The 144179-nt window shown below is 31.5% G+C and overlaps 1 protein-coding gene across 1 annotated transcript; it reads right to left on the reverse strand.

Moving 5' to 3' along the window:
* Window positions 1–16622: 16622 nt before the first annotated feature.
* LOC137932290 (uncharacterized) lies at window positions 16623–115534 on the reverse strand. Its single transcript, XM_068775896.1, has 5 exons — window positions 114912–115534; window positions 24435–24631; window positions 21035–21266; window positions 19922–19999; window positions 16623–18981 (listed from the first exon to the last, which is right to left on the reverse strand). The coding sequence occupies exons 1-5, from the start codon at window positions 115532–115534 to the stop codon at window positions 18672–18674; spliced, it is 1440 nt and encodes a 479-aa protein (XP_068631997.1). The 3' UTR covers window positions 16623–18671.
* Between the last annotated feature and the right edge of the window lie 28645 nt (window positions 115535–144179).

Here is a 144179-nt window from a genome sequence, read left to right on the forward strand (position 1 = left end):
AAAATTTTGCTCTTTTAAATTACTTACTCGACCAATAGTCGATATATTTTTTACCTTTTTTCCTGTAGCACGTTCAGCGTATAAATATGTTAATGTATAAAATTTATTTCTTATCGTTTTTCATTAAAAAATTAAGACGAACAGTTTTCATTACAATTTAAAATTAGAACAAACGTCAATTATTTTTTTAAATACCAATTTCTATTTGAACTCCAGCATTCTGGTTATTTTTATCGAGCACTCAGTTAGATGACTTGTAAAACAAATATTGGAAAGGTTCAACTGTATTCCCATATTTTCTATATGGAATTGTAATATTTGTAAGTGGTTAAAGCAATCCTCGTAAATAAAAAAAGGGTTGCGAAATATATGGAATGGAAAATTGTCTTTTAAAACAAAAATTAAATCCGTCACTGACATATGGCAGACCTTTATTTTCAGATAGTTAAAATTAAATAATTGTGATACTAATAAAAAAAAGTCAGGGGTAATAATAATCCAAAAAAATTTTTTTTAACTCAAATATCCTATAACTTCGAGAAAGATATCACTCGCCGAATTCATTTTGGATGGACAGCGGTCAAAAAGCTTCAAAACATCTTCTCGTCCAAAACCACGCAATATGTGAAGATGAAGGTCTAATTCGTGTTGCCAGTGCTATACTGATCCAAGACGTAATTGCTTATGATAAGCCTCATAAGAAGGTCACCCTGATAGTAACGGAGAATGCTATACTCGGAGAGATCAAAAGAATTAGAAATAAGGAGATCCGCAGCGGAATCAAGGTCACCGATGTAGCTCTAAGAATTGCTCGTCTGGAAAGGCAGTAAGCGTGGCACATCGCTATGCAACCGATAGTTGTTAGGGCAGAAAAATTCTCGAGTGGCGACCACGAGCCGGTGGACACGACGTAGTGGGACCGGCGACATCGTAAAAGTCGCGGAAAGTCGCTGAATGTGGGTAGCGCCAGACCGGTCATCGTAGCGATCTTTGCAGGCAACCTATGCCTTGCCTTGGGCGTTTATCATTTTATTAAAAGATATGTTTCAATTATCAATTCTAATTTAACAGATAATCTATAGTAAATTTAGAATTAATGAAATTACATATGTTGTATCATATTTATATACTTTTAGGTATTCATGCATTTTAATTTCAAACTTGAAAGAAATTTACATTTCAATTTATACTTTCCACGGGTTGAAATCGTGATAAATGGGGTAAAATGAAGACCGAGGCGCAGCGAGCGCAGTGTGTTCAGAAACAATAATCTTTTGTTACGGAGATGTAAAACATTTCTATCTATGCTTCACAGTGTCGACGACGTTCGCTCCAAACTATTTAACAATACATTTCACGATTTTAAATCAATACACTCTTAAAATATATTTTCCAAAGATATTTTTATTTATTATTAAGGAGTTGTTGTTTTTATTTTAGGCGTAATGACATTAATTTTAATATTATGGTACAAGACAGGCAAAATCTATTAAAAACCTGTACCTAAACTAGTGTTCGAATTCATGTTATTATAATTTCTGGCTAGCTTAATTAAACCCATTTTATTTTAATTCGATATTTAAAAAAGTCCTTTATTGTTGCCAAATTATTTTATTTTTTTCAAAATTTCTCTTTTAGTAATAAACATAAGTAAAGTACAGAACTATTCAAATAGTTCCAATGTGACTTATTCGAAGTATTGTACGTATATAAAAAGAACATGACGAGTGTGATATGATGAAAATTACACGATTTTGTATATAATACTATGGTTTCCCGAACAGATTACCAGCTTTAAGAAGTCTATACGCTGTTCGTATAACACCGCGCAAATATCGCCTTAATGTTACTGACAAATTTTGAAGGTTGAAATTATTTCGCGTTTTTATTAATTACATTATTTACTATATATTAAAAATTTTGTATACAATAACTATAAAAAATAAGCGAGAAAGTAGTATTTATTACAGCGAATATACGCGCGGAATATAAAGAACTTACATATAAATTAAATAATTTGCATTATTCCAGCAGGCATGAATCTTATATAGCTCGTATTGTGTTTCTCCAACTTTAACAACGAACATTTCCAACAATGCATCACAATGAAAACATAAAGCGTCTATTGCCAGTTGGCTGCTGCGAATAACGTTTGTTTAATACTATGTTAAAACCATGGAAGCACGAGATATTTAGCTCTAATTAAAATGTTTCTTAAACACATTTATTTTAATTAAACATATTAATTACTTTAAGTATTATAATTATACAGACGAAGTGCTGATGATGACTTAGGGCAGTGAAATGTGGTCTCTCACCTCGGTCTTCATTATTTTTTCTGTTCTCGGTTTTCGGGGGCCGCTCGTACTTCCTCTGTTTGGGTACACAAGAACCTATTTTTACAAAATATATTTTTATTATCATATTGTGTTCACATTTTTTTTCTCTATGTCATTTATTCTTAACAATTTTTTTCATTCCTTTAATGTTTTCCGAATCCTTTCATTCATAAACTCATTTTCATTGCCTTTCCACCTAAATACTAGAGGATTTTTTTTTGATATACCTTCTTTTTTAATTTACTTTTTACTTTTAGAGGTCATCATTGACGAAGTTACAGTCGCTGAATGAGACATGCAGAGAGCTATGCTCGGGATTATTTTACGAGATCGTATCACGAATGAGGAGATCAAAAATAACCGAATTAGCTAATAGATCGGCTGCCGTAGGAAAAATGACCGCAGGAATTCTAAGGTTTTGAAATGGAGACCACGGACTGACGAGCGCAACGCCTACGTGCGTTTGAAATGATGATGATTATGTATAAGTGATATAATTGAAATTATCATCCTGGTTGCTAGTCGGGTTCTGTAGCGAAGTTCGAAGTGGCAAAGTGTGCATTTAGACTATAACTTTAAAGCAAGTAAACATGACGGCTCCATTTAAGAGCCTACATATGGAGCTGATGAGACCAACAAACTGTTATTTCGTACATGGCGAAACGTTTCATGGAATGTATGAACATAAGGTAACTCTACTTGGGCACTCTCTCGATACACGTTAGTAATTTCGATTTCGAGGTATATTTTATATGCTATTAAAAAAAACTTTTTAATTACTCTTAGTACATAATCCACTTGGTATAAAATACACTAAAATGTAAAGAGCTTAGTTTATGTTATTACGCTTCGATATAGCTTAGATTTCCTCACACCTTTTGTATTTTATAGCTTTCATCGAGTTACCTTTTGTTATAGTGTAAAGTTATATCATTTCAATTTTACATGTACTGTACAAGTAAAAAAAGACGTATACAGTAGTTAGTAAAGTAATTACTTTTAGACTGTTTAACAACTGTAGCTAGCAACAATCGACCGTACTATGTTCATCAACAGTAGAGGATTGAAACTTGTCGCGGGTTTGATTCCGGAAAATAATCTTATGTAATTCACACTATACGTTAATTATATAATATTAACCCTGCTCGAAAACATGTTTCCAGAGGATCGGCAGAAGCGTCCTCTGGGTAGCATAACCACTGCGATACAAAACCAACCTGCCAAACGTGGCGCATACACGCCTATGCTTTACAGTAGGTGTGTATGAATTGAAATGACGGCGAGTACGATGCATTTATTATATAAAGTACAACAGCGAAATGATTTAGGTATTGCTAAGCCATTCTCTATCGATTGACCAGCCGAAAATAAAATTAATGAAGTTCGGAAGTAAAGAAATAAGTATATATCGTTAAACATAAATAAAAGAAATGTAAGACGAAAATAAGATCTGTCATATAAAATAGAAACCAATCATTGTGGTAATTCCGACAGCTTGTCAAGCAACATCATTCGAAACTTTGCTTTGAATTTGAAACGATTCTTGGTATCCTAATATAGAGAGAGATATGTATATACTCAGGGTTTGAAATAAAAAAAATATAATATCAATATCCGCATTATGGTATCAACTAAATCGTAGATTAATAATGAGTTAGTTTTATTTCTAGGGGTCAAAAATGAACACCTAGTGATAGAAAATAAACCTTGTTTTAACAAAGACTTCACAAATAATCTTTTACACAAATGCAGTAGAGTTTAAAAATGTACAACACAATAACAATAAACGGCAATAGCTTCCGGCTTCATATATTTTCATATATTAGGTGTAACATTGTGAAAACGTTTTAATATGGATAATTTGAAATAAATTTTATGCACTGAACCCATTGTAGTCATTAAAATATAATTTACATTTACTATCGCAATGTTTACTTATAAATAATGAACTCATTAAATTAAATCTGGTTTGTTTAATTTGATTACTTAATTGGTGAATTTTGTATCGTTGTACGCCATGATAGAAAAAGAATCAATATGCTTGTACTAGCAGATAATGTGTTTTTAACAAAAAATCGTAAAGGAGAAATGTCCAATTTTTCTACAAATAAACATTTTGTTCTACAAAATTTGTTATGTGTAACGAGCGCTGCCTTGAAATTGAATGCTAAAATCGTTTTGAGTAACTGTCGCCATCGTATACTCTCGGGGACTCTTACGCAACTCCATGGAGCGCTCGCCTAAACGAACTAAGAGATCAGTGGCTTCCTGATCCAGTAATAATGTGTGATGCCAATTCCTAAGTCAAGGTTCCGGAGGAAGCCCTCAAGGTAAGTTACGTCAACTAGGTTTAAAATAAGCGCTTTCCCCGCATTCTTCATCTTTTAGCGCGCGATCTGTAAATGCCTACAAGGCAATATAGTGTAGTTCAAGACCTGCCATAATCATATTAGTATTTTTTTTTGTAATTTTTATGAGTATAATACCAGAGTACCGAGGGTTGCGATGCCAAACGTCCTAAGTTGAGGTAACTCCATGTTTCCCTGAGTTCATTTACTCTATGAAGCGTTCGCCTAAGCCGTCCAAGAACCTAAAGGCTTCTCTATCCGGTAAAATACATAATGTAACTTTAAGAATTAAGGTCAATTCGTTGATATAAACAAGCAATAAAACCTATCTGCAGTTCAATTAAAGAGGTGTGAAAGATTTACAAATTTAACAGTAAACTTAAGGATTTCTTTATCGATCAATGCTCAATTGATATTTTTTTAAAGTCATGTTATGTAATGAATATAATGTGATCATTGTGTAACAATAGTATAATTGGTATAACATTAGAATTATATAATTATTGTCATTTTTTATTTGTAGCCGTATAAATATTGTCGCCCACGCCCGGAGCATTGGTAGCCTAATGGTAAAGGAGTGAGACTTGCGGTCGTAGGTCGCGGCTTCGATTCCCGGAATACAATCCTATATACAATTCTCACTTTGTGTTTTAATTGTATAGCACGGATCCTGCTCACAAACATTTTCAGAGAATGGGCAGCAGCGTCCTCTCCATACCTTAATACCAGGCTGCGATCGCCAACCCGCCTACCAAGCGTGGCGATTATATTATATCCCCTACAGCTATCTTTGGGGGAGGTTTTATGCCTTGCAGTGGGCGTCTAAGGCTGATATGAGAAGGCACGCCTAGTAAGGGTATAGTGAAACTTTACGTACACACACACATACACTTTACATAACACATGTAATATGCATATAACTGATTCAGTAAATAAATTATTGTTTCGTTGTGAACGTCCCTAGGCTTAATGCTTAAGAAAAATTATAAATATTAACTGGCATACGGTATTTCAATGCAAACAAAAACGGTAGAAAAGCAAGTAAACAAAGCGGTGAGTAGCAACTAGTACGATAATTCTTCTTTTATCGCAGTTGTATCTCATTTTTCTTAATTATATGATATTGATACACTTTGTCTAACATTTGCTTACCTAGTTTTATTAAATGTATTAAGGGTTCTTTTTAACATTCTAATTAAATTTGATATGTTGTAATTTTTTATGTAGACAATGGTCGTCCACTCTACGAGTTCGTGCATTACAATGCGTGGTGAATTAGCATAGTTAAGCGATGCCCCGCGGTCATTGTGAATGCACGTAATAAGAATTTACTGTATAACAGGTGCAACGGCTTTCAAAATTATTCTTTTAGACACGTACATCCTGCTCTTAAAAGCTCTGTCAACTATGTTGCGAGGGAAACGGAACTAAGCCGTTTTGGGCTTCAGCAGCAGTCTATTTTGAAACCATTATTTTCCATTTTACTTCTTAATACATTTTTCAATATGTTATGGGTGGGTATGTTTATATAGATAGTTATCTCTTAAAGTCTCTTTCCACTAGATTTTCAATCAAAGTAAACTATAGTAAACCTTAATGTAATTAACAATAAATACTATATTTTATTGTTAAATAAATGAAAAATGTGTATGAAGCGTGTGTCTATGGTCTGGATATAAAAGTTTATTAATGTTTAAGATACTGGTTCTAAATTCTTCACACAGAACGGATCCTCGCTAGCTCCTTAAGGTTCTGAAGTGCAGATCACGAACCAACAAGTGCAACGCAGGATTCTTCCCACAAGGTAGACAGACAATTTTGTTAAGCTCGTCATTTTAGAAATCTATTGGGGAGGCCTATGCCCAGCATTGGACGTTCTAATGATATTGGTTATCTTAACAGCTAACTATGATCATTGTAATGTAAATTGTTATGTATGTAAATATAGTAAAAAAGTTTAATAAATAATGTCTTTAGAATTCAACAACTTGCGAATAACAAAGAGATACTTCATTGTAAGTTGTACCAGTGCTATGAACGTAGAAATAAATTTCATTAAAAGTTTGTGGCTTTGAATAAAAAAAGCTATATTTTTGTAGAACGGAAAACATTGCTGATTTTTTGCAATTGGTGATAAAACAAAACTTCGAGGCTTTTCCCTTAAATTTATATTGTTATTACATTATAACTCTGTAAAATAACTGTGGTAAAATTACATGATAATTAAATCATTCAATGTGTCAGGATCTAGTCATATTTTTTGTCTCATTTGTAAACTTACAAATTTAAAAAATATTTTTCACATTTTACAATTTGTGTAAATCTTTTTAACATTTACATTTTTCAACATTAACAATATACAAAATAAAATGCTCTAATCGGAACAAAGGAATTCAAAATAGAGGCAATATAGCAAAGTACTTAAATGCAGTTCTGGACGTAGTCGACTGAGAGCGTATGTAAAATTAGCAAAGTTTACTCTTGCGTGGCGGGCAGTTAGTGACACTAAATTACAATTTACAGAGTTAACTTGCAGACTAACAGCACTCATACGTTAACAATTAGACATCCAAATATTTTAGTGCTAGAGAAAACAATTCTTTATTATTTTTCTATAGCTGTATTTATCAAAATCATTATCGTTATTTCAGCTGAACGATGTTCACTGTAGGTATCCCACGTTGACTAGCTTCATTCGTCTTCCGAAGACCTCATAAAGGTTGTCGGTTCATTTTGTGGATGGACATTCAACGTTCCATTTGCTGGTCCGTGGTCTTCATTCTACCTCCTCTCCTCGCCTTTAGGCCTCAGCGGCAATCCATTCTGCGCACTATGGGGCTTACCCCTGCCACTTCAATTTACCAATCCGCTCGGCTGTCCGTTAGTCTCGTGCTCTCTTCTAAGGCTCTTTCAATTACTGTGAGCTATCCGATTGAGCCCAAAAAGAGACCAAATTTCAGTGTAAGTCATTAGTGGTAACACAATAACTCTTCATTTGTATATAATATAATTCGTTTTGCATAAAAATTTAAAGCAAAATGGTTTTTTGCATTGAACCCATATAAAATTTTATTTAGCATTTTTGTAAACAAGAATTTTATCTCATGAGAGAGCTCGAAACCGCAATATAAAAGATCAAATCTCTATTTCGGTTTTCTTTGACTGCTTATCTGTAATAGCCAATGTTTTTCGTTCTATCCACAACGTAACTAAATCCCTCTGCGATAAAAAAAAACCCATTGACTTTTGATTCACCTGATGTTTAATAATAAAATGTATTATGTACTTTGGTATAACCAAACAGTACGTATAGTTATTTAATTTTCTGTGATCCGAAGTTTCAAAGAGTAAGAAAGAAAAAAGACATTTATTTTTAATGTAAAACATAACTATGACCGTAGATAATAGCGGTGAAAACAACATGTATTTTTTTATTATTTTGTGAGTTTCCATAGGATATCTGTATTTTCTTTCATAAATATTTCTAACTATATACGGTAAATTATAAAATTAAATCAAATAATGTAGTGTCTTGGCTTACAGGTAAATAATTTTTTTTTTGATAATATTATGGAGAGATTTTTGCAAGTAAGCAAAGGTAATATTAAGTTCTGCCTAGCTACAGATCAATTCTTAAACGAGTAATAAAAATTACATTTTATCGACCAAGGCACCTCAGTCCTATACTTCTGGGTTGCCATTGCTCAAAAATTAGAGAAAAAATGACGGATGTTAATTAAGTATTAAACTTTTACATTTACATGATTCGTTATTTCTTGCTAGGCATAGTTTGGTTCTATGGATATCATAATAATAATAGTTCATTATTTATTCGAAATCTTTTGAAAGTACATTATATTTTTTTTCGGATTATCTCTAGGGCGTTCGTCTTATAATTTGCAATGATGATGAAAGTATATATACATTATCATTTTAACCATAGGATCTCCGATGAAATCATCAAATCACATAGCCATCGAGAATCAATCCTGAGAGATTGTGTTTGCCAATGTGTCCAGAAGTGAGAGACCACTTTTCACTGTCTGTCATCACTGGTGATTGCATATGGCTTCTTATAATTAGGTATCTCGTCTATCTTAGTCTGTATATATGTGTATTCATGAATCTCAACCATAAATCGTTGCAAGGTTCTTTTAAAGCCGTATTGTTACCGCGGTGTAAAACTTATCTGGTATAATTTATAAACGCGTTTGTGCTAAACCTCCCGCTCTTTAGAAATCCTAGTTATTTAATGAATTTATTTATTTCCATGAATTCGCAAATTGAAAAATCATGGAGTATTTTTCTTTTTTATGCTATGATAACATGTCACGTCCACACCGGTTAGCAATTTTTTTTACGTTTTATGGAAAATATATAGTTATTGTTGCATTTTAATAATAGTTCGCGAGCATTGTTTCGCTTTACATTTGCAGTGGGACAATTAATTCTAAAGCCAACTAGCAATGGAAAATGAAATGATAACTTTTTTATAACTATCATAATATATAACAACTGAAAGTCTGTACTTAGAAATATTAAGTCATACAAAATACTGCGTTCTAAAGAAAATGTAATGGCGAATAGGAAAAACTTGATGTATATCTGTAAACTATAATACAAGTTATTGATAATTTATAACATATTTAAAAGAAAGGTATTCATAGATAATGTTTTTTTATGATAATAAATTTATCTGTGATTTTATTTGACGCTGCCCGACGCCTGTCAAAAATTACTGGCGTGTTGCAGTCTAGCAAAAAATAATAATTAGTAAAACCTATTTCAATGCAATCCCTTTAAAAATTTATTTATTAGAAAAGAAAAGTTTTGTTTTACTCTTTCTCTAAATTTTTCTTTTAATTTCTCTACAAGAACCTTCTTCGAGTCCTCACGAAAAATATTATAAAAAATATCTGATTTGATCCGCTCTGATTTTTGCCTTACAATTTATTAAAACACTTACGACTTATTTAAATAACTAATTATGTATATAGAGTTTATCACTACTTATATTGTTACAGTTGTCACGCGATGTCAGCAAAAATTAAATACTGTCGGTTGCGCAGCCCGCGGCATTTCGTCAATCTATACTAATTAAAAACACATTTGCTTATTAATTACTTTTTCATTTGAATTCGAGCTGCGTCATCAAATTTGTAATATATAGTAAGTTTCGCACGTTTCTGCAAGTTTCTAAATTGAAATAGGTTGCTACATTTAACTTATTACAGTCCCAGCTAAATTTAATATTACTGTTCGCGGCTTAAAAAATAATGAGCACAGAACTTATTCATGGAAAATAATTATTTTTCCTTGAAATTTGATAAGAGGTATACAGTAATAAGTAACAATAAGTATAAAATATCCTAGTCTATAACGAAACAAATAACTTCATTTTCCTTATGTAATCAATCAGGTAATCGGGGCAAAATAACTTGAAAACGGTATTTGCTAATTTTGTCACATGTGTTAGTATTATTAATGTCATTACTTTCAAAATATAAATAACCTACGGTTAATGTATATCGCGTAAACAAATTCAATTAAAATTATCATAATTTAATGAAATAGCCGCAAGCAATGATAATTGAACTAAAATTTATCGCGATTTTGTCATTTTTAAATAAAATAGTTAACAATAATTGCGGTTAATGAAGTTCTCAGTTATTTTTATTATATTAACTATCATTGATTGTGAATTTTGTGTAATGTTTAACTAATTTCCAAATAGTATATCTTTGATGGTCTTTGTTACATGATTTACAGTCGCAATGATGGATAAAACTTCCAAATTAATGGAAAGGAAATTTTATAGCCCACATTACCTGGTAGCCTGACTGTTCTTGGCCAAGTTAAGGCAGTGTAGATGAATAGAATTTTCCGGATGGCAGACCTCTCAATAGACTTATTACACGTTTATCTTTCGCGCTCCGGGATGAGATTACAATATAGGACTAAAACGCATATTGAGATATGAAACGAAAAAAAAAATGAAAGTAAATGTGGAAACAGAAGACAGAAAGGGGAAACCGTAGTTTGAATCTGGCCGTCTTTTTTCATGTGACAAAAGCAATCGACTCTTTCGAGAGGGCTGTCGTCTTTTAAACGGTTTCCCGTTCACAAAGCTGATCTCAACAAAATAGTGGAGATCTGTAGTGTTAAGTCTGTGGTGTAATACCTTGTGCCCAAACTGATAAAAGGGTATTCTGCAAAAGGTGTTCATATTGCTTATTATTCCTGAGTTATATACACTTTAACAAGAACGCACCCGCACATGTAAAGCTAGTTAGCCATATTAGTTTCAAAAATTTTATACAAGGAGTCGTCAAATCCTTGCACAAGTGATTTGGTATGATATCAAGAAACTTAAAATAAAACAAATGTTGGGAAACTTTTTAAAAAGAGGAGGTCCTTTTTGTTAAATTTAATAGATTTATTAAAAAAGAAGGACCCAGCAAAGCCAGTTCCCGACTCTCCAGCCAGGAACAAAGCCCGATTCAATTTCAAAAATGACAGTGAAGAGACGAGTATTCAATGATAGCTTAATGGTTAACACTTTTACCAAAAGCGTACGGCTCCTTCTAATATCATCCTCGTTTCTGAAATGCTAAATAGTTTCCTTCTTTTGTAAACTATGGCAGAGATTGACGAAACTGCGTAGTTTAAAAGCGACACTATGCGAAATAAGCAAAAACTTTTTTGGATGGCAGCGTTCTGCGCTCGGAACCAAACTTAACTTTAGATCTTTTCGTTTTGTTTAACAAAATAAGTAGCCCTTACCAAAAATCGTATTATTATCCTTATTTATTTTGATTTTTGTAAATAAAACGGTAAAAGAGCGAAACCATGTTTTTAAGGTTTTTAACTCATGTCAACTTACTCAACTTACTTCTAAAGTTTTTTAGTTTAGAAGCTTATGCGACTCGAAAGCTGTTTTGTAACTCTACTTTAGGTCGCCGGAAAATGCTAGAAACAGGCCGCTTTCAAATGGTCCTATCGGAAAACTTAGAGCGAGGTCTATCTCCAGCAGTGGACGTTTTATGGCTAAAGTGATGATTATAACAGTAACGTTGGTACTGCTGCTTCCAGTGACATTTTGGCTACGATTTATTTTGTTCATGGCATGTCTTAGTGACGTTACGTCATACGGACGTCCAACGCTGATTTATACGCATATTGATCAGGTGAAATATGCAAAAGAGAATTGTATGTCTGGCTGCTCCATCCAGTAAAGTGGTACTCCTATTTTTAAATATAGAAGTAGTTTGTAGTTACCTGTGGAACCACCATTGTTCTGCCAACTACGAGTAAGAAAGGCATTTCAATAATTAATGTGCCTTGCTCAAAAAAAACGTGAATTTTTATTCACAACTTTTAATGCTTCATCAGAATCGCATAACTGATGAGCACCAGTATTGATGCATACAATACATCAAATGTAGAACATCTCTTTGTGTTTTTACTAATCATCACCACAATACTATCAACGAATCTCAAAGGACATTCTGTCATGCAAAGGATAAATGGGTCCGATCCGCAATACAAAGGCTGTGAAGGCTTTGTGTCTAAGTTTACATTAATATCGTGTAGGTGACACTGTAAGATAAAAGATAACTTTGTAAAGATTCTCTATGATTAATTATTCTTTATATTTTACATCAGCCGATTGCTAATTATTTTCCAAATTTATATTTTGTATTATCGAGGCCTTAATAATATTGTAGATTATATTATCGTCATCTTGCACCTAACAGACTTATTAAGTAGAGATTTTTGTTTCATGTTTTGTTTATTCTTTACTTTGCACCCGAAAGTTTTATGCTCTAAATTTATTGCACAGGAAAAATGTTCAGAGAAAATTGTTAGCTCTACTCTCGTTCAATATAGGACGTTTTATTAAATAATTTCGTACATGTTTCGGTGAGCTAGAAATGTCGTTATGTAGTTTTTAAATTACATAGGAACGGAAGATAGTATGTTAGTTAGTTAACTTGTTTATGAATTTTGGCACTTCTAAATTTATACAGCCTTTTGTTAAAATAATATTCGTTTTTAAAATATATTACATAATGTTTAAATATATTACTTATGTTTATTTTTATCAAGAGATGTGGTATTTAAATGGTTGAAATTTGTTTTAACCTTAATATTGATCAAATAAATAATGCATATAGAAATAGTGGAAAGATAAGCGGTTAGAATAAAGACGATAATTAGATATATTGTGCCATGTTAAGGCCATGCAAAAATTACTGTAGCACGAATGACATATTTAAACCGTGGTAGAACTATTGTTATGTATATCTATTTAATTAACAAGGAAGAATAACCTTATAAAGAGGTTTATGTACTGATTATTAGTCGGATCATTATTTATTCAAAATATTAGACGTTCCCTGTAGGAAATATATCAAAAGGCGATATTGACCCCAACTTTTAATTTCGTTTAAATTCCGAGATTAATGCATTAGTTAATGCTGGCGAAGTACTTGAAAACGTTTCTAATTATGTTAATAGCTCTTTCGAAATATTGCTTTGACTAATTTTCAAATTGCAGAGAGCTTACTAAATGGAAATTCGAAAATTATTTTTGAAAGATATTATTTATGATTAAGTTAACGACAAAAAAAAAATACTGTCAAAAATATTATGAATCATTGTTGTTATCCTTTTGAATTAAGAATTAGAGGTTTAGTATAAATTTTACAATAAAACTCAAATCGAAGGAGAATCGATTAAACGACTTCGTTTCATAATTCATTATATATATATGTGTGTGTGTGTGTGTGTATGTTTGTGCGTGTATTTAACATAATATATAGTTTTATTATACATGTCTAATCTTAAGCTTTGTGAGTTTTTGCTAATGTATAGGAAGTTTTTGTTTCAATAGTGATATACTAGAGATTTTTCACTGAAGACATTTTTATTATTTATGTTGTCCGAGGTAAACAAATTACATTTCTGTTATGAAATGTTTAATGCCACTATATTCAAGAATATAATTGTTATGTGTAAAAGTTATTGCTCAGTCGCAATTAGAAAATAAAGTGAATTGGTTTTCAAAGTTATAATTAATAATATTTTTTTATCTTATTAATAAACAATGACTACTTATAAAAATAAACTTTCCATTTTGTACACTACAAGACTAGTATATAAAAATTTCAATTAAATTCTATAAACTACATGTTATTTTTGTTTAATTAAATCCTAAAACGTCTTTTTTGTGATTGACGTCAAACGACATTTGGTTTTATTTAATCTGTGGTTTATATGGGAACACATAATATTCACAAATTTCTGCGAATTTTTGTTTATCTCTTTTTAAATATGAATTATAAATTAGTCAAATTAGCCGAACTTGTAGATTAATTTTTATTTTAAATATTTCAGTTAAAATCTTGCTGTAACAATTGCTTGGTTCAAATTGAAAGAATATAATGTCTTGTTGTACTATTAAGGTTTATTTCAATGAAAATATTTTCATTATTTTTTATGTTTTATGACAAAATTAAGATTCGAAAAAGATTTTCACGTTAACTTAAATGTAAGGAAAATTTTATAACGAAATTAGATCGTTTTTATTTAATCGCAAACTTTTAAAGAAAGTCTAATGGAATTAGTGAAAAAATATTATTAAAGTTCTCTATGCGATATTTTATATTCATGAGTGGTTGCAGCTGTACCTATAAATAAAAAAGTTTATGAACTAAATTACCTAGCAAATTGCTTTGTGAAGTAGATAGTTGAAAACAACTAGGAACTAATTTTAGATGGATCTGTTAGAGAAATAAGTTTAAAATTATTTTTATACTGGGCGTCCCATAAATCAAAGTGAAGCATTTGAAATGAGATATAGGTAGAGTAAGCTCTAATATATTTCTATAATATTAATCCAGAATCCATATTAAGAAAATTCCTTCAAAAGGGCATTGAGGTATGGAATTTCGTCTATCATTTGCAAACTGATAACTCGAGTATCATGGAAAGAAAAAAAATGTAAAAATAAAGATTTGTAGTAAGAATAAGAGACAGAATATTACAATATAATAAGCAATTATAAGCACGTCACATAGAAGTTTACATTATTTTTTCTAATTAAACACTATTTGCTTTATCACTCGATTTTGGCTTGTCGTTGATTCATGGGAACATATAAAAATACTATCGTATTATGGTCGAAATTCTCGTATGTATTATATATACAATAACATAACTCGTTTTTCATAAATTTAGGTATAAATATATAATAATTATAGAACAATGTATGCAGAATTGAAACCATAAAATAAATCATTGTGCATTTCCCATATACCGGATGATCAACATGGATTATACAAACAGTGGCTGAGAACATTAAAAATAAAATAAACAGTTCCCAGACGAATGCTTACTCAGCCGCCATTAGCGTCGGCTCGCGCGAAGCCGACGAGCCAATAAATCATCTCGGCGTCGGCATCTCTTGTCGATTGCATTCAAAAGCGATTTATTCGCTGCTTACTTGCTGCTTTCAGTGGGCTTAAATAAAACTTGCTTGTAATGTTCTCATTTCTTATCTTCTTTGCAAATAGACAAACAATATCAAGACAATTTGATACATTTTCGTTATCCAGGCAAGCAAAAAACGTTCGCAATGTCCATAATAAAATAATTGTTAAAATTGGTTTCTATAAAGCATTAGAGCAACTAAATTTATTGAAGATATTTTTATTTAGGTTATGACACCACAGAGAGTAGGAATTCTACATAACCCTTTCATCCCCTGAGAGGATAAGGTTATCTTGAACATCCAAAAGAGTTGCCCCATGGAACCGAAAAATGAGGTTAAGTTTGCGCCCGGTGAACGGAAATGTGCCCAATTCTCTTAAATGTACGTGTGAATATAATCACATTTTAATATTATAAAATAATGATACCGATTTTGTGCACACTGAGATAGACGCATCGCCAGATGCCGCAACTAGTCCATCTTCCCTAACTGAAGTTCAAGTCCAGGCTCTTAACAATATGCATAAGAGTCTTACATTATTTTGACTACCATTATTTTGTGAGCAGTGGCAATCCTGTACTGTTAATGCACAAAGTATAAATTACCAAAGATTGTATGAATCGAAATTGAGAACTTCGAACGCGAGTCTCGGTTTTCTACCGCTGGGGCTACCACTGCTTTAAATGTATACATATTTATTTTTACTCGTACAACAAGAGACAAGATAAAAAGGGAATAGTTGTTAAACTCGATTATTGATTCAGTAATATTTCACTGGGTAAGCCGCTTACTTGCTTAAAATTGTCTCGGTGGTGCTTATTCTGAGAATTATAATTTTTTACCAATATCGAATATATACCAGTGCTTAATAACCCTTAAACCACTGTGTATTAATAATATTTTATTAAAAAAAAAACATATTGTCTTGTTAATAATAATTTCAATATTTAAAAGAGTTTGTGTTGAAAGACACAAAAATAAAATGTTTTCTGTTTTTAAATCTCTCGACAAACTTAACATTTTTTCGGATTGAAATCCTTTATTGAAAACAGGACACAACTTATAATCTAAATTAATGAATCTCATAGTATTCTTCTGTAACTTCATGCATATTGCATAGGAAAAAATAGTAAAACTTTTATTTATAAACACACATAGATTTAAGTAGGATAAGAATTAGACTAAATGGCTGCGTTAAAATGATTAATATGGTAAATTCTATTCCGACTCCTATATTTTTTGGAGAGTTATATTTTGGTTTGTACGCGTATATTTCTGATTTTACGTGAAATGAAAAAAAAATCGAAAAAAAATGGGAGGTATTGGTACTGTACATACTGTCGTATGTTCGCAAGAAAATCCAATAAAATTTATGACACATCAATGTAGCGTTGCGTAAATTGTATAGTAAAAAACAATAATAATATTTTCACTAAAGACTTTTATTTACTTCTTATAATACAAATAATGTTATGTACAATATAATAATTACATAATATCGTTACACTATCTAACATTAATAGTACATATGTTACATGATTCTTAATCTAGATGATCGTCACTGATTAGTGCTGTTTTAAATCTTAATACAATAAACCATCGCGGTTCGTCACGAATAAGGTGCAGACGAATATCTTTCTTATTAACGTATAAGAACCTACAATATTAGCCTCATAACAATTATGTATTCTTTAAAATTCTCTCATTTCATTAAAAAGTATGTGAGAATATGAAAGAATAAGTTAGGACAGAGATCGGTTCTTTGGGTAGAATGATTTTGGCTCCTTTTATGCAAACAATCGATATTACTTTGACAAATACGCGACAGTTGTCCTGCTTATATACATCTAAATGATATTACTATTAAACACTTTATGGAACTTAACAGGTTGGTATTTAGAAAAACTTTTGTAATAACTTAAATTAGACGCTAAATATATAAATATTTTCCTATACTGAAATAACAAAATATTAATAATATTAATATTAGATGGTTGTGATAATAGCAAATTGAGTATTGAATTCCGTCGTGGTAAAATTTGTCTTGAAAGTTAATAAAGAATCTTAAAATAATAAGTTGTACATATTCATCCTTCGTTTATTTAATGAGTCTATAAAGTAGAATTTGAAAAGATATTTTAAAAGCAAAACAGGTAATGCATCACATAAATTTAAAATATTTACAAATTTATTAAAACAACCATTGGCACTACTTGAGTTATAAGCACGATCATATGCATTGTACATTACGGTTTAAATTTTGGTTTGTTTAATTGATAAATGATTAACTTATTTATCAACCATATTTACTCGCAAATTCACTTAACAAATTTGTCAACGTATTTACACAGCACGTATGTTAGTTTGTTACATCACAACAACATATGAAAACAAACTCGAATGTCAGTCGGTGCTGTAAATTATTTACATAATACTTAATTCAAGTAAGGTACTAGAAACCGTTTTAGTTATGAAACATACTTATAATACGAAGGCACAAATTCAAACCTTAAAAAATAAAACATGTTTACTAATCTATTTGAAAATTGTAAAATAAAAGATATTTTTAGTGTAACAGAGATGAAAATTAAAAATATAAATCAGGGTAATTTTAAGAATCTACTATGTTGAATGTGAGCAGTGAAAAAATTTACTGGTAATGCGGCACTAGACCACAATTGTAACCGGCGTTCGAATCTTTCTCGAAAACCCAGACCCACTGACATAGTGATTTTTATTCTTTTGAACAACATGTTTAACTTTTGATATTTGCGAATTGACAACGAAAATGAGAATTAGCATTACAGAAGGAAACTTAAACAGAGGGTTTCATAAGATATTAAATTCAATTGATTTTTTTTTAAATAAACTCGACCGTAACCTGCCGTAGACTAAGAATAATAAGTTACTAAAATATTGAATAAAAACATTTTGTACCGAATTAAATTGGTTCTATATTGAAATAAATAACATTGTTAAAGGTACTTTTCTCTTTATTAGATTATCGTAATATCTGGCTAGTCTTGTTTAACTTAGCTAGAGAAAAGTTGTTGAATGTCGAACTATCAGGTGGGATTGATTTATTATAATATTGATTATTGGTTACAATATTGATTACTGGTTACAAAGGTTTGTTTTGAGACAATAAATAGAATATATTGAAAATCGGTAACTGAAAATGTTACTTTATATGTTTGGGATCTCAAATTTTAATTTACAGATTTATTTAATGATTTCTAATAATAATTTGTGATATATTTACATAGAACACAAAACAAGGATATTAATTCATGAGTACATTTTGATTTTATAATGGCTATTTCATGAGATAATGTAGTATTCATTCTTGATGTGATATAATGACCGTAGTCACTAACATACAAATTTTTTGTATGAAAGATGCATTTTTGGTTTCGAATGATCTGTTTTCGTCTTAATTTAATCGAATTTTTCTTGAATAAAACCGAAGATAGATTACATATAAGTTCGTTATAAATGTGCCAATATATCGATTTCTGATGTGTGAGTAATATGTGTTTCGTTGAGCGCAGGCGACCCCGACACTGTGACTATGACGGGTTGTGCGTCTGTGTGTACGATAGTGACGAGATGTTCGTCTAGATCCTTTTCTTGTTCTGTAGGCTTGGGTAAAGATTCTATTGCGTCTCCCGCATATTTCAGGTCAATAGGGGTAAGAGAAGGAACGTCGGTTGCAGTGGTCGGTGGATCCACTCTCGGTGCACGGTAGGAAGGAGGTCCACTGTATTCTGAACCGCACCAGTTCGCGCCTGTTGTTCCTCTGCGATTTAAAAAATAAAAGATTAATTTTCATAATAATTCCTTTATAATATATGAAAATAATAAAAAAATCATTTTATTAAAAATAATTATGGTCCCGCTGAGTTTCTTTCGCTTTTTCTTTTCGGGTCTGTGGCATTTATCATCCTCCATTTCTTGCCAAAATTGTACTAGTAATAATCATGCATAATTCAAAATGATTAAAAAAAACACAAACTAGTGTTAAAATCATCTGCGTGTGGATTTTAACTCTTTACAATGGATGATAGATCTCTGTTATTAATTACTACTAGGGGGAACGGAAAGTATTGTCGCTTTCTTAAGTTAAATTCACAGACTACATATTTAAAAATTATTTATTTCTAATCAACAAGACTTTCACCTTCGATATAAACAACCTTTTGTCATCTAGTATACAACGTCTTCCAAGTAATTATTGAGCTACCATATGACAATCAAATATGGACATGAGCAGAAATGACATTACTTTTCAGTCCCCTTAACAAAATTTATGGTAATCAACTCTTGAAGTAAGTAAGTATTCGTTATTTAATTACGCACGTCGGTATTATCAATCCTTTGTAAACACAGTAGGATTATACTACTCCTTATTTTTTATTTAATATTTACATATAAAATGTATATATTTGTGACTACAAATATTTTTGACGTACCAAATAAAATGTCCCGTAACTGTATTACGAATTAATTTGAATTTATTAAAAGTAATATAGATGGAATTTCAGGGAATTATTTGTTTTTGAACAGTCGTAGAAAAAAGTTTTATTAATAATTTATCACAATTCAAATCACTGGAAATCACTCAATCAATTAAAGTAATTGAAATTTTATTGTTTATTAAACTTTGAGTTCGCTTAAGGATAGGTTAGTAAAAATATTTATAGCAGAATTTCGGCTAATTTTAAATGACAATATCGTACCTGACTAGACTGGCTGAATTCGATCTATATGTTGGTGGTGGTGACACCGTGGGCGCACTTCTGTCAAGGAGAAGTAACCTGAAAGACAATGTTTAAATAAAATTATTTTAAAATTATTTCTAAGATATTTCGTCAGTTGAAGGTCAACATAAATATCGAAGACGTCTCATTTAACCATTGTTAGATAAAATGTGCATACGCTTTAAAAAAAAGATACTCGACTATGCCAAACCACCAATTAAATTAGAAAGCCGTATTCGCACCGACCAGTTTGAATATGCCTGATAACTGGTATGATGACGATAGACGATCACTATTTCTTAAACGCGAACTGTCTATGCAGTTCTTTGGCGTTAAGAATTAACATTGTCGACAAGCTTGGCCTCGCTCAGTAACTACTAATTAGAAACAATTAATATGTCCGTGGCATTGACTATGGCTTTTATAAAGCGAACTGCCTGAATTATATCTTTCTCTAGATCTGATAAAATTAGTTACACTTTTACCGATACCTGTGTACGGTATTACAATGATTTAATGTAATGTAATGTCTCTGAAGAATCGTAATTAAACATTAAAATAAAACTTAAAAATTCCTATATGTTACAGGTTTTTTTAATGTTTTGTATTTATAAATTACTTTGTGTTAATTAATCTTGAGAAAGAATTTCTCTAATACTGTATTAAGTATAATATAAAAGTGCCAAAAAAAAGCTCGTCTGAGTTTGTTGGACGCAAAGTATGCTATTATACGTGAACTCTATTTGACATATATTACATATATACATTGACAATGATTTGAATAAATAAATAAAATTAAACTATTTTAAATTGCCCTGATTAAACTACCCTTCATGTCTGTCATCTCCATCTAAAGTTTGTCTGGTAGAAATAGCCTCTAACGATAATACCGACCGCCTCTTGTACCATATGAATTGTATCTTTTTTCCTTTATTGTCTATGGTGTTTAAAAAGTGTTAATGAATAAAATGTATACAAATCAGTAAAAGGTGTTATGTTCTTATTACGAAATAAAAATTTTATTTGATAAATCTAATATAGTTGGTGCTTATTTTAAATTAATTTATTATAATACTAAAACTATGAAATTACCTGAGTCTATACTCCTGCATAGAGGCTTGATAAGTAGGTGGTGGTGGCCTGTAGTGAAACTCTGGGTAAAGCATCGCTGCGTAAGGGTGATGTGGACGTGCGTAACTCGGCGGTAGTCGCGGGACCAGCCGCCTACATGAGGGTCGACGAAGTCCGAGTAAAGCACAGGGCGTATCCCTCGCTCCAAGTCTCCATGCCAGCCCCGCCGCTGTCACCAGCACTACGCCTATACCTATAAGATAATTTTATTCTTTTTTATAAAAAAAAATATTTGTCAAATAGGCAGGTGACTTGAGATTACTATATCTGTCACTGTTTGTAATATAAGACAATACTAATATTCTGTATTCGTCAGATGAGATTCTTCAGCGCTCTTTCGATGTCATTTTACCAATTAAGCGAAAAAAAAACGGATAATAGTAGAGGTCACGAAAAATTGTAACGAATAGTAAAGATGCATTTACCTGAATTTATTTTTTAACGACGCGTAAGTAAATCTCTTATAAACAACAAAAAAATAAACTGAATTACCTGTCATTTGTTACATTGTTAAAACATTGAGGCATACAGTATCGGTTCAACGAACTTCAAAAGTTTCGATCACAAGCGTTAATATTAAATAGTAATCAATCCAAAAATGAGCAAAGTCGCAGAGTTAAAGTTCATATAAGAGCCCCCCGTAAAAGTTAATATTTGCTTCATGGGAACTCATCCTTAGCTCATTGTTACAGATATGAATAAGTTGTATGCTAGTATTATCTCTGTCCAGAGAATATATTATATATTATATGAACGATTCCTTACCGTAGCATCGGAAAGATCTTTTGTCTAAATCAAATTATTAGTCTATAAAAATTGGTGCTCTCGGTAACACCTCATTTATCTAAATGAGGGCGAGTTAACGATACGAATATGTATATTTATTTATATATGTATTACAGGGACCGGAAAGTAATGTCGCTTTCTTAAATTAAAATCACACTACTACATTTTAACAAGTTTTTATTTCTAATCAATCGTTTATTCACCTTCGTTATCAGCAATCTTTTACCATCTAGTATACGTCTTCCAAGTATGAAATGAACTACTAAATGACAATCAAATATCGACATGAGCAGAAACGTCATTATTTTCCCGTCCCTCTAATATATATACGTATTTATATATGTATATTTGAGGAGCTTGGTGTTAAAATCTACGTTATAGTCTCTTTATTTAATTTCTTTCTTGAAAATATTTATTCATATTCGTAGTAAATAATAATCATCAATGATACTCAAATTATTATTTGCTTAACCAAAAACATATTCACTCTACGTTCTTCAAAACAAAATAATTGTATCGTAAAATTGTACAGACAAACAATATGGTTGGAAAATTGTTCACCATATGGCCGATGTCGATGCATGGAGTTTCAAAGTGACTGACGTGTACAAATTGCTCCAGCAGCAAACAATAGATCGCTCGGCTGTGACAACATCATTTGTCCCTAACACTAATGAAAATCCAATTAATTCTGCTCCAAAACTCATCCAAAGTTTAATTGAAAACTCCGCCCATCGAAGGGCGGACGGGGCTGTGGATGATGTAATGAAATCGCGTCCAGACTTATTATTGTCATATGCATGCCGAATACCCAATGAGCGACTTCAGATACCGCTTCGGTTAATGAAGGCAATTTACCGCGACGGCCACTTCGCTAGAATTTATGAATTTTAGAGCGAACGTTAAATTTTATATGAGAATCTCGATGAACACTATTAGCGAAATTTGCTTCTGTTCCCGATATTATGGGTTCGTTTTAACGTTAATCGGTAGTCGTTACGGAACATACAAGAATGTATTTGATATTTCATTTTTCCATTTTAAATTAAGACAAAACTAGAATGAATCGTAAAGCAGGGAATTGGAATATTTTTTTTTACGTTAGTAACAATTTGAGGTTATTTAATATCGCAGCGACTCTGTTAAATTTAATTTTAGATCTTTAACTCAAGCTTGGTTGCAATAAGATGAAGATGAAGATGAAGATAAAGATCTTCATCTTATTGCTAAAAACTAACAGTATTGATTTTCTTTTGAGTTATTTACGTAAGTTTTTAAGTACATATATACATATATAAATATGTCGTCGTATATATCTATATGTATATATGACGAATACATATTAATTTTCATAAAAACATAATAAATGTACGAAGATAACCTAGGCAACATAGGATAAGAAAAAAAGACGTAGTTAATAAAATAATAAAAATCGAAAAGTCAGCACTTGGTAATTGCTAATTAGCAAAACAAATAGATGTTTATTTTGAATTTTAAAAAAAGAGGAAATTTGAATTACTTAAGAGTTAATCTCGTCGCTTTTAATTGTTTGAATAACACATGAATATTATAAACATTGCTATGTTTACCTCTGACCTATCTAAATAAACCCGGCTTGCCGAGTGGGCTAAGTTATTGTGGATCCACCTTATTTTTGATGTCTATTATCATTCCTTCAGACCTTATTTGGATTAAAGGGGGGCTTAATTTTCATAACCTTAAGAAACACAAGACTAAAAGCAAAGAATGGTTATTCAAATTGACTTAATTATCACGTTATAAGTATATGCGTGTTTTGAATAACAGCAAGCGATGGGCTATTTAAAGGCGTTTTTTAACCGCAAAAGCGACGTCAGGAAAGTAAAAATTAGTCAATACAATGCGATATGGTAGATGAACCAGTTGTGTATGTGTGAGCGAAGAACAGCTTAAAACATTGGAAACATTGCTAGGTAGTATTTGCTTTATTGGTCTCGTTATCATGTGGCCAAGTGGATTTAGAGTGGCGGCTCCTGTCCCCAGCTTACTAAAATAGAATAGGACAAATGATACTTAGTAAGATCTGTACCAAGGCATGATATTGTGGTGGGTTATTGGCATTTTAATTTTTGTCAAAATAATATTTTGTTAACAACGATATTAAAAATGCCATTGCAGTGTAATGTAATCCAGCTTTTTGATCAACAAAATTACAAAACTTGTAATTATCCTAGTAATAAAGCTATTGAGACAAGAACATTTTTCATGCACTACGGTTAAAATACACGCCGCAAGGTAACTTACAGAAAATATAACTAAAAACCTTAGACACAACAAACAATATTCTTTCTATAATAAACTAATTGCTGTTTCATGATTAAAAAAATTAACTACTTTCAACGTCTATTGAGGCGTTGATATAAATATATTGCAAATCTAGAAACTTAAACTCACAATCGCTTATTTTTTGCTTTTGCATTCATCTGGTGTTGAATTTTATTACCAACCAGTATTTTTATGATATTATAATTTTTTTTTCTAGACGTGTTTTTCTGTAATTTGATTATAATAAATATACGAGTATATTAATTCATACCTATCATTAGAAGCAATAATGTGGGTGGTGCTCTTGGATGTGGCCTTAGGGCTCCGAGAACTGCTCCAGCAGCCACCAAGCAGGCTCCAACGACGCCCAGGAACAACACACATAGCCTGAGAGGAGGTCGACCGCAACAGGACTTGGGTGCATTTCCTTCACCTTCAGAGCAGGCGTAAGCCGCGCTTCTTCCTGATCTGTAAACAAAATGTTTGTTATATACATATGTATATGCTCGTTTTTGTATACATACCAACTCTTCATGGCATAATTGAATTTATATATACATAAAAACTAGTATATACATCTTCTGACGACTTTAACTGGGTGAACGACTGTGTGCTTTTTTAGTGTTTACACTGATAAATGATACCGCACACCGAGATCGCTCGCAATATTTTTGGACAAATTAAACCTCTGTATATATCTCCGTATCTGTAAATTTCATCATTTAATACTCTTTGTTCAATGTTAAGTGTCCAGTTTTAACAATGGACTGCTGAGTGATAACCAAATACGCTATTAAGGAAAATATGAAAATCAAATAGAGGCGTTTTCAGTATATTCAAATATCTAATCTAATGAGAAACCTGTACGTCGGGTCTTCGAGAAAATCCTGAATTATATGTATATAATATAATGATGGGAAAATTTTATGAAAATAGGGGACCCGTTCTGCGGAGATAGGCATGATGGTGCGAGGTACGATCAGAACGAGGATATGGTGTGCAGTCAAACTGCTTCATATCGCTTATGACAAAAATAAAAAGGAAAGTTAGTTTACTAGATTTACTAAAGTGTTTTCATTTTAAATAAAAAAGTATGACTATCGTAACATGGTATATGACTGTGTATTTGTATATGATTATATGAAAGATATCGGAATAAAATCCTTGGCTTTACTACTGTGGTATTTAAAACGACATGTTGCATGAGCCCAGTAATTTCATTAACCTTGCTTAACTAGGAACACAATATGTTACAATACTCTTTGACGGCTGATACAAATGCGACAGTATTACCAATAATTCCCTAGCCCGTGCCGTACGGCTTCTAGTGACCTTATTACAACTACGTTAGTACATTGCAAGCATTAATATATATTAACATTTTAGTACAATAAAAGTAAAATTATTAAATGCATATCGACTGTTCAATTAAAATATTTGCTATCGAAAAACGGCAATAAACCTATGTGATACTTTTTGGTAAAAATATTATATTAAATAATGCTTGTTCAAAATAATTACAGATTAAAAATTAGTTATTTTGTCATACCTAATTTATTTAATATGTCATTTAATACATCAAACACTCAACAGACCACAAAGAAAAATTATTTTTTACATTAATAGCTTTATGTTATGTTTCAAACGCGATGCGGTTTTGTGGTAAATAGTTTGAAACTAGTTAGAATCTATTTCACATTATCGTATACATTCTTGTTCCACATCGTTTATTATGTACTCATTTAAATTAATAGAGATATAATAAAAATACTGAAAGTGTAATTTGTAAGTGTATTTTCAAAATAATAAGAAATAAATTTGTTGTTTTAATACAAGTAAAATAATTTTATATAATAAATTAATTAAATATAAAAAAACATTTTATTTAGACAATATATAGGGTGATCAGTTTTAGGTGAAAAAGTTCAAAAGGGGTGAATCTGTATTTAATTTTTCAGAAAAATACTTTAAATCTTTTTCAATTGACCAGTACAGAATGATCACTCAGAAGTATATTAAATTGATTTAATTTTTATATTGGAATGCAACAGGTGTGCATTGTCAGATAGTAAACAAAAATTTATTCCAATGTATAGTAATCCAAATTTTAAAAACGTTTATTCTTATTATGCCATAATAACGTTATTTATTATTTCTAAAACTATCAATTTTAATGCGTTGCACCATATAGTAATTGACTGCAAATGATTCTATACATTCACCCCTTAAAATAAATGAAACGAGAACATATGTTTATAAATGAAATAACGAAAAGATGTTAGAAAGGCAATCATGAAAACTATTTAACAATTTATGTTATGAATGTTTGAGAAGTCATAAGGTTTATTATCTTTTGATACGTTACAGCCGTCATACACGGTCGTAAATCGAGCTTCGTGTAAATACTGTTGGTATGTCTGATCGAGAAGTAGTAAGAAATTAAACAACTGCCCGTAAAATTATGGTACTAACATTTCATATATAAATAATATTTGTATGGCAAATACTATTAACCCAGAATATGAATCGTATGATGAACACGTAAATCGGGTTTATTGTGCTAATAAACCGTACCTTTTTCAAGTTTATTTACACAGTTTTGTATATTATTTTATATATTTATATGAGATATAGAAAAACAATCATTATTAATATTTATGGTTACAAATTTACATAATTGAATACTGTGACATAACATATTGATAATAAAAGTGTAAATGTAAATGTTTACATATAAAATTAATATCACTGTTATATAAATATATTGCTTGTGTGGCATAATAAAATTATAATTCATAATTAAATATCCATAATCAAGTGACCATTTTCAAACACTTTTAATTCATTAATTATTTTAACATTTTAGCCACCACTGACTCGGAATGCTGGTCTGCTGAAAAGAGCGGGCCAGGAAATCGACAGAAGCTCTTTTTAAATGGAATTTAACAATGTTTTATATTTTTACATTAACCATGTAAATCAGCTAACAAACCAAGTTCTATAAATTTTGATAAATAAAATCTCTTACTACAATACGATTTAATGATATTTAATTAATGATTTATGATAACCGGATATGTTAGATAATAACATATTTTTAAATCCTGCCCCGTTTATTTTTGTAACGAAATGTCACCGTTTGCTATATAGCGTTTACAGTTTAATCTGATTGTAGATGATAGAGTTCTAGTGGCGCTTAATCCAAACATGTTATTTAGTAATAATGCTAAACATAGATACTCCTCGGACTTGGGAAGCCACTGGGCGGACTTCCCATGGGGGAGCCAGGAGCATAGACTCCCAGCAGGGGACTTTAGCCTCGGATTGTCACTCAGTCATTCATTCCCCTTGCGTACCGAGTGGCAGCGCTTGGCTTTATCATTTGCTTATGTCAGGCTAAACTAACTATATCACCTACTATTGCTTTATTAATATATTTAAATCATTTTACAGTTATCATTTTACCACCATTATTTGCGGTATCACGCTTCAGTTGTCGGTTCTAAATCGGCGGTTTGATAGTTTTTTTAGCTACCTAACGGTTGAATTATTCTTCGGAAATACCTTATCTTCTCTCGAATACTCAGACGAAATAACGAGAATTAAAAAAAAATTGTATGTAGATCCCCATTAAGATATATAATGTAATCACATATTTATGTGACATAGAATTAATTACACCTTTCAAAAGAATACAGATAAAAAAATATAAATTTTAAAAATCAGAACGTTTATTCACAAACACAGAATATATTTAATTCGAACGTCAATGCATAAGAGTAAATGTAGTGTAACTTTAAATGGATGTGAAGAACGATATTCCAATAAATGCGATTAAGCCCCGCCATTGAGCTAAGTACACAGTTGAATGCACAAGAGGTCGTGGACCCTCAGAGGAAGAGGGTTCTTATGATATTAGAAACTAATGTATAACACACGAATGGACAAAACACTATCGCCATTGTCTAAGTCACGCACGACTCTACATTATACCAACGTTACAATTTATTTCCTTTTATCTTTTAAAATTATCCTCCTAGACTAGAATAAAATATTAATGTGTACGAGTAATGTAGAAATCAATCTTACATGTAACATAAATATACTTCTATATACTTTCGATACGAGTTTTAAAAGAAAAGGATTAAATACAACTGTAATAAAATTCTATAGAGAAATTTTTTTTTCGATAGAATATAATCAAATAATATAATTATTATTAACGACTAGTATTGCTCTCTCCATGAATTTCTGTGTATGTGAGTTCTATCACTACTTATTGTGTTCACTTAGTCATTAAGTGGACGTTCTACATTGCGTATCTACTTCAAAACCTTACGGCCCCAGCGGCCATTTATTTTGCTTGTTATATGGCCTGCCATTTGCCACTTCAACTTGCCAATCCGCTGGGCCATGTCAATTACTTTCATTCATCTCCAGATCATTCTTGATTTGATCGCGATCAGAAATTTCAACCATAACCTTCTTTGTAGCTCTTTGAAATCATAAAAAGTTTTAAATAGAGATGAGAGGCAGGTTGTTGGCTCTTTGTTAATATATATATATCTACATAGAAGGTGCACAGAGGCTGAAGATGCTGGATGCAGGATGCTTCCAGTTGGACCATCTGAATGTCTCCGGGGGAGGCCAGGGTCCAGACTTAACGACTAAAATGATAATGAAAATATTGTACACTAGATATTTTAAAGTAATAACTACTGTATAACACATTAAAATTTTCTTTGACAAGAAGTGTATGATGTATAGATCGTATAAAGCGGCCGCTCGATGGTCGACGGGCGGGACGTACTTTGGACGTTTTGATAAATTACTATCCGTACAATAACATTCATTCCGTTCGCCAACGACGCTTTCCAGGGTTTTGTAATTTGACGAGTCACGGTTACGCCCAACAAACCATTGCGTTTTTGTTTCTATGGGAAATGACCTTTCGATAAATTCTACGCTTATATCATTTTTTTATTAAGTTTTTCTGTTATTTTCATCATAATTTACACATTAATTGAGGCATATTATGTGGTATATTGTAGTTATGGTACTTATTTAATATAATTATATACCATAAAATATTATTGCTTATATGTCATAATATAGACTATAGAGATAAATCAGCTAATAAACGCCCATTGCAAGGCATAGGCCCCTTGAAAAGATCGCCACGATGATCTCTCGCGATTTTACTACGTCGGTCGACCTATCTATATAAAAATAAATATTTAGTGTGTATATACATACGTACATTACAATTACAGTACAATTTAGTAATCGACTTGTAGGTATTCCTTGAGACATATAATATACATTATTAAAATATTTAATAATTAATTTTCGGCAACGGGCTGGTATCGCAAAAATATTGGTTGACAAATTAAAATAAAACTATTATCGATTATTTTGAAATGTTCTCTCTTTACTGTCGGAACACGCGTCGCAAGTGGAGATTTATTTCAACACCATAATTCATTCATAGTCGCTGATCGAATTTGTAACACAATAGAGAAATTATGTAATTTTTTTTACATCAATAACAAGTCAAGATAACATTTATTATTATCAGAAACAACCATGATGAAATTATATTTTGTTATTTACAATATGTCTATGTAAGTTATGGCAAAATATAGTTCCTCATTTTTATATTTAAATATATATTATTGACAGATATACTGACGGTCCATAAATTAAATTCTGGCAATTCGCTTTTGAATTTTTTTAAATAAACAGATTTGCTTTTATCTCGATTTTATTGCTTTTCCAAATAGTTATGAACATTACATTTTTAGGTGTGGTGACTGTAATTGTAACCGCATTTAAAATAATTAAAAGGTTTGAATAACGAAGTCACCTAGTTGCTACTGTATATGTACTCTTGTAACATCGTGTATTATCTAGTACCTATTATTGTTTTTTCGTCAATTACACTCGTATTGAGTGTATAGTATATCTAATACTTTATTTATAAACAAGCCTACTTTTTCACTTTGCGCTGCTATAACACTGACGACCATTTACGTAAATTGTAATAAAAGGTGATATCCGATTGTCTATTATCTCTATATGACTATTAGAAAAGATTCCGCCATACGGGTCTTATCCTCTATATATTCCGTAATTGAGTGCTACCCTAATAAAATAAATGCATTAGGCATTACATACACTAATGCAATAAAAAGATTCTAGATAAAATAAAAATTATTACGTTAGATAACGGTTATCGGTTTTAGTTTCAATTATAATTAAATTAAAGTCTTGAAAAAGTTAATTTCTTTATCACACTTTATACGTTGTATAATGGCAAACATAATGCTTTATTTTCTACCGGTCAACCCAGAGTTGTTTTGAGATATCTAGTAGACACTGTAAATATCATATCAAAATGAAGAGTATTAAGCGTAAAATAATCTATAACATACTCATAACCGTATTACAAATAAATACATATGTAAACAACTGCTTATTATCTTCATAATATGATCATGGATTACAAGTGCACATAAAGATTGATTAAGGAATTTTTCAACCAGTACTATTAGAAATCTGTGTCACCGGCCTTTGTCCAGCAGTGGGCGTCCTACCGCTAAATAGTCTAAAGACCGGGAGACCTTAGTATAACCATATCGACAGCGAGTTTAATAATCTGCAAATATTTAATTAACCTTAATTCCCCTAAAACAAAGATTAACTTACTAAATAAACCCTGTCATTCGCGAAGGTTACGTGTGAAGAGAACAGACGTAATCCTCAGAAGAACCATCGAATATGTTATGCGCATATTCAACCCGCATAACATCTGGAGTGGTGTGGCGCGTAACACAAAATTTATGTGGTTTATATGAAACTTGGGGGGTTAATTAGCTGATTTATTAAACTCATATTGCGCCACTCCCGCGCACGCGCTCTGATGACCCTCTGTTGCTGACAATTTAATGACCTTTCCCCCAGCCCTCAGTTTAATAGCGCCGTAGAACCGACAGTCTCGAGTAATAAAAGCAAAAATTTTGACGATGATTACGTGTGACGAATGTGAATCGCCTATAAAGGGAACGTAAAATATTTAAAGCAACCGTTGACAGAGTTCGTGATTCAATAAATTATCTTTAGATGTTATTAGTAATAAAAAAATAAATTTGTTAAATCGGCTACCTCAGAGAGACTCGCTTAGAGAAAAGATTGACGAATAAAAAATACAATCACTGAGTTATGACATTCTTTATGCTCCATTTAAAAGAATAATTTAAATAAAAAATACATTTATTCCTTAACTAGTTCAATTTTGAATTCAATTCATTACATTGGATTTTTTTTTTAAATTTGATTTTAGCCAACCCAACGATCACTGACTGAGGCCTTTGATCGAAGGTCTCGGGGTCGATTCCCGTGATACTACAATATTATGTAATTCACACAATGCATTAATCATATGGGATTGCTATTGCATACGAACAAGATTCTCGAGGATGGGCAGCAGTATTCTATGCGTACCATAATATCACACTGCAATTACCAACCCGCCTACCAAGCGAGGCGATTGTGGTATAAACCCTCGTAGATATCTTTGTGAAAGGCATATGCTTTGCAGTGGGGATTTTATAAGTGGTATTAAAGCTTGATAATAGTTTGCTAATGAATTAAGGATATATGTAAGTTGCCAAAAAAAAAAAAAGATTTTGTTGTGACCTCTTCACACATCACGAGGCATTAGGAATCTTAGTGAGCATGTGAACATGAGTTTGATTCTAGTTTATATTAAATGAAGCTCTTCGGATATTCTTTTTATGAAATTAATAAACATTAATACATTAGTTCACAATACTTTTGATTAATGTCGCAGTAATATCTATAATAACAACAAATATCTGAGAAAGATATCAAATAATAATGTTTATAATGTTTTTGAATCCTATAAAATTAAATTAAAAGTTTATTTAAATCCGTAACTTAATATTTTTTGAAACGCTCTCTCATTAAATGTAGCCTTAACCAATATATATTTTCGGCAACATTTATAGGAAATAAATATTTGGTTGTTGGTTCGTTAGTTTTTAACCTATTGTACATGGATGTACAATAAAATTAATATTATAATAATTGCTAGAGCAACATCACTGATCATCGTAGTTATTGTCAAATTTAATATTTAATTAAACTATCGTAGTTTTAGCCCGTAGATGTCTATGGGGGATATACCATAATCGCCATGCCTGACGATCGCAACGTGTTGCTTTCCATCCTCTGAAAACATGTTTGTAAGCAGTGACAATCTTATATAATTAATACGCAAAGTGTGAACTACAAAAGATTGAAGTATCCCGGGAATCAAAACCGTGACCTTTGAGTGCAAGTCTCAGTTCTCTACGTGGACTACCACTACTCAATAAAAATATGACCTAGGCAAAATTTTGTTCTAAAATATTGAACAAGCTGCTAAAATATTTATTTTAATTCGTAAGCATTTTTTAACAATGACTATTTTCAGATGCCTTGTTGTTGCGAGTTCGATCGCTCTTCATAAAACACTTGTGTAAACATTATATTTTTATTGCGTGAACACGGTAGTATATTATGAACTGAGTTACTTTCATACCACTAACAACTTAAAAATTATTCTTATCTATCCTAGGGTTAAATCCACGTGCTTAACATGAAGAGACGCAGTATAATATTCAGTTTTACCCTCGTCATCCCGTCTGTGAACTGACCTCATGAAAGATATAATTGAAAACTAAAAGACCCATCCGTCATTTTCTTTTCACATTACATTCAACAGAAAGCAAGTTCTTGTACATGTTTATCAACAAAAACTTATTTTTCCTTTTATTTATAACTATTATTTTTAAATTTCATCAGTAAAATGCTTCTCAGATAACTGTCTTCTATCTAAATTATTTTAAGTTAAGCCTATTTAACTTTCGAGTAAGGGTCCGCCAATTCGGTTATTTTTTAAAACTTTGATTAAGGCCCAAAAAGGTTCATTTGAAGAAAACTAAATTACAAATTCGCAAAATTAAATGAAACAGTTTTTTTTTTCATATAATAATAGCTTTCAATTCCGAACTTTCACTTTTGTCCAAGGTTTTGAGGATACATTAAAATATCTCTTATTTCGGCGTGCACTACGGTAGAGACCTCCAGCGTAGCCAGCTGATAACCTGAACCCTACGTGGCCTAATGTCGTTCTTAGTTTGTCCTCTCATATCCGGGCTTTTCGACCCCGAGTTCTAGATCTGTCCCCGCGGTACCAAACGGTCGCCCTTTTGCTCCATTTTTTTTCTTTGCATACGTCCTGTGCACCTCTATTTTTGTTTACTCTCTATGTTGTTTTATTAGAGCCCCAGTTTCGCAGCCACGTGTGATGTTATTCCTTTTATTGTTTAGTGACTAGTTCTTTAGACATTTAATCACTGGGATCTGTCCCTAATAAACTAAGAGTAAAACTTCACTTGATCTTGAAAACTATGTCGTCGGAGGCCATTATGGAGGCATTTATTTCCAATAGGACCAGCTAGCTCCTTGTAGGCGAAAGCTGTGCTTGCAAATCCGTGATTTCGCTTTAGAACTAAGGTACCAGCGGCAGTTTCATCTACGCACTATGTGGCCTGCCCAGTATTACTTCAACTTACCAATCCGCTTGCCTACGTCGGTTATTTTATTTACCTATTTTATTTATGTAAGTAATCGTTGTTTGTTATAAAGATAGTCAACAAATAAAGTTACAACTATAAAATAATCGTTATTTATTTATTGGTCTATCTTTGGAAAAGCCAATAATTTTAGATAATATGAAATCTGTTGGAGCAGCAAGCTTTAATATATTTTGTTTTTAGTAATAACAAGAAAAATGTTTCCGGATTTTCCTGTAATAAGAACAGTGGAATATCATAAATCACAAGTGTAGGTAAATTACGCCTCTAGAGACGTGGGCCGTAAACATGACGATATTTTTGTCGCTTGCCAGTCTTGCGTAGCTAATGCTTCGGCCACACTAGGAAAGGGAAGTGGTCAGAGACAGATCAACGCCCGCGGATTCGTTCGCCGACTGTCGTTAACAACGAGTCATTGTCTCTACCATCTTCGTATCGATGAATACGCATATAATTTCTTGCTCACGACGTTTATTGAGGCATTGTCATAATACAATACGTCAATAAACTATTCTGTATTAGGATTTTATCTATTGTTTTAAATTTGTTATGTTTACTTTATAATAAAGCTGTAGATTGTTTCTGATCATTACACATTATTTTTACTTTACTTGCCGTACTTGTACTAGTCGTTCAATTCAGAAGTACAGTTTATCGTAATTTTTTTTGGCATAAAACTGCTGGTTTAGCAGTCATACTTTATTATCACTGTAAATATTACAACCATAATAAAATTAAATTCCGATATTAATATTTAAACGTGCGTTAGTATTTAAGAATAGTCTAACTTTATCTTCTTCCATACTGCAGCGTAAAGCAGTGTGTAAATTTCTCCTGGTAATAAAACCGCCTATTGCACTTTCTATGTTATTACAACTCTGTACAACATTTTAAAGTTTCGCAATTGTTAAATATAAAATAGTAATTCATGACAGATTTTATTAATAATTAAGTATTTTATATTCGCTGTGGTATTAAAGTGGACTATCTCGTTAGTGATGATGATTAAAACTCCCATGATTAGGTTAAATAACTTTTTATTTAATGAATCAATCCATTGCGTACACATTACACTATATTATTTACCGCGTATAAATAATAATACATTTTTAAATAGATTTTCTGAAGCATAATAAAAAAGAGCGTATAAATTACGTACAATTCTTACGTAAAATCAAATATCTTTTTATTAAAACATAAAAAGGAATAGAATTGGAGGTTGTGAGGGACGGAACGACATGTCTATGACAATATCACGTCGGAATCCCGGGAAAATAAATTGGGATAGGCGATAAGCGCTCCCTTTGACGAGGCTCAGTCTTCGGATTAGGGCGTGAAAAATTATAGCTTAGGTATTACCAACACAGAGCCGCATACGGGGCACGCGAACAGTTTGTAACATATATGTCGTTGAAAAATGGACGCGACTTCACACTTAACGCTGATATTGATGGTAAAGTTGAAATCAAGCGTAGCAGCGCTTAGTTTGTACCTATATTATACGGGATGTAAGTGTAAAAGCTTTAAGTATGTGAAAATAAAATATAAACATAAAAAAAAAAATGTTGTAGCCTAGCGGTATAGGACTGAGATTTGCAATCGTAGGTTGAAGGTTCAATTCCAGGGATCTAATTTTATATTCACTCTTTGTGCATTTATTTATGGGACTGCCAGCCGCTGCCAGCAGTGTCCTCTGTTTACCTTAATGCCACACAGCAATTCTTAACACGGTTACAAAGCGTTTATGGTATATCCTCCTATAGTTATCTTTGAAGGAGGCGAATGCCTTGCAGCGGGCGTCTATGGGCTGAATTGGCGGCGATGCCTTATCCAAAAATCAATGGTTTCATAAATAATATTAGAGTAAAAGAGAGCGTTTTCAAATTCGATTTACTAAATATTAAAGTTTATTAATGTTTACTATCTGTCCGTGTATATTTTGTACTGTAAGAATAAATGAGCCTGTGGCATTTAAAATACAATCACAGAGCGATTACTTGATACAGGGCGATTGAAACAAGCGTTCATAGCTTTTTGCTGATATGAGCTATGCATTCATCCCTTTAGAGCGTAAAAGCATCTAAAGTCATTCATATTATATATATGACTAAGCAATATTTGTTTAAAATGAAAATACAAAATATTAAAAACGAAAAAAATAGAAAATAAACACGAAGGTATAACTTCATTAGTTACATCATGTGAAGTCGATTTTTAAATAAATTTTAGAGAATATCGAAAATACGTTGTCATGCAATTTAATTAATGTTATAAAGTTTTAGTTTACAACGAAGTCGTTAGCTGAATACAGTTACATCACGTTCAAAATCATATAACTTTATCATGCAACTGCGCAACTTTCACATGTTCAACATAATCGCAATCTCGAAAGACAATTAAATATTAAGGGGACCGGAAAGTACTGTCGTTTCTGTCGACATATTTTACACAAAAACCGATTGATTTTTATCGCTCCGTCTTTAAAAATTTGTATACTAGATGGCAAAAGGTTGTTGATTACGACGGTAAATATTTTGTTGGTTAGAAATAAAAACTTGTTAAAAACGTAGTCTTTTTAATTTAACTTAAGAGAGCGAGACTAATTTTCGGTCCCCTTAATACATTAAACAATTGTACAATTAATTTACTAACATGTAACATTTTAATTGATGTAATGAAAAATATTATTATGAAGGATGATTGTTGATAGTTGAGAAAGTTTTAAGATGTGAATGTAAAGGTCATTTGTCTACAAAACACTTTAAGGTTTTACATCTATTTCCAATCACTCCGTATAAAGTTAGTTAACTCTGTAATATCACGTTATTTTTTTTAATTCGTCGGGGCATTATCTCGTGACAGTACAAAGTCTGCAGGGACAGATCGACATTGTTTCAGGTCCTAGACGCTCATTGCAAGGTCTACCATAATCGCCAAGCTTGACGGGTGGGTTGGTGATCGCAGTGTGTTATTATGATACGCATAGGACGCTGCTGCCCATCACCCCACCCTCAGGAAACTTGCTTGTGAGCAGTGGCTTTCCTATAAAATTAATGCACAGAGTGTGAATTATATATAAGACTGGAATATAATCCGTGAACTACGATCGCATGTCTCAGTCCTCTATCGCTAAGCTATCACTGCTCAAGAACAAGGCGCATAGGAAGACTTAATTGAAATATAAAACAATTAAATTATTTACTATTTCTGAAACCATTCATTTTGGAAAAGGTTCACCGTACATTAATTGAAAACAAAAGAGTTATACTTTCACAAATTAAAAACCTTTACACATTTAACCAATAACTTTGTATAGTAAAATTAATGACGTGATGAAATCTGCCATCGAATTGTAACGGCAACATAGGATCTACTTTTTTGTCAACCTAAAATAAGGCGCTAAAGCCCGCCACGCGGTATATTTTACTCGAAGCCTGTCAAAAACCAATGACATGTCTTGCGAAGAATGACACGTGTCAAACTTCGCAATTCTGAGTACTTTCCCGCACAGATGTGACAAAATATTTTGATTGGTAGATAGAATATTGAAACAAATTATATAATGAAACAAAAATAATATATGAACTAATATATAACAAAAATCAATGCTTAACGATATTCACACAGGTTCCATACATCCAGGTATATTCAAGGTCGTGATATTTTACAAATTATTACGAATTTTGTCTAGGATGTCGGAAATGTACTTACGTCAAACCTTTTTCAGCATCTTTCATTTTTCTACAATCTTTTTAAATACGCTATTATACGTTTTAAGTACATTCAATTTTTAAAAGACAAGCTATCTGCTACATAAATAAACATATATTTCAATTGCTAGTAATGATATCCGAGTAACCAATTACGGTTTAAAATATTTTGTTAACATTGAAATGGCGTGTAAACATCTGTTTTCTCTCAGTAAAAGGTAGGCGTGGGTTTCTACAGTAAACCACTAACACTTTAAATTTAAATTAACCTAACGAAATACTACTGTATTTTATTAAACTTAAAGTCGTCAATTCCATGTAATTGTTAGTTATATAACTATCCGCGACCAACTTGGAATTTTGTACGCAATTAATAACAGGATGTTTATGTGCATGACGGTAAGCTAAGATGCAAACAACAAAGTCAATGTTTATGATGAAGAGCGAAGCAACGCGCCACAGTTTAATAATATTGTTCTAGCAATTTCCTTAAAAAGCACAAATAATTTGCAGTAACAAAGGATCAGTAAGAAATGAAACGTCAGAATGACTTGGTAAACAATGTACTATATAAAATACGATATCACATACTTGTTATTTTATTTTTATTTCATGTTTCATAATTTCAATATCTCATCGGTGAACTCCAAAAGGCTTAGATTCGGCTTTTCTAGGAGCTTCTCAACGAGATAGAATCTAGAATGTGGTAGACGAACGAAAGTAACTGATATAGCCCAGCGGATTAGCAAGTTGAATTGGCAGTGGCCAGACCAGACCATGTCGTAAAGCTTATGGAGTGAAGACCACGCATGGGCAAGCGTAGCGGACGTTTTGTCGTCCACCTACAAAACGGACAGACGACATTGTTAAAATCAATGACCCTGGACGTAGAACGCTTACTGGCGGTCATTTTTTTTATTTTTTGACATTCTATGGCTGAATTGATAATGATGAATTACAATTTAATTTGTTACGTTCAGTTGTTAATATTGTTAACTAACTTTTAATGATTTTTTTCCAAAACCTGAAAAACTATATGAATATTATTATAAAGGTATTTCTTTAGGATATCGTATAGATAAGAGGAAAGTAATTAAGGCGACATACAAGGACCCAAACCGTTAATCTAGATCTGTAAAAGAATCTTATTACTGCAGTGAAAAGGATAAGGTTTTATCGACACTGAACACTAAGTGTTGCGATAAATTATTATATTATAATTAATACCAAAGTCGATGCTCATGAAAAATTATTACATGAAGTAATTTATTTTTTAATTTATTTTCATTTCTTATTAATGTTATGACGTATTTCTTTTTTAATTGAAAAAATAGAACAAAGTTGAACTCAACAGAGTTTTAGTGATTTTTAGTTAAATTGAAAATGTCATAAAGTTACAGATTGTTCTATTTTTAAAAGCAATGCTAAAACCATATACTAATTAATAAGAATAGTTATTTTAGCGTAAAATTATTGCGATAATTAAATGAAAAGAAATCGCTTAACATACACTACTGAGTAATTTGCTCCAAATGTTATTTTGGGATATGCAAATTGAAGCTTAAAACTTTTGTACCCGAAAAGCCGATACAACCTCGTCCCTCACACAAAACTTTTTCTGGTCCCAAACTCAACCTACAACTTATTCTTTATTCATTCACAGCAATTTCCATAGGAAATAGGGTGAAACAGCTTTGTGTTTTTTATGTTAAATAATCCCAATTGACGCTCACACTACAAAATACTATACGTATCTTCGCTAGTTTATTTATATTTTTAAGACCTTTCTCCGTTTTTATCTTTTTCAACCGTCGGACCTGAAGCCGAATAGCATTGGAGCGAAGTGAAATAAATACTATCGATTTACTTTTTTCTAATATTATCGCATCTGAATTACATTTAATTACATAAATAATTAGTTAAATAATAGATATTATAAACTATTTACATATTTTCGGCAAAGTCTATATTTTTGTCCGTCGGAAAATTTTCACGTTGTTGTGTCTGTCAGTCAAATATCTTTCGCTTTAGCTATACTTATCTATATATACAGAGTAGAATTTTTTAACGCCACCTGGAGGGAAAGTACTGTACATACTGGAGATGGACAATTTTACTCAAAGGAAACATTCCTTTATTTTTAAGAAGAGACAGAACTGCAGTCACAGATTTTCGAAACGCGTAAAATCCGAAAAAATAACCCCCTACACTTTTACGGCATCGATCGATAGGGTCAACCATAAGGATCACATCTCTGACAAACGTGTTAAACACAAAAAAAACTAACGAAAAAAAGGGTGAACTAACTAATTGGTTGCTCAAAATGAGCTCAATTTTGTTCGATACAGAAATTTATACTTGTAAGGAATTCATTACCGGTAACTTTTAATATCGACTTGTGTTTGAGAGTGAATATTTAAAATCGTATTGTGCACCTCATCTTTTAACTGGTTTACAATTGCATAGGGATTTCGGTAAATTTGATTTTTAACATATCCCCATAAAAATATCCAAAGGGGCAAGATCTGGTGATCGCGCAGGCCATCTGATTGTGCTTGCATCTGATTTTTGATTTGCAGTACTTCCCAGTATGTACAGTATTTTCCCTCCAGGTGGTGTTAAAAAATTCTACCCTGTATATGTAGTTTGTTCTATTGTATTTATTATGAGCGATAAACCAAGGGAATTTCTACGAGAAATTTTAACATCAATGTATGTAGTCTTTAAAGTGACCTTTTCGGTGTTTATTATAAATCTTAATTTTAATATTACTATTCTTCGATTATTTATGCACCAACATTAAGTAAGCGGTAGAAATATTCTTAATCCAGGTAGAAAATACACCCCGACGATGGTACGCCGGTCACAAAAAATGACAATTCATTGGCTTTGTTAGGGTCGATCCCGAGAAATGAACTCCATTGAGATGTACAGTGTTTTTTTTGAGACGACCCATTTGTTGACTGTTATAACAAAAACCAGATACAGCACAATGGTTTTGGTACAGAATCTGGGCTTATCTGCAAAATTTTGTCCGAATTTTACGTATACGCCTAAGAAATTTTGTATCAGTTGCATAAAGCAGCTGCTTAAAAATTAGTTATATATTCTATGTGTAATAGAAAGTATCATACGACTAAATAAATTAAATCTTAACTAAAGTAGAATTATTTTTCGAATTATATTAAATTGATAACAAAATGTTAACTTCCATAAATTCCAATAATTTATATTATTAACTTAGGAATGATCCTAAGGCAATGGTCACTAGTGTACGTCACGAGGAAAATGCCAGAAAAGCCCAATTCGACAGAAACTAAAATTAGGTTGAACTCTCCTTTACTTTAATTTTTCAAGCTAAAGCTATGAAGGTTCATAACGCGCTCCGATTTAAGAGCACGCACAATAAACTCAGACGTTTTTTTTGTTTCACAATCCTCTTGATACGGTGGTGAAGATTCCTAAGCTTTATTATTATCACTTAAAAATATTTGTCACGCTGTAAATATCCTATATTCATTATTTATCTTTCTTTATCTATTATTTCAATTTTTATCTTTATTTATTTATCTTATTTTCGGATCCAGCCTTAACCAGAGTTCAAGTGTCTTTTTAAATTAAGAATCTATCGATTTTTTAAAGAATCAAATTTAGATAAACTAAATAAAAATGTGAAACATAACAGAGGCGAAATATCTATTTCCGTTGTGTTGGTATATCGCTCCCATACCGCACTTATACCTACATGCTCTAAACAACAAAAACATCCGGAGCTTATTTTGGGTCGATGTTACAAAAAAGAGAATATCCACAAAAGGACGTCCCTTTATCCTGTCTAGTTAGAAGTAAGTAAATTACATATCGGCCGCGATAGCCTCGGTCCGTATAAACGCCGGCAAATTGAGGGACCCTCGTCTAGTGGCGTATCCTAATACGATCCGAGTGGGAACATGTCCGGACGATGACCACTCCGATACACTTGATTGAGGAGTCGAATGTGCTGACAGGTATTTATTTAGACCGCGACTGGAGTTTAGAAATCAAGTGATAGTATAACTTACCTATTTGCATGGGATAAATATGAAAATCTATTTTCATTACGTCTAAGTAAATATTAAAATGCACAATGAATCTTATCAGAAAATAATAATGAGCTCACCTATAAGGTGGACAGACGACCATGTTAAAGCAATAAAAACGCTCAATGAAAAGGCTGCTTCCAATAGGTCTCATTGAAAGTTTTAGGGGAAAGCCTATATATAGCAGTCGACGACATAAGCCTGAAAAGATGATTATGAATAAACTCAGGATGCTGGAGTAAAATTCAAGCCTACATCTGTCACGGTGCAGAATCGATCTCATGGTGTTTGTTCCTTTATTCCAGGAGTCATCGTATTTTTATTTTTATGCTATCTAGGCGGTATGTATTTAGCCTGTGATTGAAACAATTAATCAAGGTCATTGAAACGTAACGAGTATATTGATACTCGTTATATTTATTTATTAGTTATATGTATTGACATAACATTGCAACAATAAAAATTATTTTATTATTAACGAATAAAACGAATTGTTAGAATGTATAAAAGTGTCGTTATTTGCAAATCTTTTGTAGAAGCAGCAACGTATTTCTAAAGTTCTCTGGAATTTTTTACGGCTGCTACAATTACCTTTCCCGGTTTTTTTACGATTATTGATATTATTCTTATTAATATTAGTGTTATTATATTGTTATTAATATTACATTACGATAACTAATAATGATGAGTTCGTGAGTGGCGTTAGATAAGTGTTGGTCAAGATTTTGTACAAGAAATCATGGTGGGTCTGTATCACTAATATTAACACTGCACGTCCCGTCATACTAAGAAAAAGGAAAAAGTAGAAGAAAAAATTCGAAATAAAATAAACATTTTAAAAGCCTCCGTTCTAAGCATATTCGTTAAGTGAGTAAAGAAAGACGATACCGTACCCCCAGGATATTCGGGGCCCTCAATTCAATTTACCATAACGCTTGGGGGCGGTGAAAAATTTTCTTTTCAAGTTATAACGTTGTCACGACCTCCATTAATTAAATTATGACGCCATTAATTTTTTCCGCATTGATTATGTTGTTCTCTACTTATTTATAAAATTGTTGATCTTCTGATTGCTGTTATATAATCATTATTTATATTTAACCTAATAACACAGGAAATAATAAACACGAGCTTTACCAACTTAAGTGTGCAAGCAAAATTGTGAAAGGAAAAATCCGGAATGAAAATCGAAAAAATAATTATGATGACACTGTGCTAATTTTTATATACACGCGTATACAATGACACACCCATATATATATTAACATTACGGTGGAACTAAGTCACCCAAAGAGCAGTGGAAAGAGTTATGTCCGGAGTTTCGTTGCGAGATTCAATCTGAAAAAAGGAGATCCGCTGAAGAACCAAGGTCACCGAAGTAGCTCGAAGAATTGGCCGTCTGAAGTGGCACTAGGCGGGGCACATGACTCGTGCAACTGACTGTCGTTAAGGCCAAAAGGTTCCCGAGCGGCGACCGTGTAACTGCAGACGTAGCGTAGGTAGACCCCTTATTAGTTTCACCGATTGTATATATAAAGTCAACGACTTTATTTGGGATTTGGGCAGTGTAAGACCAGCGATCATGGCGATCTTTGGGGATGGCCCAAAAATAAATTTTGTCGATTAAAACAGACTTCGAATATAATACTGTTTCGATGAATCCAAGGGCCTTAGTGCCATAAGCAAATTCAGCGGGTGCATGAGAGCAGGGTGCTGAGGACGCTTACCTTAAAACCTCTTTTAAGGTAGCGAAGTTGGACGGCTCCCTGGGAAAACTAGGCTCGGACCGCTACCTGCTACTATTTTACTGTATTCGGAGGCCGCTTAGCTCTTAGATCGCTTTGGTGGATACTCCATGGAGTGACTGGACTCACAGGTCCTTATGAGGGTACCTACACTCAATCGCCAATAATATCAGTTAAGCATTCAAACTGAAGGACAAGAAACTTCTTATATTCGAGTAATAGCGTAACAATGTCTTCAGAGACATTTTTGTATCATCGGTACTTCGTTATTTACACCCGCCAGCAACAACAAGCATTGTTAAAATTGATTATTATAAATGATACACACTTTAAATAATATATCGTATGTATATAATTTATAATGTATCTTTAAAACTCATTATGATTAAGACACCGCCTTTTTAATCTCAGAATTACATTACATTAAAAACATGTATAGAGTTATGGATTAGTTTCGTTAGTAATTTAGTTTCATAAACGTTTCGATACAAGGTTATCATTCGAGGTGCATAAGAGGATTCGCCTACGTAAATGAGTATTGGCGGTGCAGGCAACCATAAAGCGAGACGCTGACGAAAGACTAATTGGTGTGGCGCACATCGAGATTACGATGGCTGTCGATCAACTCAATTAGAGAACAAAGGGTTTATGGAATAATGGCATTTACGTCGCATCAGCAATTTTAACGATATTTTAGAATTATTAATTAAGCGTTTTTAATTTAGGAAAAATATTAATTCATGATGACCACTTCTTTTTATTATCTAATTTAGTTTTTAAAGATTGCTTAATTTTAAAAAGAGCTTAAGCAATAAGAGAATCGATGTACTTTATTTCATGTACCGAATATTTTACGATTATTAAATAGAAGCTGTTGTTATGTATATTATTAATATATTTTTTTGATAAAAATATGTACCCCAAAAAAATATGTATACAAAATTAAAAATGATGAGGCAAACAGACAAATCATTCGAATATAATATAATTTAATATAATATAATAAAATATAATATAATATAATATAATATAATATAATATAATATAATATAATATAATATAATATAATATAATATAATATAATATAATATAATATAATATAATATAATATAATATAATATAATATAATATAATATAATATAATATAATATAATATAATATAATATTATATAATATAATATAATATAATATAATATAATATAATATAATATAATATAATATAATATAATATTATATTATATTATATAATATTATATAATACGCCTTTCAATAGTCGCATCTATCCGTAAGTGTCGGAAAAAGTAGGTCCCTAGAGCTTATCGCTGAGTTATTAATCATCGCGGTGGGTATCGAACGACGCCGCCAGCCGGGTTTTAAGTCTAATCCTGGATTATTTTCCCGCAACCAACTGGTAATTATTTAACAATATTTAAAGATTCACTTGCCACTAAATAATATCGCTACTTAAAATTTAACAAAATCAATGAATATATTTTAAATCATAAGCCCTTACGTTTAATTTTCTAGGTGCTGTAAATTGAAATGTAAAACACAATATACTTCATTACGTACAAGCTTTATGTGAAAAATTAAACCATTGTTACATAATATATGTAAATATTATCCTATATTAAATTAAAATATGAATGAAAAACAAAACCGTAAATACATAAATGATTATCCTACTTACTCTTTTATCTTTTCTCTTTTTTGAACACTAAATGTTTCCACTTTCTTTAATGTTACTATTAGACCAAGTATGCCATCGAATTCTGAAGATTCTTAAGGAAAACTAAAACACATTTTTTTAATAAAAGCAAAAACAAAAATAAATACTAATAAATAGTAAGGAATAGTCTTACCAAATAAAAAAAAAAGATTGAGTGAGTTATGGTATTTAGTTTCGTATAATATTAATTCTCGTAACGACATTTTTTCGATTAGAACTTGGAGGCATAACTTCGTTATCTCTACACATAGTATAGAATTAGTGCTAATCACTAGAAATAAAATGCCTTAAAAATGGTCTTGTAGATGTTGGATTCTGATAATTGTGTTTGTTCATTGACAAGCAATGATTTTGGGGACATCGTATCTTATCCGACGACAATGTCTTTGAAGATAATGCAGGTGCGTACTTCCTTCTACTCAAAAAAAGTTTAGTCATTTCGATTAAATAATATTCACTTTTAAAAACAATTTCAGCAATGTTTTACTTGAGAGCTAAAAGTAAGTCTTTTTAAGTAATTTTTGAAGGTTCTAATGGTTAAACTCATGATTTTAAGACATTTTAATGACCCAATTCTAAAAACGCAGTGCTTAGAAAAAGTGGAGCCTAGTCCACTATATAGGCCTTTTGCTATTTCACAAATCTTATGTACTACTATATTCGTATAACTACTAAAATTAGATTATTTGTCCTAACTATATTTAAAAAACTCACTAAACGTTGTAGAGAGAAATTTGCGTAATGAAACTTGTGTTAATATTATTATAAATAACAAATTGATAAAGACGTAGCTTTCTTAATGTATTTATAAATGTTTAAATTGGACACTTAACATGGCGGATTTGATTCACATATGATTATGTGATAGAAAATGATAATGTAGAGGGGATATCCGACCTTTTCGGCCCGAATGGTGGCTAAAGTCCCACATCCCAATCGACAGCCGCCATGGTCGACGAAGCATGACATCCTGCAGTGCGGTCGCGGCATAGCACACGCCTGGCAGCAATGAGGGCATCGCTTTCCGTCAACCGCGGAAGTATTGACTACTAAAACACAAATTCTGCTGGCTGACAACTGTTTAGATGATGGCGGCGAATTGTCATTTTTTTTTATAATAAAAAGAATTAATTTACACTCAAAAGGCGATGTTACGTACGTATTAAACTATTTCATGGTAAATGTAATAAATAAAAGAAGTTAATTAAACATAAACTTGAAAAAAAAGCCTATAGCATTATAAACAATTATTAAGTTATAATAAAGCTTAGGAATAAATTGCTACCACTGTATTGAGAACATTGTAAAAGTGATTATAAAAAATTCTCAGTTTGTTGTGGTCTCTTTTCAGACTAGGGCGCTGTTAGAAGCTTTGTAGCTTAAAGTTGAACTAAGCATTATAGGAGGACTCAATATGATTCTAGTTTTGATCAAATTGGAATTTTTCGGTATTCTTATCACGATTTACAAAATTTCGCTGTAAATAATCCTTTGTGAATATTTATATATTAATTAATATTTAATTAAAATGCTGCATGTAGTATAGTCGATTAAAGACAATTATTTGTATTTTTTAAATTATTTTGCAAGCCTTAAGAACTTTTCATTTATGTTTTTGTTACGTATCGGTGTTCATGATTTGATTGAAATGTTCTGATGATTTTGTCGTGTTATATAGATTGTTTAAGCTCTGACCAATGTTCCAAAAATTCAAAGATTTTGTAAACGGCAGTTTTTATCTTTTCTTTCTCCAGATATCGTCAACATGATTGACGAAATCAAGATCAGCACAGCTTAATCATATGTCTTTTTTGTCTCATTTATTCACTCTTGATACAACTTGAATAAAAGCAGATTTAGTGACTTGTAAGCATTCTTTACCAATAAACACAATTATTATTCAGTTTATTAATGCCTTGTAAGTTTCAGCGAGGACTGAAGACGACGAGGACTGAAGGACTGAAACTTAATATCGTAGGCCGCGAGTTTGAATCCCGGAGCACAATCTTATATAATTCACACACTGTGCATTAATTAATTGCTACTGCTCACAAACAAGTTTGCAGAGGACGAGCACCAACGTCCTCTGCCAACGTCCTCTGCGTACTAGAATACTACACTGCGATTGCGGCGAGGCAACGAATTGCTCTACTACAGCAATAAGGATATTATAAAGGTGACAGTGGTGGGCAATGGTAGTCCAGCGATAGAGGAATGATACATTTGATCATAGGACGTGGGTTCGATTCCGGTATACAATATTATACTATTTGTATTTTGTACAATAATTATACAGGATTTCCACTTTTCACAAACAAGTATTCACAGGATGGGCAGCAGCATCTTCTGCGTACCATAATACCACACTGCGATTGCTAACCTGCTTGCTATCATTATAGGAGGACTATGCCTTCTAGAGTGCGTCTATGGATTGAAACGAAGATATTCTTATTTGGCGTGTATCAAACTGATCCACGCTGCTACATGTCATAATCTAAAACTGATATAAGCAATTTCAAACAGTTTGAATTCTAATTTCAAATTCAATAGCAGCTTGCAGCTGTGATTTAGTTTGAGAGGCGTGGTTTGTTGGATCATAGAGAGTCAGCAGTCTCATATAACGGTTCCAAACAGCAGCAAGAACAGTTGGGTAGATATAACGAGGTCAATCAGCCAAGCTAACCGTGCTCTGGTACCTCTGAAATGTGATGACGACGCAGGTATGAGAGATCGAGACTATGTTACGCGCTACGCTATTTCTCTTGCAGAGTAGAATTTTTAGACCAAAGTTACTATTCTAAGTAGTAAAATGACCTGACAATACTCCTGAACTTTTGTAATTTATGTATATTTTTATTCAAATAAACCAACTATTACATATCGTTGGCAGATGTTGCATCACTAACGTAAAAAACGAGTGACATTTTTTTTAAATACTAAAGAAGTATAATGATTCATTTTATATTTTTTTACAAACATTACACAATGAAGACTGAACTTGAAAAAAATTTAGAAGTACAGTGAACTTTTTAAAATGCAAATTTCTGGAGAAGGTAAGATTTAAAAAAAGATCGGCACATTTTTTGGTGATATGTGAAATTTAATGACACGTATTTTTTTAAAATGTTATCTAACATGTTGAATAAAAAGAGAACGTAACTGTTATAAATAAGTTGTATCCTAGTAATTGTAATCTAGAATCTAAAAAATATTATGTTCTCTTGTCTTGTTTTCTCTCTGCGGGCTGGCGTTTCCGCTACCAAGCGCCATTGCGGTCATTTTGCGACGGCGTAATATCATGTTATTTTATATTAATTAAATATGTGTTGTTCTATTAGTTCTATTTAAAACTAGATCTTTATAATTGTTCCATTTTCATATAAGTAAACACCTCTGTATTAAAATACAAATCTTTTTCCAAACTTTTTAAAATTATTTATATGAAATCGCGGAATATAATAATATTTAAATAATGCACTGAATATTTTTTTTTTATACGTGAAGTGATAAAAATTGATTTAGAATGAGAACATTATTAAATTTTTTGATTTAATTTGTTGATTCGTCATTTCCTTATGGCACAGGGCACAGTACAATTTATACGACTTTGATATATATAAACAGATAGACTCATAGATAATCATTATATAATACCAACAAAAAAGTAAATTATCGTATAATATAGCAAAAACTATGATAGTAGATGTTTTATGACATTGTCCTCTACTGTGATCACGGAATCAAAGTTTGCCTTGATTGTGATCTTGATGGTTTTTGTATACGTTTTTTCTTGTCATTACAAAAAGCGGTGACAAAAAAGCGCAAGCAAACAATAACATTTTGAAGATTTATTATCTAATACAGAAAAGTTTTGTATAAGGTATCCTTGAACGACGGTTGAAATATTCGGTTATGAAGTGCTTCTTAATAAATGTATGAAATATACGAAAAAATAATTTAATGTTCTTTACATATACAAAGTAGATGGATTTTTTTGGCAAATAAACTTTTCTGACAGCTAAGTGGGATTGATTAGTATCGAAAAACTTTTATGACGTGTTTTGTCACTTATTTAATTAGGTGTAGTATAATATAAATTCATAATCCGATGTACAACTTACTCGAGGGTGTACACGACATTGATGTAAGAGGCGTGTGAAAAGGCAATTAAACATTTATATTGTAGTGAAAAAAGTCAAAATAAAGTTTTGTATTTTATCTACAGGATCTTTTTTTATAGCTTTATTGATTATAAATTTAGAATAAGCCTCTTTCATTTCTGTTTAGTTTACTCGTTTTGCGCTTTAAGAGTTCATTAGCTGCCCACTACCTTCATGATGTCACCTATAGCTTTTACGGCCTTTTCCGTGGGTTTTTTTGCTTCCATGGTCTTTATTATAGCAGGGGTTTGCATAAAGGATCTGATTTTGTGGCAATGTGGCCGATCCTTTCTTTAGAGCGCTGTTTGTAGCACTATCTGTGACTGATTTCTAAATCACTTGTTCAGTTTTTGGGTTTCTTAGATCGACACCCACTAGCTTCCTACCCGTTTCGCAAGATCGCAAGAAAATCAATTTTAAATAACTTTTTTATATTATTACGATACGGATACACTAATATTAATGGATTTTATTTTGTTTTTGTTGACTAGTGAAAAAAATAAACATTTGTTTTTATCGGTGAAAAAGTTGATCAACGCCGCTTGTTTTTGTTTTTAAATCGTTTCGTTATAAGTGTTCTCATATAAATAACGTCATAGCAAGTAAAATAAACATTATTAAGACGAACCGTGTTATGTCTCAGGATGACGAACTATACCTAGGATTAAAATTTTACCATGTGCTACCGCCACAAAGAAACACAATTGACAACAGCTCAAAAAGAATATTTATCGAATACTAAATACTTATAGGTTTAATAAGGTCATGTTTTTATTAGTAAATTTTTAAATCTATATTAACAAATTTTCATTTTGGTAAAAGCAAAAAATTCGTGTTTTCTTGTAAAACATTATTACCTATTATATATTAATTCGGCCTTGTAGTCTGTCGGTCAATATTCACTTGATAATTATTTCGCTCAAATTTCCTTCAGTGTAGGTTTATTGTACGCGCGTCAATACAATATTTAAAAAATACTAGATCAATCTTCTCAACATCGCATTAATGCTTAGCTATGCGCAAAGAATTCTTTTTTTTTCATATACTAAAAATAATAAAATATCTACATCGATAACGTACATATATAGAAATGTACACTTATGACAAAAATACATGTTAATTAACATCTATTACATCGAAAATAAAAAATAGTTTTTTTTTTATTTATTCATTCTTGACAGAGGAACTGACGAGAAGCGATAAAAGTACACAATACTTTAGATATAATTTGCCATCACATAACCATAAGAAGTTTAATTTCCCATGATCGCTTTATAACTACTACAACACTGAGTTAAAAACTATGACCGTGAGAACGTAGCGGCCTTGCTTCTTACATGGTATATGCACAGTTATTTCCACTGACTCTTTTTGTAACATTTCTTTATTTCTTAGTCCATAAAACTCAGGGCTGTGGTTATACTAAGCCAATTTTCGCAAGACAAAAAAATCGTTCTTGGATTGTGAACGTAACTCTGGTAACAAAAGTTCTTTTTTATCTAATTCGTTATTATTGCAGGCTTACGTACATGGCTGGACACATGTTTTCCCAATAAATTTCCAATTATATAAATTTCCAACCGGTCTTGGTTGGAAGCGGACTGCATCCAGTGACTTCCAACGTCCTTAACAAAACAAAAACACAACAAAGTCATCTGTTCACTTTGAAGGAGGTCCTTCGCTTCTATTGCTGGTCTGTGGTTTCCTCTCTATCTTGGAAACCCCAGCAACTATTAGTTCTGTGTACTAGGGTGCTTGGCTCTACACTTTGCTTTTCCAATGGGCTTTGTCTATTATTTTACATCTAATAGATTCAGGCGTAACCTCGCGGAAGTCTATCCTAACTAAGAAGGGGATTAATACATAGCTACTTCCGCTATGCAGCAGTAGTCGTGCAATGAAGTGCACCGCCCATCAGCCCGCTGATAAATGCGCTTGCGGTAAACAACAAAGCGAAACACAACTACCACCGTTAATTTACTCTGCACGTGTTTCACCCCCCACGGTGCATCCTCAGGAGATGTTAGACCGACCAGTGCCAAACACCGAGTATCTATTACTTTAGTTCGTCCATGGATCGCCTCATTCCTGATTCAATCTCGGTATGAAATCTCGAGGATAGCCTTCTCCGTGACTCATTGAGCTAGTTGTAGAGCTTGTCAAATGAGGTGAGAAGAAAGAGACAATGTTTCGGTCGTAAGGATTACTGGTAATAAACATCGTTTGTAAACCTTTTTTTAATGTTTTAAAAATATATAATTATTATTTCAATTAACGTTTTATACATAAATAAATAATTCGCATATTGCGAACATCTCAATTTTATTCATAAATTTCAATGAATTTTGCTGTGTCTTAACATGTTTGTTTTCATCACTTATTTTATTAAAATATCATATTTAAAAATGTTACTTAGAGGGTCATGCCATAAAGTAAGCACAACTGACATTTTCAATGGCTGAAGTAAAGAATGGCTACAGTTTTAAGAAATATCTTCTCTAGTGCTTTACCAAAGGCACTCGTTTAAGAGACAAGTCAACGGCACAATAAACAATATTTTAAATTTAAGTTTTATATCTTTACAAGCTGCCCTAACAGATTTACTACTCGTACTATCAAAAATTATCGGCCTGCCGCATTCCATGAGAAAGAATAAGAATTAAAACTAATATATTATTTACAAAAATAAATTTACATTAAACAAAGTACAATACCGCAAGGCGAAAGATATATTTTCATTACTATACTTTAGTATAGGACAATTTTTATTTCAATCTTTATATAATTTATTTTTGTTTTCAGTGACGTCGAATGTCTAGAAACATATTTTATCTGTGGTATTTACATCTAAGTAATGCTTTTGGGGACAATTTTTTATTTATTAAAAAAATAAAATAAACATAACCATTGTTGCGGTTGCTTACGACATTCATAACGTTTATAGACTGCTTTGTATATTGACATAAATTTACATTATATTGTGCGTACTTTAACATTGACTGGAGGTGAAATCGATTAATTTAATCGATTAGCTTTGATGCAATGCTAACAGGGCCTTACCTTGTAAAAAGTAAACAAAGGCAATTAATTATAACAGTTTTGTGACGTGGTTTTTAAAATATGTGTCTTTAAGATATTTAATATGGTCTATTATGATTTGGACCATTTTATAAGTATTAAGTGTAAAATGACAAATAGGTAGAATCTTTTTTTTTTAGTCTTACATCATTATTAACATTCAAACTGCCGGTATTCTTTAACTCAGTTTTTTCGAACATTTACATAATTTTTTAACTATACAAACATTACAAATATATTCTTAACTGATTAATAAGAATACGTACCTTTTTATAATAAGTCATATAAAAACAAAGTATCGTCTATCTATCTGTCTTTATTTCACAAGAGTGGATAGAACGAAACTTACGACCTTTCAGACGTTTCCCTAGAGTTTTACGTGTTCGTTGCTCGAAAAACTGTTTATAAAAGAATGTAATGTTAAGTGGAAGAGGTACGTTAGGCGTACGGTCTCGCCAGGTCTTTTAGGTATAAAATATACAAAATCGAAATAAAGAATGGCGAAAACCTTTCAATAACATATTCGTTTACAATATTATATGTAAAGCGTAAATTCAGCTGTCACTTAAGTGAAAAAGAACGCTATCTAGCGGATTAGTTTTCTCGCATATCTTTTCACGTAATAAAAATATTTAAACGTATATGTAAACATATGCATGTATTCGACTCAAGGTTCACACATTGTAAATCGGGCCAATGACTTGCGTGATGTATGAACATTCCGCATGCATTAAAATAAATTAAAAATACGAACAAAGCTACCGTGCGTTACCTAACGCGTGTAACTGTATTAATTATTGTGTGTTATGCGTCGAATATGTGATACCTCGTGTTTAATCCGACTTTAAAAAGTGGTTATACAGTGATACCCCACGATCACCTAACCGAGTGTAACCAAATAGTTGTAAGTCGCGATCTCAGTTTTTAGATGACCCAAAAACATTTGTAATTATTATTAGCAACTGTACAACATCGGCATCTGCTCACCAACATGTAAGGGAACACTGTGAGAAAATAGTATTTTTCTAGAAAAAAATACAAAAAATTTTTGACATTCACTGAACCGTATCTTACCCGGATCGTTACACTCTCTCTTAGAATGTTTTTTTTTGTCTGGATCTAAGCTTTTGCCTTATTGGTATTTTTAGATACCGTAAAGCGCAGAAGCGTAGTCTAAACCTCTCTTGAACGACACTTATGCCCGCTGAAGCAGAAATATTATAGAACAAATAATTTCATGTACAGAAACTTATTTTAATATAAGTATGATAATAAACTACCTATTAAGTTAAAATTATTAATAATTGATTATTCATTGTTAAGACGAGCCAAAGAGGGCTATGCTCGAGATTTCTCAATAACATCGAATTACGTATGAGGAGTTTCGTAGAAGAATGAAAGTATCAGACATAGCCTAACGAATTGGCAAGCTGTCTTCAACTTGACAGGGACAGGCCACGCGGCGTGTAGAACAGATAGTCGCTAGGACCTTAATATATTGGAGTGGAGACCATGTACTGGCAAACGCAGCATACAAAGTCTATCCAAAAGGTAGGCCGACGACATTGTCATGGTCGGAAGACGCTGGATGCAAGCCGCTTCCAATTGGTCCTATTCTAAATATTAGCGAGGCCTATGTCCAGCAGTGTTGCACCTAGAATTTGGGCTAAAATGATGATGACGAAAACTTCCTTAATAAGCTGCGTACGCGAAACTCTTAAAATAATAACGTAACACACAGATCTCAAGACATTCTTTCATTTATCAAAAAACACAATCAGCCTAACGTTTTTGTATTTCATTAAATTCATTCAGTACTTTTATTACCTAAAACGAATGTACGATACGGTATATAAGAAAGGCATTTATTGAATGCTCGTAAAATGGTCACCGCTATTTCTAAAGCCAGTTAAAAAGTCCGTCCAAAATCCTATAAAATTTATGTTCGCACATGTCGTCGTAAAGGCGCCTGTCCCGAGGAAATAAAGTGAGTTCATAAAACTTCTTGAAAGCGAAATTTTTGTAACGCAGTGCTTTATACTTATGGATTTATAAACGCTTTCGTTGTGTTATTGTACGCTACACAACTTGGAAAGACTTCCGTACAGTCAGAAGCAAACATATCATTAAAAATAGTTTTATGGCTTAGACTTAATTCCATGGCTTATGTACTTTGGCATAGTATGATTAAATTCTAAAGAAAATAATTATTATCATAGAATATACACGAATCAATTTTAACAAATGTCTAAAATTGGATTGTGTAAGTCACGTGTTATTATATTGAATTAAATTTTAGATTTTGACTCACAATAAAGATTTCAAAAAAATATTGTGATTCTTTGAAGTGTAATACTATAAGTTGAAAGACACGTAAACATGAATTTATAACGTAATCTAAACTAATTTAATATTATTGTAAACATTACATACGTTACCATACATTTATAATAAAATCAAACTAATAAAAATATTACAGTGAACAAAACTAAATTGAAGTTGTCAAGAGGGTTATAAATCGCATCATTACTTAAAAATATTTAAATAAATATAAACAAAACTTAGAATGCAGCTCACCACGCGTTATTGCAAGAGTAACAAACGTGATAGTTGCGACACTCTCGTGACCGAAACGACCGGCACTAAGTATTCAGAAAGTTGCCTCACTCAGATACGGACTGGGGTTTTTACTGCACTAAAGGCCATAGAAACTAGATCGTTAGTATATTACAGAAATTATAACTTGACTTGATCTTTCTTTACCTCAAGTTCGTATAGAACAAAATATATTTGCCTACAGTTTATAACAACAGAAAAATAAAATAACTAAACGTCGTAAGGGAATTATCTCTGAACCCTAAAGCGGATTTTAAAACATGTTATTAATTATTATTAGCACTTCAAAACCGCCGCTGATTTTCATATTTTATTATCGTAACATGAAATATATTTAATAGGTTATATATAACGAAAAAATATTTTTTTTAACGAATGAAAAAGCTTTTGTAGCGATGGCAAACAAAAAGCGGCCTTATTGCTCGAAGCGATATATCCTGGGCAACCTATGCGGTGATAGATATTATAGAAAGCGCAGCTTATAAAGTACATAATAAAAAAATAGGTTACTACATAGTATTAAATGTAATACACTTATACCCAAATACATGTACATACACACGGATAAAGACACTGTAATAGATTTTAAAAAAATTAATGAATTGTTATTCAAGAAAATAGTTAATTTTTAATTATATTTATGAATTTTAATTTATACATAATTCCTAACAACACCTTTAAATCTAAAACAAAAGATTTGATACCAAAAAAAGAGCAAAGTTTATTTATAAACACTTAACATTAAAAATTTATAATATTGTTATTCTTCTAATTTAATTATAAAAAGACATTTTACAAAGTTATTTAACCAGAGATGTATCGTAAACTAAATTAAGTTTTTACGTATTTCTACCCCCTTATCGTCATAGGTATTTTTTTACATAACAAGATAGGTAATAGTACAAAGAATTTTACTTAAAGCTATTACTGTAATTAAAGTTCTACATCCTGTCGACAAAAAAATAAATGTATGTATGTTAACGATAAGAAATACTTATTAATGAAAAAATCTTTAAACATTATAGAGTTTGATGTTCATGGCACTTTAATTGTTGCATAATAATAAAATAATAAAAATATATTGCACACAATAATAACAGTAATATAACTAATGAAAAAAAAACACAAACCTATAAAGAAAAGAAAAGAAAAAAACTACTAATGACAAATGGACACACATAAAAACTTTATTAATAGTTTCGAACGGAATGGTAAATGTATGTGTGAGCATGTTTGTTTCAGTGAAATAAACATTTTAATAGACATTAAAAATTAAACGATGCATTAAAAACTTAAACTAACAATTTAATTGGTATTCATTAGTTACATTTAGACCATGTAATTGTGCTTTAATGACCCTGTAGGCTCGATGTAACTAGAACGATGCTCACAATCAACTTGACCGCAAGCGTTGTGCTGCATTTGATTGTTGCAACATTTATCCGATAATGTACCATTAACATATGCATTAAAATATAGGACAGGCTTAATAACCAAATCAACAATATTCAGTTGTAAAACTAACATAATTTCAAGTAACTTTTCCGTAAAACTTGTTTAAAAAATTTCGCAAGTAATTAAAACAATTGTCAAAGATTAACACAATATTTTTCATAATAGCTGATACTTTTGTAAATACACAAACTTTGCTTACAGTCGATGATACAAGTAATTATGTGTTTGGAATTTAGTAAACCAAGTTATCGGACTTAATGTTAAACAAATCAATCTGTATACCTATTAATATCAATAATATTTATAAAGAAACTTAGTAGAAATTATATAAAAGTAGATCAGACCATAAGACATAATATTTTACCGGTCAGCAAGTGTTTTATGTAATAATAACATTATTTTATAATTTATGAAATAAAATATTTTGTTCTTCAACAATATATTGTCATGCTCAAATTAATAATTAATTAAAATGCTATTAAGCTGTCGTAGGATGGCGTACAAGTAAAGGTAAAACTATTTTATTTTGTCTTATGTGTTAGAGGTACAGTTTGAAACATTTCATACAAGGTTTACCATAAATCAACAGTAAGCTGCAATTTGTTGAGGAAATAATCTATGTAGATTTTTTTTTAAATTATGGCAATTTATAAAATAAAAATAATTTTATACATTCTTTAATATTCTGTCTATTACTATGATTATAAGTCTTCACATAACTATTTTTTTTTCATTTTCTCGTTGCCATGAGCCCTTCTGTAAACGACAGGCAACTAAGCATACTACAATGACCTGTCCTTTAACGAAAATAGCAGTTTTAAATATACCACGTTTTAAAATAACTTCACATAGTTTGACGTCGATTTATGGAAAATTCTGTAAGCCATGCCTACTTTTGTGTAAACAATAAATACCGTGTTCCAGTTTAAAAGTTGCCAAAGATAGTGAAAATAGTCATATTAAAAGGTTATGGGTGTGGATAGGGAGTTCCGAACACACATAAGTAAGCCGTATCCATTATTGTCAGATAACTGCTCCTTGTTAGTCAAGGAAATTTCCGGCACCATAAATGTACGTAGATAAATATAAAATAAACGTATTTTTTCGGTTCAGCTATTTGAAAATCGATAGCAAAGAAGTTTTGACATTTATTTAAAAAAATATTTACAAGATTGAAATTCTTTTAGACCTTAAAAATACTTATATATTTAACAATTATAATAATAGTTATATACGAAACAACGGCTTTTATATTTCTAAAAATAACAAATTTACTATAACGAAAGCGAATAACGCATTTCAAATGTGGTTTATAAAGTAGAAAGGAGCTAGAAAGTAGGCGTCCATCGAACGTCGAGAGTTTCTGTTGGCGGTGGGAAAATTGCAGTTTTGCGTAACCGATCCTCGGAACAAATCGTAATAAGGTAATTTCTGCCGGCCATACCGTATTTCATTGCCATGTTTTCTTGCAAGTAATATTGACTTTATACTACTTCATAAATATACATTTTAAAGAAATATTTACTGATTTCTATTGTATTGTACGCTACGCCTGTTGAAGTTCTTTCTAAGACTAGTAAATAAAAGGTGTTTTGTAGTGATCACATTTTTCATTAAATAAATAATTTAGTAATAAGAAACGACTTATTCCAAAAAAGAAATACATTGCTAGTCTTTAGTAATTATTTTGATTTATTAAATGGAATACACTGTTTAAAGTTTAGTTACACGCAAACACGCTATTTTTTTATTATGATTGACGAAAAACATCTGACAGGAACAGATAGATTTTTTAATTTACTCTGTGGTCTATGTTGAAAAGTATTATTTTAACTATTCCTCGCAAAATGTTCCATTTTTTCTCTACATTTCACAACGAAAATTTTAAAAAAATGTCATATTGGCAAGACGTTCTCTCGTGTTGCACTTGGGACTGGTGTTTAACTTTTGTCTTTACTAAATAACATTAATTTTGTTATCGAAAGTTTATAAAATATCGTTATAAAGAACAGAAAAGAACAAAATATCGAAACAAATATGTCGAGAAGATTGTGAAGAAGATTGCTTAACAAAAAAACACACGCAGTTGCTATTGTAACATATTGACATACCGCTTCAACGATATTACTTGAATACAATCTTTTTCATTAAAACATATAGAATTTTAAATAACTCTTTTTATTACAACAATAATATTCTATTAATGCTTGATCAATTTATTTTTTAACTTGTCGATATAAATACTATCTATAACAATAAAAATTAATATTTAATAATTATTATAATCTGCATAAATAAAGTTAACCATTGCTTACGCCTTTAATTGAACGGGGGTCAACATTTACTATTCAGTTTAAATGGGTTAAATCAAATAATACATATATTAGGAGAACGTTTACGTTTGTGTATGACACCATTGCGTCAAAGGTGATATTACTGCCACAATGTCCTCGTAGATGTCTCCTGATTAATAATATAGCTCGCTTCATAAAGGAACGGCCTTAACCTGTAACAATTGAGAATCTCGCGACCTCAATTATTTGTCCATATTAGGAGAGAGCCACTTCATAGAGCGTTCTAGTGCGTTACGATATATACACTTGTGACATTGACTATGTGGACATTCAAACCAGTGTCTATTTTAAACATAAGTACAGCCTAATAAAACAGACAAAAAACTTAAACGTCGAATGTTCATTTAAAGTTTTTATTTCTACACAATAGAATCAAAAATGAAGAAGGCACAATGAATTAGCAATTGGTTAGAGGTGTAATAGCTTGAAAAGAGTGAATGTATAACTCATTTGTCATTTGTTTCCCAATCAATCTGTATAAAGTGATCACTCTGAAATATGTTACGTTAATTTATTTTTCTCTTGGAATTCGACAAACCAACAACTTCAGGTAGTACAGATTGTAAACAATAACTAATTTTACTATGTAGTAATCCGAATTAAAAAAAAAAAAACAATTACTATATTATCATTACGTTAATTATTATTTCTACGATGATTAATTTTTCGATGTGGTGTAGAGAGCGATTGACCTATACCTTGAACCCTTTAAAATTTTTACACCTATAAACAATTCCTCTTTATATAAAGCTCAAAAATATTACACGTGAATTACATGAGTTTAAATATAATCAAGAATTTATTTGTTTGTATCTATTTACTATTTTAAATTTAGTCAAAAACTTTAATGGAGCCAAAATATTTTTAGCAAGTCTATGTGAGAATATGGAAAAAAAATGTTTATTTAAAAATCTCTGCATCGTTTGGTTTTAACGTCTGTTGCACTCGAGCTCCACTGAGTCTGGGAGGCAATATCTTTGATGACTGGACCGGTGCAGAGCGCCACATTCTAGATACGTATATACGAAAGCTACTTTGATGTATTTCAATATTTAAGTTGAAAATGTGCTGTTTATTCATCATTCGCGAAAACAAACAATATTTGTAGAAAGCGATCTAAAAGAATAATAGAAATAAATACCTCCCTGTTATTGGTTTTCGTATGTTTATATTCTCATATAAATTAACTTTATATACAGATTAAATTGGAAATAGACGTAAAAGTTTTAAACAGGCGAATAAATAGTTTATTTTGTGTAAATTAATTTATTACACTTCCTATCCAAAAATATCGATAGAATTAAAAAATAGCCTAATAGAAATAACATTGTAAGGAAAAGCGTAATTAAAAAATTCGGAATACTACAATGATTACAAAAATGCATTATTGTTAACTATCTGGCACAGCCAAAGAAGTGCCAAAAGTTATTGTCCAGTCGCATTCTTATAGAAAAAAATAATTAATGTAACATATATGTATATTACTATTATTACTTAATACAGGGTGGTTGAAAATAGATGTAAACGCTTTAAAAGGGTGAGTGAGCAGCTAATTATCTGATATCTATTTCCAATCATCCCATATTTAAGACATTTCCACCTATACTCATGATAACTCTGGAAACTAGGTTTAGAGACTTGTAATTTTGGTAGGAATAATCTTTTTACTGACCAGCTAAGATTTAATATAATTCGGTGTCAATACGGTCGAAATTTCATCGAAAAAGAAATAGGAGTCACGCGATACGGGCGGAGGTAAGGTAGTTTTTCATAATTTCATTACCACTAAACTGTCACCACATTCATAATAATGCTTTTTATCTCTGTTATACAATTAATACAAATGAGTAGTATCATGCCGCCGTGATGTTCCGTTTCATATTAAGCGTACCTTTAATCCATTTAACTGTTAATGATGCCGGGGCGTAATGAGCAGCAAGTGCGTTACCTGAAACCAGAACAAAAATGACGTTATTACATGCAATACTGCCATAAAAGCTAAGTGGGCACTCTACTCGTAAATGTAACGGAACATTTGCGAATGCTTTATTTATGTCTCCATTCAACCTTTTAAACATTAACGATCTGGCCTATATAAACTTTAGTCCGGAGGGCTGAATAGTGTGAATGGATTTTTATAGTTCACGTTTTTTGATGTAACATTATTTATGTAATAGCTTTGCGGTTGCTTTGTGTTTTGGATGATTAACAAGAAGCCTCTTAACATATTGGCCATAGCGTTATAGGAAGAACTGGCATTAGTATATCAAAAAATCTCTAACGTATTGATTAAATAATCTTTTAAATAATGACTGACATATTATGGGTATCACCTATCAAAGTCACGAAATATTTTTTTTTCAATTCTTCCTTCTTGTTTTTGTTCATAGAAAGCTTTAAAATTTTATTTTTAACACAAGCTATGGAAGTTGGCACTATTAGATAAACAATGTATTAACAAATTTGTCGGTAGTAAATAACAGTTTTTTTCATCGTTAAGGAGTGCTGTGTGCCTATTAATATTAACAGTTTCATTGGGTTTTGAATGTCAGAGCGCCTCTAGGACCTGTAGCGAAGGTACTTATCTCTTTATAGTAGCTTGCTTAAGGACTCTGAGATTAGACCAGGGCATTATTTGTACAGGTTGAGAGGTCAAACTCTTAGATTGCTTGCGCATAGAGCACCTGAGCTTTGGTTGTCGAAACGGCGTAACGACGAAGTTATAAATATAGAGTTTAGTACACGAAATTTTAAAATATTATTGAAACGTAATAGCGTAATCTCACGTTATATTAGTAGTATTGGCACTTTTTAATTATATGTTTTGATGTCAATATTTGTGCAGTAGCAGCATAGAAATGAAGATTTACAAGCGCAAGTTTAAATGCTGGCAGGCACACGATTTGTACGTGCCTTATTATATTATAACACCAATATTCACATACGGTGAGAGAAAATAGGGAGAAATCAGGCTTAATTAACGAATATAATTGTTATTCAAGTTTGACATCCAGCAATACTCTAATTTGCGAATAAATAAAAAAATAACACTGTTCGATTTTAAATGGACAATAAGATCACAGAAGATTATTGTGATATAGGTTTTGTATGTACCGCAATCCGATATGGACAAAACTGGAAACTTAATTACAGATAGTGTCTACACGAATCCAATAGTTGATCTATCTCTTACGCAAGAGATATTGTACTAGCTCAATCTGTCGTCAAACAGTAAATCAAACAATACCATTATTCGGTTCATAAAAAATATATATTGAGTAATTTAAAAAATACTTTTTTCGCGATATTATTGTTTTTTACGGTAGGTTCATAATTTAAAAATGGAATAAACGATATCCAATAATAAAAAATTACCATGGAGTTTTTAATACATAAAGACATTTTAAATAAAAAATATGATATCGGTTACTTTCAACATTTGCTATTATTTCTTTCTAATTAAAATTTGTTTAATTTGTGTTTGTCTTTAATAACTTATATTTTACTAATGACTACCTCGTCTTTAATTATGGTTAGTTCACCATGTTCTTACATTTAAGGCATGCAACGCACGCTTCGAATCCTACACGGTGCGCACAATAAACAGTTCATTTAAATAATTGCTGTGTACGAATTACGCCACAACAATTGTTAATTGTGATACCATATTTAATGAAGCTCTCGTGATATAGCCAATGCGCAATTACGTTCCAAAATCTATTAACAATAACGACTACAATTACTTTTGTATCAATTCCATCGTGAATATTATATGAGATAAAAGTATCGTTGAATTTTAACAATTACGGTGTTTATTATGTGCAAAATATTTTCTATATCTTACATATTTATTAACGTTTTCAAAACATATAGTTTTATTAAAAATAAAACTTATGGATTACTGTATTATGAACCCAATTAAAATATAATTGTGTAGTGTTATGATTAGAGTCTAACACTAATACCAGGCGCTAGTTAAAATTTTCCCTGACGGATTTTAAATTTATAGCAAAATAACAACTAACTATTTCTCTATTAGCAGAGATCAAAAGAGCTCCTATAGGTGACAAAAATCATAATAAAATTTTATGATTCCATTAATTTATATTTTTAAAATATAAAGTTCAACGGCGAACTCAATTGCATTCTCTGCGAATTAACCATTTAGGCGGTGCTGAGATAATTTAATGTAAGTATGTACACTAACACAGTGTATTAACTGCACTATAATCAAATAATATATACAGCTAATATTGAACACTGCAGAGGAATAAGACTTGCAGTCGTGGGTTGCGAGTTCGATTTCCGGGATACAGTCACACTTGATGCATTAATTATATAGAATTGCCACTGTTCACTAACAAGTTTCCAAGGAATGGGCACCAGCGTCTTCTGCATACCATTTATCACACTACGCTCGCCAACCCGCCTGCCAAGCGTGGCGATTATAGTATACCTCCCTCTAAATGTCTTTGAAGAGGCGTATACCTCTCAGTGGGTGTCTATGTGCTGAAACAACGACGACAATATAAATAAAGTTAATAATAAAATTCAATTATTGTGATCATTCCGTCAGTTAATTCAGCAACAGCATTTAACCCTTAGCTTTAAATGCGAAATGATTCTTGGTCATCCTTATATCGAAAAGAAGCGCATTCCAGAAAAGAGTAGATTTTAGTTAGCATTTGACTTAAGTTTATATACTACTCAAAACAAAATAGGGCCCACCATCATTTTGCCCCTTAATTTATGTGCATACATGATTATTAAATTTTTACAATTAGTCGATGTTGAATTAGGGTTTAACACATTAAGTAAACACAAAATAACGTTTGATTTGTTTAATTTTATCGCAATACACTCAAGTACACATTTTTAGAGAAAATGAGCACTAAGTAGACTGTCAATAAAAACTTTTATAGTCACTGTTTGTTTTTAATAAACTTGCCGGGAGCTTTTCATTATTATCGACTAGGACCTCCTTTGCTCCGTATGCACTCTCTGAACCTATCTGGAACACTCTCAATCAGATGAGTGATGTTTTGGTCGGGTATTCGTTCCCAACAGAGCTTCAGCGCGTTTATGAGGTCCTGTTGGCTGTTAACGTGGCTATGGGTCTCTTTAAGACTTCTTTTCAATTGATCCCATAAATGCTCAATCGGGTTGAGATCGGGACTCATTGCTGGCCAAGGTAAAACCGAGATATTGGCATCAGAAAGTGCCCTCTGAGTGACCCTAGCTGTGTGCGCACGGGCGTTGTCTTGCATAAACACAAAATTATCACCTACTCTTGTGAATATGGGATGACATAAGGTCGGATTACTTGCTCGACGTAACTGGCTGCAGTGACCGTCCTTTCGTTCAAGATCACCAGCTCTATTTTGCCTAACAAGCTTATACCGCCCCATATCATCACACTCGGGCCCCCAAAACGATCAGTACCGTGCATGCGTGGTTCAGTAAAACGTTCTCCTTCTCTTCCCCACACACGTACACGTCTGTCATCGCTAAAAAAACTTAACTTTACACTCGTCTGAAAACAGTACTGTCCCCCAATTCTCCATAGTCCAGTCCAATGCTCACGCGCAAACCTCAAACGTATTGCCCGGTGAGCCCTTGTTAATTTTAAACGAATAACACGCATCCTAGAATGTTGCCCGTCCTCGTGGAGTCGATTCCGAATGGTTTGCCCACTAACGCGTGTGCCAGTAGATTGCCTTAGCCGGGATTGCAAGGTCCGGGCGGTTGTCGTGCGGTCCCGGCGCGCAGTCAATCGAATGTACCGGTCTTCTTGAGCAGTTGTGGCTCGAATCCTTCCTGATCCAGGTCTTCTAGCCACACTACCTGTCTCCTGGAACCATTCCCATACGTTTCGAATAGCTCCCCGTGACACACCAAGGCGAGATGCAACCGATCTTTGCGATTCTCCCTCTTGAAGCAAAAGAACTGCCCTTGTCGAAGTTTCCACATCCATATGACGACGAGAACTTGGCATCGTAATCGGGAATAATGCCGAAACGAAAAAAACACAGCTAAACAAAGTGTGATCAAAGTATTGCGCTTAAAGCAAGACTGAGAACACAAACGATTGAAAATTTAAGAAATGGATAAATTTAAGCATTTTACTTTTTTGTCTACCCACTTGAAATCAACAAAAAAGTTAACTTTTAAAACATCATTATGAACTAATAAACATGTGTGCTAGAAGTGGTAGTGCTTCATTTTGTCAATGATTAGTATATGAGTTATTTATAAACACGATTAGAGACAATGTTGCGGTGGGCCCTATTTTGTTTTGAGTAGTTTATTTTTACCAGCTATGTCATTTAAAACAATATGCTCAGTGTGCTCCTCTCATTGGTGGTCGAAAATTTCAACCATTCAAGCCCAGCTTCAGCACTCGGGAAGCCTCGAATAAAGATACTCTCTTGGGGCTCTCGTGAAAAGTTACTTAATAGAAATAAATATTGGGAGGAAATAAGTAATGTAAGAACCCAAATCGATGCTCCCAGAATTTCTTCTACAGCTTTAGGTTTCTACTTCGCCTTGAGTCGTATTTTTCACTGCTGTGGACCGTGACCCTTTAGGAAAATTGGTCGAGCGCTGTTTTACGCCAGCAGGTGTGTACTGCTTCAGCTAATTTGGTATCGAGCGTGGTTCGGACTTGATAGAATTGTCATGGACTTTATGCGGCTTCAAACACACCATCCATCCATCTAGCCGGTGATGGCAGTTTATGTTGTACATGATGATTATTTACATGCTTGTAAATTTCCCTTAAAAGGCAGCCTCTACACTCTACCACCTTAAACCCTGTGAACCTATGTATCCTAACTGACAATACAATAATAATCAATAACAAAAATAAACTCTGCTTACAATGTAATAAACGTTAGTTGCAATCAACATTATCTATGAGTAATATTTTCAAGTGTACATATTAATCAAAGTAATCACTTCCTAGACAACGTCACTCTGTTACTAAATAGATGTCTTCTCTTAGAAATCGCCGAGAGGAACAATTTTAATAAACGTTTATATTAAATGACGACATTACAAAATAAAAGTTCAAAGCATTTGCATAAAAGTAACGTCATTTTGTTTAATGAGGTTTAAGACAAAACTGGGTCATGTGTGATCCGTATAAACGGTAAATCACTATTGCATATATAGTGCTAAAAGTTTGTTGAAACAATCTCTTTAAGATTTGATACAAAGTATACAAAATAATTTCGTAATCATCAACAACTTTTAATCTAAAACAGCATGTAATCGATTGTTATACAGATTCCTTGCTTTAATTTTCGTAAGACCGTTTAGAACGAGAACTTTTCGAATGATTAAAATTTTACTATTTATGTATAAAAACATCATGAAACTAAAAAAAAGTTTAAGTAAAAAAAAACAAAAGAAGTATCAAAAGGTCCAAGAGGCAGTCTTATTGCAAACGGCGTTTTTTTTTTCACACAACCATTAGATGGTTTTTGGGCGGTTTTAAGTGACAGAAAGGATTGGAGATACTGCTTATAACATATTGTCATTCATTTCAGCCGATAGATGCACCGCAAGGCATAGAATGTTCCTCCTTAATGATCTCCCAACCAATGACCGGTTTTGCGCTTGCCCGCATCTAGCGACTTTCAGCGACCTTAATTATATCTTCGATTCATCTAGTAGGGGCTCACCCACGCGTCTTCTACCAGCTCATGGTCGATAATCTTTAACTTTTGAGCAGGAAAAGCGATCAGAAAAACAGGTACAGATTACAATACAACGTTTTACGTATCACAGTAATTAATTTACTAGATTTTTAAAAGTATTAAAATTATCAGCGTATGAGGTACGTTAAACTGTTTATTTTCTAATTACGATGTAGTAAAAATAATAATTGTTACCTCACGTAACCTTGCTCCAAAACAATAGAATGCTATTTACATAAGATTAACACAAGCGTTACATTATAAGAAATATTTAGTCTGTGCAAATCAAAGTGAAGAACGTCACGAGAATCGTAATAGCAGTGAAACCAGGCCGAGTTACGCATTCGTGTCGAATCCATTTTACGCGAGGCTGCAGTAAGTCTCTCAGAATTCCGTTAATGTTCAGGTCCTTCCGCTGACACGTAGTTGTTCATTTAAGCTCATTCTGCTTAAACATGGCGTAAATTCAGTTGCGTCGAAATAAAGATACTGTTATTTGTTTTCGGGTTTAAACCGGTTCAAACCAGTATTCCATTTTTGGGATGATGAATTAACAATATTTTGGAACGGAGACCATAGACCGACAAGCGCAGCGTTAGACTTCCGACCACAAGGTGGACAGACGACTTGGTTAAAGTTGTCGGAAAACCCTGAATGCAGGCCGCCAACCACTGGTTCTATTGGAAATATCTACATGGAGCCTTTGATCAGCAGGACGGCTTATATGATGATAATGATTGATTGTGTGGCATCCCACTAGAATAAAAGTAATATTTGAAATGCACTTAATACATAATTAGTATTAAAGAAATCTTGATTCTGTATTGATTTTTTCTGAAATCCCTGTTTAACTATGTAAAAGTATGAATAATTACCCTTCAGGAATTTCATAAAATTCGTTGTCAGCTGACTTATACGCGACAAAAGAAATTTTGAGTCTCTAAACCTTACGCTTTCAGATATATCATAAGTAGTTAGCATAGGTAAAAAAACACACAGACATAACACAGCGCTTCAATAACGCAGAAAAGGATTTAAACGATAAAAATACTTTTTACATACATACATATTTATATGTGTAAAAATAAAATTACACACATATCTTAATATGTACAACAACAAGAAATATTTTTCTTTAATCCGCTTACAGGTAAATTATCGATATTGTTATTTTATGTAATAGATATATATATAAATATAAGTTTGCTTTTCTCTATATAACGTGGCCAATACGATAAGCGAATAGGGTCAAACTCATCTCGAGTACACAATCGTTCTCAATAATTGCCTTCGTTCCCACGATTGATTTCTATATTGTTTCAAAATCACAACATATTGGAAATCCCATAAATGTAATCTAACATCATTTATCTGTCTTACACGAACCTAGTCTGTTGAGAATTAATTTTTTATATTATATGTAATACAATTACTTTTTAGTATTTTAATTGTAAATTAGTGTTTATGTGGAGGAATAGGTGTGTAAAATTAAGTTTTGTGAATGGTAGTGATACTTTTACTTAGGGCTTCACTTGCAAGTTCTGTCACTTACCAAGCTACGGTGAGAAACGCTTGGAGTTTGTCTATGGGATAGAATTAGGAATGAGGAGATCCGTAGACAAAATTAACTGCTCTAAAAAATTTTTGCTTATGTAATATCTTATCACTATTCCTAAAATAATATTCTTCTTTGTCACGTTGTTCACTCAAGATTGTCATATATTTTTATATCGTTATCGGTAAACCTATGAATATAACAACATACGTAATAAATAACAGCCATTTCACCCAACTTTCGTATAATACTAACAATAAAGTTCTTTTCCAAAGGACAGATAAAGAATTGAATTGGTCTATAACATTATCACATTAAAAGGGACAACATAAATTTATTATCATTCAACATCTCACACGTGTTCATTCGCCCGTAATCCTTGATCTCATGCTCTGAGCACAGTTAGATCCTAAATTATCATTACAACGTGCTGCAGGCTCGTCCTAAATAAACATTTGTTTTTCGCGGTTTATAATATCAATAACCTAACAACAATTTGTACAAATAGTCCAGTCCGTTTTATCTTTCAATAGGACGTGAAATCTATTTTTATTTGTTGGGACTTGACAAAATAAACAATAACTTTGTTTAGTATAAAATTTAGTAATAGCCAAAAAAATTACGAAATAATAAAAATATTTATCAACATTTTTGACAAGATATATTTTCGTGATATAAGGTTGCACATGGTGCACACTTGCCTTAGCATTTATAAATTTCGGGTTTGAAAATTAAAGTAATCCCTATTTCTTTAGTGGCACCATAACTTGAGAACGATTATAATGTAAAGTGAAATTACCTTTGGTTTTTGTAATTTTTTAATATTTTGTACAAGATTCAAATGAGTTTATTTTTTTACCATTTAAAGTTTTTACACCAATAACCAATCACTCTTTCAAATATCAAAATGATGCAAAATAATAGACACAGATAAAATGTTATCTATTTAATCTATGTAATATTCTTTGTTGTACACGTTAAGAGAAATTTAAATAGTTTCACAATAATATACAAAAAAATACCAATGGCGGTCTTATCACATAAGGCAATCTCTTACAGACAACCGTAGTATGGAAAAGTTATAAATACAAATATTGGGTAGTTAACGTGTACAAAACAAACATATAAGTAGACAAACGTACATATATAGTTTTTTTTATAATTCATCGGTCAATGAAAACGATAGGTAAGTTGTTTAATGTTTATAACAGACGACCTTATTGCTAACCAAAAACCACAATTATACTAAATTTTCCTCAAACGGGGTCGTGTAAACTTACATTTGAATTCCCACGTCATTAATCAATGCATGTTCTTATATATATATATATATATATTTATATATATATATATATATATATATATATATATATATATATATATATATATATATATATATATATATATATATATATATATATATATATATATATAACTTTATTGTGTAAAAAATATATACGATATTAATATAAGTATAAGAGAGCGAAAGAATATTATCTTTTTCTTACTAACCCGCCACACCGCCGTGACACACATACCTAGTATAGACAAAACTAGAACGACCTATCACGCGTCAGATGCCAATTCCATTCGCAGGAACTGTGTCCATCAACTACAGATGTAGTATAAAGAAAATTTATAAAGAACACGTGCGTTATTAACTTCTTTGTAAAGATATTTTTTGACGAAATGGCTTTATTTATATAATTTATTTAGAACAATCCGGAGTAACCAGGTAACTCCAGTTATAAAGTAATTTCAACACTGTAAGAAAAAATAATTTTGAAATACAAAAGAGTGTGGTTAAAAAATCAATTATTTAAACTGTTTTTCATATTTAAGAAGTTGACGCCGCTTTAGGAATTTATGAATTTCAGACGTTTTCAAAAGTGCGGTAGGAAAAACACAGTATTACCATATAGCATCCATATTCATCTTGGAATTAAATGTTGACATAAGCAATTATTGATTTTTTGATTAATAAAAAAAAGCTAATAATGCGTGTCATACTTTTTATGTAATAAATTGTAACTGATAAAATAGTAAAAAATACCCCTAATAATTTAAATAGGCAATAAAAGTTTAAAAAATTTCAGATTGTAATTTAAAAATATCTTTAATTGGTAACCAAAAATTTTTCATTGCTTTTAATCGTGAAATTAATTGATTTTTATTAATCATATTACAAATTTCTTCATTATTTGAGAAATAACAATATAAATATAATAACAATTAGTATTGTATGTTAAAGCACATAAAATACGAAATATTTTTAAGTACCTTTTATACAGGTTACTGTATATATATATACTGTATATATAGTTATGTTGATTTATTTATTTATACACTTCTTTTATAAAAATAAAAAATTAAAATTAATTTTGTAATGAAATTCAAACCGTATTCTTAAAGGCTTTATAATTTTGAAGAAAAAACTTATAATTGTTATATAAACAGTGATAAAGGCACGAAATGTATAATGAAGCCCCGAGTAGGTGAAACATGTCGTGTACATGTCACTCCACTGTTCAATTAACTCAAGTTCAAGGAAAGTTAAAACATTCTCATTGTTTCGTGATATTTTTTATCACACGTCGGACTCGTTAACTCAGCGATGAAATTTATTAACAATATGACAGGAAAGAGAGATATTTATAAAATAATGAGAGAATTGTTTCTCTTTCGTTTCCTGTTTTGAAATTTCCCTTCTTTATACAAATCTTTCGGAAGCCGATGTCGACCACTTCGGGTGGAAATCATTTTCTCAATTGTAAAGATAAAAACGAAACCTGATTTTGTAGTCTAGAAGTCTATCCCTCTTAATTAACACAAAATTTCTTACAAACTTTTAAGTTACTGTATAAGTTACAGTAGGCGTATCAACGCCTACAAAAATAACTAATATTTTAATTATTTTGTTTTTTTTTTTTAAATATCTACTTTTTAAGCATTTTTACTTATTTTGTGTTAATAATTATTGTTAATAATATAAAAATAAGTTAATGATTACATTTGATATTTACTAAATTTTATACCCTTATCCCGGATCTATGGTGGTTGGTTATAAATGTAAAATCTTCATAGGGGTAAATCTATAGATCATTTCCTGCAAATTCATATGTTACGATATCCCATATACCCTATCAAAAACTAATGGTTTTAGAACCAATGAATAACGTAATGCTAAAATTGTGAGAGAAAGAGTTTTCGAAATTGGGAGTACTATATATTAAAATTAATCATTGTTTACTGTCTGTCCGAGCAGACTGTACTGCCGGTAGCATTGTCGCATTCCGATAGTGTCAGTATGATCACGGATGATTGGAAATAGGTGTAAGTTTTAAAATTGTTTGCTGACAAATAAATTATACATTCATTCCTTTAAAGCTTTTACACATTTATAAATATAAATTTTACGTAACTAAACAGATTCTTCTAATTGAATCGCTTTTTAAAAAATAATGATATTGTAATATAAACATATATACAATAACGGTGTATCAATTCAATGTTACTAAATCGTTCCGATCGAATTATTAAATCTACTGTAAACGTGAACAATGGTCGACATTTGAATGAGCCATTTCATTATCATTCCGGAGCAGATATTATAAACGGTTTGAAGCTGAAGGGGCAGTGAAGTGTGCTTTATGATAAGGTGCTTTAAAATTGACATATTTCAATTTCTACTAGACATAAAAATAATTTTGATATTAAAATTAAATATCGAACTAATGTATACAACAGGGTGACTGGTTATAAATGTAAAAGCTTTGAAAGCACACCAATTTCTAAACACTTTGTATAAGGTCATGACTCCGAAATATGAATATTAATTTATTTTTTCTATGAGAATGTGACTTACAATAACTTTGGACTGTGCAGTGTACAGAGACAGGTAAACAATAATTAGTTACAATATGTAGTAATTTGGAAAGGTAAAACGCTTTTTCTCATTATATTATCATTACGTTATTTGTAATTTATAAACGATTGATTTTTGGATAGGATGTAATATTATTTTAATATGTGAAATTATTTAGGGTGGACACCTATTATTAATCAGCTAGCATGCAAAGCACAAAAATGTAATAAAAGATTTAATTATTATTTGTAAAACTATTTATTACGCCGTATTTTAATTTGAAATTTAATCGAAAATTTCAAAAGAGAAGAAGTTTAACTTTTTTATAAGTACGTGTAGTTTGCAGTGCTGGAGTGTGAGCGTTCCATATTTAGTTATTTGTTTACTCTATTTTACGACGGACTTAATACTTTGTAAGCATTCTCTGTAAATAACCCTAGAAAATGCATACAAGGTATATCACCTTTAACGTTTTTAAAAGTAAATCTTTTAAAAACTCCTCCGAATTAAAATTCGAACGCTTATTTAAATTCTGACCCTATAGTGAGATACTCGCTGTTGTTGGGTCAATCGTCATTGGAAATAGTCTCTATAAACTCTCAACAGGATATAGTTTCGTCGATAACGAAGAAGAAACAAACACGAGTATAGGTGGTTTACCATGAAATATCATCCAATAAATGTCCAGTGCGAGGCCCCAAAAATCCCCATTATGAGTGTTCACATAGAGAAAGGCCTATCCAACCGCATCTACTGGCTCATGGTCACCACTTGAGAACTTTTCGGCCCCAACGGCCATCAATGGCAAGAGCGATGTACCCCACCCACTCTCCTTTCAGACGAGTATTTACTCAATATACCAATTGCGAATATTATATTACTATGCTAAATAGTAATCAGAACATATACATCGTACAGTGATATCTTACGCAAGTTAATGATGGTCTCTCTATCTGACGTTTACTTTGGGAAAGCCTTTGCCGCCGTGGAAATAACAATCGAGGTCGGTAATTGACCACAAGTATTACTCATTTAAATAAGTTTTGCGTTAAGATTTAGTTTTAAAATATTGTTTTTGGTATTTATGTTACCCAATCGTCGTTTTAGCCCATGGACACTCACTGCACGGCATAGACCTCCCCCAAAGATATTTAAAGAAGGATGTACCATAATCTCCATGCCTGGCAGGCGGGTTGTCGAACGCAGTGTGGTGTTATGGTACGCAGAGGACTCTGATGCCCATCCTCTGAAAACATGTTTGTGAGCAGTGGTAATCCCATATAATTAATGTACAAAGTGTGGCATAAAATAAGACAGTTTTCCGAGAATCGAACCCGCGTTATACGATCGCAAGTTCTTTACTGCTGGTGAACACTGCTCGATATTATACTGCTCATGTTACCCAATAAGTTTCTTATTACAATTAAAGTTAAATTAGCATTTTATTATTTCCGGATATTAGTTTAATATGGAAATTGTATTTAAGTAGGTTATGTTCTAGAAATAGAAGAGATAATGTATTGTGAATCTTTAAATAATTCATTATTAAGCTATTAAATATCTCCTTTAAGTTTTTATCACGTAAGAAATCCATGTTAAAAACATAAGAGATATTTTATAACATGACAAACAGATATAAAACATTATATGGCACAGTCGATTTACATAGCAAGATTTTTGTCTGTCCAGTTGTTAACAAATAATAAAACAAAGTCCGTGCAATTTAAATAGTGAAATTTAAAATTAACAAAAGAATTCCATTCCTTTAATATCGAAACTAGATTGAAGATGGTGAATTGATAAATGTAGAGTTAGTATCCATGACAAAATCTATTCTCTTAGACTAACGATTTACAGACGGCACTTTCTCTCTTTTAAATTATACAGAGTGGTTTGTTATAGGTGTAAAAGCTTTATCAAAGTGAATGTTTATCTTACTTTCTAGCAAGTAATAAAAAAAGTAATGCCCTTAAAGCGTTTTTGAAATTCGAATTCCTGCATATCAAATTTAATAATTATTTATAATCTCTCTTTGTAGATTTTTTGTACTAAAAATTATTAGCTTGTTATATTACAAAAGAAAAAAATAATAAAGTTATAACATCACGGTTCCCCCTTTTAAAGCTTTTACTCCTGTAATAAAAAATGAATGATTTAAAGCGAACATATTTTAATCTTATTATATTTTCATCTAGACACAGGAAAACGTACAACATTGTTTCATTCACAGATAAAAAGTTAAATGGTACGTTCAGTCGGATGTGACTAAAAAAGTGGAATGCTTGATTAAAATGTGTGCTTACAATTCCAAAAAGCGACGGCTCGCTCGTGGGGTTAGATTAGTTTCGGGCACTCTTTATTTTTCCACTTTATATTCGTTCACTAATCGAGTCCGACGTCATACAGTTTTTTGGCGGGATCGCGTCAGGTGAATCGTGGCTTTTCATTTAAATTACGTAACAGGTTTGACAGCATTTGTGTTTTGTATTTTACATCCGGTTATGTTTGTTATCTATAACTTCATAAACTCACTAAATAAACAAAAGTTTCAATTCTATTGAAAACTAATATCATGTTATAAATTTATATAAAAATCGCAAGTTACTTCTTTCATAATTTTAGTAAAGTATAAATAAACAAAGAGCTATGTACAACATAAAACCTAAGATTGATAAAATTTAGACGGACAATAATGTTTCAATAAATTCTTAACGCCAACGAACAGTAGGGAAATTACATGAGCTAACTTTACTCGGAACTCTACGTGATGAGCACAAAAGTGGCGTTTCACAGGATTTTGTAAAGCAAACCTCTGTGTAGTATGGCACAGTTGTTTATTTTTCGTACTAATTATCATAAGAATTCCCGCGACCTCAATTATGTATTTTTATTTTTATTTGTTTTTTCATTGTTTGACTATTAATCATTATATGTTCTCAGTGAGATAGTTATAAGGTAACAACTGTAATTAATTTTATATTTCTAAGCTTCTAAGTTTGTACTTTCTTACTGCCTTTTGTTACTGTCTATCTCCAATAAAGTAAATAAATAAATATGTCGTTGGTCCTCCTAGTAGGCCTGTAGACCTAATTATTTATTTATGTGAAAATAATAAATTATTTGTTATAACAAACTTGCACCTAAAACACCTTTACATGTACTATGGCTGAATGTTCCTTTACTCCTTGATTAAAGCCTCTTAATTGTTTTTGTGGATGTACAAAATACTTTATCCAGCTTATGACTTATCTCTCTGGTTAAAAAACCATTTTATATTTCATTAGAAACTGTTGTATCGCACGCTACATATGTTCTCATACGTATTTCGGTAATACCAATATGTAAAAAAAATATCACCGTCACATAAAATATCATATATCTATAAATTATTTAGTCAAAATATACGATGATATTACCACATCCTCTTAAGCATATGTAGATTAAAATATGTAATACTAATAATAATAACTGTTTAATTGCATAACCTCTGTAATTGTCCGTTAAGTTAAACCTTAATTAAGTTAGTCTTCAGTATTAACATCATTTTCAAATCAAGGTTTTTTACTTATATTTATCACTTTTAGATAAAAATGTATTAGGGTATTCGGTATGATGGTACAATGGCGTGGAAACTGTAAATAAAACTTTTTCTAAAAGTCAAGCTATTTTCACTTCTCAATCACTATTTTAACTAAAAAAAAAGTTAAAAATAAATCCAATTAATTGGTAAATAAATATGAATATGGTTTGTATTACAATTCTGATAGTAGTTTTAAATGCTTTATTTTATCTAGGCATCGCTTGAATGTTTGAAGACATGTAACGATTTTTTTTTAATTTTTATCATTGAAGCACTTTCATAACTAAAAATTGTTTTAAAGTATTCCCGTCTGATAGACACAGCACTTAAATTAAAAGCTTTTGAGAGCCTTATCATGCCATGTTTTCATTGTTTTTGATTTAATACTGTATCTATTAGCCCTTTACAATTTTCAATGTTTCTCTTATGTATTTTTACCTAATAAAGCTTATTACTAATACTAATATAACAATTCGATTTCTAAGTTTTGACATTTTCTTAGACAATGCTCGAAGCGAATGGCACTTACCCATCCCAGTCTCTCAAGGTACTTACTTCAATGGCGTCAGCATAAAGGAGACGGGGCATAGCTGCATTAGAGTGCAACCCATTAAAACCACATGTGTGAGACATCGTTTTGTATAACGTCGACGTTGGTTCTCAAAAATTTTAATATTTTAAATGTACTTTTATGCTACATCTCTTTTTTAATTAAAACAAGCAAGCGAAATAACTGTTTACGAACATATTAAAAATATTAGAGAATTTAATAATGAATGTATTAAAAAAAGCATCTCACTTTTATTAAACAAATATCAGAATAAAAGCTATTATTTTCGTTATTATCAGGTACCATGTATAATAAATTATCTTCATCTAAATAAAACTACTTCTTTTTTAAATCTTCATTGAGAAACGATGCTCTCATTTAAAAGATTGCGTAAAAGAAACGGCTTTAATTAAAGCGAATATATTTAACGAGAATAATAAATATTCCTTCCCACCCAATTATGTCACAAAATGAATGGATATTTTTTCGCGTAATAAAATGTGATACTCGCTCTAATAAACTACGTCATGTAGGCGGTAAATGGAGAAAGTAAGGATTAAATCAGATTAATGGGTTATAATTAAACATTGTTATTTTTAACATAAATCTTTTGTTATACATTTTTTTTTGCCTTTCACTAAATTAATCTACTTTATGTTTACTAAGATATGTCAAAATATGAAAAACCTTTCATATTACATAAAAGATTTTTTAAAAAACAATCTTTCATTTTCAATATTTATCTTATACAGTAGTACTAGAACCGCTGAACCAGCCACTCCGTTTAGTCCGCTGTTATCACTCACGGCTTATACCCTGTTTCCCCGGCCCCGGCGTCGCGGTGCTTTCCTAAGGCGCGAGACAGCGGTTTCGGTAAAATACTAAAACATATCTTAAATCATATCATACATTTAAAAATTTATTTTTCTTTACCATCTAAAAATAAACATTATATAATTAAAAATATCTGATAATTGCGAGCTGAAACATGCAAAACAAGTATTCGTAAGCGAAATGAGCAATGAATATTCTAGCAACATAGCACATGCTCTACAGCAGACTAATTTCAATAATTTTAGAGCAAACGTAGGTAGGATTTGGAGTAAACTTACGATTAGAAGTTTGAGATGCGTCGTCTGGGATAATTTGTTTGCGCCTGAGGTTACTACCACGATGTGTGTATGTGTAGCCGTTAACGAAACATTAAGAATGCGGTTTCGTCTTTTAAATTTACGACTGATTTACGAATAACAATTATTAAAAACGATTACTTGACTATTAATAATGTTTTGAATATTTCGCATCATCCAGTTTTATTAATCAGTATAGAATGTTATGTTTTAGTGTAATACAAACCTCGGAAAAATATAAAACGAAACCTAATTAAACTAGAACTGTGAAATGTTTTACTTGTTTTAACGATGTGCAAAAGACATCCACCGGACAGGCCCCTCCCATAGATTTACAATAGGACCGATTGGAAACGGCCTGCACTCATCGTCTTTCGACGATATTAACAAAATCATCTGTGCGTGAAAGTCCTACCATGCGCTTGTTGTTCCGTAATCTCGACTCCAGAACCTTATGGCCACAGCAGACTTCTGTTCAGCGCGATTTATGATTCTGCCTTTTCTGCGGAATCCCGAACACAGCCCTCTCCATTGTTCCTTGTGCTACTGTCGGCTACTGACGGCATTGCTACTACTTAACTATGAAACAATATTTCATATAAAATATTACTACACTATATATTTTATATCTGAAAAAGACAAAATTCATACAATTTTGTCCAAAAAATTGCGCAATTATGACATTATGAACAAAATATTATACGGTTTCATTAACGAATATTTTGGCGTTTTCCGTTTAGGAGAAATCATGTCCAAGCGGCAAGCTATTCTACAAAGAAAACAATTAAGAAAAGGTTTTTCCCAGTAACAAAAGAAACATAAAACGGGCTTCTTGGATAATGAAGTGAAATATAAATGTTCTAGCGCTTGTAAATCCTTTCGCTTGTATACAAATATCTTTTAATTTGTGTTAACTAAATTAGGTGTCTAGTAAAAAAGTTATATTTATATCGTGTTATATTTATATTTATTATGACTAAGTTGGTTTCTAGTTATAGCGGACATCAAAGGAACAAATAATTATTAAGTTATTTGAACTGTCGCAAGGGCGAGCCACATCTGCTCCTCATAAAATACACGGCTTTAAATATAATTGTTGGACATCTATCTTTTTTATGGCGTCGCTTGTCGGAAATATCCAAATTGGAATAATTAAAACACAGTAATAACATTTTCACGAGCGCGGAAAAGCTTTTAATAGATAATTCATTTAGCTTTATAGAACTGCTTTAAAATTTTTAAACATACTAATTACTAAAATACTTTAAAATGTTCAAAATTGAATTCTACATTCCAAACAGCAATCACAACTTCTAGTTTATTTTTAAAAGTGCGATTTGCCAAATTATACGTAATTATACATTATTATTGTATGTTATTTAATTAATATTCAACGTACACGTTATTAGCCAAAGAATGAAACAATGTAACAATTACAAATTAAAAAAAGTTACGAACAAAAGCACCGAAAGTTTAGAATTGAAGTAATCATCTTTACGTTTACATAAGCCGTCGTCATTATTACAACGTTATAAAGCCATTGCAGTTACTACCTAAATATCATTTTGATAATTATAAAATAAAAGCTTTAAAGCATATAACCTAAATAATAATTATTCTAGAGTTGTTTCTAATTTTAAATTTCGTATGTGTATATCCCCGTTTTATAACAGCATATTTGTGTTTTACTATTATATATTATCTGTATGATACATATATCTTGCTCTACGACGATGTACTGAATTGAAAAAAAAATCTCAAAAACTACATTTCTCTCAGTATTTTCTAGCTTGGTAGAAATGTTAAAAAGGTAAATAATGAACAAAGCTTTAGAAAGCACATTAATATCCATATTAAATATTTAAATTTGTAATTAAGAGCTCGTGTAATTTTTATAAAAATATGTGAATATTGAATTATTACAACAAATTATACAGGATGTCAGGCTATAGGACAAAGCTGTGTAACCCATTTGGCAAAGAACTTTAAATCTTTTACACATATATTCAATCAACCTGTATAAAGTGATTACTTTATCGATTAACGTGATTAATTAATTTTAATATATAGTAACGCAAATTTTGAAAAATGCATCTTACTATATTATGAGTACATTATTTATTATTTATGATTTTTTGGGGATTTTAGGAGCACATTGTACATTCTCCCCTTCAAACCTTTTATACCTATGACCAATCATGCTGCAGACACGTGCCGCCATTTTAAGAGAACATACTGTCTTAATAATACAGTTATATATTCAAAACTGTATAACATATTACGGAGAACCCGTTCGTAGTTTCGGTCTCATTCGGAGTTCACACGGCACATTAGTTCTGCCTAGTCATATAACAGACGTGAGCAGAAGATAAATTCTTCACGATTGCGGCTCGGTGAAAATTTAACGAGCCACTCGAGCCATCGCGCTGAGCAAACTGCCGATAAAAGATTTAACAGACGAACTCGCAAATGTATAAGAAACAAAATGAACTTATTTAATATGCAGTCACCACTGGTAACATCATATGTTAATACAAAACATTAAAACCGGGCCAAATAACCATTAATTATGCAATCTACGTAAATATGCCTTTAACCACTTGGTCTATTTTTGTATCGTAGATTTTATCTTATTTTATTTTATGTAGAGGATATTTAATTTTATTTTATGTAGAGGGTAATTTAGGTGGGTACCAACAAGAGGTACGGTAAAGAAAGAATTCGGTTTAAAACATTGCGTAGGTATGTTGTACCTTAGCAAGAGGGCCGAGTAAAAATTAGCATAAGCGCCGCCGTCGCAAACGTTGACGGCGGACTGATGGAACGGTGCGCCCAATACATCCCCCCTTCACTTCGTATGCTTAAGACGCGGTACTCCGGATTCAGTAGTCACCTTCCGTCGACTGTGTTCAACACTACAAAACGATAAAGTACCAGCGGACATTTATTTTGCGCGCTACGTGGCCTGCCCACGTCAACTTGCAAATTCGGTGAGCGACATCGGATACTGACGTTCGTTTACGAATTTCCTGATTCCTAATTCAATCTCCGCCTGTTATTTATTTTAATGTAAAAAGGATTCGGTTTAATATGTCAGCCGAAATTATTAAAACTATTCAAAAATGTTTAAAAAATGTAATAAAGCCTTGGGCTAAAATATCGAAAAAAAATAAAACAAAGAACTTTGAGAAAAATAAGCTCGAGTGGCGCTCCTGTCCCTGCATAAATCTAAAACAGTCTCTAATTAAATATTCTCTTTGTGTAATGCTTTCTTATTTCACCCTTTAAAATAAAATATAGGCTGTAAACGAAACATGTAAATTTTATCGCGTCTGAGCACGACCGCTTGCCCGGGATTAGTTCAGATTTTTTTTAGTTAAGGTAAAATAAGAACTTGGCTCGTATTTTGCTTTAAAAGTTTGCCTTGCGATGTTGCAAATACTTTCGAGTTATAAAAGGAGAGCGTATTGTTAGTTGGTAGTATAGAACTAAGAAATCATTCAAGTCGTTATTCTGGAATACTGGGTCGTCCCGATCACAAGGAAGTTATTCGAAGCGCAGTGCATAGTTCAGAAATTGTTAGACCAGATTGTTAGCAATTTTTTTGGAAAATGTCCTTTTAAATGGTAACAAAGCAAACTTTACATTCACGAACATTGCTGAAAAGTTTCATCTATAATGTTACATTACAAAAGCGCTTTTATGTTTTGTTTTCTTAGTTTATCTTTATGTATGATATGAGCCACAATTATACTGTGAAAGAAAAAATAGAGACATTGATCGTAGATATTATAATTATTAAATATAATGATTAATTATATGTCTAGGTTTTATCCTATTCTATTGTTTCTGAAGATGTTAATGCTGTTAGCCCTAAAGCTTTTACAGCTTCATCGGTACTGAGTTCACGGAGCGGAAGGGTCCGTGAACTAGATGGTTTTATCCATGTTATTATTCTATATTATATACATCCGAAATAAGAGGCTCTGGTATACTGCTGTAGTTATGTAACTCTTTTTTCAAGGACATTCTTTGATGTTTGTTTTCTTATATTCTACGGAATATAGCACATTTCATTCAAGCCAATACAGTTTATAAAATATGCCCTATAGTAAGTAGTATATATATTTGCGACACAATATGGATTTTACTTCGTAAAATAGATTTCTCTCAATTCGAGATGGGTAACTTGTGTATTTTTGGTTTCTAGTTTTTCTGTTTGTTACCGGTTACAATTTAAAAATAGAACAATTAAAAGTGAATGTTTATAACTAATTCGAAATACACTCGATTCATTTATATGCCTTCTAACGTAACCGTTTAATTTACATATTAGAAAAATAACAGTGTGAAGACATGCCATAAAATATTAAAACCAAATTTAAAATAATGAACAACGCAATCGGAGTCATAAAACTCACCTTAAATCCAAACGACATTGCTAAAACCGTTTACTTTGCGGATAGAGACTTACCTTTCACTTTACAATATTGTTATAGCAAGTTAGTGTAGGTAGGTCAGCATTACGACGTACCAAAACTTTATCAGTTGCTAACAAAATTTTATGCTACGTAACAATGTTTCGACTTTATTTTTTCAATAAAGTATATTTAGATATTCATTTTTAAAGATCCGGACTTTTCATTATTTAAATTAGCTGTTATAACTTTAGCACTATCATCATCAAACCAAAAGCACCGGTTGAAAGCGGGCTGCATCCGTCGTCTTTAAAAGACTACAAGTCGATGAACATCATCCGCTGCCTTTGCCTGTCCCGGGGCTTCACCTTGAGACCCCAGCGGCATTTACCATAGCGGTATTCTGCGCAGTATGTAACGCAAATTTAAATACCTTCGAGACGAGTTATACAAGGAGAGCGAATTATTAGTTGGTGCGATACGACTGAATAGCTTGATAATAGTAGTAAGTATATTATAGAAATAATAATGCGTACGCGTAATGACGTCATTCATTATTCAATAATATATTACGTTTTATACATAAATCGCGACCAGCATTTTAACTTCATAATTTTAATTTACTAAACATTGTATATATTGCACGCAAGTTTATAAGCGGTTTTATGCAGTAAAACTTTTAGGGAAAGTAACTAATAAATTGAAATACAAATCGTTTTATTTTATAAAGTTCAATTAAAAAAGAATTGAAGCTCAAAATGCAGTTAATAATCGAAGAGGGAAAGCCTAATATTAAATATGCGCTTATAATGCATGTTATTTAATATGGCTCACTACAAGCGTGCCAACAATGAACGCATGGCTTCCGACGATAAAACAGCTGCCGGCTGCTGTAACGTTATACAAAACACACAACTATACAACTCTAAATAAATCTGATACCCTAGTACCTATAACGTAGAAGTTAATAAATTATACATCAGGAGTCCTTCAAAGATTTAAATGAAAAACCATCAAAGCTATATTAAGTATCGATTTTTTACGGATCACCAACTAATTTCTAAGATTAAGGTTATTTTATTCGTCCTTACGGTGACTTTATATAACTGTCAACATTTCTATCACCTTTTCAAATACAAGGGGGACTGGAAAGTAATGCCGCTTTATTAAGTTAAATTCACACGACTACATTTTTAACAAGTTTTTATTTCTAATAATCGTTATCACTATTCACCTTCGTTATCAACAACCTTTTGCTATCTAGTATACAAATTTTCAATGCCAGGAAAAAAACTATTGGTTTTTTTGTAAACCATGTCGACATAAACGACATTACTTTACAGTCCCTGAAATATAATATTTTACAGATTTGTAATTCCATTATATTATGTTCATTTTTTTTTATACTGAAACACTCTTAATATACGAGTTATTCATAACAATTATTTACTGTAATTCATTCTTAAGATGTCCAATTAAAAAAAAAATAATTTTTAGGAATGAATGTTTACCCAATTTTATTTCATTTCAAATCCATAAAAACCTATTACAAAAATATTATTTAATTTATGACTCAATCTTTAACTCGTTATTACAATGATGATTATTCGATAAGTCGAAGATTCTTGAATATACTCATCACGTTTGTTTAATGTCTTTTTATAGTTGTCAAAATAATGTATACTAAAGTAATTTTTTAGTAAGTTTATATATTGTAAAAAATTATAACTAAGCAATATGAGTACAGTGAACTGTAACCGCTAAACAATATACAGAAAATTAAAAACTATTTAAGTTTTATAGAACAAAATTTTTGTTCAATAACTCGTTAACTTTTAGTCCATAACAGTTTTTTATTAAAAATAAGTTTATTATAGTAACGGACTCGTAAGTATAACAAGTGTATGAATTTGTTTTTTTTAACCGCATTAGTCATGAAAAAAGATAATGATTATAAAGTGGTTTAATGAATGCAATAAAACGGCGTATCGTGTAAAACATAGTACATATAAAAATCCGCGCTATGTACAATAGAAAAAAATGGAAGGCTTAGATTACAATCGCCACAGCGCGGTAATTTGATGCAGTGGCAACAATGAAGGCCATTTCCGATGTTTAAACAGCTGCTCGTTTTGAAATTCTGTATCCGTGTTTTATATCGTATGAATCTTTTAAACAATGTGAAAAGCTTTTTGTTTGAATTCACTTTGAGCAAATGTACACAATTACTCTAACGTTTAAACATAACGTTGTGTTAAATGTACACATATCACTACGAAGGATGCAGAATTCAAACATAATTTTGATTCGGTGGGTACGGTAATTTGATTTAAGTTTAATTACCTAATTAATGATTGATCCCGCAAACGTTTTGCAAAAAATATATATAGTTTTTAATTAATAAATAAAAAATAAGGGTTAATCGTAGAGAGATGAAAATTTGAGGTTGTATGTATTTTTGTATGCTGTATCATATAAATAAATAAATTTTGTCTAAAAAAATTAAAAAAATTAGAGGTGGACCACCCTCAACATTTAGGGAAATGAAAAATAGATGTTGTCCGATTCTCTACCCTGGCCGATATGCACGCTAAGATTCACGAAAATCAGTCGAGCCGTTTCAGAGGAGTTCAATCACGCACACCGTGACACGAGAATTTTATATATTAGAAGATAGACATAGAATTATACCTTTTGTTTAAGGGAGTCAAGGAATATACACGCATACATAACACATCAGTTAAATTAACTAAAAAGCAAAAACATTGATATAGCCACACGATTTTCTTAGTAGAAGTAATTTAAAATTAATACAATTTTAAATAACAATAAATACAGCAATAAATATAATACTTTAATACATGTCAATATAGCCCCATTGAGTTCAGTAAAATAATTGTCAGATCGAATCAGGAATGAGTACCTCCTCGGATACGGATCTCCGTACAAGAACGAAAGTTCACGTCGCACACACACGACAAGCAGATTGGCAAGTTGTGGTGGTGGACAGGCTACATAGCGCAAAAGAGGTAGCTCCTGGTGATAGGTTAAGGTTCTGATATGGATTACCACGGGCAACACTTATAAGGGCTGGATGCAGGCAGCTTTTGATCAGTCTTATTGGGAATCTCTACGAGAGGTCTATGTTCGTTCAGCAGGGAACGTTCGACGAAATTTTAATAAAAAAAAAACTCCGATTATCTGTTTAGACAATTTTAATACACTTTAACACTTAAATATAAATTTATATATGTATGTATTTTTAATATGTACCAATAATTATTAAATCTAGGATTACATATAAAACTTTCTGTGTGTATACTGAGGCTTAGTAATGTACTTTAGTCGACAAGGGAATTTGAATCCCACAGGATTTAGAGAGGCGCCACACGAACGCTCGGCGCTACTGCCTACGTCGTTTACTTCGACGCGTGAAATATTCAAAGTCCCAATCGTATTCGTGTCAGAATTGTTGAGAGTTGCATTAAGAAAATATTTATTCCTTTACTACAAAACATTTGTATGCCATAAATTAAATAAATTGCTATCGGACGGTGTATATTAAAAATATACATAATAACCCAGTAGACAATGTTTGAAGCAAATTATCATTATCTGAAAAATGTGTTGGTTTTACCGCCTTTACTTTACCTAAAAGAATAGGTAATAATTCAAAACATTAGACTTTACTATTATTGAGTAATGATGCATATTTTGTATTTCAAACATTAAATACGAAATTGGTAAAGACATCTACCTAGGCCATTGTATTCTATTGACATTTAACGTACAAATAGATCTATTTTGTAAAACTAATGTAAAAAACACGCTCTCTCCCGCCCGATTCGCAAAGTTCGCAAAAAGTAGAATTTTGTAAAAACCTTTCTTAATAAATTTGTACTAAGTGAAAGAAATATTTCTTCCAAATTTCATATGTCTTTGCTTTATATTTAAAGAGATATCGTGATGAGCCAATACATATGGAAATCACATATGTACCGGCCGTTTTAGTCACTTTTTTTTTTTGTACAGACGCTAATTCTAGACAGTTGTTAGTTCAGTTTTTGTACACCGTTCTTAGCTGAATGAAAATGTAAATTGTTTTTATTGTTGTACATAACATCTTTGTAAAAAAAATATTTCGTCCAATTAAAAATAGCAAAATATTCATAAAGGTTACCAAAATTTATTTCTAACTGTTTTTGTTTTTTGTCCAATTATTGATATTTCCAAATTTTTCTTCCTCAAATGGTCCCATAAAGCTCTACTTGCGTATGTGTATATATATATATAAATATGTGTATGTATGTATGTATGTATATACATAACCGAGAGCACTGTTTATAAAGATATGTTTGGACATTTGTTAAGCTTTTTGCTTCCAGTTAGTTTTTTCGTCTTCCCTAAAATTATTGGATATAACGTAATGTAGGAATCGCGCAATTAACACAAATTAGTGAGGGAACGCGCAGCGCTGTGCGTAATTACTTTTGTATCAAACGTTAATTGCAATAATTACTGACATGTTTACAGTCCCGTTTATAAGATAATAATTAAGTTAAAAATGGCTCCAACTCGGTAATTTATTGCTTGCTCTTTGTAGGCGGATTATGTTTGAGTATTAACGTAAATTTTGATTTCAGATAGGTTTTTGCTTTAATAACTGTTTTGAAAATAATTACGTCATTTTTAATCATAAACAATTTCTCAAATCGTAAAACAACATTTTGTAATTCTTTACCGTACTTATAGAAAAGTAGTTTCTTTATGACACTGATAAATATTTAAGAGTTAAATGATGCGTTGGTTGCGGCGTCTGGTGTGGACTTACTATCTCTCGTGGTTGCCATAAGAGTGGGCCAAGAGAAAAATATTCACGGACGATGGGCAACATGTCCACCAAACACATTTGAAATTAAAAAAAAAACTTCTCCCGCATAACCAAGCGTGGTGAGAATTGACATATATATGTATATTATATGAAGAAAACTAAAAAGACCGGGCCCCATATCCGTGGCAGCTCCTTCTGATCTTATTGAAAATCTGTGGAATGTTTATGCAGCAACTGACGTCCTGCAGTTGAATTGATGATGATGGTATAGGAATAAGTTATAGTATGTTTTATTGTTGTTTTTATAATTTCGCTTAAAAATAAACTTTTGGAATACAGCAAGATTCGTAACGATAATGTGAAATATATAACGTGTTAATAACAAATAGATCGATAAAATATCTGATTACCAAAGGCTCGGATTTGAAATGCCCCTCAAAGTGCCTCAGGTACATGAGTCAGTAATTGAGGACGGCCTCCCGCGGGGCACGCATTTCGAATCCCTAACGCGGGTTGAGATTGCTATAATGACGCACATGTGGGATCTTTTTATGCTATCTTCAGCCCTTTATTGATTATACTAATAAGAAAAAAGAACTATTGAGCGTTTTAAGAATAACGTTCACAAAAGGACTAAGACGGTCGTTAATTTCAAGCGTAATGAATTTGCTCCAAGTAGTTTTGACATCTTAATGGAAATAGAAGCCTAACTGACCGTATATCAACATTTTCCAAACAATTGCCTTGGACGTGAAGTTACGGCGTGGCAAAAAGTTTTTTGCTGGCACGAAATTTAGCGTCGGGCTGTGTATAGAACTTATGGGAAGTGAAGCGAAATTTATTATTTATTATTCAAGCGATGAAAAATGGAAAGTGGGATAAAGCGTCAAGTTGTACGTGACCGGCTTCGGTTGCCGCATCTCATTGTGGAAGTCGATTTGTACTTTCTTCTCGTGATCGCCGCGGCGCAGAGCGCAATTTCGATTCATATTATGTAGATGCACGTTTGGATATTTTGATTACTTTTTACATGTTAATCCACGGTGTAAATCGACTTATATTCAATTAAGGTCATAACATAAAATTTTGATGCTATCGATGTATTTAAAAACGATACATATAATAGCAACTTAGGAAAATTATGCAATACGTTCGGGACTGAACAGCGGATAAGAAAAGACAATGAAATTAATCTTCTAACGGCAACCAATCTTTTAAATCACCTTAACTTTCAAATTTTTCGTTATAAATTTGTTTTAAACAAACATAATTAAAAATTTAACTAATTAATTTTTATACTCTAATAAAAAACACACATATATATATATATATATATATATATATATATAGTTACAATGAGAGACGTGAAAATCTAATGTTTAATTCGTTAAGTCTCAACTGCATAATTCATACACTTCCTTGTTGACATTAGCCGTATGATGATCACCGAGTGACGTAATCATGTAAATAGAATGTTATTATACATGAGCCGCGCATAATAAATATAAACCAGTTTACGAGGCGCTGAATTGAAAGTGGTGATTTCGTATGAAATAAAAACACGAACGTTACTTTGAATACCTTGCATTTTTTTATTTATTAATAACAGGTTGTCTAAAGCGACATCATACCGTCAATAGCCTTCGCAATTTAAATGATTGTACAAAATAAAACATATTTCAAAGTGGCCACTTTATTTATTGATCAAACGTCTTAATAAATATTAACATAAGCAAAGCAACAAAAGGTTTTACATTTTGTACATGACAAGACTTTCGTAGTATGATCACCTTACGTCAAATACAAGAAAATAAAAATAGACAAGAAAAAAAAGATAAACTCGTCACATAAATTTTGGTGTTCAAAATATTAACAAATCCTTCATAGGTCTAGTCATACGAATATTCATATAATATAATGTAGTTCAAAATGTTTGGAACTTGATTTTATTACTCATTTACATGATAGATATTATAGTGTACACATGAAATATTGTTTTATTTCCTTCCATAATGACCTTCCACGTGTTTTAATTAAAATAAGGAAAAAAAAATTTCGATCTGGTCAAACTTTTCCCGTTTTACACTTAAAAACACATTTGGCGATTATTTTTTATTAAGAATAAAAAAAAAACAAATGCAAAACTAGTTCTTTTAATTTTTTAAATTTATGTTGTTCATTTTACAACAAAAGACAATATATTCCGATGGTTTCTCAATTTACATTTTAATGTTCATAAAAACAGAAAACTTGATGAGCATTTTTTTGTAATTATTGATCTCTGATTTTCTATTTTTTTTGACCTTTTTCTTTCTTTCCACATATTTATTTAAAAAAAAAAAGTGTTGACTTCCAATCTCGCCAAACTGTACACGAAGTTTGCTAGCGTATCTGTGTTATTATCGCATATCGTATGAATTACTGCAATTACAGAAAGAAATGAAACTAAAACACATGAGCGAGTTATGTAAAATGTGAGATTGCTTTCATTAAATACATAATTTCAGCAGTTGGACATCCACTACTAGACTTAGAACCCCTCCTTAATTTCCAATAGGACTTATTGAAAGCGAGCTTTCAGCGCCTTCCTTGTTGTTACAAATTTTATTTCAAGAAACTTTTCTCTGAGAGTCAACAATATTATAATTATTTTTTCTAGTGTCTTACCGTGACTTACAGATTTCGAATCAAGCGCACAAACACATATTATCTAAATTAAACTTGCTAAACAACGTAACCTTTCGACGAGGTTAACTTTATTATCATACTTAAATACAGAAAAATACCTGGCAAACAACAGAAAAACTTTGCACGTTTATAAAATCTGAAGAAAATTTTTAAAAACTTGTTAAAAATAGCGCACAATATTTTTTTTTACGGTTGATATATGTGGTTACGACTTCAAACGAATTGATGAAGCAAAAAAATATTTTGGCTTTAATCTTGAACGTTTTTAGAATTCTTTAAAAAAAACATTAATTTATACGCCGGCGGCATAATCGTGATTTTTTTATATTTTGCATTTAATGTTTTGGCAAAACATTATAGTTGGTTTTAAAATAGGAATGACAGATTAATACAATTTTGTATTTAAAGAACAGTAAATAATACTGGGAAATGAGACATAAATATTATTTGTTCCTATTTTAAAATTTCCAGACTTCTTAAGATTCCTCTTGTATCGATCGTTAAAGAAAAGAGCATTAGCATTACTATTACTGCTTCATAATGGTTAATATATAAATTACAAACTGGTTAGATTCCAATATGAAATTAAGTATTTCAGTAACAATAAAAGACGAAAGTTAATGAAGAAATAGCCATGCTTTACAATTGATAATATTTTAACTCTAGTTTTGCTCTGGAAGTAGGGTTATGTTCCAACAGCAGAAACATTACAAGGCCAATAACAAAAGCTAAAAAGTCGAAGCTAAAAAGAAAATTTCGCAAAATTTTGCGATCCAATCCCAGTAAAAGCTTACAACGGCTCAACGCTGATGCCTTTGTGAAGCAAACGAAGTCACTGCGCTACATTACGACCTTTTAACGTCCTCTATGTTTACAGGGAAAACCTATTTTAGTGGCTAACCTTATGTTATTTACGGTTCAAAAACTTCTGTGACATTATTTAAACGAAAATATACTAAGGCTAATGAATAATTAGTATGAGATTATCTTAAACTTGCTGTAGTATATTTAAAATATGTATTGATGATCCTTTTTCATATATAAATATCCTAAATCTATCTATAAAAACTTAACTTCGACATCATTTGACAAGTACTTGCACTTTTCTTAACTTAATGCAGTAGCTATGAATTGTACGTTTTTACCATTCAAGTAGTACAGTGTTCACAGTAACCTGTTGAAAGTACTTTCAAACATAATAATTAGGAATAATTTTATTTTATTTTATTAACGAATAATTATGAAATATTGCATTGTTCGTGTCGCGATTTTGAGCATTAAAATGCCTGTAAGATAATCTATCCTTTTTTGTGTTTAATGTGTTTCCCTCGCATTGCCACCGCTGCGTTATGGCCGACTCCTACCGGCTAAAACCCCATAGTCTTTTTTCACGCCTTTTGTCAAATCTTCGGCAAAGCCTTCGCATACTACCGTAAATTTAACAGTGGTGGTTTAGTGCCTCAACGTTTAGGACAGACTTGCAGCAATACTCGTAGAAAAAGGCTGTTAGTTTACATGTGGGCCAAGCCAAACGAATTACCCCTTATTCGTCGCCAAACCCTTGTTATAAGAGTTGAAGGAAGGCTTTGTATATCCTACTCCGACATCCGAATCTTCAGCTTGATGTTTTTTCTTTCTCCCTCTCCAAGACAGTTTAACATCGGCCTATCAATTTCATAGAGAGGAGAATCTTAATATGATCATAATAAAAATGTATAGAATACTGAAACACGATAACTGTATTACAAGGAGTTCGACGTCGCCTTGTGTCTGATCAATATATCATCAATCAACAAACATGTATTGGTCGGCAATTAACGTATAGGCAACCCGCCTACAAAAAAGTAACAGATAACGTGAAGCGTTTGCGTTAAAATTGTTATATTATGATTATTTATTTATACGTCCGCCTCATCGAAAACGTATTATTAACTATACAAAGAGTAAATTTATTGCCTCTTGTTACATTTGTTTCGTTCGCCGCGTTCGTATATTTAAAATCCAAAAGGGGATTTATGCTGAAATTATATAGAGCAAGCTGACGCTTTTCATTACCCAAATAAACGAGTCAATTGTAGCGCGGAATAATGAACAACAGGGAATAATTTACGCAAGGCCGCGAACACGTGTGGCAGCCATTTTAAACGTTACAATTTTCTTTCAAACTATTAACATATATGAAAAAATAAAAATGAAAAATATTTATACAAGTAATATAATAACTGAAAACATGACATATGATATATGACGATAAGGCAAACTGAAATAAAAAAACTTTTTGTAGATTTATCAATATTTAGCTGGAATATTATATTAAGCAAACTATGTTTGACCCGACTATGCAATTAATGCCCCAGGCAGAGACTGGCACTACATGGACCCAACAAATTCAAACCTCAATTACTCATGCATGGAAAAGCGATTGGCGAAATATGAATTTTGATGTAGTTGAGTCATTCAACTGAAAAGAAGCAATAAAATGTACTTTTAATTTTTATGTTTTTTAACAATTGGAAATTTCCTTATTGTTTGTTAAAGATAAATCTATACCATGGCCAAACTTTCGACCTAATTCCTATTCCAGTTTATTACATAAAAAAATAATACCTTACTGACTTACAAAACTTCCAATTTTAAAAATACGAATGCTTTTTAATAGCCGGCAAATTAGCTTACTCCCACAAAACAATCGGAGTGTAAAAATATTTGATTTGAAAATAACAATTTTCTTCTGATATTATTACTGCTTAAATTTTCAAATATCTATTGATCATATTTGTGTTTGTGTGTGTATAACAGAATTTTTATTCCAATCTGTGTATAATAGATGGATTGAATAGGAAAAGTACAAGAAAACACTAGCTTTACCTAAGAATTAATATAATATATTTGGCGACATATGGGCTAGACGTGTGACAGAGTTCTTTCTATGCTGGCAAAGAAATATAGGCATTCTGAATTTTGTACACTGCTAATAGCAGGTAAATTTGTATAATTAAGACTTTCATCTCATACTAATTTTAAATCTGAAGTAATTCGAGGGAAATCTGTGGGAAACGGTCCTGTTCATTTTTCTGGCATAACTTTAACATGATTAAATGCTCTCACTTTCCGTTCTACTACCTTAATCTTGACATGGCATTCTTTGCGGGGTTTTCCCACGGTTTTTTACTCACTTTTTACACGGTTGAATATTTTTGGACCATTCGCAACAGCGTGAAGAGTTAATTTATAATGAGACATTTTAAAAATAGTTACGCTCTGACATAATTTAAATATTGACTAAGAACGTGTAATATTCGACTTTAATTATATTTTGAGATTCTATCGCTTATTCACTTGACATTGAATGTTTATATAATATATATGTATTTATAAATATATATATATATATATGTTTATATATATATATGTATATATATATATTTTTATATACGTATATATATATATACATATATATACACACATATATATTGTAAAGAACAAATCCGTTCTAGATCAAGATACGTTCATACCAGAAAATAACACATTCTAAAGAAGTGTATCACAATTATTCATGGTCAATCAATCATGGTAATACGGGCCTAGATGACTTTTTACAAAAGAAGCTAGATGGTCTCTTACTTTTTAATGTAGTTTATTGCCTAGGTAGACATGCTGATAAACAAAACGTTTAGTTTTGTAAACAATGGTAAATTTGGATATATAAGTATACAATTTAAATTTGACAACGCAAGAGGGGGTACAGCATTATGATTTAATTAAAATAACATTACAAAACTGGCTACAGAAAGATCTTAAAATTAAAGGGTTAATGTACTATAGGCCTTACAAGCGAAATCTCTAACCACTGAGTGTAAATGGATCGTCAAGTGATTAATGAGAGTAAGTAAATAAATAATGAGCTCTGAGCGAAGCTCTTTGTTGCACTCGACACATTTTTGGATGAGTCACTAAAATACAAATCTGTCATTACGTAATCTGTAAAAAGATACATAACTGGTGGGATCTGTAACGAATATTACATCTGATTGAATGTAATTGAAAATTTCGGAATATATTTATTCACTAAATGTAGGTATTGAGAGATTTGAGAGGCCATTAATTAAAATTGAAGAGTTCATTGACAGGATAGCCCGGGATGCGGGCTGAGCGGACATTGTGCTATCCACAAAGGATTGATCGTTTGTCGGATCACTGGATAAAATGTTCACGGGAATTTCTACCGGAAAACTCGCTTATAATTATCGACTTTAAAAATCGCTGATTCGCAATTACTTTTCGCTTTTTTTATCCCTCATATAATTACACTCATTAAGAATATATTTCTAACAATTTACTATTTACAATTTGATCTTGAAATAAGTATTTGTGGTACATTTTTTTGTTTTATACTTTAAGGCATCTTTATTACGTTTTTGTTATCAAAACAAAATAGAGTTATACTATGCAATTTTAAATTTCTGGTTTAATAATAAAAAAATTATGTTTTGGGTACACGGCCCTATATCTTTGTTCTAAAGAACAAGTGCACATCTGGTGGGCGTGCATCGACCTCAGTACCGGTTTCCTTATTAAGGCTCGCTCCAGTCTCCTCGTGGCTATGCCATACGCCTTAAAATAACGGCAGAACACGCAACAATTGCTGATACTGTGGGAAGCGCATTAACAAACTTTATGAAATTAATTTTATGTTAAAAACATTCATTAGTCACTTCTTACATCCACAATAGATAATTTGACGTCGAAACTTATTTACTATTTCGTTTAATTTATCAAAATAATACAATTACAAAACTAAAACAACATAAAATTCAATTTTACATAAATATTTATATTTTTAATATTGTACATGAAACATGTTATATAATTCAGGCAGTATTTTAGAAGACATTAAACTGTCGTTGTAGTTACGAAATATCCGGAGACAGGTATTTACAATGCGTACATTTCATGTAATAAACGAATAATGTGATAATACAAGGCTTACGAAATACTTTCAGTTAATGATCTTCACACTGCATGATCGTATTGTAAGAAATAAAAGTAATTACATTTACGTAATGCTTTGCAATGGGTTGTTAAGATAATTAAGGCAAGCGTGAAATTAGAGAGGAAGGTGCGTACTTATTTAATTATTAACTGTTACAAGCGAATTTATTTGCTTAGAGAAGCAAATATATGCTATTTTTTACTGAAAATTATTAATATTATTAAAAATAATTAATTTTTTATGACAATTATTTCATTTACAGTGACCGTTTGTATACATCGTAAGGTACGATAATGATTATTAACTATGGTGAAAATATCTTTTCAGGTAAATGAAAATATAGTTGATATACATTCTACAACTCTACAGTAAAGTTAGAGATGTAGATAATTTACCGAAAAACTTAACCCTTTAAAAAAAAAAACTTTTAAAACTAATGAACACGCAATTAGCGTAATATTGTGCTATAAATTTTATTATTAAAATGGTAATTTTGGTTAACATTATATCTTTTAAACAATTTTAATGACTCGAGAAATTGTAAAAAATGTGCCTTTTTATTGTTACATTATTAAATATTTAATGTTAACAATAAATAACTTTTATCAACATCATTAACTGTTGTTATAAACAGTGGGCCATAATTAAGTCTACTTTAATTTTTTAAATAACTTCTTCCAAACAAACCTTCAAAAGCACAATGAGTACAACTTTATGACTCCTAACAGGACTAATTCTCACAAATCTGATGCCAGAATGGAGGTTGTACGAGAAATGTTTTCAAAAAAATCATACAAAAAAGGGATGACATTATCTAGCCACCACGAAGGACATTTTAAAAGCAGTCTTCTGTAACTTCCTGAAAACACTTGCTGAATTAAAGCGATTAGGTTGCGCGTTCGATTTCCGAGACACATCCTTATGTAACTTTGATCATTTACTATAAGTAAAGCCACTGCTTACAAACAAGTTTCCAGAAGGTTGTCAATAGCATCCTCTGCGTAAATACCATTCTGCGATTGCCAACCCGCTTGCCAAACATGGCATTTTTGATATAACCCCGATAGATGTCTTCGAGAGAGACTTATTCCTCGCAGTGGGTGACTATGGACTGAAATGATAATTCGATAATAAATCGGAGAGACGACAACAGCTTATACTTGCAGGCGTGTTTTTGAAAACTCTCGGTGTCATAGTTGTAAGAATGTTTTTGAAGCCAAGGAGGACATCTTAAAATTTTCCAAATTTAAATTAGATTTCTTCCGTTGTTTAATATATATTCGTCAAGGCAAAACACATTTGTTTTATTATTTTCAAAAGTAAACTTTATTATAGCCCACCTGTACATTTTTATAAATGTAAACTTCATTGATTTACTTTTTTAATTTTACGAATTTACAAAATTTAAATGAGGAATGACAGAACAAATCATGATAATTTCAATATTGGTAAACCAAAAGATTGGATTGAATTTCGACAGAATACTAAAAATTACGTCGCCCTTTAGGCTGTTGTGGTCCAAAACGTGCTCATTCCTGTAGTAAACAGCCTCGGAATTTAAAAGTTTGACGCAAATCGTTATATTTAAATGTATTAATAAACAAAATCGGAATGAAATGATACATTTCATGCGTTTGTAGTAGGCAATACTTTGTTAAAATATGATATTTTCGTTAAATCTCATAAGAATATGATATTTTCATTTTTAACTTACTAATAGATACACATTTTGACATAAATAAAGGTTCAATTACATTCATAATTTCACCGATTTTTTTTAATTGCACAAAGGCAAATTAGTTGTCGGTTTTTAAGGTTTTGTGAAAAGTTAGACACAATTGTAATTCTGTTACACGGTGCTCTATTGCGACACTCCTAAAATATTGTACGTTTCCATGATAAATGAATATAAATAAACATATCAATAAATATTTAAAAACCGTAATATTTATGTAAAATGAAATTGTAATTTTATTTTCAAAGTACTCTGCAAGTTCTTACGTTTAACTTTTATGTCGAATATTATGTGTAATCACACTTCAGTGGTGGGACCTCCACTACTGGACATAGGCATTCCCCGTAGATTTTTAATAAAACTGGTGACCTGCACCCAAGGTCCTCCTATGACCTTAACAGGGTGGTCTGTCCACCTTCGTCATCCACCTTGTGGACGTCCTACTCTGTAGCAGTCCAATCTCCTCCAGTACTTTAAGTACCAGCAGTGATTCTGTGCGGTATGTGCCCTCACTACAGCCACTTAGTATTAGTTAAAATATTTTTTATGCACAAGAACTGATTTACAAGTGCATTTGCGGACTAACCTTTTTTTATTCTTTTATGTATATTGTTTTTTTAATTATTAATGAAAGTATGGTTATATTAATGTATTTACGCATCAAGGCCAGCGGCATAAAGTTAGCGAAAGGAAGGACAACAATGTCGCTTCTTATAATTCCCACAATTTAAATTGAACGTTCATGTCGCTAAGCATATTCACGTTTTGTCTTATAGTTTTCCTTATATTCTATGTATGAAATAATTCGATAAATGTCTTAAACAGTGTTGCTATGGCGTATAATCAACTATTTACATATTTACAAGCCCGTGTTTTTCAAGACATCTAGATTTTTTGATTTCCTAAATTATTAACAAAAATAGGGTATCTATGTGACCAATTCAGAATTACTTTTATTCAAGTTCTTAAATTATCATTTAATTTTAGTTAGTCTTTGCCCTAACATTTCTAAATAAAAAAGATCAACGTGAACCTTTACTGGCAGGTAAGCCTCTCGAAAAATGAAAAAATGTATTAAAGATTTTTTCTACGCAATAAATCAAACACTTTTGTGGGCGACACAAAAGAATTTGATTTCGATAACTCCTTTGGCAGTATATATTTTATTAAATATTTGCGAATACTTTTGCTCATAAATGTGTGAAATTATTTAGAAAATGTCTTTAGTTTAGACAATTCTTTTAAATCAATAATATTTTTAACTAATTTTTTAGTAATATAACTCGAAAAACCAAACATAATTAAAATTTGTACGTCACCGAGAACATATTTATATACTTTTTGTTCACTTTAATTGAAAATCGTATGACAAACTTGTGGTATCAATAATTATAGCATTTTCTAGAATTTCCAACTCGACTAAACAAAATGTAGGTCAGAGCGTTGTACACGACGACATAAACTAATTAAACTTCCCAACGACTGCATCTCGGCTTCAATAGAGAATTTCCTGTTGAACTAATGCATTGTTAGACTGTTCGTCCGCAGTCGTAGCCAAGACCGTTTCTAAAGCAGGTAAAGTCGTCCCTTGTCAAACTGAAAGCAGGAGATAGGGTGTTTCGAATTCTTTATGTCAAGATGACATGCTCTATAAAATATAGCCGTTGTGTATGATGGTGGTACATTCAGGTACAATACTGTTCAAGAATTATAGGCATCATATTGAATATACGCAGAAGTTTTATGAAGTAACTTAAACAAAATTAATATTTTTTATTCAAAATGCCATTAAATAAATATACAACAAAAATCAAAATATAAGAAAAAAAAATATATAAGATTCGTATAACATAATAATGAAATTTTATTAAGTAAATTTATTATTATTATCACTATTATTGGTTTGTGTTGAGATATTTTGTAAACCGTAAATAAATTTAAGTATGTTTTACTAGATCGATATGTTCGTATTATGTATCGTCTCTTATTTATAATATGACAAAATTTAATATGTTTTAAGAATTTTAAGAGATTAAAACGTGAGAAACTTCGCCGAAGAATGTTAATAAATAAATTTCTACGTAAAATTCTTTCAAATAGATGTACAACAACATAAAAGTTTAATTCACTGTCTCTATTAAACACCATATTCTGACTCACTCGTTTGTTATCGCTTCAAAAACCAGTTTAAGTTAAAAAAAAAAATGATGCACAAAGCTGACCTGCGAACGCGCATAACAACAAATGGAGGAGACGTCGGTGTGTGTGCGTGATTCGATTGGGCCGCGATAGTTTGCCCCGGACGTCGACAGATCACTTATGTGTGCGACAAGCTTAGCGAGTCGTAACTTGTTCGCCGTGCTTGAATGAAGAGTGGCACAGGAGGTAAGCTACTTTCTATCACTTAGAGAAGCGCTGTTATTGTTATGCTGTTAATAAATTTGTTAGAGAAAACTGCTAATAATGCATATTGAATATTAATACTTTTTTAAAACATAATTGTTTAAAATAAAACTAATGTATAAAATCTTGTATTGGGTCATTAATAAAAAACGTCACAAGAAATTTAAATTTTTTTAAATCTCCTCTCGCGTTATTACACTACTTTACGCTTTCTACTACACCCCAAAATATAGTATCCACCTCCCGCGTGAAACTAATGTATAACCATACAAAACATTTTAAAATCTTAATAAAATACGAAATTTTAAAGAATTAATTATTACTTGAAATGTATCGTTACAATAATTAAATACAAATAAACAATTTCCTTTTGTTCAGATGTCAAAGGAAGATGGGTAAATATTCTGAGATATCGACATTGAAAATTAATGGTGGTCGACAAAATTTTAAAACCCTCAGTGCCTTACTTACTTACGGTACCTCTGGGAGCGTTACCAAGCAACAGCCGAGACCGTGTTAGAGCGAATTTTGAAAAGGACTCCTAAATATTAAGAAATAACAATGTTTTTTTTGGTTTTAATGTTAAAGTCTAAGGGGTACAATTAGCATGTTGTGAAAGTTACTAAAACCACCTCCATACTCATCTTCTATGATGATAAGGTGCTTTAGGATGTTCCGCCCGATAATTTTCCGTCGAGGGTTGTTCGTTGTTCGAGCTAGCCCAGAAACCTATATGCTATCGATGGTTCGAAACCACTTCAATCTCCCCGCTTTAAAACTCAATTGACTTTAGTAAATCAAAATTATTTATACGTATTTAATTAAGAATTAACTATTTGTAGTTTCCATTAGACACTTTCGATTCTTGGGTTTGCATTTTTTACGTAAGATTGTGCAGATACACAATGATATCGTCACGAATCATATGTAACGAGCAGCGGTAGTCCTGCGGATGAGGCATGAGACTTGCAATCAAAGTCACGGGTTCGATTCGCGGGATACATTTTTTTAAAATTGATACCTTGTCAATTAATTATATGAGATTACCATTGCCTATAAATAAGTTCCCAGAAGATGGGCAGCAGCTTACCATAATACTGTGATAGCCAATCTGTCAGCTAAGCGTGAAGATTATGGTATATCCCCTATGGAAAAAAATTTAAAACATTAATAACGTAAATTTAAGCATGTCAAATATATTTATTAAATCTTCTCCAACGCCAAAGAATACCTAATGACCAAAATAGACATTTTAAGTGAATAACGACAAAAGAGACAATTTATCTCCGACAACTTGACGTAACTTACAGATTTCAAAACACTTATCGGAATGGATAACTTCGTTGAACTAATTCATTTAGTAAAGGTCTTACAAAGGATGGGTATGTTTTTATCTGTCCTAAATACACTTTGTTTAAAACGTCGATGCTTGTATTAAGAATGGCTTGCCTCAATAGAGTGAACGATACTAAAAGGACTGTCCACGCCATTAGGCTCCATTGATGGGAAACTTTGTGAGATGAAAAATATATAAGGGGTTCTCTAACAAGGTAAAGCCGGTTTTGGGGTCGGTTTGATTCCATACAATATGCTTGAACTTTGTAAATTATTCACATTTAATTCATTTAAAAAAATAGAAGAGAGACAATTCATATTAACAAGTTGCTTCTAAATTACATCAATCACTCGGTATTAACAGTGACGTGAAAAGCTGAAAGCTCTAATATTAGATTAAGACCCAACTTCCAACAATTCAGAAAGATTTACACAAAGTTTATGTCATTCCCTAAAACTTCTGTATCTAATTAAATAACTAAACGCCTAAAATAGTAGCAATAACGCTGATTTTTAATCAATAAAATAAAAAACATTTTTAACACAATTTTATTTTTGAGATAATTTTGTTACTAAATATTAAAATAATCATTGAAACGTAACTCTCTGTTACATGTCTTCTTATTTTTATATAAGATGCTTATTTAAAACTAGATTATTGCATCAATTAATATATTTCGTTTTCTTGGTTTAGAAAACAATTATTTTAATTTATTACTTATTTTTATTATTATTATAAACTTCATGTCATAACAACTAGTTATAACACAATCAAAAGTGAATTACACACATGCGTTATATGCTACATTGATTGCTAGCGTAAATAACCTAAGATTTAAATTAGCATACCCCCAAACATTAAAAACAATATAAATTGTGGAGCTTTCTAAATGGTTTTCGTCCATGTTCTTCAATTTTAGTTGGACGAACATTTTAATTTAAAATATAAATATTTAGCGATTAGCTTCCACAGGAAGGGCAGGGGGTGTGACTTCAATTAAAACGGACTTGATAATTGAATTCTAAACTTGAATACACTCGACCTCGTTTGGTAGCCACAAAAGTTAATTAATTCCGAACATGCGCTCGGTGCACAAGCAGCAATGTAGGACCTTCCCCAAATCACGATGAGCGCATACTCACCAAATCGCGAGTATAGTTGATTCCTCCATTTAGTTACCAACATACTCTTTTATATTATCTGTAAATACTTAAATGACAAAAAGAAGCCTTTTAACTACTAATAACAATATCAAGATAAAACTAACATTACTTTTTATAACTTTATTTTTTTTTCATTATGACCCGTCTATGAAGACTTGAACGATCGGCGAACCATGGTGAATGCCGCCAAGCTAAGGTAATGCGTTCCAAATAAGCCACAGTTTCTTGAAAACCTTGCACCAACTACCTTTTTTTAAAAAATATGTTTACTACAGGTGTTACGGGAACCCGAAAGAGACAAAGACTGTTCTCTACGTATTTCTCCACGTTTGTAATCATCACGGTTGAACAGAATGTCTTCTCTAGATCACTGGCGAGGCACTAGGTTGGCTAGATTATAGCCAGTCCAAAATAAGCACAATGTCCCTTAGTTGGGATAATCAGACCGTTATTAAGTATATGTATATATACTTACCCTTTTAACTTGTAACACAATGACTGCTAATTTTTGTTACGCATAATGTGTTTTTTAATTTACTACCATTAATATCATTCTACCTTTAATCAAATAAGCGAATGAAAAGCAATTAACCAAAAAGAATTAATGTACCAACTACATAATAGAGGGAAATCGCGTCGAGATCCCTGGGAAAATCATAGATACGACTAATGTTCGCGCGCATTGTTAAAATCATAATCGTTAGGAAACAATAGTGGCAATTTGAAATCCCCGGGCACCGCATTCAGATAACTCGGGGTGGCAACCCCACGATTAATACGAACATAATTCACTGGACCCGTGAATCACAATGGCTCTCTACTACTGCGATATTGTTTGAATAGCAATAAAGGAAACCACGAAATATTGTATTTTGCACTCCCCCGCAGAGTTTATCGAATCAAATGTATATTCGCACAAAGTGCATGATGCAAATTGTTTGTTTTAATATATTATACGAATAACAAATAACCCGCATTACTAAATTAATTACCGGAAGAAACAAAGACAAAAGAAGAAAAAAACCTTGTTAACCAGTAAGGTTTTCACCTTACTGGTGAACAAGGTTTTTCTTTAATTTATTGTAACATTTTCATAATACAGTATACAATAAAAATAAATTAAAGATATACAAGATAGGTCTTTCAAAATTAACAAAGGTTAATCTGCCAATTTAGAAAATTCGAATATATCTTACCTGTCAATGTTATATTTTGTACAGTGCAACAAGTAGAGATGTATAAATCTACTTATCACTCATATTCATATTCATATATTGTATTTTAACTATGTAGTTTATGTATTACAACAGCATATAGTCATATTTTTACGTATTTTTATATATTATAAGTAATTTGTAATATGCATGTATATTCAATTTCAACACCATTTTCCAATCCACCAAGTCCATCAAACGGTTAACTAGAAGAAACCGGCCATTGTACTTCGATTTTTTTTTGGATGTATTCTGGTGATTTTTTTATGTTTTTTAATGCACAATAAAATGCCAAAAAGCAAATAAATTAAATTTTCTACTATTTTAAAGCATACTTAGGTGACGACAAAAGGCTAATCAATCCTACGCTGTCTATAGAACGTTCTTCAGGCACCGCAATTCCCGTATCTCAGAATGATTAACAATTCATTGCGACATCCCGGTATTGCAAAATAATTAAACAAAGAGCCGTACCACACTATGGTATCTATTATACGAAGATACGGCATTTCTATTGATTGTTAAGGCTTCATTTTCATTAATGTTATTTTGTTTTATTTGCTTATTGTTCAATACTTATTTTCTACCTTATAATAGTCGCATTCATTGTAACGTCCTTAAGAAAATCTCAGAGCACTATGCTCTTGATTAATGTTGTTTGTGTTTTAAGAATTTATTCTCATAAAATATATACTATGTTGGCTCGCGTCTCAATGAAGACATTGATGAATGTCGTGACCTCCTCCATAAAAGCTACCATTGGGAGGATTTTCTTAGGATATTGTTAAATTGTTGATTCCCGCTTTCTTCCACTCTTAGACTTTTATGGCCATATAGCTTCTCAAGGCTTCAGTAGCCGCTCCGTGCTTCAAATAGCGCCGAAGTTGTTGAATTACTTGATCGCCATCCGGTGATCTTTGTTGTTTTAACGCCAGATTTAGTTCCTCTCTGATATGGCAAGGGACTGCCATGGTGGAGCATTGTACTATTAGCCGCCTTTGACGATGTCCCAGAAACTTGTGGAGTTCATTGCTACGCAGTAAACTAGCTGCGGTTCCATCATCTGAATATGTTGCCTTCAAATCCTCATGTTCGACAAGATAGACCCGAACACCTTACGGGGTTTGCTTACATTACTATAAATTATATCACTTACTAAGTTACTATTTTTAAATTCACTCCTTTGAATGCTTAATACATAAACTTAATTTAAAAGCGTGCATACTATTTTTAATGTTTATGTAAAAAAATTACGATAGTACTGCTTTAATAAAATAACATTTTCTTATAATTGTTTGGACATCAATTAATTGAAGAATTATTTTATTTTGATTTGATTATTTTTATTTGATAGTTCTCTTGGGCTGTAACAAAAAAATTATAGATTTATAAATGCTTGACAATACGATGAGAGATATCCAAAAATACTTTTTGACAAGTTTTAAAATGTAAAATGTTTCACAACAACGTTTGCGCTCTTCACCTTGTGTCATACAATAATCTGATTAGATCAATAATTTCATTAGCATAAGTGCCCTTCAAATAGAAACAGAACACAGAAGATGTAACATAAATTATAATACACTTTTTAGTATTTGGTAACTTATATAAACGCCTACAACGATCGTATCTTTTTTGTCTGCCGATAAAAATAGTAAAGATTGTCTTTGCAGTCTATATGTAACCAATATAACACATGTATAAGGCACATACTCTAAGAAAACATCATAACTTCAGAAATTTATTTAGTATACAGTTTTCCTCAACCAAATATCGAAATACAATTTTGCATTAGCATGCTCTAATAACAAGATCTTTTTCAAACTTGTTTAATGCGTGCTTCATGTTTTTTTTATCATTTTAAATATTTTCGATTTTTCCTTCGAATTTAAAATAACACATACTGCGTATTTTCCAGAAAATTCTTTAGTGAATTATGATTATGATCATTAGTTGCATAGAAAGAATGCAAGCTGCAAACGATCGAGAAATTAAAGTAGAAAGATCAAAGAGGAATATCGAAATTGATTCATGAATGATTGGGAACGGAAAACGGTATTTTTAGTTCTTTTTTAAAATTGCCTTTTCGCTTCGTTGCAGTTCAATGACGTGTAATGATATCTTTAGAATGCAGTCAGTTATCGGTCAGTATCCATTGAAATATCTCACTAGCATTCATTTACGAAGTTGCTTGCCAATCCAACGATTAAAGCTTTAGAAAACGTTCGCTTTAAAATTCTCTTCCTGATAAAATTCTTTTCTTTAGTTGTAGTATCGTAAATATAACGTACTTAACACAATGAAATACAAAATAAATATTTGTTATAACAAAAAAATATCATTACAATCATATATGACTATAGCATAAAAAGTTATGACCAATTTAAGTACAATGTAATATAAGCTAAAATAATTAAATTATAAAACAGCGACAAATAATAACAATCTAATTGACAAGTAAATTTGTTGAAAACAGTGAGATAGATTAAAATGGAAACAGAAAAATATTCATTATACATCTGACGTGTTACTATATACTTAACAACTCGCCATTTTTTTTTTTTGAAAAAAAAATCACGTACTTTTTTTAAAACAAAAAGATCGTTAAAACACATGGTAATTATTAGTTTAAAAATATTTAAAATGTGATCGTGGAGTGTAAATAAGATTATCACAAGAATTCGACTTGTATTTTTTTATTATTAAGAAGAAATAATGAAGCGTACACAAAGACATGACATACATATTTCGTGTGCGTAATTAATACACGTTAAAGATATGAAGTTCCAGGAAAATGTTATTAAATTACGATGTTAAGTCCTTCGATCGCAAACAAATTAAAGAGGACTACATATTTTTTTATGTTTCAAAAACATGAATATAATTCTGGCGTATTTTAAGAGTTACAAATAATTTTGATAAACTCTTTATTTTATTTTAAACATATTTTCAAATTTTGAAGCAGCGACGCGGAAGCAGACTACAAAAGTCGTTGTTGCCCATGTAAAAAAAAACAATTGTTATTAGCTGCAGGGCTCCAAAATGTTCACATTATTATCAAATAATAATTAACAGTTGCGAAAAGTTCATAATTCTTTAAACCTATATGCACAACATTGTGTTTTCAATAGAGCTCAACAACAATTTAGTGATGTATACACAAAACTATTATTAACATGTAAATATAATAAAGACGTTTCCAATACGGTAAAAGTTAATAAGCTAAACAGGCGTATTAAAGTACATTATTAAAATATGCAAAATTGAGTGCAAAGAGCACGCGCTGTCGGTCAATTCAAGCGAGGTCACAAAATAAAATATCAACCAACCAGATTCTTTTGATATTGAGCAATATAGGCAAAAGTAGTTCTCACTAACCTTAAAGAAATATTACGTCTAAGGATATAAAAAAGAATTCGTTAAATAGATTTTGTTTTGTTATAATTTGTGTCAATATTTTGATTTAATGTATTTATCCAGTAGTGGTAGCCCAGCGGTAGAGGACTGAGATTTGCGATCGTTCGTCGCGTGTTCAATTCCCGGAGCAATATCTTATATCATTTCCACTTTAAGCATTAAATATACATATCATTGCCAGTGCTAACAAATAAGTTTCCAGAGGATAGGCAACAGCGTCCTCTGCGGATCATAATACCACACTGTGATCGCAAAGCCGCTTGCCAAGCATGGCTATTAGATTTTTTCCTCCGTAGATATATTTGGGAGAGGTCTATGGTAGTAGGCAACTGTGGGCTGAAACGTGGACTACGACGACTTTGATTTATAACAGTTGAAACCAACAGTTACGTAGATAATTTGTTTATGCACAGAGTTCAAGTTATAATGACATCGTGCGATTTCGCCAGTTGCGTGTTCAAAATAATGATCACTTGCATAATGACTTGAGGATAAAGACAAAATATGTGTTATTATCTTGAAAACTTTCATCTGCGTTTGATGATATCTTTCGTTGGATTTAGCAAAAGACGAGAATAAAATTACTCAATCGTAATCGACACATTCAATAATTAATAACAACAGGACAATTTTAACAATTGTACATATGTTTTAGATTGACAATTGAAGCCAGGATTTCCAATTGCCTCTTCTAACGTTCTACACTTAACCAGTTCTTTATTACTCATACAATGGTGCCAATTATAATTCATACCGCACGCCCACAAGGTTATAGCGGACCTTATTTTGTTAACTAAAAAGGAAAGTGTTCAGAACGCTATTATGCAATTCCTATTTGTTGACTGAATACCATCAAAAGTTACATACTTTTTGTACGTGCTTTAGACCATAATTGCGTAGCATTGCAATTATATAATTTGTATCATGGTTTTTTATCTGTGATATCGTTTTTTCTTTTTCTTTAAACCAGTTCCGTTTTTTTTTCTCTGTAGTAATATTACTGCATTAAATTATTTTTATATTGTAGGTTCTTTTGCAGGCTTATTATTTTTGCAGATACAAATTAAATGTAATATAAAGTATAACTTATAATGGGTAATAAACAAACGAAATATGATTTGTTATAATATATAAATAATATTTCATATCAACAAATATTTGTCACAGTGAACTTTGTTTTTATTTACTATAAGGTGGGTTGTTCCTATTAGGATTACGAATTATTTAAAAATGCCTTAAATTTTAAATTTGTATTTATTATTTATCACATATTACAAGGTATTACCAGTACTATATATAATGTACTATATTATACATAAATGTTATATTAGCATTTTACGAGTATATGAGAGCTTCAGTTTTAAAAATAATGATCTCTTAAGAGTTATTCATCGATCTGTAGCGTTCAAACGTAGTTCGAAAACCATGTTCTTAATTTCTGAATTCTGCATAGAGATTTAAAATTTAGTAGCAACAACCACTAGTCTGTATACAATATGACTTTCTATTAATACGATCCTTCGCATAATGTGAATTAATTCCATAAAAATGGTCGCGTTATTTTAGAAAACAGATTAGAGAGGCCAAAAGAACTACAGTTATACGAAACAAACATAAATATCTATCTCTTTAATGGATACATTCATTACAATTCAACGGTAACGTTGTTAACGATTTCACTTGAAACTAGGTTACTTATTAGATCATTAAGAGTCATTTGTTATTGTAAAATAACATTGCAATACAAGACTAAAGTGAAATATAAGAAAACCATAGAAGATGAAAAGGCTTATTATTATTCATATATCTAAAGACGGCTTTAGCAAACACAACAAAATATTATTTGCTAAATAATACCCAATATGTATTTTTTACCAAATTAATTGCTCTTGGCGCAACATGATTAAAATAAACCGTATCTCGCATATAAACGTTCATAATATTCTTTGTTTGACATTTACAATATTTAATAGTTTTATCATTCGATTTCAATTCGGTTTGAAATATTTTTTAAACATTGTTGTTTCCGTATTTGTATTCAGCATATGTTTCATTTATATTTAATACCTAAATATACATAGATATCGATTAATTAAATATGCTAATTTCAAAAAATAAATGTTTCCCTTGTTGGTAATGAATTCGTAAAGAAATATTTTTGCAAGTCATTTATAATGACTTGAATTATTGTTTACGACGCGAAATGACAACACATGCCATGTACATCGACTACGTTTCAACATTACACTTTCACCGTATGTTTCACTAAACATTTCGAGTGCAACTATGTCATAGTGGCAACAAACGAATAATTTTTGATACAAGACATATATGCTATAAAATATATTATTATGAAATATTTAATTTATATAATTTTAGATTTGTTCTTCGTTTCTTTTTAACGCAGAATACATGATGAACTTATTAATATTACTGTGCCATTAGGAATATTTGGTATATTAACACCAAATATCTTTACATATTTTAGATTGAAATTTGCTTTGTTTTTAAACATTTATTTTTTAAATATTTATTAATACTGTTATCTAAACATTATTTAAAACCAGATTGACAAAATCACAGAGCGCTTGCAACGCTACAAAAATTTACTGTTATTTAAATTATATTACACAATCCCTTGTTCACTCTTTATTAATTGGCCTCTCAATAACTGTGTAAGATTCATTTTAATTTTTTGTAAATTCGACTTTATTTCTTGACATCTTTGTCAATTGCAATTGCGTACTATCCAGCAAAATAATAATTTACGGTTCTGCTTCTCCTTTCTCTACTTTAAAAGATTCTGTTATATGTGGTATCTAATATTCGTGTTAAGAGCACTAGCTTGTAATAATGGCTCTATGTTTGTTTCTGTGCGTCATACCATGTGTAGTTAATTTACGCTGCAAAAAAAATAGAATTTTCTGTTGTCTCTTTTACAAAAACCAAACTATATTTCAACGGAAGCTTTATCTATGGCACTATCTAATAACAAAAGTCAAAGTCTATAAGGTTTTGATTAGGTAACACTTGCTCTTCTTTTCATAATGTAGTTATTAATTTTATAATAATATACATTTATATACTATGTATTTAGGCTCTGAATATGTTTAAATAATATAACGTTACTAATTTTGCTGTTAAGAAGGAAAAAACTATTTCGTATCCTTATTTATATCGTTTCAAAGTTAATTAGCTAAGTTTGTTTTTATACTTAGACTTTATTGTTATATTTTCCTAATCTAATTAATTAGTACACCAGCAAAAATAACACAGTAATAGATTTTGTGGAAATATAAACATAAATAATAACATTCTTTGCTTAATTGTATATTTCTTGAATAAATTTAAATCTTTTAACAGGAATATTTTATGTGATTGACAAAACAATTGCATAGCGATTAATCATTTTTAAACACCAAGTACTCGATCTTATTCAGTGCATTGTTTTAACTAGTTAGTTTAATATGTTGGTTTAACAATGCAATTATGTAATTTACTTTTTAAATAGCAATACAAAGCTGTTGCGATTGTCTTCTAGTACAATACGAGACTATAATTCATAATTGCGTAATAGACATTTGCTACTGGTCGGCAATACATATACATATACTTATAATGATTTAACTTTCAATGTTACAATATTGACATTTAAAAAAATATCAAAATTTTTTGAGCGTACTATTTTTTGACAGACAAATTTAAATATCAAACTTATAATTATTTTCACTAACTGATTTTCCAAAATGTGTATGTACTATTATATACATAATTGATATTACAATATGAAGAAATCAAGCTTTATTTTTCAACCAGACTGACATGTCTCCATGTCTCTAGGACATGGTGACGTAAAATATTATATATCAATACTTAAATATGGGTTAAACGTGTTATTACTAAGTAGTCGGATATTTTACCTCATGACTCTTTAATTTAAGAATACTAATTTAATACATAAGGGACTAATTATTTACAAAAATCGTATAAGAAACTCAAACTCCAGAAACTCAAGTAAGTAATTAACAGTTTTTACGATAAACAACTACAAAAAGGTATTAATATGTAGGTTAAGGTTTATTGAAGATATCATTACAAAGGAAAACGATAATTATATCACTATTCAACCTTTTCGAGCAAATGTGCTAACGCTTCTTTTCGGAACCTGCATAGCGATGTACCAAAATTATCGAAACTTAGAGATAACATTATTGCATACTATGCCATTGTCAAATATGGGGGAATAAAATTCTGTATTGGTACGTACTATTATATAAATATACTATAAAAATATTTTTCTTGATAATAGTGTTTGTGACTTAGTCAATCGTACATCGAAGTAGATTTTGCCGTAAGAACAGACAGACAATGCTCTCGCAAATTGGATTGCAGTTGCCTCGAGGATCGGCCGAAGTCGGTTCGTAATTGGTTGTTCAACTCGCTCGAGTCACGAGTTGAGACCGCAATCTTGAGTCGACGCCAGACAATCCAAAACAATACGAAAGGCTATAAATATGATTACGACCATTTTGGTGCGATTCCTTTTGCTCCTTTTGCTAGAAAATATTTCAACTTGAATCAATTTCATGCCAGTAATTAATAAAAACCTAATTCAAAGCAGGAGATGAAACGTAAATGTGATCGTTTAAAATAAGCAATACAAATGTACTCGTATTTATTTTAATCTACGCAATGAGTTTAGATTCATCGTAATGAAAACAAACAACAACCATTCATTTTTGGTTATTTGTACGTACATTTTTCTTTCCAGATTTGAAGATCGCTCGCCATTAGGACGTTGGCAATACGCCAACAGCCCGAGGTGCGAGTATATTTGTAAGCTTTACATTCAAGGAAGTGTTGAATCTCGGAATAGAACTTCCACATAAAGAATTGCCTTCATAAGTAGCAATCGTAACTTCCACTTTAAATCTGTTACGTATTATTATACAACGTTGTCTTCGTATCATTTAAACATTTCCAGATTATAGTATAGCACATATCAAATGAAATCGCCTATTACTACTTACCGGTTATAAGAGTAAAAGATTTAAAGGGAATATATAGCTCATCAGTCAGCCAAAAAAAGCCTTTACACGTATTTCCAGTCAATTATAAAGATATCTTTCTAAAATATATTACATTAATTATTTTTTTATTGAAAGACGAGAGGCCAATAACTTCTGGCAAAATAATCAGATGTTAAACAATAATTAATTTTTATATTTAGTAATGTGGTTATACAAAACGCTTGTTCTTATTTTATTATCGTTAAGTTATTAATTGTTTCTGAGATCATATATATTTTAGATAGGTTGTACTATACATTTATTGGCAGCAAATGAGCCATACATTCGAATCTTTAAAGCTTATAATCAATCACTTGTAAACGTAAAGCTAAATCGAATGATGAAGAAGGTTTGAAGGAAGTCATTGTTTACTGGCGGAGGTCCACCAATTTGCATTAGCGAAATTCTATGGCTGCGAATCAATGTAAGAGTAGACCTATGAAATTAGCCTTGAATTAAATAAAGCTGTAACAGCACTACAACGGCTCAGTGCAAACGCCACTGAAACCATACATGCGCATCTGTCTAGTAACGACTCCCATCTGGTCTGTGTATCGTCAAACATTAATGACGTTATTTAATAAAGATTTACGATATTACCAACAGAGATTTAATTTCACAAACCTTAATACATTTTTATTTCTCTAAGTTTAGTATTATTTATTTAATTTACTTTGAAGGTCAACAAATAGAAATAACAAATATAAGGATAACTCAGTGAACAAAATACTACTATTATTATAATTCCAAAACGTTTCTGAAAAAAGTCTTTGTCTATAACATAGCACTATTTCCAAAGCTCCACATTTAACATCCTCAATAATTTTGTATAGATTTGTCTGTCATTCGTTACCAGTAGATACAGGTGAACCAAAAGTATTTAGACGTAACTAAAATATTCTCAAGAAATAGTAGTGAACTAAATAGTACATGAGTAAATATTACGTATGTATGCAGTGTTCAATAAGTCAACATCAATACCAGAGAAATAATTAATAAAATATTTATGACTTGATGCAACCCGTGATATTCTTTCTAGTCCTATAACTACAATAAACCTATAGTGTTTTTTCATTTTTATATTACCCGTGACTGACTCAAATAAATGACATACAAAAATTCATACTGCAATGGCTTGATCTAAAAAATGTATTTCTGTTAGAATTTTTATATCTATACTTTGAACTTATTGTAATAAAAAAATTAAAATGTTCCTGTTTCCTATAGTGAGACTTTGGAAAGTATATTCAAAAATCGAAACACGGTGACAAAAACACCTGACGGAAACCGGCCTAAAAGTGTTATAGCATGCGTTCGCCCGATACCGGCACAGCAATGTTAATGAAGTTAACAATCTAGACGTATGAAAGGCACAGAGATCGGCCCACATATCTACAAATGTTGTCACAACGCGCTCGTCGACCTACACGGACCTCGCTGTTATGTAGGACGTGTGCGTACAGGGTGTTTCTCCGAAATTTCTCGATTGTTTCCGTTGTCTTTTTACCGAACGTTTTTGCATATTGCGATGAATATATACAGTTTATTACTACTTCCTTTATATTACTAAAAGTGATGATCGGATAAACTGAACTTTATTGTATGTTCTGACTCGGTAATAATCGTTATAATATTATGTAGTACTGAAAACCAAAACAGCATAGGTTTGAATGAAATACCACATTACTACATGATTTTCAAAATTAAATAACAGGGGTAGTAATAATTAATAAACGGTATATATGACGAAATCAAACGTTAGCTGATATGGTTTTAAATAATATAGTTAAATTACATTCACATTACATTTGTAAAGACGAAGATTAAAAATTAAATATTATAGAATAATGTGACCCCGACGTTACACGGTCATATTTTTGTTCGTTCAATAAAACCTAATTACATAACAGATAAATGTTAGATCAATAACTATTTATTATTGTGTTTCCACTGACAGCTAAGTATGGGTTTTTCATACAACATTGAATGTTTTCTTTGCATCATATCCAGTCGCTAAATATACCATGTCTCTGGATAACTATAATTATAGAAGTAACGTATTTATATTTCAACTACTTTCTAAACTGCTATTGATTCCAAAAAAATAACGCTAAAAGATGTCTATATTTTTATCGGTGGATAACTCTGGTTACAGTGTTCATGTACTTGTAACTCTAATACTTAAATTATTGATAATTACTATTACAAAACGCATAATTTAATTCTTGGCACCGTAACATACTTACTTTTGATTCGACGTATATATTTCGAAAATATAAAATAAAATTAGAACCTCTTTTTTTTTGTGCATATGTATACACTATAACTACAAACTCCGTAGCACGTATCCGAATTGTCATGCAATAAATTTAAAAAATGAATGCTCTTACTCCGCCAACACCAAGTCACATGGCGACTACGATAGCGGGGCATCATAACTATCCGGAGCATTAGTTTAATTTAATAAATTAAGTTAAAAATGTTTTTTTTTTTATATACGTTAATTCTCCTATCACAGTGTAATGGATTGTTATACACCACGTAAGTCCACTGGGAGTTGCATATACTGATTTGTTTTATAATCTAAAAGAAAATGCTCGCCTGTCAGGAAACTAACCTGTGAGTTCGATCCTAAGCCACACAGTAACCTAATAGATAACCAGTGGTAATAAACAGATATTTATATTTAAAAATGTGAATAATATTCAAACTTTGCTTAAGCACCTAAGTTTTCGATACAAATAATTAAAATTGGAGTGTGTATTTGTAATATTAAATAAATGCTTTTTACTACATGTATATATATTCATACATACATACGGTAAACATACGAATATTAGATATTTTTAATTTTTATCTTTCTGTCTGTTTATTTCGGCTATTTTCTGAAATGACTGAAACGATATTGACGGGACATGTATTGGTACATAGCTGATGTAATAATGTGTAACTTAACTGCTTTTATTTTAGAGAAGTTTTATAATATAATAACAATCTTAAAAATAAGGGCCTACCATGCAAAGCGAGTGGTGGACTGCTAGTCTATATAATATAATAATGTATAAGAATTTCAATTATTTTACATTTAATCATACACATTACATATTATTAACAAAATTTGTTCTTAATTTGAAATGCACTGATGACGTATTGTCTTATATTTTTAGACGTCAATAGAATCCGATAATAATTTTTAATTTGAACGCTATAAAATATCCTTTAAATGTTTATTTATTGATGTCATTAACGACTTAGACCATTCATAATGCCAAAAAAGCTCAATTTAATAAAAGATAGACTCAATTTGAGTTCTTCTGTAACGGCATTCTTCTACTTAAAGTAATTAGGCGCAATGCGCCCTGATTTGAGATAAATCCCCAAAAAATCTGGACGGTTTTCTTTTGATTATTTATCGTAAAACAATTTTAAAATATCTTTTGGTACACTCATACTATTATCCACTGGGACAATATTGTGTCAATAATAAAAAACACAAAACTTTTAAAATTACATTTCGCTTATTATTGCTTTAATGTTAGAAGTCAAAACATGTATGTTATATTACAAAAGATAGCGTTACTTGTTGTTTGCGTATATAGGTGCATAAGTCAAGTCGTTAGCTTGCTTCAACTACAACTTTCCACCATGTGGTTGAAGACCAAACCTGTTTAGACAACACCTTCGGGAGTCATATTACAAACACAGTGATTAAAAGTTGTTCAACTGGCTATTGAAACTTCATTTCGTTAAGTTTTTCCACTTTTATTTAACTTTTGTGTAACAACTAGGTTGAAGGATTCTGTTACGGAACATTTTAAATTGGCATACGGATTCCAACGACCTTGACTTTATCAGACCGTATGCAACAAGGTCATTCTTTTTTGTTTTGTATATAAACTGCGACGGGAAAGGTGGATTTAATAATGTTAATAAATTACTTCTTAAAGATCCTTTTTTTAAATGTTTATTATACTTTAAATATTCACAAGTAAGTTCCTTTTGAACTAATATAAAAAGGTTAATTACAGACGGCTAAGAGCATTTTAAATCATGTTACACAACAACCATTGTAAGTAGATCGTTCACGAAGACTCCAATATCAAATTAACCCTTTCACTTTGCGGTAATGTTATTTACAGGAATAATATCGTGTACAGGTCTAATAAAAGAGTTCAACGAAATACGCTGTGAAATCATACAAAGATTTAAATCTTCACGCATCGACTATATCTCTTCATTATGTGCTATTCATAAGCCACATGTATTGTACACTACCTGTATGTGTAAAAACAACTACCTTCTTATGTATAGCGATGAAGTCGCCTTTCTCTTTAAATCCGCGTGTATTAACATGATTGACTAAACCAACACCTAAATCCGGTGAAATTGTAGTATGTGACCGGAGCCGGGGCTCCTCAAGGAGTTTAGTTTTGAGACCTTAAAAGAGGTTTTAGGCAGTAATGACAACCAGGTCAAAATAAATTTACGAACAATTACTATTCGTTTCTCTCACCTGAGAGGGATGGGTTGAAAAGGGAAGCGGTGAGCTGGTGGGTGAGTGGGCGGCACTGGCACCGCGACGGGCACGGGCACGGGGACCGGGTGCAACGGCGGTGGGAGCGTGCTGTACGGCGGCGGCGGCACGCTCTCGCGGTCGGGAACGCGAGGCGCCCGCGCACGCCGCGGCCGCCGTCTCCGCGCAGGCTCCTCCGTCTGGCACTCGGCACTCGCGACGCTCCTCTCCCGTTCCGTCTGCACGGCACTGTTGCGACCGGGAGGCGCATCCACATGCACTATGTTCACGTTCACACTCGACACGTTCTCTCGGCTCGGCTCGCCCGGCACACGAACCGAGACCGAGTCCGATTTGCGAAGCGGCGCTGGCGCCGGCACGGGCAGCCGCATCTCGTGAGTGAAGGCGCGGTACGTTGCATACGACGCGCGCGCATGACGACCGCCGTTAGGCGACTGGAGCGCAGCCCCCCTCGCGACCAGCGCTCCATCGGTACAAGAGCGCGGGAGGGGCGGCGAGCGGCACTCGTACGGCTGCCACAGCAAGGAGGACAGCGCCTCGGCGGCCGACAGCGGCGGCACATTCACTGTGCCCGCTCCCGCGCCCACGCTCGCTCCGCTCATGCCGCCATCGCGCGCCGCCGACGTCCCAGCGACATCGCCCGCCACCGGCTCTCACTCACGCCTGTAACCAATATGGCACTTATTATATCAATAACATTTTTATTTCTTAAGTTATATATAAAGTCATATGTTCCTTGCGTATATACATACAAAATACAAGTATAGTAAAAGTTTCGATAACTAATAGACGAACTAAAAAAATCAAAAATAATATAATCCTCTATTAAATGGACTTTTGGTTTTTGTTATATCTTATTAAAAAATTAATAATAATTAAACTAAACGCCTCATCATTTTGCCAATCACCATAGATTTTTATTAAGCTTATATTTTTTGAGGGAGAAAGTTTAAATGTAAATGGTGTTTAAATTTTATGACAAAGTTCGAATAGTTTTTCGTTAAGCATCGCCTGTTTTTGAGATGATCGTAAAATTCTTGTTAATATTTGTTAATAGTTGTTAAAGTCAATTTGGTCGCATCCAACTGGTACTATTCCAAATCTATGGTGAAGGCTTACTGCCAGGTGTAGACGTTTTAGGACTGAAATAACAATTATGATTATAATTTAATAAGTATCCACATTTCTTTAACGAGTATTATGATATGCTATGATCATACATCTTATTTTAATTGACTATATAATATCAAACAATTTATTCATGAATTTTTAAGTTGTATGATACTTGCATATAATACTATATATACATAGTAATCAAAAGACAGAAATCTGAAAAGTTTTAATAATTAATTGGAGAACAAAGTAAAAAATATTTTTTTATATAATATGGTCTTTACATTTTTGTGTGCAAGTTCATATAATTTTGCATTAAACACAACCTCGTTATTATTAGGATGATCATAAACTTGTCATTATTGTTTAATAACAAGTAAGGAAAGGACCAATATTTAGCCACTTCCGCACATGCAGTGGTAATCATGCAATAAAATGCACCGCCCGCCAGCCCGCTGATAAATGCGTATTTGCGACAGTTTATAACAAAGGCAAAAATTGATCCATAATTATTTTCGTATATTCACAGCATATACGTAAAATAACTGTATAAAATTCTGTCAATATATTTTTGAATTTTTTACTCAAATGTTACTTATATATAATGTTATATAAAGATAAAAATCTGAAATTTTCAATTAAAATTGTAAGAACTAAACATGAATTAAAGATTACATGATTTTCTTTTAAATAGTTTTTTAATTTTCTTTTTATTATTTATTGTACACACTAGGACACATTTAAATAGTTTCATAATATTGAACAAAAGAGTCCAATGGGCGGTCTTATCTAACAAGGCAATCTCTTACAGACAATCATATTTTTGTCAAACTTGAAATAATTTTATATTGAGTCGTCTCTTTTTTTAAATGACCATTAACTTAGTATGGCGGAGACGCTTGCTACACTACTGGGCATAGAACTCCCCCTCCTCGAAAAATCGCTACCGTGACCGCTCTGGCGCGACCCGCAGCGACTTCCCGCGATCTATTTCGTCTGTCCACTTAGTGGGGGGAGGGGGGGCTACACACGCCACCCACTACTTAATATTTATTATTAACCACTTATATCAAAGCCAATTAATTCTTTTACGAGTATTAATAACATATATATGAAATTGAATAAATGATATCAGTCCATATTTTTTTATTCCTAACTTGTATACTTGGATACGATTCTATATAATGAAAAAAATCTGAAAAGTTTAGGTAATTATAAAAGGACTAAACAAAAATAAATATAACGCAATTCTATGTTAAACAGTGTTTCAATTTTATATCAAAGTTCCAATAATATTCTGCTGAGTACCATCTATTTTTAATGAAATGGTGCATGGTAAATGACTGCTATTTTTATCACGAATATAATATTTATTTATATTAAATAGTAATTATGTATCCTCTATTCGTTAGATATTACACAAGATTTTTTTGTAATTAAATCGATTTTAGGACTAAGAGATATATTTTTTAAGTTGTGAACTTAATAAAACAAAATGAAATAAAATGATTGAAAAAAAATCTGCTAATGTATTTTAGAATGTAACGTATTAAGTGCGTACTAAGACTCATAAAAAGACGATTATGGATGCTTTACTCCACCGTAGTTCGGTTCGGTGCTTTCTTTCATTACGCAACTCTCAATCTTGCTTCAATGAGTGCTCACAGATTTGCTTGTAATCTTTTGTTCGCCTCTCACCTTTGCATTATTTTCATCTAATCGTCCACTGCTGGAAATAGGCATATACATAGATTTCCAATATGACTTGTTGGAACCGATTACATTTATTTTAAAATTAACCAGTAGACAAAAATAACAAGAATTTTATAGACATCTTCAAAAAAAGGAGTGGTGAACGGAAATTTATTCATACTTTGACTTAAAATTGAAACACCATTTACATTTACTTTTAAACCTGTGTCGAAAACTAAGTTCCTTTAAATTTTCATAACGATTTTTAATTAAAATGGATTTTCTTTATACAAACATTCTTGATATATATAGACCAGACAAGGCAACTAATTACGTATTAAGTAAATTTATTTCGTTAGTCGTTCGTTGTCCTTTTTAATGCGTTGATTATCCAAATTTAGAAATACTTAACCCAGCGCTGTTTCGTAGAGTAGGCACTGGCGCGTAATATTAATAGCTAGATGATAATTCGAATTTTATTAACATTACACGATATCAATTTACATTACTGTTACACTTTTAATTCATACATAAAATATTAATAAAAAATATTAAGTAATAATGCTAATAAAGTGATCCTGCACGCACGTAAGTAACTCAGCGATTTGGTGTATAGAAATGTCAAAGCTGGCCACATGCGAACAGAACAGCTGGACGCTGGGGCCTTAACGTTCTGGAATGGGGACAACACAGTGCAGCGTATGACTGTGGCATAAGTTACACTAACGATCTAGTTAAAATCGTAGGAATACAATAGATAGAGGCCATTTCCAACTGCTCTTATTGGACATATATAGACATCGAAGGAAGGGATCACACCTTGCTCCGAAAACCGACTAGGTTACTATTAGGTAATACAATACGTCAGGTAAAGCACCTGACATGGATTTTTTTTTAGCCCTGAGTCCGATGAAGCTGTGAAAGCCGAAACGGCTAACAGCGCGCATCAACATTCGAATATAGATAGGTCCTACATAAGGCTGAAGCTATTCCACAACGGGTTCAAAAAAGAATTATACCGGAGTTCTTCAGACGCCAGTTAAAGAAACCGCGGAAACGTTTTCATACAAAATCATATATCAGGCAAAAATCTTACATACGATCGGCCAATAATATACAAAGCCACAGCCAAGGCTATAGCCGATACGTACAGAACTTTGGCTTCACCCTATGAGGTCCCCTCATCTCCACTGTCTGCTATTTGCACCCACTCCGACAAGATCGATGTCCTTTTGAAAAGATGCCCAATATCTGTATTAAAACCGGACGTTACCCCATGAATTTTCACTTTTATATTGTTTCACTGACTCGGCAAATACGGTTGGCTCTTCCTTCACCTCTCTGACTTTGAAAGCTTTTTCAACGATATTCGTTTATCATTAATTTTCTATATTCATGTTTTTATTACGAAAGGAACAATGATAGTAATATAGATTTTTCTAAATAAAAAAAATTATTGAAAAATCACAAGAAAATTTATCATACTATATGTTCATAAATAAATAATTTGAAATAAAAATCTTAGTTATGTGAATCACAAGACAATCTAAAAAATAACTGCACGTCCTTGCAGAGGTACTTAACTTTTAAATTTTTCTTTATGCAAACCCAATGAAGAACTAAATTTACTCTTGCAGAACTTAATATTACACTTCAAGCTCTTATGTAAGAATGTGCTTTAGCCGACGCGGAAACTTCATGAAATTTTAATATCAGCCCAACAGAACTTTGAAATTTAAAAATCCATTAAAAACAGAGTTACGCTTTGCTACAAAAGGGTTTTTCTATTTTATTATTAGATTTTCAAAAGTTTTGCTTTGCATATTTAGTTAACATATTTAAAAATATACATGTTTTATATTAATAAAACAAGTGTCCATAAAATGAAATTTGGTTTAATTTTTATTTTGTTAATTCCTATCGTGTTAAAAACACAAAACGAAATTTTGTAAGTTGCTTGTGATGGATATCTGATAGTTTTCCGGCCTTAACAAGAAAAGTTACTCGTTTAACCGATGGTATGCGATATTTTGGCGGCCATTGATTTTTTAAATGTTAAATTCTGTGCGATATTGTTTTTTATCCATAACCTTGTACGGTAATGCTGTTGCGGTAGAGTATATACTAGAAAAAAAAAATGTTAGCTGTTTCTTTGAGAAGCAATACATATTCATACACGTAAGATTATAACCATGTGTTATTGTTTTTCCACAGCAGTATAATCGATTTTTCATATTCACAATTATGTATAACTAAGTCTGGACTTCATCGAGTTATTCCCTCTGTTTATGGTTATTATATAAGCTTTCATAATAGTATAGTGTCCAGTAAGCTCATATTGTTGGATTGTAAAAAAAAAAGTAGTATTAGCCCACCGGTAGAGGATTGAGTCTTGCGATCGTAGACCGCAGCATAATATTATATATAATTCACACTTTATACATATATTACATAGCACTGCGACTGTTCACAAATTAGTTTCCAGAGTAAGAACGGCAGCGTCCTCTGTGTACCATCATAATATATATAAATATGTAATATATATATGTATATATGTATATCAGGGCTAAACACCAAAGGTCTATGTAATACCAGCGCGCCGCGACACATACGTGGTCCCATGCTGAATAGGTCCGTTTGCACACATACGTAACGTAACACATAACGCAACACGCATTCATATTCATACACACATTCACATACGCGGACACTATTCCGTTTGGAACAATTAACAAATATTTTTATGTGTGTGTATGTTTATTATTAGTGTAGTTTCCTTTCTTTCTTTGTTTTTTCCTTTTTTATAAGTTTAATTACTGTAATTATTTTGTGTTATTAATATATATTATAATTGTTAATCTATCGTAAGCTGTACATATAAATTTGGAATTTAAATTGTGGGACGTAAGACATAATTAGCGTGGTTATAAAATAAGGTACGAATTTCGCTAAGCCGAAACCTTATTAATACTTGAATGTAGTAATGAATATATAATTGTAAATGGTTTGTCAGAGGACGTCGGTGACAGAGATTGTGGTGAAACTGAGAGATACTTTCTCCAAGGCCGTGCCGACGCACCGACGCCTTCCACCACAATTAATTTATAAACACGGATACTGTTATATCATATATAAACTATATTGGAATTTGATTTTGATTCTTTACTTTCCTTTTTTGGTGAGGTTTTTTTTTAAATTAAATTATCACTATATTTCTTGTCTTAACCTGTTTATTTTGACCTTGACCTGACTAGTTATTTATTAGGCAAAATACTCACTTTTTAAATTAAGCCTTAAAGTTAGCTTTTGATTAATAACTAGATGATTTTTTGTATTAATACAGACCAAGTGAAAATGGCAGAGGGGAGTCCATACCGCGCGCAGATCCGACGACCACCGGGGCCTTAAAGTTCTGGAGTGGAAACTACGAATCGGCAAGCACAGCGTAAGGTGTCCACAAGATTTTTAGACGAACTTATTCTGAAGCGGAGACTACGAATCAGCAAGCGCAGCGTAAGATGTTCATCACAAGATTTTTAGACGAACTTATTAAAGAAAAGGTTGACGCAGGTCGCTTTAAATCGACTTTCTTGGAAATTTATGAGAAAGGCCTATGTCCGGCGGTGGACATCTTACAGCTGAAATAATAATGGCACACTCTTCTTTTTCGACTTCTTGATTCCAAGCATAATCTTGCCAATCCGCCAGAAAAAGATAGAGTTTATCGCCTTTTGAAAATAGATTTATTACAAAAGATACAAATCGATGTTCATCTAGCCTAAGCTGTTTCGTCCAGCTGATACCCTCGTCCAGAACAAACCTATTTCCACTTTCCAATCTGAAAAAAGCGTCTGTATGGACCTGTAGTAAAAATATTTGCAATATTTATCTAATTACTATTATAGGCTTCAATCAAACAGCAATTTAAGACGCCATCAATTTAATCTTAGATAAATTAAAAGACCGGAAATTGAAAGTCGTTGTATAAATATATTTGCAGTGTTACCTGGAAAACATTTTTAAATAGTATCTTGTTAAGTAGTTTTTTTTAGATTAGACAGTGTATTTAATGACAGTCGTCTTATTAATTCAAGTTCCCTGCTACATAAGTACGTGATTATGAAAACTTTAAATCAAACCATTTATGCGAATATTTATTCGCGGAATTATTTAAACGGAAAGGTGAAATCGTTTTAAATTAAATCTATAAATATTAATAACAATGAAAATTTTTGTTCGTAGTGTGCTCGCAAGTGCAAGTCGCCACTTGAGGTGTGTGCATCAGTATGACATGATAGGTTTTAAGTCATCTGTTCTTTAACATCTCGTGTGCGTGCGTCTTGTCAGTCGTGTTCTCTTCTTTCTGACTACCAATTTACCGCGCATATTAAAGCTTAGTGAAATGTTTTTAAAAATACTGAAGATAAATCTCTAACATCAACATTGAGACGTTTATGCATTTATTTATATTATTCTTCTTTTCACCTGATGGACGCCCACTGTAAGGTGTAGTCCTTTCCCAAAAATCCCAAGATCGCCACGATGAACGGTCTTGAGCTGTTCACATCTAGCGACTTCCCGCGAACTTAACTATGACGTCAGCTCACTTTATTATCATATTATCCGCGTGGAATCATTTACAATGGCCACTTGTATACGTCATGAGAAGAATGCCACAAGAGACTAGATTTGATAAAAACATGAATTATAATATTAACATAAACCTGAAAATTATAAAATAAACATAAACCTGAAAGCGCTCCAAATGTACCCTTACCGGAGAAGAGCTTGCAAAAAATCTAGACAGGTGTTTTTTTGTGATGACATTTGCAATATTCTTATTAAAGTATAGCAAAAAGTTAAGCATATCATTTAAAAACCCTTCATACTATTGTCAGGATTTGTTAACAACTTTTTGTTCAATGAATTTGAATTTATTACATGGGAGATACACGAGAGTACAATATTACATGTTTTGTAATACTGTACTCGTTTGCCCACAAAATACTTACTAATTTTATGGAACCTAAAACAAGCTTATTATTATTTCCAATGTTAACCTAAAAAACATCGCAATTTTTCACAATTTTATTAATGTTCTTATATACATAAAAATCTTCATAATATTTTCTTCACTAAATTTTCTAAGGAAGAATAAAAATAAAGATACCGGATATCGGATAATGCCAGGTAAACATTAACAATAGCCACATAACAAGCAACAAAAGTCCATTCTTTCAGTTATAGAATTACATGAAAAGATCGATTATGCAAATATTATTTCAGCGACGGAACGAATCGCTTAATTTGTTTACTCCATCGTTCGTAACGGAAAGCCGGAGACGTCACGCTTTCTCGGTAGGTCGACACACCGCGCCGGGTTGACTTCGCTGTCGGCGGGGCTTCGTTTCTCTTAAACGCTTTAGGACATATCACAATAACAACCTGTTGTCGATTGCGCAACAACTACACGTAGCTACCTTGCTAAAGTCGACTTTATTTTGAAAACAATAGAATTACAAATATTAAACTAACAAAAGTACGCAAAAACACTACACACAGACTTTTTTTGAGGAGGAATTTATGTAAACATTCCTTTGTTGTTCCGAATGGAAGTGTCTGTGTTTGTGTTTGTGTGTTTTTGTGTCTATGTTTAAAAGTGGACCTATTCAGCTCGGGACCGTGGATGAGCCGCGGCGCGCTCATCTTCCATAGGCCTCTTGTGTTAGGTGCGCACGGCCGTGTCACATTAATTGAATGGTACTATAGCAATAATCAACCAAAACAATTACAGAAGTTGAAAACAGACGTATTAACATCTTCACTACAGTCTAAAAAATAAACGATATATTTAATATTCAATAGCTCATGTTAAATGCTAATATTCGTGTACTAATGAAAATTACGTCATGAATTAACCAACAGACATTATTATCATAATATTAGAGAGGGAATCGTGGCACGTGATTGTGTAGAGTGTGAAGTCACTTAGTTTTCTAAACAATACTTCTATTTTTTGTGTAATTGTAAAATAATATTATATAAAATTTACGATCAGTATTATTATATAATAACAATATTAAAAAGTAAAATACGTTATGAAATACAAAGAAGTGCATACATTTTGATAACGTTATTTTCGAATAACTTTCTTCGATTCATAATCATTTCAGCCGTGGAACATCCACTGCTGAAAATAACTCTCCTCCGTAGATTTCTAACAAGACTCCGTGGAAGCGGCTTCCATCTTTCGTTTTTTGACGACTTTAATAAGATCGTCTACCTTATGGTTGGACGTCCTCAGCTGCTCTTGCCGGTCCGTGGTCTTCATTTAAAAACCTTAAGGCCCCAGTGGCTATCCGTTCTGTGCTATGCGGCCTGCATACTGCCACTTCAAGGTACCAATCCGCTGCATTATCCGCTCTTTGTTTATAACGCAATTTTTCTTTAAATTGTTGTTTTCAAGTTTTTTTTTTTGCATTCATTATTTTTCTAAATCTTGTTTACAGTTATATGAATAAACTTCTTTAGGTGAATGCTATGTCAGTCTAGTGTAAAAACTATACTGATATCAAAATTTATTTATGATGATTATTAAAAAAATATAATTGTAAATTTGTAACGCATTTATGGAACCTACTAACGTCTTTGAATACACGACGAACACTTTTACGAATACTATTTGAGAAATATAATATCTCCCCTTTGTCACAACATTAATAATGGTGCGGCGCCGAAACTTGAAATAAAAATGAAAGTGGACTTCCTTGTTATTTTTACGAACTTGACAGTCTTGTTTTTATAGCTCCGTGGCATCCTCGTTTGCATATGATTTCAAAGAACGACTTACTTACATGTTTTAATTAATTATGAGAAGGATACTTTGTTTCTAAAACTTTTATTGTTGAAAAGAAACAAAAGAAATATTATAAATTGGGTGATAAAAGCATGTTTCGAGAAATTAGGAATGAAGATATAATGATGATGAATGATATAATGAATGAGTAGCCGGCATTGCGCAGCGGTTTGGCAGAGTTAAAGTGACGGTGAGCCACATAGCGCGCAGACCCGATGGCCGCTGAAGCCTTAAGGTTCTGTAATGATGACCACGGACCGGCAAGCACAGCGTCCATCCACAAGATGTATAGATGAACTTGTTAAGGTTGCCAGAAGATGCCATTGGAGAGCGGATGGCTGCTTGGTCCTTTGAGTTCCTCAGAGGAGACTGTGGAGCGAAAAGCGCGTATTGCGTAGGATGCCAACAAGGTGAACAGATGACCTGGTTAAGATCGTCGGAAAAAGCTGCAGGCTTCCTACCAGTCTTGTTGGTAATCCACGAGGAGACCTGTATCTAGTAGCAGTTGACGTCATACGGCTGAAATAATGATAATGGAGATAAACACATTTCGATGATTTTAGATTATTACCAAAAGCCATTCCAAATTGCACAACCTTTAAAAGTACAATATTCTAATTGATATTGAACTCTTTAAAGACTAAACATTAACAGCTATGTCTTATTTCTTTTGACATTCATTTGCATGTAGAATCATTAATACGTCACACTTAAATACCTGTAATGCACATACAAATCTATCAGACTTCCGTGTGAAGTTTCAAACCTGATTTGAAAATGTAATTATATAGCTTGTTGATATGCTTCCCGCGTGGGTCGATCCAAAATTAATGGATATGACTATCCCGGGCACGTGGCTTCCTTCTCCTTCACTTGAATATTAATATATGTACTTTTACGTAACTATTTTAGTATAATAATTTTAAACAATTTAATAAAAAAAAAATTTAGTCACCAGGTTGAGTTTATTTCTTATCTATAATGTTAGAAGCGCAATTATTAAAGTTCGCATTCAAATAAAAAATTAACAAACGTAGTACAAGTTTCAACTTTAAAGATTGTAGTTCAACATTAATATTTGTCACCGCAATTTGAAACACAATTTATAGTTATAAAAAAAAGCAAGAAGATACGATACTTAATATTTGTTTATTTGAATATTAATTTATGATTTGCTTCGAGAATATCGTCAAAGCGAGATTGCTTTAAAATGTTTATGAATATTTCATGATTTTTTTATAAATATCGCCTTATTTGTGTTATTTCTACGTGCACAGACGTATCATAATAATTTAAAAAATTATTTAAGCTTTTTAAAAAATTATCAATGCTATTTTCTAGAATTTGTAGAATATATTAAGTTAAGTATTTCTATATTTTCAAATTTTACTTTTTAATCAGCGAAGTAATAATTACTCAGACTCATGGCACTTTAGAACTAGTTTATTTCAAAATAACTGTAATGTGTTTATTGTGTGAAGTCAAATTAATAAAATAAAAAGTAAATAAAATCGTTATAAAGTCATTAGATAGATAAATGCATGCACAAAAAAATGAATATTGACTATATATGTAGTTATACAGTTTAAAATATGCAGAACACATATAGGATATAACTAAAACAAATAGTATGACATTTTAATTTAAATATGTATTTAAAATTGTACATCTGTTGACGACTATAATTAAAGTTAATAAGCAGATAATAAACAAACGCATTAAAGCATCGAAATATTATTTTTATAAATAATAATATTTCTTTTTTTTTGGGTTTTAATAATATTTATTTTATTTTATTAATGTACTACACGTTCTACAACGAACAACGTTAACGATTTCATTGCATTATTATAATATTTACATTAAGTATCACATAATAATTATAAAACTCTAATGGTCAGCAGTGCTTATAATAAAGAATTAATAATAATTCGAATTGCTTTTCGTTTACATTGTTCTTACACTAAATGTATCATGTAAATCAAGGCTTTAGATTTGTAATGATCTATATATGTTTCTACCATTTTAAATCCCTCGCAGGTTGGGGTGCATAAGTAATTTAGATACAATCCGGTGGTTCGATGTATGGATTACCATATTAAGAGAATATTAAAATCGGCAGACGTACGACAAACAATACAAATAATGATAAACTGTAGATTTATTATTGGTTTTTAAATCCTAGAAACATGAGGTTTTCTTTAAATTGATATGTTTCAAGATTAAATAATAAAGTTTTAACTTACAATTAATGTTACCAATCTTTTGTCTACAGCGTGATTAGTTATAGGTGTAAATGTTTTGACTCGTTTACTGTAAACTAATGTATGTTTTTATAAATCAGATTACTATTTAGTAAATTGCATTATTGTTTACAATCTGATCCTCCAGAATTTGTACTACCCGAAATTATCGGCCTGTCGCATTCCAGTAGAATTTATGAGTGATCACTTTAACCAGAGTAATTGTAAATAGTTGTAAAATCTTTAAAGTTTTTTGCTGCCAAATGAGCTAAACATTCACACTTTCAAAGTTTTTACACCTGTAAGCAATGACCCTGTATACGCAAAATTAGACATGCTATTTATATATCAAGATACACTGGTGTACTCTCATTGTTACAAAATAATTAAAACTTTTGAATTAAGAATTTCGACAGGACAGAAAATAATCGTGTCTATATTATGGAAATAGCTTATACCTTTGTAAGAAGTAAAAAGTGGTAACTGTTGAGTAATAATTTAAATAACATCACTGATTTATTATATATATTTAAATAAAAATATTAATTAGTAATGTCACTTATGATAATTCATACCAGAAATATGTTGTTTTTTTATTATTGTATTAATATTGCATTACAAAGAATAAGATCTCGTTTAGTACTATTTTTATATTGATATATGATACAATGTGCGGTTAGTATTATATTAAACAAAATAATCCTGTAAAATTAAGCAATTTATGTAAAGTAATATTATGTATGTAATATCGTAATTGTTAATGACGCTAGTGATTCAAAAGCTGGTTTCGTAATTTATGTAGTTCGATATTTTGTTAATCTCGTATCTGTCAGATTTAACAAACTGGAAATTGTTATATGATTATATTAAATTAATGCGTACTTTAGGTCTGCAAAATAACAATAATTACTGATTATAATCAAAATTATATAAATCGCTATTGTTAAATAAGTAGATATCGAAATGGAACCATTGAAATACGAAATAAAAGAGCATGTAGATTTTTTTTATTTTAAAGCACCACTATTTAAATAATCTTAAATCTAGTAACTAAATTTCGGATTGAATACATTTCACCTAGAGGTAAGTCGTATTTTCAAGAGGCAGTAAAATTAATTTGCATTAACTTTTTTACAGGCGCTTAACTTTAAAAGGTATAAAATTTTCTCTTCCTATATGGTTTATTATTAATTATATTATAAATCAAACCTACTTTTTTATGTTTATGAATTGGAGCTCAATTGTTAATGAAAAAGGTTTACAATATATGTAAAGTGTATGAATATAATGTATTTATATTGTTGTTACGATCCTTAGGGAGCGCACGTTTGAGTGTCAATTTGACATTTAGACTGATACACTGTTTACACTTTATGTCTATTGTAAGTAATTTTTAATTACATATATCTTTAAGCGATATATCGTGAAATGTAGTTTGAGAAAATATTTAACATTTGAAAATTGTTTTTTTTTTTAAATAATTTACGTTATAACATAGTTTTCTTGTTGCAATCACCAAAATATCATTAATAAAGTTGTTTTACCGGTGAATTACAAATCAAATTGACTACTATTGATTTTTTTGTACATCTACATTAATTGTCATCGATATGTCATTAAGTTTTCTTACATAACAATTGTTGGCTTGTTATTAATAGTGAAAAGGTTAATAGTGCATAGCACTATTATTAAAATTATTGATATTAAAATTCTTCTTCTTTGTGCTCACAAATTTAAAATATTTTATGAGTAGTATCTCGCGTGCCGACTCGTGCATCGTTTAGCAGAATCATTAAGTAGGTCCATTAACAAAATGCTTAACCTTCTATTATTTATGCGTGTAAAGGCTTACATATTTTTTAAATACACAATTTTTTTGTTTTAATTCATGTTTTGAAATTTTAGATTAATAGCATTAACGGGTACACATGTAGTTCTCGAAAAAACGCGCAAAGACTATTGAAACATGTTGTCTGTGATACCTCTTTAGATAAAGGGTTTCCCAAGGAATATTATCATATAACAGAAAGTAATAATTTTCTATGAATATAAACGTATAACTGGATTGTGCCGAACGTGATTTCATTAAAGTATCATCGTCTGGGCCTTCGAGCACAGCCCGTATCTATATCGGATTTTCAGTTATGTATATCTGCCTTACCAGATTCAATTACTTGCAAATTGACTGCCATCTGTATAACCTGGGGTTGCAATATGCACAAGTTTATCTTAACTTTAGATATAGGAATAAGCAATTAGCTAAATGGTATTGGTTTGTTATAAACTATTGAAATTGATAAATAAAATTAAAATAATTATAAGTATTATTAAATCTAGTTAATTTAAAATAGAAATGAAAAAAAATAATGCGATGAAAATAGTTTTGTTTGATTAAATTATGCCTGGTAGTTAATAATATCGATACAATGTTTGCGCTATAAAAGAGAGCTGCTCATGCAATCTATAAAGTAAAATCTCTCAGAGAAAAGATTCGTAAAGAAACTTTTATGACGGTACATAGTCAATATATGGTCTATGCGTAAAATAACCTTAATAAGTATACGAAAAATAGCAATGTACATAAGGCTAGCAATAGAAACAAAGATAAGCTTGCTATACCTTTTTAAAGGATCAACAATATTAGTTACTATATTACTCTTTATATACTCTTTGGTTTATTAAACCAAAACTAGTAAAAATCGTTTTGTTGTATTAAATATGTCAGATAAGTACGCCATTAGAGCCCTCGTTGTTTTATGTTGAAACAGAATATTATAGAGCATCTAATTATTGATTCTATTCAAATTGGGTTTTTCTTGCATCTTTCTTATGACATATACAAGTGGTAAATTATCCTATGTCGATAGTAATTTTAATAAAACGAACTCAAAAAATAGACATCAAAGACATTTAAAGTATTAGCTCTAGGGTAACGTATTTGATTGATTTTTAATTTAACATTAGCTCTTAATTGTGTTTTAGTATACTTATCTGAAATCTGAATCACTAAACTATGTGTAAAGGAATAAGTAAGTATAGTACTATTATAATTTATTTAATGTTTATTATTAAGTTATGTGAATAATAATGTATATAAATTTCTAATTACATATATTTAATGCCCTTAGCGAATAAAGTCGCTTATAACTAAGTACGCGCGCACTTTCTTTGATTTCACGCTTGTTTTAATAATCTTAACAACCCAGCAAAACATTACTGTGGTTTTATTTATTTTTTACAATACGATCACGCAGTGTGAAAAAGCTTCATTGAATTTAAAGTGAATACCGAATTCCTGAGTTTTACGAAGAGAGAAAAAGTTTTTAATCATTCTGTAAAAATTGTAATGTTGAAACGGTTGTGTCACTATACGTAGTCTCGTTTATATAAAATTCTTTAACTCAGTTAACTGCAGCAGTTAAAGCTATCGCCCGCAGGTCAGGGTGCATAAATAATTTAGGCGGCAATCCGACGGTTGTTTGCATGCGGATTATCATATTAAACTGATATCAGGGCGGCGTCCGTCTGCCCGATACAAATGCAAACAATATCATGCAACATTTATTAAGCAAACTTCAGTCACGATTGCGGAGGAGCCCGCCTCGCTTTGTATTGAGCAGTCTTTGCTCTACTCTGCATTTATCTTTTTTATACTATCCAGTGTATTTTTTCATTTTTGTCCTGTGATTAATTTACAAACTTATTTATTAAAAATGTGACCCTTGGTTATTATTAATTATTCCTAACGTTTGATTTATAATTTTTACATGCCAACAGTATGTCATAAAATATTCTTATAGGTTCTACATGTAGGAAAACATTGTAGAAGCAATTTGCAACAACCTTAATCTATAAGCTGAACCATAACTCGGCTCGCTAAATAATAAAAATTATCCACAATTAATCGAAACTTCTCAACAAATTATAAAGAAAACCCAAATTACTAGTACTTAATTAATAGTTTGGCCTAGATCATTATATACAGGATGGTTGGTTAAGTTTATTAATTATTAAATTATTAATTCACCCCATTAGAGTTTTATCATTGTCGTCGTTATTTCCCATAGACGCCCATTACATGGCATAGGGCTCACCCAAAGATACCTATGAGAGATATTACATAATCACCACGTTTGGCTGGCGGATTGGCGATCGCAGTATTCTATTAAAATACGTAAAAGAAGCTGCTGCCCATCCTTTGGGAACTTGTTTGTGAGCAATTGCAATCTACATAATTAATGCACAAACTGTGAATTATATAAGACTGTATCCTGGAAATCAAAGCCGCGATCTACAATCGCAAGTCACAGTCTTCTACCGCTAGGCTATGACTGCTCAAGTTTATAAAAATAATACTACTTTATTGATTAGGATGATTTAAAAATATACAAACATCAATGACTAGTACAAGGTCACCTTGTTCTCTAGAGTAATTTTCTTCGATTCGCAGCAACTTTTCATTACCCTTCAGTCGCAAGGTTACCCATTCTTTTAAGACTTTGTTCTATGTCTAACAAAGAGCCGACCAAAAACGATGGAGCCTTCGATGAACATCTCTTATTTATTCCCTTTTATTTAAAAGCTTATTTATTACTATAGCAATGCTCACTTTTAAAAGAGTAATTACAAGTTACGATTATTCTACAAATTCGTAAAAGCAGTTTTGAAGCTTCGTGCTTCGTGCAAGCTTTCTTGACTGGCTATCGAATAAGGTTTATGTATGTGCCAATGATTTATACTACTTCATGCAAAAATGTCAATAAAATATATCAGATTGGGTGAATAATTTTTAAATCACTATTACTTTTTATCCAATCAGTTTAATCAAACTTTTGAAATATAAATTTCTGTGCTTGTTGTCCTAAGGCTGTAATACCTCCCAATAATTCCACAATATTTTATTTGCTAGACATTTATGTTTACATAGTGCTCATTCAATCAACTTTGCAAGTGAAAGACACAGGTGGGCGTCAAGTAACAAAAATAAATTTTAAAATCTTTCTGGATTTTTGACGTTAATATTATTTTTAATCATGGTTTCCATGTCTATGGTGTTTATTTTGTTATTCTACGTCCTTTATAATATGTTTCAATGACAGATTAAAAAGAAATCAGTTACAAAACTAATTAAGTTATAAAGTAAACAAGAAAAATTAACGTAAAATTAGGAGAATGTATTCGCCTTGTGCAAATGACAGAGGTAAACTGTCAGTGCTTCTGTGTAAATGCGTCATTAGCTCTTGATTACTAAGGAGATAAGTCTTTTTTTTTTTTGGTATTAACTCTGCCCAAGTTGAAGTGGTGGCAGATGCCCGCTGGGCTATTAATGTGGACAAAAATCTGGTAAAAGTAGTCGGATGACTTTGGATGCAGACCGCTTCTAACTGGTCCTATTGGAAATCTTTTGGACAATCAATAACCAACGTCCAACGGTGTACGTTCCATGAGCCATCTATAAATTATTATGATGACATTGAACTCACAGCAGCAAATATAATATATCTACGACATCCAACAGATAGACAAGAAAGAAAAGAAATTCTTAGAGTAACGTGCACCGCATCCATTTTTGCCTAAAAAGTTTCTTGCACAAGTGAACTGTCACCAGTAAATTTTAGTCTGGGCTTCGGTTTTGTTTTTACCTAGCACGAAGCCATTAGTCAACTTCGTCCGCCGAAACTAACATTTTGAATGCATGCACAGTGGTACAACCCTGTTATTGTATGTAACTCATCGATCGACGTCAAATGTTATGAAATTCACTAAACGGGCAATGTTATTTTATTCGCATTCTTGCGAATAACTATATAGACTTAGTTCTTATACTGTAAATTCAAAATATAAAAACTTATATTACATATAATAATATATAATAGTCATACATTCTGGAAAGATTGCCTAAATGATTAAAACTTTTCTTAGTATTATTTTTAACCTGTTCACAAATGCTATTTGATTTGTCCATTGTGCTGACCATAGGCTTAGCCCATAGATTCCCAAAGGGACTAAAAGGAAGCGGACTGCATATATTTTCCAACGAACTTAAAAAGGTCGTCTGTCCAACCAGTGAGTTTTATTTTTTTTCAATTTTAAAATATTTTAGATAATAAATTATTTTAAAATTATTTTTTTAAAATTCGGACTGTAAAAATCTATTCTTTTGACTTTAAGATTTATTGTAATTTTTTTCATTATATATTTAATTTATACAATGCACACAAGCTACGGCTAAAAATTATAATTTTTTTTTGATAAATTGTGTATTATAATATTTAGTGTATTTTAATTGCAATTTTTGTAAATCAACCATTTCACTGTAACGGATTTAAAAATTGATATTAATATCACTAGCGGTTTTGTCAAATAGATAAATAATATCAAAATTTAAGCCGAAGGGTTCATTTAACGAGATATTATATGACGAGCTTGAATTTATTTTACTGTTTTAATATAGCCTTCAATATTGAAATTAATTTCAGTAAATAATAATAGTAACTATTAAAAACCGCATGATGCAGAATATGGAACAGAACGAATACATTATATTTTTAAAGGTGGAACTAATGTTGTAATGAAGCTACGGACACAGCCGCCAAAAGAATGTAAACACAGTAGATTTCATTGCATGAACATTCGCGGTGAATAAAAGTGATTGCCTTTGCAGTGGGCGTCTATAGGCTGAAAAGTAGAAGAAAATTATTTAAAAAAAAGTTATTTATTACTAAAAAGCACAATTAATGTGACGTAGTTAGGTTTCAGCTAAAATAACAAAGTAAATACCGTAGTACTTTTTGAATAAAAATATATTTAATTTGGAAATTACTTAAAAGTTTAAAAGGGAAAAGTACTTTAAATATGCTATAACAAGTTTTCAATCTTAAGTACATTATTACATCTTCGTAATCTCCTAGATGTAAGTTAATATTAAGTTATACTGATTTTTTTTCATTCATGAATTGTGCAACTTTCAACGTAATTGGTAACAAACCCAAGAGTATTAGTTATAATGTGTTATGGCCAGAGTTTTTTTAATACAAAATCTGCTACAACTTTGTACCTTTGTACACTTTGCCTACTCTCCTCTTTTTCAAGACAAACCTAAGTATCTGGATGGTACCATCTAGAATACTCCTTAATCAAAATGAGGCAATATGTTCTTACGAATTTTTAATGAAGTATCTCTAAAAACTAAAAACATTGAATTAATTTAAACATGAAATTAAATTATTATTGTCAAATCTGATTTATATACACCTAAAAACAATATTAGGTAAACCATGTTCATAGTAAATCATGTTAACAACTTGGCTAACTGTAGTATTGAAATCAGTCTTAACTACAGTTCCGCAGAGCGTCTCCGTTTCCAATTGTTACCGAGCTAGTGACCTGTACAAACTACTTAAAGTTTAGCACTTAAATGTATTACTCCGTTGCGAGTTTTGTGCGCACGTATTCCCGTTTCACAGTTATAAGGGGGAATAGTTGCTCTCTACTTCAGGAATGCACTCGTTTATATGTCACTGGGATTTTAATACACAATTGCCAACGAATAACATGATGTTTTGTTAGCTTTAAATTTATTTTACTAACATTACATTTTATTAAAATTATATAAAAATTGTAATAACAAAGCGGAATGCATTAGACAAAGATGTTTTTGTTTTATTTACTTATTATCACTTTTTTGTACACTATAGGCAATATATTATTTAATAGACAGTTATTAGATAGTGCTTCCCTGATAATTTATAAGCAGTTTATACAATTATTTTTTAAAATTCAAAAGTCAACATTTCACAACACAAATGTAATTTTAAGCAAATTACTGATCGATCACTCGACCATGACCTCGAGTCGTTGGTGTAAGCTAGAAATTGTAAAAAAATACGGTTAACTTAATAATATTACAAATCTAGGCCAAGCACATGCCATCAAAATTAGCCATAGCGCTACCGAAAGCGTTGTACCACTGAGGCGGGAACGAGAAAAAAGAGTCGCGTCTCCTCTTTGAGCGTTGACGTGGGATTTACGTAATAGAGCGGCTGATATTCCTCCTGTCTACAGCAGTTATGATAGCACTGTACTGTAAAATGGTATGTATGAGCTAAGCGCCTTCAGCTCCCTACTACCTCAAACTTGTGAATACAACAGCAAAACAGTTTGTAAAAGAATACTAATAAAGTCAAATAAGTTCAATGTAGATACAACAATTGTTCGCGCAGGTTACCAACCATGGCATTGCCAGAAAGCTTCAGTAACACCGGTGAACGTAGTAGTTTTAACAAGTGAACCCTCAAATAAATTATGCATACATTTTAGCGAATCTAAAGGCTCGGTCAGAAACAGCGTTGAATAATTTATTCAGGTACATTTTTAGACTTTTCTGATATTCAGAAATTCTGATTCTTTTTTTCGTAACGGCCGGTTAAATATTCACATGTACGGTTGAACCAAATAGGACGCAAAAGTTTTTCTACAAAAGAAAATTGAACATTTTAACAGTATGTACTACTATATTAATTCTGTTTCAATATTTAATATTTCTTTGTCATCAACATCATTTCAGATATAGGACTTCCAGTGTTAGATATAGGCCTCCAAAAAGTAACTAAAGTATGGGTTGAAAGCTGCCTTTATTCAGCTTCTCTCGACGACCTTATTATAGTATATTTATTTCAGAAGTTCAAAGTTCTAGTGGCTATTTTTTCAACGCACCTTTTCTTTTTTTTTCAACTGCTATTTCATATTGCATATTCACTGGATTATCCAGTGAATATGCAATATTGTTGGTAACTTTCGTTCGTCTGCGGATCTCTTAATTTAGCATTTAGAATTATTTTAAATTTAATTTAATATTAATTATTCAGCAATAAAACATGTATTTAGTGTCATAATAATAAAACAAAAAAGTACAATGGACGGTCAAACGAGGCAGTTTTTTTCAGACAACCATAATATGGTAACAGTAGAAATATAAATAATTAACTATTTCTGAAAATGTAAAACTCATGTGCTATTGTATAATTAATTAAAATAATAATAATATTACAATATTTTCAAATACATTATTACGTACACAAATTAAAAGAATTGTGCGTTTTTGTTACACAAAAACATAAAATTATGTATTCTGTATGAAATTTAGAAGTCAGTTAATAGAAAAAATAATTGAGTGAACTAAAATAGAAATCCGGTAACAAAGTTTGAAAAGAAAGCAGAAAAAGTTTTGCAAATTGAATTTAGCCAGATTTACTGTCTTGTTCGCCCCGTTCTTGGAAAGATTTTGCACCTGACGCGACTTACAAATTGTATTGGCGTGTTCTAGACGTCGTGTTTCTCTATCTCCTCCAAGTCCCGAATTAATTATCTGAAACGGAATTCCGTAATAAGATTATTAACTGTTGTATAAAAAGTTATTATATTTTTACATCTCAGATATGAATGGTAATGAAGCATCATTGTTTTTACGTACCTGATCTGATAATTACGTAAATAGCTACGCAAAGATGCAATAGATTCCACAATAGGTTTTGTATTTCCATACTTTGCCCAGCACCGTTAGTGTTCTTTACTTTTAAACATGATAATATTACCTTACATTATCCATTTAAGCGACTTACTTGGAAGTCTTTCAAGGAGGCCCATGTTCAACAGATAATGTTCTATATATGCTGATGAGATCCAAAATCAATTAAACATAAATTATATGAATTAGAATTAAAACAATACACCTGTTTTCCCTATAACGCGGTAGATAATTTCCGTGCCATAAGAAAACTCTGACCTCTCTCGTACAAAGGACTCATATGGCTTTATATACGGATTAGTATAAACACGCAATGTACATATGCTCCAAACTTTTTCAATCTTTTCTATTTTATTAAGGTTCATGAAGTCGCGTTATGTGATAACAGTTTAAAAGTTAGACCTTAAGTTTTATTTTAGTGATCCCCTGAAACAAAACTGCATTACAATGGTCTTATCGCATTTAACGACTTCGGAGAGGTGATTATTATAAAGGACAGAAGCCTAATTACTCCAGCTAAGAAATACTTAAACTCGAAGACTTGTGTTACGGATTACTGTGTGGCGGCAAATTTGGATTTTTATAAACACGAATTTAAATAGAACATCGCTGTAAAGTACTTTTTAATATATTTTAATAAAAAAATAAAACAAACAAATAGACGAACTACACAAAAACACTTGTGTAATATATTAACAGCAAATGTTTTCCGCAAAGCAACTATCCGTTTCTAAAATTATCTACTAACATAAGTTCTGTTCCTTTTCCTCAATCTTGCTCTGCGGAAAATGCTCGTTATACGCACTGAACAACTTTGTAAACATAAGTTCGTTTATTAACATATCTCTTGTAATAATTTACAGGCACAATAAATACTACATATTAATTTTAAAATGTGATGTTATCGACTTTAATCTATTTAAAAACAACTTTTACATAATTTTTAATATTTTTATTAAAGATAAAACTACAAAAAAACGTAAAACTAAGTTACCTACGCAAATAAATGAAATTATAGTGTATGTTTGTATTATTAAAATAACCTTTTTACTACATGCACTTGAATACATACATATGGAACATATACCCAAATTACATTTTTTTATCGGTCTAGCTGCTCGTTCCGGTTAATATCTGAAATAACTGAACCGATTTTGACGAGTCTTATACTGAGAGGTAATTGATGTAATAATTAGTTTAGGCTACTTTTATTTTATAATAATTCTTAAGCGAAAAAACTAACCTAAATCTTTTTTTTTAAATTCGTTAATAATAGGTAAGGTTAAGTTAATAATTTATTTTATTTAATACTCTTTACTGTACACTTAACATCTGAAAGAAAAAATCAAACTTCGCCTTTGAAGGATTTTGTCGTTGTCTTCGTCGTTTCAGCCCATAGACGCCCGCTATAAGGCACAGGCTTCACCGAAAGATGAGGGATATACCGTAATTATTATGGTACGCTGGGGCATACTCTACCACACTCATCTGGAAACTAGATCGTGAACAGTAGCAGTCATGTATAAAAATTGTATCCCTAGAATCGAACCCGCACCCTACGATCGCAATGGGTACTTGACGTAAATATTGTAGGAGATAGTTCAGACTACAATAAATGTATTATATAATATCCTAAAATTTGCAATCAAATGTATATATATAAATTTACTTATACTGATATATGTACATACATTTATTTACAAATAATATATTAATAAGACATGATGTTAATAAGCCGCATGGCCTAGGCCTCCAAAGTGAATGATATTTTATTTTATTTCATATTATAAATAAAAATATACTACTTTGTATTATATGAAAATAGACTATTTTGTAGAAATAATAAAGTATTATTTAGTTAATTATAATGTTTTCTTCTTTTAATTTTAACAAAATTTATTGTTACAGACATTAAACAAGTGCTGTTATAGTTTCATTACATAATCATTTACTGTCTTCATGGTTCCGGCGAAGTTGAGTCTGGTCACTAATAAAGACAAACTTATAACTACGCAATACGTTATACCCTTAATCCACAAGTTTAGTTGCGATTCCAGATAAATTGTTCATGTTTACTTCAGACGCAAAAACTTCGGCGTCTCAACTTAAAGGACAAGTGTAGTAAATCACGTCTCGGGGGCAACTCTTATCGCGACACGATTGCTATCTCCAAATTACGGAAAGGCGAAAGCTTCCAAATTATGGGTTATCGTTGTATCTCTGCATTTGCTTTGATTAATCGTTAACTTGTCTTCATTTATATAACATTTAACAGACTTGAAAATAGTTACTTTAATGCTAATGTAAACATTGTCGCTGTACCGCGCCATAGGAAACATACCGATACTCCTGTCGTGTCGCCACGCGCGTAGACGCGGTACAAATGGGTACAATGGTTATTTTGTAGAACAATTATTGTCATATTTAGTTTGAACGATTTATTGGACTTATTTCTTATACTAAATAATGCCTTCCTAAACTTGTGTTTAAATTAAATAATTATTGTGTCCATAGATTAAATAATATTCTGTAAATGTTATCTTTTTCATAATTAAACCTTAAAAGATCAGACACGAATTAACAGTCTTCTAAGTCCCTAGCTTATAATGCTCTAGCTAAGCAAAAAATCTCGAAAGAGGTGCAGACAAAGCAAAACAACATGCCTTTGTAAGCCAATGGCTTGTTCGTAATGGGAATAGTATGAAAAATAAAAAAAGAAAACTTTTGTCTTCAGCAACGAAGAATGAAGAAACAGTAATCAGAAAACGACCTTAAAGCAACGCAAATAGAAACTAAACGTCCGTTGTAATGAAATTCATTTTTTACAAATGGAACTTTATTACCATACTTCTTTACAATCAGACCAATTAAATGCCTTCTTTTGTTCCCTACTTTACAGTACAAAAGAACACTCAAGAATTTATGAAGCTGCCGCTTTCAAAATGTCAAAGTAAACACGTGTTTTAACAACCAAGTATTTGAAAACATCTTAGTGTAATAATACAAACTCAAGTGGATGAAATACTTAACTTGTTTCAGCGTTTTGCTACTATAGTTAATAATATCTTCAACACTCCAAAGGCGTTAAATATTATTTATTACTCGAGATTCCTTCTAAAGAGATCAAAGCAGCAACAACGAGATCCGTAGACGAACGTAGACAAGTTGATAGGCTACAGTTGTGGCATTGGACAGGCTACACAGCGTGCAGAATAGGTTGCCGCCGGAGCCTTAAGGTTCTGGACCGGCAAGCGAAAGCTGTCCAACAACAAAGTTACCTTATTTAGGTTTTCTAAGACACTGGATGCAGGCTGCTTCAAACCTTTACCTATATATATATATATATATATATATATATATATATATATATATATATATATATATTGGATATCTTATATCCTTTGTCTGGCAGTGGACGAATTACGGCTGAAGTAGTTAAGATGATGATGGCGAATACTTCTAATAATTTAGTTCTTTATATCTTTTTTGCTATAATGTGACGAGTTGAGACTGCCGAAATATCGTAATGTTTTTTTTAGATTTTTTTTAAATTTTTTAGTTTAAAAAATGTCGTCTATCAAAAAGCATTATATTTAAAAATACACATTAAAGTCGTCCCACGATGTATTGTATACGTAGTAGATCTATCTAATATCAAGCATTCTCATGCTGCGTCTACAGGCTCGTGGTCGTCACTGGTAAAACTTTCAGCTCCATCGGCCATCGATTGCACGAGCGATGTCTCTCACCTATTACCACTTCACTTAACAAGTGTTAATAGTTTTATTTTATTATATTGACACAAAGAAAAATAAATTGCATTATATTCTATAAAAAACAACTGAACAAAGTTCATTAAATTTTGATCTACAACACAATTTCAAAAAGCAACAAAAGCAATATAAAAAAGTCAACGTCTCTATGTACCATAATTTCCGGCCAAAGATTTTATAATGGAAACTTTTTATTTTTCTTCTTTAATACACAAAGTTGAAACTCGAATATGCTGAAAAGGTCGGTATTCCTTCACCGGAGAAAATGGGCACTGACCTGTTTTATGCCACTTTCTTTCCGGCGATAATCATTGGGGACAATTTTCGTTAATTAAAACCTTAGTGTGGTGTGAAGCATAAAAGAAGTTTTATAATTTTGTATTCTAGTTAATAGTTGAGATCTTCTTTTAAATCATAATTTGTTTTCAACTTATTACATCATTAGCAAATCTGTCTATTACATTGTATAGCGTTGTAATGATAAGTGAAATTTATTCAATTTTTATAAATTTAAAATAGAAAAGATAACCAATAGCCGTTTTAAAGCAATCAATGTGTCAATAAATTATACGTTTTTCATAGCCTAAAAGAGATCGGATTTTTTTAATCATGGTGATGTAATTTTTTTCTTAATTATTTTAACAAAACTTGTAATTAAAATTTACTTTCATTTATCTCGTTCGATTCTTAAAATTAATCGTATATTAACTTTATTACTTTAAGGTAGAAATGTACTACATATTTTATATAAAAAATATTTTTAATTTTAAATAAGCGGATGGTACTCTTTATATACATTACTGTGTGCAAAGAGCCTTATGTAGGCGGTTTTGTTTAGCGCGACATATAATATTTGGTCGACGCGCGTCGTTTCAGCCCATAGACGGTCACTGCATGGCATAGGCCTCCCCAAAGATGTCTATAAGGAGATATACCATAATCGCTACACTTGGCAGACTTGGTGATCGCAGTGTGGTATCATAGTAAGCAGAGGTTGTTACTGCCAATCCTTTGGGAACTTATTTGTGAGTAGTGTACTGTACTGTTTTAAAGATGTTTGTGCTGTTAACTTTAAGGCTTTTCAGCTTCGTCTGACATGAGTTCTCGTAGTGGAAGGGCCCGTGGACTATTCTAGTGAGCAGTGGCAATCCTGTACTATTAATACACAAAGTGTGAATTATACTAACCCAAGAGTAATATTCTTTAATGTATGCACAGCTCAAGCCCTATATAAAGCGTGTATTGATAAATTGTTATTTTTAATTTTAATTTATTGGGATAAGCATCAATTACAGAGTAAAATTATCTCCGTGTAAAATTAGCGTAAACTTTAACGGAGTACTCTAGTATTTTTATTTCATTCCATTAGAAACAAACATAAATTAACAATGCAAATATAAATGTTATTTTAATTTTATCAGAAAAAACCTGTAGTATTAAAAAATCATTTTCGAAAACGTTCATGTGATATAAAAAATTATATAAATGAATACGTAAAAAATGAAAGCAAGAAAAATAATGAATGAAATACAGTAAAAAAGATAAAAGCGTTACGTCACTTGGGGCCTATTAATTTCTGTGAAAAACGAATATAAAACTACTGTAGATAGATTAATTCATCTTTGCTCGCGGCGCTGTGTGTGCGTTAAGCTTGTACAAATACAATGACTGTATGCGAATGGCAGAGTACAAAATTAATAATAATACAAAGGCTATTTAAGTACATGCTTTTTAATTATTCTATGTTACTATTGGAATAATCTTATCGACATTATGAATGTGTTTATGAATTTCTTTGGGGTTTCAATGGTTGTTACTTGTTGGGCTTTGAATGAAATTTGGCTGACGAAATATTCACTTTTCAAATTTTTTAACAAGAGGGTTGTACTGATATAAATAGGTAATATGTCAGTAACCTAAAATGATAACATGTGTTGCTCGAACGATTTTTGCCGCAAAACTACCACTCTATGCAATGTTACATACAAGCACACACATAGAGCCGGGCGTCAAGATAAGCTGAGATATCATGAAGCATTATTTTTCACGCTCATTTATTTACTAAAAACGCATTTCAAATATTCCATATACGATATGTGTTACAAATAATGAAAGGTTTAAGAGTACTGCAGTATTGTGATTTTTGTTTAACAATTATAATTAAAATATTAATGTAAACTATAAACAAATATTACGTTCTTCTAATATCGCTTGAAGATCTTCGAAATTTTTCTTCCTCATTAGCAACTGCTGTTCGATATCGGCAGTTAGAGTTCATATGACTTGAAGTGGCAGAACGCTTAAGACTTAAACCTTTTACGTAACTAAGCTCGAGAACTCTCTCAGGAGCAAGTCCGGGCTATTACGTTAGATATTTTCCATCCGATTTCAATGGATTTCAAAATGGTCGGTATTTACGTAACAAAGATTACATTTTATTATGTTAATTTATTATTCTATGTATGATAATTCTTTGTTATGTCTACAAATGTACCTAATACAATTTAAGTGTTAAATAATGTAATACAAAAAATATAAAAGACAACGTGGACAGAAAGTAAAGAACGAAATAACGAGGTAGTTGATATTTATATATGTATAGATACTTGTCTTACATTGGCCTTCGTCGTTTCAGCCCATAGATGCTCACTGATAGACAAACTCTCTACACTGGTAACAAAACTGAAATATTCAGAATCAATCGTTGGATCATCGTCATTTTAGCCGCATAATGCCCACGGCTGGACATAGGCGTCGGTTGGAAGCGGCCTGAATCAAAGGTCCTGCATCGATAGTGTCTGTCCACTTTGCGAATAGATGTGCGATGCTGCGCTTGCTGACCCCTGGTCTAAACATCAGAATTTTATGGCCCCAACAGCTTTCTATTCTGCGCACAATGAGACCTGACTACTGCCACTGCAATTTACAACTCCTCTGGGTTATGTCAGCTACTGTATATTTGGATACATTGCTAAATATATCATCTTTCGTATTTTGTTATAAAGATATAGTAAAGTTATTGATAAATGAATTTTCATAAAACATATACAGAATATAAGGAAAGAGTTTATAATATGTAAGAAAATAATATCTTAGCCCGTCTTACATTAAAAATATTATACCATGGAAGCTATAAATAATATTATGTTAGTTATTATGTACCGCATTTTCTATAAATCACGCACGCGAGGTAACGAACGATAATATATGGTTGCTTATGTTTAAAAACAGAATTTGGACAAGATGAGGAAATATTGCTATTATAACTGTATAAATATATATTAGTAATTATAATCATTTTACTTTTTGCAGCAAACAAAAAAACAAACAGCTTGCTTTTTAAAACAAAATTGATTAAACGTCCGAAACCAAAACCATCATAATGACGTTTGATTTAATATGACTACATTTAGGTAAATTTTAAACTGTTTAGAGAATTGTCCCCGAATGAGATTATGAATGTGTAATATTGAAAATAGAAAGCAATGTAGTTTAACAGTAAATAACGTATGCATTTACTAAAATATGCGTTAATATGAATACATGCACGGAAAATACGTACTGTGAACGATTTGCGGTGTCGAATGATATAAACCCGGAATAATGCAAACAGTCGTCAGCTGAACTGCGGAAGTTTTCAAATAAAACTTTCCACCCGCCGCTCGGTACGTGAGTGCTCAATGGCGTTAACACTTTTACACGCTGTCACCTACAACGACGTATCCCATTTTATTTTAACCATTTTCATAAAAATACACGCTAAAAACGGATTTATTGATGAACGATTTGATAAAACTTGATGCTGATGCTAGGAAAGAAATATCACAAAAATCACTAGGCGGCATCCTGACATATCTATAGGATGTATCTTAATGAAGAGCGTGTCGATTACATATTGATTTGGAAAAATCCAATTATGAAATGATCATAATCTTTTTTTAATTATAACGAATGATTATAAAAACGCCTAAATATTGCGAAGCGCATTAAGTACATGTAAATAAGAACTGTTAATAGGATAATAGTAAAGATAATTTCATATCT

The sequence above is a fragment of the Battus philenor genome, unplaced genomic scaffold (genome assembly GCF_028537555.1).
Source record: "Battus philenor isolate CCGP_79_NKW_IND1 unplaced genomic scaffold, ilBatPhil1.0.hap1 SCAF_9, whole genome shotgun sequence".
NCBI classification, from domain to species: domain Eukaryota; kingdom Metazoa; phylum Arthropoda; class Insecta; order Lepidoptera; family Papilionidae; genus Battus; species Battus philenor.

Coding starts and splice junctions, on each gene's coding strand:
- LOC137932290 (XM_068775896.1), bottom strand. CDS start 115,534: ATGAGCGGAGCGAGCGTGGGCGCGGGAGCGGGCACAGTGAATGTGCCG. Junction 24,632..114,911: donor TTTCAACCCATCCCTCTCAG/GTGAGAGAAACG, acceptor TTTTGTTTACAG/ATCAGGAAGAAGCGCGGCTT. Junction 18,982..19,921: donor AATTCAGCCAGTCTAGTCAG/GTACGATATTGT, acceptor TTTAAATCGCAG/AGGAACAACAGGCGCGAACT.